The sequence below is a fragment of the Crotalus tigris genome, unplaced genomic scaffold (assembly GCF_016545835.1).
Source record: "Crotalus tigris isolate CLP2741 ecotype Arizona unplaced genomic scaffold, ASM1654583v1 scf7180000022411.5474196:2289641, whole genome shotgun sequence".
In the NCBI taxonomy this organism is placed as follows: Eukaryota; Metazoa; Chordata; class Lepidosauria; order Squamata; family Viperidae; genus Crotalus; species Crotalus tigris.
This window is the reverse complement of record NW_024099112.1, coordinates 2093317-2215653: the sequence shown is the minus strand read 5'-3', so window position 1 is coordinate 2215653 and position 122337 is coordinate 2093317. Positions and strand designations below refer to the sequence as shown.

At 36.6% G+C, this 122337-nt stretch overlaps 3 protein-coding genes across 11 annotated transcripts; 1 reads left to right on the top strand and 2 right to left on the bottom strand.

Annotated features, from left to right (window-relative positions):
- Positions 1-4784: 4784 nt before the first annotated feature.
- On the bottom strand, positions 4785-21653 carry DRAM2 (DNA damage regulated autophagy modulator 2). Of its 5 annotated transcripts, none has more exons than XM_039319238.1 (8): positions 21526-21653; positions 19111-19267; positions 17072-17139; positions 16351-16490; positions 12641-12818; positions 11411-11490; positions 10303-10395; positions 4785-8829 (listed from the first exon to the last, which is right to left on the bottom strand). In XM_039319238.1, the coding sequence occupies exons 2-8, from the start codon at positions 19239-19241 to the stop codon at positions 8722-8724; spliced, it is 798 nt and encodes a 265-aa protein (XP_039175172.1). In that variant the 5' UTR covers positions 19242-19267; positions 21526-21653; the 3' UTR covers positions 4785-8721. The 5 variants fall into 5 exon arrangements, with proteins under 5 accessions (XP_039175172.1, XP_039175171.1, XP_039175168.1 ...); XM_039319237.1 differs by lacking the exon at positions 21526-21653 and adding an exon at positions 21289-21516; XM_039319234.1 differs by lacking the exon at positions 21526-21653 and adding an exon at positions 21364-21516.
- Positions 21654-21698: 45 nt separating this feature from the next.
- CEPT1 (choline/ethanolamine phosphotransferase 1) lies at positions 21699-56836 on the top strand. 4 transcript variants are annotated; one of them, XM_039319233.1, is made up of 9 exons: positions 21699-21830; positions 25010-25411; positions 32304-32451; positions 36236-36377; positions 38366-38450; positions 47679-47810; positions 53176-53334; positions 53567-53692; positions 55849-56836. In XM_039319233.1, exons 2-9 carry the CDS (start codon positions 25073-25075, stop codon positions 55966-55968), a joined length of 1251 nt encoding a protein of 416 aa, XP_039175167.1. In that variant the 5' UTR covers positions 21699-21830; positions 25010-25072; the 3' UTR covers positions 55969-56836. The 4 variants fall into 4 exon arrangements, with proteins under 4 accessions (XP_039175167.1, XP_039175164.1, XP_039175166.1 ...); XM_039319230.1 differs by lacking the exon at positions 38366-38450 and adding an exon at positions 45198-45282 and having other exon boundaries at positions 21701-21830; XM_039319232.1 differs by lacking the exon at positions 38366-38450 and adding an exon at positions 45198-45282 and having other exon boundaries at positions 21765-21850.
- A 1750-nt stretch (positions 56837-58586) lies between these two features.
- On the bottom strand, positions 58587-107233 carry DENND2D (DENN domain containing 2D). Of its 2 annotated transcripts, none has more exons than XM_039319083.1 (12): positions 106730-107233; positions 101289-101461; positions 98160-98272; positions 96146-96215; positions 86911-86988; positions 86004-86144; positions 74099-74247; positions 72599-72776; positions 71235-71276; positions 70049-70133; positions 62652-62891; positions 58587-62413 (listed from the first exon to the last, which is right to left on the bottom strand). In XM_039319083.1, the coding sequence occupies exons 1-12, from the start codon at positions 106791-106793 to the stop codon at positions 62355-62357; spliced, it is 1392 nt and encodes a 463-aa protein (XP_039175017.1). In that variant the 5' UTR covers positions 106794-107233; the 3' UTR covers positions 58587-62354. The 2 variants fall into 2 exon arrangements, with proteins under 2 accessions (XP_039175017.1, XP_039175016.1); XM_039319082.1 differs by lacking the exon at positions 106730-107233 and adding an exon at positions 104491-104632.
- Between the last annotated feature and the right edge of the window lie 15104 nt (positions 107234-122337).

The following is a 122337-nucleotide window of genomic DNA, read 5'->3' as shown; positions in this document are numbered from 1 at the left end:
GTGTTTAACTAGCAAAGGCAGGAGATAGGGCATCTTGGGTGGCAATGACAATAGAGCCAATTTCACATTCATGATGCTGGGACTTTGGTGTCTGAGGTGCTGAGCGGCCTTGGGAAATATTGTATACTTTTGCCACCTCCTGGCCAAGGAGTTTTCTGGGATTCCAGGGTCCAACGAGGTCAGACACCTCATTTTTCTGCCAGAGTTTTCAGTGTCGTGACTTGTCATGGTCAGGTCATGCTTGATAGCTATGGGATTCTCTGGTGTCACTAACCACTGCAAGAAGACAGGTCTACTTTCAGTGACTGATGAACCCAGATGGGTTTCAGAGGGAGCTGGGGATTGTTCCCGACAGTGTGCTGCATGATTCATCTCAACCCTTCATTACCACTTGAAACAAGAGGACTGCTAAGGCTGTAGATTGGATTCCAATCCAATCCACCTAGGCAACCTTTCCCTTTTCATGGATCCATTACTCCTTGTGATAGGATCCCCTTTCATCCCTGTCACTCCCTGTGATTTACAGAAGAGTTGAGGGGAATTAAATGGAAGATGTCTAGAGCATCACTAGCACATGATAAGGGACTAACTTGTCCAAACATGGTTAGATCTGCACTTAAGACCTACCTTGGGGCAGTAAGCAACAATACTTCACTCTTATGTCTGCAGATAGCCATCTGGTAGTCCTATTTCAGATGATATGTGTCCTCTTGAGTAGAGCAAACTCAAACAGCCCCCTAAAAGACCACTCAGAATAATTTGCTCAGTATTACAGATAAAGTCACTCAAATTCATTCTCAGTTGCACGCTGGGCTGGTTGCAGGTCCTGGGGAGATGCATGGGGCTGGGTCTCGCCCTGTTACCTAGAAATAGTTTGTATTTGAAGGGCTTGGATAGGGTCTTTATGAATGTGAACTTGGCCATCTACTCTTTAGATCTATGACCCTCCTGGTTAACTAAAGCAGCCCGGGGGGGGGGGGTATGTAGATGGGTCTAACAATGATGCATTCTTTCTTAGGTATGGAAGTTGTAAATTTAATAAATAAACTGAACAAATTTTATTTAATGTCTTAATTCCCCCTTTTGGGGTAATTGTTAGCATAGAAGCTCTAGAGCAGGGCTTTTCAACCAGTGGTACGGGTACCACCTGTGGTACATAGGCAGGTGGTACACGACCATCCTAGAAAAGTAGTGGGGGAGGGGAATGAGCTGAAAAAGCCTGAGCGAAAGATGGCTGGAGCTGCAGGACTGTCAGGGCTCAGCAGAAGCGCCAGGATCAGCGCCAGGCTCCAGCTGGAGTTTGGCACTGATCCTGGTGCTTCTGAGCCCTGAAGAAGCACCAATCAGCTGGAAAGCAGCACTGATCCTGGCGCTTCTGCTGAGCCCAGAAGAAGCGCGATCAGCTGGAATGTTGCAGCATCTCCAAGGTCTTGTGATTTAGATTCAGATGCTTGCAACTGATTCATATTTATGACGGTCATAGTGTCCCAGGGTCATGTGAAGTGACCAAAATCTGCTGCAATCACCCATCAGACGGGCGGGGGAAACAAACACCCCACTCCCACTGCCAATCCTCAACAGAAATGCTCACAACAATGAAAACCTTGGGCGGGCAGGCAGGTGTCTTGCTCGGCTGTGGCTTGGGGGGCACTTTTTTCAGTGCCATTGTAACTTTGAACAGTTGTAAGCGAACTGTTGTAAGTCAAGGACTACCTGTACTTTATCACTTTTTTCCTTTTTTTTTTTTTGGTTATCAAATTTTTGACACCTTGCTAGGCGACTGGTGGTACTTGGATATTGCCATATCCTAAAAGTGGTACAATGGGTGAAAAGGTTGAAAAGCCCTGCTCTAGAGGCCCTGGATGAAATGGATTGTCTGGGCTGCTTTCAGTCAAAATTCAAGTCTTGGAATTGGACAGAAACAGTATTGGTCACATTTTTAAATGATCTCTTGCAAGGGCAAGATGGAGGTTATGCATCCATTCTCCCTCTGCTCAACCTCTCAGCAGCCTTTGATACCATCAACCATGGTATCTTTCTAAATCAACTCCAGGATTGGGGTAGGCAGCACTGTATTGTTTTGGTTCTCCTTTCTTCAGAATTAATATCATTGTTGATTGGAAATGGGAGAACTTGTTCTGAACCCCTACTATGGTAGGAATGGTGCCTCAGGATTTGGTGGACTCTTTGCTCCTATTTAAAATCTATGTAAAGCCATCAGGTGAGATCACCTGTCACCATGATATGCCGATAGTATCCAATTATATTTCATATAATTATCTCCTGGCAAATTAAATGTTGTTGATGTCCTATCCCAGTTCCTGGAGACCTTGGGAGCCTGTATGGGAAACAGCAGGCTTCGGCCGAACACCATCAATGCTGAATGGGTAAGGGGCCTTCTGGTTCTAGCATTTTGCCATCTTTGGTACTGGATGGGATTATACTGCCCAAGAAGACCTGGGGAGGTGGGGGTTCTAGCTTATGACACCTGCTTCAAGGAGCAGGCGGCAGTTGTGGTTAAGTGGGCCTTTGTACAGTTGTGTGGTGTGTGCCAATTATGCCCATTATTAGATTGGGAGACCCTGGTCATGGTCACTCATACCATATTCACCTTCCAGGTGGACTATTGTAATGCACTTTACATAGGCTGCCCCTGAAGAGTATTCAGAAACTTCAGCTGGTGGAAAACATTTTTGGTGTGGGCACTTAGGTGTGTTCCTAGATCATCACATAAGCTGCATTGGTTGCCAATTTCCTTCCAGATCCAATTCAAGATTTGACCTTCAGAGCCCTTCACTGCTTGGGCAGGTTATTTGAGGGACTGCCTCTTCACAATTATATCTGCCCATGCCATGAAGTGTGGCATAATAGGTACACTGCAGTTCTATCTGTTAAGGAGTTACATTTGGCAGGACCTAGGAGACAGGCCTTTTCTGCCATGCTACCCTTTTTGTGGAACATCATTCTCCCCACACTGAGACTGGTTGGTAACCACGGTTGTCAACTTTCTGCTAACCCCTCAATATGTGGCTACATCAACAGTCTTGGGAATCTCAGGGAAATGGAGAATAGGTCAGATGGTTATACTGCAATACTAAAGATGCTCATTTCTAATATTTTTTAATAATGTTGATAGTTTTGTAAAATTATGGAATGTTTTTAAATGTTTCTTTTTTTATGGGTAACTATATAAATGTGAATGAATGAGCACAAAGGCTTATAAATGATAAATATCCACAAATGCATTTATCATTTCAGCAGCATCTGATTTTATCTTCAAAAACGTTACTTGTGTTTGGTTTAAGTATTGATCACATTGTCTAAATATGATTCCTAATCTGAGGTATTCTTCTAGTTTACTTAAATAAATAATATTGGATTCTATATACCTGGAGTTGGTTTTGTCTTAGATATCCTAACAACAAAGAGAAACAACTTCATTTGCAAAGAGACAAGCTGAAGAAAGAATAAGAAAAACTCAGCAGGTTTGTATAACGTTACTCAGCAAAGAGCGCCAAAGAAGAGATTACTGGTAGTCCACATTTAAGAATGTTGAGACCAAAAACTCCATCATTAAGCAACATGGTGGTAAATTGAAAAACCACAGAACTGTGCTGCTTAGCTATGGTAATTCTGGCTGCCATTGTTAAAAGAGGATGTGAGTCATTAAGGACATCACATGACACTGACTTCCAAATTCCTGCCCTCTTCCCACCAACTTTGCTTGTGAGAAAGCAGCAGGAAAGATCACAAATTGTGATCACATGATCACGGGGACACTGCAACATCCATCCACTCCAACATTTAGTCATAGCTGCTGATTCAACATTGTTAAGTCTGGATAGACACTGAATGAGTGGTTAAACAAGGACCGCCTGTATTATTTATGACAGAAAAACTAACCTAGGAATATCTAAGAGATTAAACTTTCTGCAAAGAAGAATATATCTACTCTTAAAGGCCCAGAAATAAGAGAAATGAGCTGTAGAGAATCTACTGAAGTATTGAACATGAGTCAAATTTTACCCAAATGTTCATATAATGTCACCCCAGATTATATAAGATAATGTTAAGTGAGCATCGTTCCTTTTGTTACTGTTTATGTTATCTAAAATAGCCTACTTCTTCACTTGGTCAATTTATAGGATGGTGATGTCTTATGACTCTAGCTTTTCAAGTCCATTTATACAACATATATACTGGCTATCACTGTTTTAGAGGCAGCTGCCAATACTTAATTTTAATATTTCTATGACTACCAATGTAAAGTAAATATGTATTTGTTTTGATTCTACTAAAATCCCTTTTTATATTTCCAAAATTTTCATTGTGACTTCGCTCTTTATAATACCAATATACAATACAAATGAGAGCGTTTATTGTCAATTACCATATAGATTAAAATTATTAAAACACTAATGTATATAATAGAATTTGAGATTAGTTTAGATAACTTAGAGCCATTCTATGCCCAGTTTCCAGTAATATTTTAATATAAATTAAGAGGAAGTTAGTAAGGGGAAGCTTGGGAATTTCAAGAAGCAAAAATACCCAGACCATGCTTTTTTTTTTCATTTCTTTGTCTGAAGACATGCTCTTACCTCTACCCACATTTGTCCCATTATTAAACTTTGTTAATCTAGCTAGTCACAAATTATTGTTCATCTTGAGAATATTGTTTAGGCAAACAACTGTGGTCTGAAAAAGTTACAATATCGAGATATTCTGACAATAGTAGCAACAATTTTATGAGGCATACAAAAAAGCAACTTTTGTCAGCAAACTTTAATCTGCAAAATTTTTATTCAGCTTATAAAAATCTGTAAGCATATATAATACCATATAACCATTATTATTTTATATTATACATTACAATGTTTTGTGAAAAACTTAAAAACTTTTTATATAAACAATTGGCAAAAGTCAGTAAAAATCCTTCATTAATAGTAGTATTTTCATATAAAATGACATTTTTATATATTGCATTGAATGTTATATAAGCATATACAGTATTTAAAAATCCTACGGTACTGTGCAGAAGTTTTCGGCAGTTGAGCAAAAATGCTGCAAATTAGGAATGCTTTCAGAAATATAAGTAATAGTAGACTTCCGGTTCCGGTACATGGCGACACCAGTCGTGTCTGGAGACTTGTCTCCAGCCCGGCTGGGTTTTCTGCGTCGGTAAACCCCCCAGTGGGTCAAAAGTTGCCCTGGAGGGGCAACCACCGAGAAGGAGGCTTGCTGGTGGCTGCGGGAGAGCAGCAGCTTCTCCTGCAGCTCCAGTTATTTCCTTAGGTCCTGCAAGATGGCCGATCATCCTGCTGCACCAGCTAAAGTCATAATTACAGCTAAGCGATATTAGACCCACCGTGGAGGATCCGGGTGAGGCCCCTTTAGCCCCTCTCTTTCCCTTACTTGTTTTTTTTTTCCCTGAAAAAACTTGGGTTGGAATTATTTCCCCATTTGGAAAGGGCGGCTTTTGTATGTGTGGGAAGAGAGGCGTTGAGAATAAAAACTTGTTAAAGACTATAATTTATTTTTACTCATTTTGGGATACAGAAAAAAAAACAACAACGCTTTTTTGAATTTTATTAAGAGCTAACATTGGAAGAATATTTCTTTCTCCACTCTTTCCTTTAAAAGAGAAAAAAAGGGGGAAAATGGTGTCTGGAAGTTTCTTTTTTATTTACTGAGGACATCTAGTGGTGAAAAGCTAATATTGCAACTATTTTTTGGATTGAAACCTGACCTTCAAAATATTCCTGGAACAGATAAGCTGGTGCAGTGGGAACTGAGTGGGTGGATACTGTTTAATTATAGCCTTCATTAAATAGTAGTAGTAGTAGTAGTAGTAGTAGTAGTAGTAGTAGTAGTAGTAGTAGTAGTAATAATAATGAAAAGACTTTCTTTGATTACTTTTAAAATGGAGAAACTCTACTCTCATTTACATTGCAAGCTTATACTGGAAAAGATTTATGAGGTATCTGAAGAAATATGTGCTATAAGGAAAAGGATTACTACAGAATGAAGAGTTGATGCTACCCCAAACTTTCAAACTGATCTTCAGATTACATCTGTTTATGCTATAAACCAAAATATACCAGAAGAGGAAATAAAGGAAATTAAAGAGGAATTTGTTACAATGAAAGAGATCACCACAGAACTAAGAATCAGAGATTCTGCTTCAAACTTTAAAAGTGATTTTCAGATTATGCCTGACTACTCTACAAATCAAAATACACTAAAAGATGACTTAATTGAGGATACAGAGGAACTTATTTCATCCTACAAGCATTTTATCTATATTTGCAAGGACCAAAAAAAAAACAAAGATGGAGATTTGAACCATGCAGCGAGGCTTTAAGAATAACAAAGAGAGATTTACCGGTTGGAAGGGAAACGTTGTTGTGAAAACCTGCTTGGCAGAAAATAAAGCCTAGAATAAGACTGAAAGGAGAAATTTAAAATTATATATATTGGATATAAGGCATTTTAGAACTATGGACTGAGTTAAAGATTAGGTTTTTGAATAGAAATAAGAAAAAAAATGGGCGATTAATGTATGAAAATTACTATATAATGGAATGAAGGAAAATGAAGAGATGTTTTAGATTGGGATTGAATTAATAGTTAATTGAATGTGATTTTAATAAGATGATGTGTTCTCTTTGATAATATGGATGATATTAGGTTTGATAATTAAATGGATGAAAATAGATCCTTGTCTAAGGGACTCAAATGATTTAAGGTTGTTATTATTTTTTAACAAAAAAATTGATGGATTGATGGATTAGATATAGGATAGATTGTTTATTTTAACTGGGAGAGATTTGTGGAAGAAGAAATAAATAAGATCCATGATGAAATTAAAGAATTAGGACATATTTAGAAGACATACCTGAACTGATAATGTATTTGAAGTTAAATTTGATTATGGTCTTGTAATTGCATAAAGATTTAAAACAGGTTTAAGATTAATAGAAATTTATGGTAGAAATAGACTAGTTTAAATATATAAGCTATTTGCGGGAAATTTGATGCATTGACTGAATTACTTATGTATGTTTTGTTTTTGGATTTTTGATTACCCCAGCACCACGGTGTGTCTTGAGCACTTTGTATTAATTAAAAAACCAATAAAATTTGTTTAAAAAATAAATATAATAGTTTATTTTTATCAATTAACAAAATGGGAAGTGAACAGAAGAGAAATCCAAATCAAATCAATATTTGGGGTGACCACCCTTTGCCTTCAATATAGCATCAATTCTTCTAGGTACACTTGCACACAGTTTTTGAAGAACTTGGCAAGGTTCCTTCAAAGTTGTTCCAAACATGTTGGAGAACCACAGATCTTCTGTGGATATAGGTTGCCCCAAATCCTTCTGTCTTTTCATGTAATCCCAAACAGAAGTGATGATGTTGAGATCAGGTCTCTGTGGGGGCCAAACTATCACTCCCAGATGGTTAATTACATTGGCTGTGTTTGGGCTCACTGTCCTGCTGCAGAATAAATTTGGGGCCAATCACATGCCTCCCAGATGGTATAATGGATAAGTATCTGTCTGTATTTCTCAGCATTGAGGACACCATTGATCCTGACCAAATCTTGAACTCCATTTGCAAAAAAGCAGCCCCAAACTTGTAAGGAATCTCCACCATGCTTCATTGTTGCCTCCAGACATTATTGTACGCTCTCCAGCCCTTCGGCGAACAAACTGCCTGTCATCAATCCAAAGCACCTGCTGCCATTTTTCTACATCCCAGTTCCAATGTTTTTGTGCATAGTTGAGTCACTTAGCCTTGTTTCCATGTCAGAGGTATGGCATTTTGGCCACAATTTTTCCATGAAGACTTCTGATCAGATGTCTCTGGACAGTAGATCGGTGTACCTGAGTCCCACTGGATTCTGCCAGTTCTGTGCTGATGGCACTGTTGGGCATCTTCCAATGTTTAAGGGAAGTGAGCATGATGTGTCTGTCATCTGCTGCATTAAGTTTCCTTGGCTGACCACTTTGTCTATGGGCCTCAGTGTTGCCTATTTTTTGTGCTGCTTCAAAAGAGCGTGAACAGCACATTTTGCTTTGCAGTCTGCTCTGCAATCTTTACCTGGGAGAGACCTTGGGATGCAAGGAACAAGGCCTTTTGTCTGGTTCATGTTCTGTTTTGCCATTGTATGTGATCTGTGATATAAAACTGTCTTCTATAACCTCACCTTAATAGCAGAGTTTGGCTGTGCCTCACCCAGTTTTAAGCCTTTAAGCTGTTCCTGTTTCAGTTAACGACTGTGTTTCAATCTACATATGAAATTGATGTTCATTAGCCCAACTGGTATAATTGGTTAATCATATACCTGACTCTAATCTACAAAATCCTTGACTTTGTGCAAGTGTAAGAATTGATGCTATTTTGAAGGCAAAGGATGGTCACCCAAATATTGATTTGATTTGGATTTCTCTTTTGTTCATTTACTTTCCATTCTGTTAACTGATAAAAATAAACTATTAAACATTTGTATTTCTAAAAGCATTCTTTACAGCATTTTTGCACAACTGCCTAAAACATTTGCACATTACTGTATATATAGCCTATACTGTATATGGGCTGATGCCAGTGGAACTAATAGACATTATTTCTGCATATTAAAAATGGAAGCACTATATGTGAACCAAAGCTTTTTTCTGAGAGGAGTTCTAATTCATGTCATTTTCTGTTTTCTTCTCATATGCTTCCTGTGATTAGTATTCCTTGGTCATCTTCCAGGAGCTGCTCTGGAATATGATAAAGATTAGGGCCAAAGAGTTTTGTTTCCATGTGCAATGAGATTTTCTACAATAAATGGTGGAAAAGAATGAAATGTATTAGTTAATTTGGTTCTGTTATCATAAAGCAACAGCTAAGTCAGCTAAGGCCCAACCATTGATGCCACTGGCCCCAGAAGAACCCCAGGGAAAAATACGTCTCCAAACAGATTCCAATACCAAACAGATATGTTCAAATCTACCACTGATTTGAACACGTACAGTACTACATAAATTTTAGCTTAAAATGGATAATGGGGAGAGGACAAAAGAAAGAAGGGGAGAAATATTCTGCAGCACACTACCTTTACTTCCCCCCCCCCCATTACTGAGGTAAATTACATATGTTTGTATTTTTTTAGGCTTATAGGCTGTTTCAATTGTATCCAATTTTAAGCAATGTATGCTTCATCTCTCATGATTAAACAATACAAATTCCAAAAAGTCTGAGCCACCTATTCACAAGTGAAATGCTGGTCAATAGGAGGAAGCAGCAACCAAGAAGGATCAATTTAAGACCTCTGATAATAATGCTCGGAATAGAGACCCAAAGAGAACCCTCCCTCCCTGATCTTACTAAGAGCGCAAATGGTGCTGAGAATAGACAGTGCTGAAAATGTCCAGGTCTTAAGCCATATAGTGCATTTAACAAGCAGCCATAATCAAAGTTTGACCCTTGAGTCCATCAGAAACAAAATTTCACACCCAGTAATCAGAGGAAAAGTATCTCTGGTTATAGGCATGGCTTTCTACAACACAACAACCATTCTCCCTCCCATGCCTTGGACTTTCAGCTGAGGTAAAAACCAAAATTCAAATCAGAAACATGATTGTCACAATTCTGAAAGTCTCTCCCTTCACCTAATTCTCAGTAATGTGCCAGATCTGCCCTTTCTACAATTAAATCATGGGTTAGGAGACATTTACTATGGGCAGCCTAATATATTGCTCTCCAATCCTAATTCAAAAATAAGAAAATGCATTGCTAACAACTGATCAATTTGGTCTTTCTTTTATAGATGCAATTATTCTCAAAAAAATATAATAGTTCAGTTTCTGAAAATAAAAGAGTCATATGTCTCTACTTAGCTTTAAGCTCAGAAAACCAAGAAAAATAAACATGAAATATTTTGAATAATCACCTATTTTGCTTACAACTAATATCAAAGACTAACTTTTGTTGCAGAAATTCATAATACATTTTAATAAAGTATTTCCTTAATGTCCTGTAGCTATGGAAAATTGTTCTGATGGCTTCAGATAGATTTACTTAACTTCAAAATATCCAAACATAAGATATTTAGTAAAACAGAAACATCTGTCTATATGACCCAACTCCTATTTGTGGTTCTCATACAACGCTCACTCAAAAATGGCAAATCCCTTGTATATAATTTGGTTCCAACTTCTTTCTCCAATGTCATCTGTAGCCACTGTCCCCAGATTAAGGACACTTTCTATCTACCAAAGATTTGCCCACCCTTGCAGTAGAGAAACCTACCTGGAAGTCACGGATGAAAGTCAGAAAAAAACTGAGAAAAGTGAAAGCCAAAGACCATTCAGAAACTGTGGCAATGATATGGACAGTGTATCCCTGCAGAAGACATTTTTTTTAAAAAGTATTGAGAGTGCTTTTCAATGGAAGAATATCATCAGTTCTAATGGTAAACTCAAGTAATGAAAACCAATAATAAGCACAAGAAAGTTCCTTATTTAATTTTCATTCTATTTAGAATGTTTATACTACTGACTACTGAAATATCTTGATAGTTTACAATTAAAACATAAAATCAAATTAAGACCAATAGATTAAAAAGTTTCAACAATTAAAAACCTGCAAGTTATGTTTCAAGGCCTTTTTAAAAGCAGTCAAAAGACTTAGACAACTATAGGAGAGAATGACTAAAGGTTAAAGAGAGCATCACACTTTTTTATTTCATTACATTATGTATATTTATGTACATTAAAAAGAAATCCCTAGTGTCTTCCAGACAGATAATGCTTATGGAACTTGCCTTTGATGCTGGCTAGAGATTATGGGAGCTGAAATTAGTGAAGGCTTTAACGTGTGCTGAACAAATGCAATACCAAAATATAACAAAAAAAAGGAGTAAGACAAATAATTACCTAATTCACAATGGAAGTTATTAATGGCTACTAAACATGATTTATGTATCTACACATACATACAAATACACACACACACTTTCTCCATGTTTACAGGCATTATACTACTCGCCGAGGGGGGGGGGGACAAAATAAAATACCTTTTGTTCATGTCCTGTCTTTGAACTTCACAGAAATATCTAGGAATAAAACTTTGGTCTGATTCAGCAGAAAACCTAACTTTAGGTTTATTATATTCTCTTTATTAAATATTAAAGAGGCTAAACCAGCTACTCTTTTTAAATTGCAGTAATGAAGCCAATTACTAATGAAGTAGACTTCTTGCTTATGTTTTTGTTTGTTTGCAGGACTAAGTATGGTTTTGGGGAAAACAATATATAAACACTACAATGTATTAAGAATATCTTGGAATGTCTTCTGCAATGCACTCGACATGTTTCATTTGTATCTTCTATTGTCTTTTTAAGAAAAACCAAACTTACTTTCTCCTGGGGATTCCAATGCTGCCTCCATAGGGAATCTATTCCACTTAATCTGAGTAAAATGAATGTAGAAATAGCCACTTTAATCATTAAGGAATATTTTTGAAATACAGAGGAAATAGCCTTGCTCTCCATCCATTCTTATTTAACCCCACTTGCTTTTTTTTAATTTAAAGGCTGTATACTAGGGAGGTTTTGAGAAGGGATGGTATAATCTTTAGTTTAAATGATTTTTTTAAAGTTTACCCCATCCTTTTGAAATGTGCCAATAATGCAGCAAATGTCCCATCTGGTCAGTCAGTATAAAATACAATCGTGGCATTTCACTCATCCAGAAAATTGTTGTTAAGGATCAGGGGATTCTCAGAAACCCCTGATAATGTGATTTAAGAGGATGCAGTTGAGAAAAGTATCAACAGAAATCAGGGATTCTAACAGTAACACAAATGCTATATTTTTATATCTATTTTATATATAGATAAAATTACAGAAAGTTTTACCTATTGTTGTAGAATACTGTATTATGAATTCCTTTTCACAATCAATACATGTAACATGAATAAAATAAATATTAACACACTGAATACTAACAAATTATTATGCCATAATAGATTCAAATACATGTAATCAAGTGCATGAAATAATATCCAAAGATAAAATACATTCATAAGGGCAATTGCTGACCAGAATCAGGTTGGATATTGAGTTGGGCAGTTTATACATTTATTTATATAAATATATTTTTAAAAAATCATACTATGCAATATGTGTTGATTAGTTTAGCAATATAAAATCATTGATATTATACACATATGTAGAACATAATGTGTAATATAATACATATATTATACTATATTATACTACAGTATATATATATAATGTTTTTTATATATATATTATTTCCTTCTGACATCTTTCCACATTACATACCATAAGCTACATACTCCTAACACAAATAACATCTCATGCAACTGGTAAAACTGTAGACCATGGAAATAAACATCAACGGATTAAGTCATCTTTAAAGATACAAGATAATTTATTGCAACAGTCTAACATAGCTCTCTGGAAATCAAAAAATAAAGCTTCTGAAGTTTATATATTTTGTTATCTTTTCCAGCATTGTTGTAACAAGTAAACATTTTAGCCACCTGAAAATAAAGCATTTAAAATAGACTTTTAAGAAATAACTCTCATTCACCACTTGCACTATTTTACCACAAAGGATACTACTCGCCATGCTTACTGTGCACCATAGCAGTATTGTAAATCTGATCCAAAAAATATCCTTCCCATGAATTTGTGGTTGCATCTTATAGGAAATAATTGTCTGAACCAGAATATATGAGACTCCAATTCCAAATGTGAGGAAAGCTCCAAATATATGCACTGAATATACAGCGTTTTTCTACAGGAAAATAACATAATTTAATGATTTTTAGAGAATACTGGGGTAATCCTTAAAAGGTTCAAACAATATAACAAAAACTGAATCTTTGAATAGAATCTCTCAAAATTACCAGAATTTTGGCTCAACAACGAATACTGCTATTTGCAAACCATTATAAAAACCTAGAGATTTATAATTATTGGAAGTTCATTATTTCTAATTAAGAACAAGATTGTAATGTTATATATCCTAAAGACAGCAATTTTGTTCAAAGAGGGCAACTTTATTTAATGAGTCTTTTTCTTCCAAACTACAATATTCACCCAATTAAATGAGTAATTTAAGAAAATAATTTCCCCTTTTTCTTTTGCCAGGTTATAATACTGTGAAAAAGTATTTGGCTGTTTAAATTTTTCTGAATGTGTATCTTTGCCACTGAAGATTATTAGAGCTACTACTGGTATTTCCTAAACAAAGTCAGCTTACATTCAATGTGCCATGGTAAAAAAATTAATCAGTCTTCTGATGTGGATATGTTACTGAATTTTCCAAAAAGTGGCTATTCTGTCAAAATTGCTCTAAAAGAACATCATAAAATTGTCCATGAAATCATAGACAAAAAAAAAGAACAACATCCAAGGATTTGCAGGCCTCCCTTGCCTATGCTCAAAGCGTTTCTGATTCCAAGATAAGAAGATCCCTGGGAAAAATGGGATTCATGGGCAAGAAGTTTCTGAAGTTTGCCCAAAAAAATCCAACAGCTAAATAAGCAACTAGATTTCAGGAGAATAAATAAGGCAATGGGAAGCTTTATAGGACACCTAGTTGCTCTGTCTGGGGGAAACCAAACACTTAATTTGATAATAAGAACCAGCTGTCAAGCATGAAGATGACAATATCACAGTTTGAGGATATTTTTATTACTTTGGGATAAACAGCCATTTGAGGAGAGAATGATTTTTGTTCATATCACATAATTTTACAGATAATCAACCATAATCTGAAATGCAAATGGGTCATATATCAAAGCAATGATCTCAAACTTACAATTAAGTCTTACAATAGAACGAACAGAAGAGAATAAAATGACTCAAAATATTTTTGAATGATTCAGTGAGTGTCTAAAACTCCATAGAAATTCACCAGGGCTTAAAAGAAAGCAGGTATTGCTGGAGATCCTCAAATATTACTGGGTTTAAACAAATTGACATGGAGGAATGGACTAAAATGTCTGGGCAGAATTGTAAAAGACTGATAATTATGGGATACATTGGTTATGGTAGATGCCAGAGTAGATGAAACCAGTTACAGTACTGACTTGAGGGAGGCATTGCTTTTTCACAAATGCACTTTATGAAATAAACAAGCATTAAATGTTGAGCTTATCTGCTTACTCAGACTTTATACTGTATATCAATATGACTGACTTGTAATATTCAGTGGCAAATTATATGCAAAAATTCAGAAAAAATAAAAGAGGCCAATATTTTTCACAGAATTATAAATACAAAAAATATTTTCTTCTGCTGATGATATGTAGGTATTTATTCTTTCTAAATCTAATCCTACCTTTACATTTTAGTTTATTATAATAGTCATTGAATGCAGACCCTATTCTATAGCCAAAAAAAGGTTTATGGTTGCAATCCGTTCAGAATCACCGAGTTAAGATGAGCGGCCAATAAATATTAATAAACAAACACATTTACAAATAAATAATTAAATTGCCATTTATTTTGCTTTTCCTTCAGTGAGATCAGCATGCTATTCGTGTCGTTTCTAAGTAGTTGATCATTAGGGATAGAGTAAGATCAGCTTAACTTCAAACAGCTTTCTATATTATGTGTTTTCTGATATATTTCACAATGACTAACTTTGAGTGATCTTATAAGAGATCTATTATTATTATTATTATTATTATTATTATCATCATCATCATCATCATCTATTGTAACTAATCAAAAACGCTCCACATTTTTCAAGGATATGAGCTCTTCTTTCTCCCAAAATCAACATTATAAATGGTCATCTATCTTTGGCTTTAAAGGAATACTTTGCAGCAAGTGTTTTTCATTTTAAGGCCAAAATGTAAAATCTCAATAGCAAATATTATTGCCATCACAATAAGAAATGCCAGATTCTAACATCACATTCAAAACTGCATCTATTTCTGAGTAGTCATTTGTAATTAATTTGTTGTTTATGAAGTACTATGGTAAAGGAATTAAGAATGGAATATTGAGAATAAAGAGGCTGAGATTTAAATACATACTTGGCCACAAAATCTAATAAATTACCTTGGCCAGTTGCTATTTCCTGCCTTAACATATTCCATTGGACTCTATAGAATAAATCTTAGAGAAAAGAAGTACAAATATAATAAATATACTTATAAAGTATTTTAAAAAATACTTCTTGTATTTCAGACCTAAATGTATGAGGAATGAGAGACTTGGAATTAACCTTGATATTTAGCATCAACAGTCTGTTTACTTTATGGAAAGAAGGATGCCTCCTAGACCAGAAAAAAATAGCTTAGACTAGAGAATTTTGATAAGATACATAATTAATGTCTTGAAAACAAAATCAATTATTTTCCACAGAATAAGTATCTCTAGACAGCTTTTAACAGCTTACAATCTAGTTACATTTAGTTAGTGTCATAGTATTTATTCAAGGGGAAAAGGTTTTAAATGTGCAGTAACTTATCTACACTTTTCTTAATCACTGGGTTTTTTCTTTCTTTCTTTCTTCTCATTCTTTCTTTCTTTCTTCTCATTCTTTTCATGCTACACTGACATCTAGTGTTCATCACACAAAATATATTTGATGCTTGGAAAAATTATATAGACCAAATAAGCAATAAAGAACATTACCAGCAAATGCTCCTGAGCACACTATTTTATGAGAGATGTAAAAGATGCTGATGTTTAGTCCAGCAATGCCAAATACTGTATTTGTTACACTTTCTCAAAGTTTTCTAGTTGTCAGGACTGATTTATTCTGCTAAATTATTATTTCTGAGAAAACATTTCTCAGACACTGAGATTTATTTGCACTGAAATAGATCCTTTTAAACTGTAATTATATTAATAATGTAGTATGTTGCTTGAAAATATATCCATTTTAAAAATATTATCTGGCCTAAATAAAATAAAACCATTCCAAATACCAACAGTTTTTCCCTGAAAACTTAAGAAACTTACATTTATTTGATTTATACCGTTGCTTATGGTAAATAAAATTAAAAAATAGATATAGAAATATCCTCACTATCCAAATATATTGTATTTGATTGCCAATCAATACCAATTAAAGGTGCTTCCACGTAGACACATACTATTCAAAATATATTGTGCATCTTGTGCTGTCTCTTTCTCCATTTGTTTGGAAGCATGGAATGGTGGGATTAAAACAATGATGTTCCCAATGTCAAACAACATAACACATACCTTTCTTATCAACCTTCATTTGGGCAGATCCTTAGAATAGGCTATTATGATGAAGATATGTACTTTTGTAATTCAATCATCAAAGACAAAGCACAAACCTGGAAGTTCGCAACGATGCAAATCCCAGAAGAGCTAACCATTCCTAACACTAAGCCAGCCTTATTTAGTCTGAGCATCTTGGGTTCTTCAGGGTTCAAAGCACTGACTTGTTTGTACCGAACATATATGGTGGCAATACCTGTGAATGAACAATTGAAACAGAGTAAGAATAGAGAAGTGTGATATTGAATGCAATGAAGACTAAGGCACAATTATAGCCACATGAAAATAGTAATCTTTTATGCAAGACATAATAAAAGAAATGTAGAAATAAATTAACTGTATGAGGACTCATTTCATGCTATATATAAGGGGTTTGGAGAAACCTGCCAACCATGATTTTTTAATCCAGCCATTCAATAACTACAGTTAAGTAACTAGTTTAAATCCTCTGTACCTAAATGGAGAGTGAGATACTCTTTAGCTATTCCTGCAATAGCTTAACATCCTGTGCTCCCCTACTCTGCCCAGTGTTTTTTTTGAACAGATTTTCAGACTATTTCATTACAGTAGATGCAACTCTGTATAACTGTTTTGACCTTTAAAACTCTGTAAAAAGTGTACTGTTTTTGTCTCAATTGCACATACCAACTGCATTGTCCCAAGCATCTTTCAGTGAATGTTCTTTTCCTATGGTTAAGATTTCTTCATCTCTGTAGTCTTATCAAAGCCCACATCTAAGCAACCTCAAAAACCCAGTATTATTTTTATTGTACTTACCCAAGAGGGAAGCAAAGCATAACATTATTCCAAACAAGCATCTTTCTGGAGGCATTGCCCCTGCATCACTGCAAGGTAAGCAATATATGATATTAAGCATCCTACTATGCAATAAGAATGACAAAACGTACAAAATACACAACACCCATTATTAATGTTGACACTAATGATAAGTGATGTAGTATAAGTAAAAATAAAGATTTCTTTGATAACTACATAGATTTTTGCAGGATAGTGGTTTGCCAATACCATTTCCTTCCCAGGAAATGATCAGGTAAGAGAGGGTTTAGCCCACAGGTGCATAATCGGCAGAGAAAAAAAACTCAGAAAGGAACCTCCCTAACTTGTCAGGCAGTAAGACAGATGCAGACAAACTGTATTGAAATAGTTAATTATACAGTAAACTAAGCACAATTATGTTTATCAAAGCATGTACATTTAAAAACAGAAAATGCAGATTTGTAAATAATGGCTAATATTTATACAGCACAAGCAGTTACAATATTTTATGTGGTCAGTTCAAAGTGACTTAAAATTGATAAGGATAAATCTGAGTCTTAATATTTCTCCTCAGCTTCATTTAAGAACACTGAGCTAAAATAGTCTTCCAGAGTCAAAGCCAAGGATGCCACTGAAGTCCTAAGTAGTAATTGATATCAATCATTGATAATATCAATAATAATGAATTTATACTTTAATAAAGCAAAAAAAATGGATGTAGTGGAGAGAGGAGGAGGAAAAGAATAAGTTTCTATGCAGTATTTTCAGAAGTAAATGAAAGTTAGATAGATATTCATCATATGTAGAGTTGTAATATACACCAAAGGAACCAAGATGATAAAACTTGACATTATTTGAAATTAAATATATTGGGCCTGTGAAAACCTTGGGAATGATCCAATAAGCATCTTTATAGATACTTCTTGACTTATGACCATAAGGCAGCCTGCCATTACAGCTGTAGTTTGCAATGCCCATAAAATGGGTAAACCTTTTTTTTTTGCAGAAGTCATTAAGCAAATCCACAATCATTAAGCAAACACCACAATAATTAAATGAAACCCATTGTTTGCTACCAAATGATTTTGACAAAACTGAAAGTAAATGCCAATTTTCAGTAAAATGTTGTAAATCATGATCACATGACCATGGGATGCTACAAACAGCCATAAATGTGGACCGGTTATCAAGTGCCTGAAATGCAGTCATGTGACTGTGGAGGAGGAGCAGCCATCAAAATTGACTCATAAGTACCTTTGATGGAGTCCATTATAACTTCAACTCTGGTTGTTAAGTTGAGAATTACCTGTATCGTGACGTTTCACAATGAATGGGAACATACAAAACTACCAGTGTATTCCTGTACTTTCTTCATTCCAATTAAGTTCAAGGAGCTTTCAAAGGAAATATCTAAGACACTTATCCTTGTTTCTCCCATTATATATTTGGTCTGATATTTTTTAACAGACAAGCTATTTTGGAAAACATATGAATGAAAAATATATTTAAAGTAAGCAAATAAACACAGAAATACATTTGATTTCTGCCACCTCAATTTCAATGGTAACCTTTTGCAAATCTAATTAAAAGAGCAAAGGAAAGAGGAAAGAATCACTTCAGTATATAAATTACATATGTGAAGACATGTAGTTGTAGTGGTGCTGTGGTTAGAATACAGTATTGCAGGCTAATTCTGCTGATTGCCAGCAGTTTGATTCTGACCAGCTCAATCCTTCTAAGCCTAAGGTCAGTAAAATGAGGACCCAGATTGTTGGAGGCAATATGCTGACTCTGTAAACTGCTTAGAGAGGACTGTGAAGCACTATGAAGTGGTATAAGTATAAGTGCTATTGCTATAAGTGCATGTCTATCTATCTGTTGAGTATATTATGAAATAAACTCTATCCATTTTGATATGGGGAGGTAACCTAAATTCATTTTTAAAAAAATTTTAGGGCAAAAAACAGGAGAGTAAGAAAAGTTTCATTGATGTAACATTAGAACATAAATTACAGTGCAAAAATGCAAAGCATACTGACCTGATATAGGGTACCAGAAGGTCAACATGGTGTAAGAGAACTCCAATAACATATGGAAACACTAAAGAAGCAGACGAGCAAATAACCAGGGCAGAAGGGAAGAAACTCAGTCCTTGCTGAAACCACCACATTTCAAAATGATCCACAGATTTAAATACTGAAATAAATAAATAACCAATCAACCCTTTTTTCTTTCTTCTTGCCTTGAAAGCAAATAAATTGTATGCATTTATAACAACATTTCTATATAATCCTATTTTGTTTCAATTCATTATAATAATATACTATCCTTCTGCTCTGTATTTGAAAATATTTTCAGTCCAATCTTTTCAGTGAATTATCAAATCAGGACTTCATTAGAAACAGTATTTTCAACTTCCCTTTCTAACTCTAGTTCAAATGAAGAAAGCTGTTGTATAAAACACATGATAAAGTGAACAAACTATTTGGAGCATGTGTGAATGTTCTTAAAAATAGGAAGTGGAGGAATGAAAAATCAAATAATAATATTGATAACCTTTTAGTCTAAAAATAAGTGGAACCCAATACTGTACAGTTTGGCATATAAACTTTATATTTTGTAATAGAAATGATAAATATGCATCAATATGATAAATCTTCAGTTAAACTTACAATACAATGGAAACTAATTGAATAAGAAAAATACAGACGGTGAGAGTCAGGAAGAGATTAAGGAAGTAAGATAAACCATATAGGCAAAAATAGTTGGGTCTGAGAAAGGAAGAGGTAAGTCATAAAATAGATAGTTTTTGTAAAGGAAATGGCTAGCCAGGAAGGTTGAATGGAAAATAGGAAAATAAGCTGAATAAGATGAGAGGAACATTGAATTGAAAAGCAGGAAAAGAACTTATTGTTTAAAATGGAGATATAAATATATACTAAGTTTAAAATAACCATTTACATGTCTATGTGAATATGATTTAGTTTATCAGGAAATGTGTATAGGCGGACGGAAAGAGTGTAACCTCATACTACCTCAGCCAATGGGAAAAGAGGAGGGCTGTAGCGGCCGGTGATAGGGATGAATAAAAGAAGGAGATATTTTGGGTTAAAACTTTGGAGAGAACCAAGCTTTGATAGCTTCTCTCCCCGCTTATTGCAACAAACGAAACAAAAGGCCTTCACTGTGTCTTGGCTGGTTATTGGTCAGGCGAGCTTGCATCTGGTCACGAAGGAAAGTAGCCAGGAGCACATAACAGAAAGTACAAACAACCACATTTATGCCTCCTCTATCATGGTTATGAATTGTGTTGTTTTTAAATATGGTTCGGTAATGGGTAGAATGAGAAGAAACCGTATTTTTTCTGTCTTCTGTTTTTTAAGACTTTAAAAAGCATTTGCAAATAAGGGCTGCCTTAACCAGTGAGAAAGTCTGACTGATTCTGCAATTATTTAGAAATATTATCAGCTGTAGAGAATAAAACTCTATCCTGACTTCTAATTCATCTTTATTATATATTGTACCTTAGTAAATGGCATCCATTGTGACTTGTATGGAACTGAGATGATGGATGCCAATGAAATTCTATATATAAAACTAGTCAAAGTAAACCCCACTGCAATCAATATTTTCTGCAGCCAATTTTGAAACTCAGTTGGTGCTTTTCAATGAAACATTTACTCAGTCCTGAGCAAAATCTCAGCCAGTTATCGATCAATCTTTTTATCAATCTCTCTCTCCCTGTAATGCAATTCAAAATTTAAAACCTCTGTATAATAATTTGGATCAATTGGACGAGTAAACTAAACACAGCAAACAATTTGCATCTTTAAATTACATTATCAATAATACTCTTTTTAGAGAAATTCTTGAAACTGTAGAATGGAGAAGTAGCTATTGTAGTTTCACATTTAGGACCCGCCCATACTTGGTTTTTCTTTCGTTTTAACTAGAGACAATAGGAAAGACGGGCAAAATAGCTGAATAAAGCCAATTTATTAATATCACTAGCAACTGTCCATCGGGAACACCTGAATCGGAGGGTCTTTGCTTCAGCCAAGTAGTTCAGCCAGATTGGGAAGAGGCTGGAGGAGAAGGCTATTTTCCTAGGGAAAGTTCTTCCCTCTCTCAGGCACCCCCGTAACTTACACTATATTCTCTCTCTCTTCTCCTAGTGGTTTAAAAAATACAGAATAAACAACAGCTACAGCGATTACTTTTCTTGAGCTTTCGCCTTCACCCCGGACATATCCTCGACTTTAAAAAATTGCCTAACATAACATAAACTTAACCTCCGCCACCAGCAGCCCATCGGCAGCGTCCTCCTCCGGCCCGAGAAAGCAGCGCTCTTCCTGCAGGGTGGCGCCTGACTGGATCTAATCCCGTTGTTTCTGCTGGCGAAGCGCGCTCTCACATTTGATCCTCCCAGACAAGGTGAGTGATTTATTTACTACCTCACGTTCTCTTATTCATCTCACCGGTCCGGCTCCCTCCGAGGGAGGGCCTATAAGAAGTGGGGCGGGAAAGGACGGAACCAATCAGAGCTCGCGCTCTTCCCTCCCCAACCCCCGCGTGTGGTTGCCGCTTCCTGCCCATGCGCATCAAAGCACCAATCTCCGGGCGTCCCACGAACGCCCCCTGCTCGGTTAGTTGCCTGTTCTAGTCGCGCGCCCTTCCTAAGCAACCACGCAGCCGGCTTATTTACGGCAGGCGCAAAAAAGGACGTAAACGCGCCTCCTGGGCGAAGAGGCTGGTTAAGGTAAATGCCGGGTATTCTTGGTGCGTTTCAGGATTGGCTCTGTTGGGCGGTAGAAGCTTGGCCTCTGGCCGGCGTTGGGTGTCCTTCGAGTTCAGCCAAAGGAGGTTGACTCGTGTGAGTCTCTGCTTCACCTGCCGCGAGGTTATTCGCTTTGGAGGGGGGGGGATGGTCGTCCTTCTTTTCTCTCTTCCTGAGCCTCGTAGGCTCCTGCGCAAGAGACAGGGTGTCGCTTGCGCTGCCTTGTTTTTCCACTCGGTGAGGGCTGCTGCCGTTTATGCCTGGACAGGCTGGCAATCACTCAAGTCAGTTCGTGGAGGGAGCGATGTAATCGGAGCAGGCGTTCTTCAAATGCCGGGGACAAGTCAAAACAACCTCCTCCTCCACTAAGCAGAGTTTGTGTACAGAGTTGCACGCATAAAGTAAAATGTGCCTCAGCCTTATATGGATTTTCAAGATTGAAATATCTGTTTTGAGTTTGTGTTCAAATTTTTGACTGCTGGGGTATTAATGGAGATGCATCCGTGTTTCGGGCAAAGTGCTAATTGCCACATTTGCTTTCCTTTAACGCAAAACTAAAATTGGAATCTTGTACATTCTATAAACACATCTTATTTATAAAAGCACAGTACTCTTTCCTCAGTATTTTTGTCACTTAAGTTACATTAAGAGTAACTTAAGATTTCCTTAGGCTTTCTTCTGAAGTGTTTTTATATGTAACTCGCTTAAGGGAATTGCAAAAACTTCTTTTCATTGGTTACATTTTCTTTTAGTTGTTGTATTTACTGAGCGCCTTAGATTTACGGACACAAATGAATCAGTTAACTAATTTGCTGCAAAATATATATTAATTATATCTTCGTGATTATATAGAAAGCAATAAAATCTATATTAGTAGAGACCTGTTTTAAATACTCTTACGTGAAACTTAATTGTTAAATGGAAAAGTTGATAACTTTAAACAATTGGGAATATGCAGTAGGTTACATGATTATTCCATTGTCTTGAATTTAGCTTACCATACATATCTCTGAAGAGGAGCTTCTGGAAGAAAAAAATATTTGTTGAAATTAATAAAATTTCTCAGGCTAAATCATGTTCAAACGAATTCCAACTCTTGCTCAAATCTTTCTTTATCCAGAAACAAAAGCCAAACTGCATCATAACATACACTTTCCTGTGTTAAATAGAGGAAATCTAGAACTATCTATCTGCCTATAGTCTTATAATTACAATATAGAAATGTTCCTGATTGCAGCCCATAATACTCCTAACATTGGGGCTCCAGTCTCCTCCCTCTTTTGGAATGCATCTGTCATGACGGAAGTGCATCTTCAATATAATCCCTAAAGTAGCAAGAAGTTACTGAATGTGGGTAGCACACTTTAAGTGGAGGGCAAAGATTAAAACAAAGCAAATAGGATTAAGAATTTAATGAACAGAAGGACTTTGTGAAAATTACTAAAAATTGTGATGACTCCGATCAGAAGTAAGACATTTTACCAATAGACATTTTACCCATATTCCATGCTTCTCTGAAGGCTCCTCTTACCAAAAAGATTTTTAATGGTATTAATATAAAACTAACCACTTTAAATAGATTGGAGGAAGGGATAAAGGCTTTTCAGGGGAAAAAGTGAATTTATAAAATCTCTCTCTCACTCTTTAATCTTCTATCCTGTTACTACTACCTCTCATACTAATAGCATAGGTCCAAATTTTATGAAAAAAATCTTGTCCTATGGATTATTCTTATTAATCCATTCTTTTGTTTTAATACTTCATTTTCTTCCAAAAGAATGCAAAGTATTTTAGAAAAGCACTGTAAAAATATTTTTTTAAAAAAAGCATTCCTTAAGAGCTATAAAAGAAAATTTAAATACAGTTTCATTCTCAACAACAAAAACAATTGAAAATAATTTAAAATGAAGTCTGATATTAGAATAGAATAGTTATATACTGTCTTGGATGAACAAACATCTCTTCATTTGTTGTCTTAAAACAGATAATATGAGGGTCAGATATATTTTCTTCAAGAGAGAAGAACATAGTTGAGAAACTACCACTGTGAATCAGTCTGTCTGTCTGTAATGCAATTAGAATGTAATTACTCCTTGCTATTCTTTTTATATTAATTTATCAGATAGATTTATTTGAACTGACTAGTTTTTATGAACAATTTTATGAAAATATACTCAGGTTTTAATGTTGGATATAATAATATAAGTGTTAAATTTAAAATAATTAGCATGGGCCTTGATTCTCTCAATATATGATTGAAAATAAAGGATAGCAAGCATGTATTTGAATGTGTTTTCATTACTAAACTAATCAGTACTAAGATTTACCTTAACTAGTAAAAATCAATAACACTACTTTTGGGGATGACTTTCCATAATGTAATTATTTTTCATTTTTATTCTTTATTGTTGGTTGCACAGTCAACTAGAAATTTAGGCTGGATTTAGCATTTCTGTTCACTTATTTAGTACTGCCCAAGTACCATGGATAGAGATATATTGTTGAATAATATTAAAGATACCGTCAGAGGATGTAAACAATTCTAAGTAAAGCTGCTTTTTGCAATTGACAGATGGTAATTTTGTCAATGTCGATGGTGTTCAAGTTATGCTTTAGATATTTTGGAAGTGCACCCAAGGCACCTGTTATGCTCATTTAGATTTATATTGTAACTTTTCTCCAGGATCTTAAGGCAGCTTAGTTATGGATATCCTTTCATTTTACTCCCACTCAAACTTGTAAGATTGGTTGGGCTGAAATAAGTGTCTCATGATTACCTTTTGACTCTCCATGACTGTTCTTCAGTCTCCTCAGTTACAAGCCTCAAACTGTACACTATTCACTAGACTGTTACATTTATTAAAAAACAAAGGAATATTAAAATTGGTGCAACTATAGCTTGGTTTAATGCAGTGTTTCCCAAACTTGACAATTTTAAGGCATATTGACTTCAACTCCCAGAATTCCACAGCCAGCATTGCTGGCTGTGGAATTCTGGGAGTTGAAGTCAACATGCCTTAAAATTGTCAAGTTTGGGAAACACTGGTTTAATGTATTTACAAATATTCTTGACTTTCAGCTATTGTACTTCTCACAATTGAACACTTCAGATTTTTACAATATTTTGCCTCTTATATTAAACTAAATACTTTCTCTTCCAGGATCTTATGTTTCTTTACAACAATTAAACTTTGTCAGATATAAACTTTAAAGTGAATAAATCCATGAGTGGGAATCGATCACTGAAGAAACGATGTGGGGAATTGCATCTGGAATCCCCTGCACGCTATGGTCACGTTCCTTCGACAGGATGCACATTGAGCAAATTGTTTCAGTTGCCAACACCGCCTTTATCAAAGCATCAGTTAAAACGATTAGAAGAACACAAATATCAAAGTGCTGGACGGTCCCTACTTGAGCCACTTATGCAAGGTTATTGGGAGTGGTTAGTGCGAAGAGTACCAGCCTGGATTGCCCCTAATCTGATTACAATTGTTGGACTCATAATAAACATCTGCACAACCATAATATTAGTATTTTACTGTCCAACAGCTACTGAACAGGTAAGTTAAGATCTCTAATACTTTTTTGTGACAAGGATTTATTTCTATTAATGAATCACTGTTAATTTTGTTTTGTTAATATTCTGTGAAATTTCAAATTTGTGAGGAGAAAAAGGTTAAACTATTCCGTGTGCAAGATCTTACTAGCTGGATATTATGGGAATTGTAGCCCAACGTATGTGAAAAACATCAATGTAGGGAAAGTGCATCTACAGTTAAAATGTATTACAAAATATTATCCTTTAATTCAGTGTAAATTATGAAATGCACACATTAAAGCAATGTAGAGCTTCAGTAATGTACTAAAATAATCTTGAGGAAAAGGAGGAAGAGCCACAATTAAGGCAATGATCATATAAGAGAAATAGCACAAAATAGATTGGGATTTGAGAAAGTATCTCTGACTTGACTCTTCCTATTCCCTTTAGAATAAAAGTAAGGAGGGAAGAGGGAGACACATTTGGAGTTGCAAAATTCTGTGCTTTAATCCTGTAATAAAAGTAATTTTGGTATTCATGACTTTGGCATTCAAGTCTGGTTTATCTCAAAGGGCTGACATCTTCAGATTTATAAAACAATTGTTTGGATGTGTGAGGACATACCTGTTTGCAGCTTCTTAAGGCAGCTGTGTTGTGGTTGGTACTGTGCAGCTGCCACCCAATCTCAGGATAAGATTCAATATTTTTAAAAAGTTCCAGACACTTTTTACATTTATCTCTGCTTGCTATCAATAACTTTTTGCTTCCAATCAAAACTCCTTAATATACTATATATTATATGGCCCAAGTGAATCAGCATTTAGCTAGTTTATGCTGAGATAGTTGTTCTACTGCTTTTATTCATGAACTATATAACAGTTACTAAATAGGGTTCCTAATTAAACCTTTAATGAGAAACAGAAATATCCTATCCTGAGAAAAGATAGTGTGCACCTTAACATCCCTGACTGATGCTTGTGCAGAATTAATTTTATTAGCATCACACAGCATTTTATTTGCGTTGATAGGAACCTTTTTTAAAAAAATAATCTAACCATATCTTTTATATTGGCTACAGGTGGCTAACTCCTTTGGTTGCTTTTTCTCCAACATTACTTATTTTAAAAGACTAATTATATTTTCCTGTTTTATCTTTTTAAAAGACTAGATCATTTTTGTAGCTCTACAGTGGATTTTTCAATATTTTTACCCTCTACGTACAGAGCTGACATTTTATTATTTATGATACTATAATTGGAGGCTAGTATTTAATATCTAATGACTATTGATGAGGATGTTTTAGATAAAAAAAGCTGAATCTTTTTAATTTTTTTTACAATTTTTATAACCCATTCATCTCCTTACAGACTGTGAGGAGAGAATAACAGAATGGCAACAGTAGCATTTAAAAGAACAGAAACGCAAAAAGAATTTTAAAACAACCTCATGATCATTTTTCCAATGTTAGGCACCCAAAATCAACTAAGAATTTTGGAATTCAGACTTATTTTCCTCCTTACATACTGAGCTTCAACTCCCCCCCCCCCCCGGCAAATGCATCTGGCCCCCAAATGAGTCTTGTTTAAAGGCTTTGAGCTAGGATGCTGACATGTTTGATTGCCTTTAATAATTGCTCTTCTCACATTTGTGGCATTTGCATTTTGTATTATTTTTACTATATGGTACCTAAAATTGTTATATATTTGATGGCCATTTCTAAAATAAATATATTATTTCTTTTTTGCTTTACTTCAACAAACGTGGATTCCTCACATCAGAAATTAGCCATTACCTTTGTACTATTATTTGCACATCCTGAAATTTCTGGTTTTTTCATACTTATATGTATTTTTCCTTGATAGAATGCTTACTGTTTGCTTTAGTTTTTTGCCACTTGTGTGTAACTTTCAATTGTACATTCCATTTTTCCTGTTGAACACAACTATCTTAATATTTGAGACATTAATATTCTGATCCATATTCATTGCTGCATCATGCAGTCCATCTGACAATAGTTGCAAATCATTTGAGTTTTTTTTACTAAAAATATGGTATCATTACCCTGTATACCAAAACATAGATACATTTCTCTATGTAGATAATAGATAGTAAATAATAGATAATACCTCTATTATCATTCCCACAAACATTATTTATACATTTATCTATAGAAGTAAATATATTAAACAACAAGAGTACATTATATATCCTTGATTTTTACCTATCCAGTAGAACCATTTATTAGGTTCTGTTGACATTCAAACTATGTAATTATTATAAAATAAATTTTATTGTTGGCAAAACATAATAGATATTTTAAGATAGAAACAATTGACTTGGCTATGAAAAATATAGGTGGTAAAAAGAATATTTTACCAAGAATTTCTATTTCAATAATTTCAATAACAATTGAAGATAAAGTGCTAAATAAATGGTAGAGACAATCAATTAACTTTGTTAACAATAACAAAGACTGAAGTTTTTACTTAAGATTTTGCAAGACACAAAAACATTAGGAAGACATGATGCCAAATGTCAAACTATATTAAGACAGATATCGCACTTGGATTATAGATTGGATTATACTCTCTGTTACTAGGTTAAATCTCTTGTAAAAGGGATCCCAGAGGTTTGTACAACTAGCTTTGATTGAATATAAACAGAAATACACACTCTATGAGATTATTCAATTACAAACAGAATATTTAAAGTATCGGATACACGCAGAGAAAGAGAAAGCCATTTATTTTCAGGAGAACAAGTAGAAAATTTTGAAAATATAAATGTAGATTGCAATCCTAATTTTTAATAAAACAAAGGTAACAACTTTATTCTATCCTTGAAATGAGCAGACCTTCATTAGTACAATACAGTTTGTTCTCATTTAGCAACTATAATTGAGATTGACAGCTTTACTGCTAAGTGACTGTTGTTAAGTGAGAAATCATGTGATTCCAACTGTGCTTCTGATTTTACTTTAGCTTTCCTTTTTCCCTACTCTCCCCACCCTTTGGAATGCTCACCCTGGCGCTGGGATAATTAACAAGAAGGAAATTAATGTTTTTGTTTACATTCATTGTAGAGGAAGGTAAGCAGGCTCACAATGGGATAGTCACATAGGGAGAAATATGCTTGCTAGTTTGCCTAGTGCACCGAGATGCTTAGGAGGCAAACAAAAAGCTGAAGGTATGAAAGCGAATAAAGTTTCGGCAGGTACAGGCAGCAGCTGCAAATTAAGGTCCCAGAGCTGAGCTTGTTAACTTGAAGTTATCACATTTTGGAAAGTGCTGTGTTGTGGAGAAAGGCTCAGGAAAAGATTCCTTATTTAGGCAATCTCTCTATCCTTTGAGGGTAGGGTAGAGTTAGGGAAAAATGGGTCAGGCACAGCTTAATGTGTACTAAGTGTAATGGTGATTGAGAAAGAGATGCTGTAAAGGCCATAAATGTGGGCATTGGTTGCAAAGTTACCTTTTTCATCACTATTGTAACTTTGAACAGTTGCTGCCCAAGGCAGTTGCTAAGCGAGATTTACCTGTATCTTCAAATAAAGAGCATAGTTCAAAAGGAGTTTTAAAATCAAGATGGAATGCTCAGAGACTTGCATGTATGCTGAAAAAAAATATAACACAGCACCCAGAAGATCTTTTGGGGCTTATTTACAAATTGTCACTGAAATGTGATTCAGAAACCAAATATGTTTAAATATTTTACATTCAAATGCTTGCAGAAAAATTGATAGGCAACAATGGGAATATCAATGGAAGACAAATACTAAATATATTGCAAATATAGTGAACTGTAGAGTACACTTGTAGCCCAATGTGCTTAGCTCAGGAAGTGATGATGATGATGATGATCGTAAATATTACATTCAGAGAAAACTGGCGTAAGATATTTTATCTTTGGTATATTATTCAGTATTGATAATCCAATTTCAAAAATTGTTAATAATGCATTAATCAAGTTGGATCATTTTCTCATACTTGCTGTAATGTTGGAATCCTGTTAATCCTGGATGATGATTTGTTACAGAATGAAACAGATCTTAAAGGTTAATTTTCTTTCCTGTCAGCTGTTTTTCTGCCAAACATCAAACTGTACAGTATATTCTTACAAAGTACAGAATGAGCTTTGATTATGATAACAGGTGCCTGCATACCATATGCATCATAATTCCTCCCTTAGATGAAGGACAAATTAACTTGTGCAAACATGCATCAATGTCAGAAACAAGTCCAGTACAGAATTTAATTTAATTTGGAAACTGTTTATGGATTATGATTCTCCACATGGATTTGTACCACAACCACTGTTTGCTTTCTGTTAAGATAAGGTTTTAAAATTTTAGATCTTCTCTGATTTAATGCAGTAAAGGTACACTTTCTCAGATTAGAAAAAAAACTTACTAACTCCTTTTTTATCAATAGTTCTTATATTTGTTATTTTATTGATTTTTGAATATCGATTTAATTTTAATACTAGAAGAGCTACATTGATTAAAATCACCTTTACATTTTACCATTCACACAAAAACACACACACACACACAAACAGAGAGAGATAATGTAAATATAAACATAAGAATGCAAGAAGATTTATGTGTATTTTTAATAAGGTTTAAATGAAATGGGAGAAAAAAGTAAAGGTGGTAGACTATAATTGGAAATGATACTTTAAAGCAAAGTTTCACTGAAGTGTTATACAAAATTGAATGAATTTTGTCTTTCTAAGGGGCTATAAAATATATTTTAATCTTTTCCCTTAAGCTAAGTTGCATGATGTTCTTTTTGACTCTTGTTCCTTCCTCCACCATTAGCAATAAAATTTCAGGTCCAAAAGATTTTTGCCAGTGGCAGCTAAATTCACATAGGCAGATTCTGGAAGCTTTTATGAATCAAGAACTCTGTTATATGAATATGCATAAATATATCAGGTAAACAGATTTATCTTGTGATTATAGAACTCACTAAAAGGCAGAAACTTCGTTATGAGCAAAAAAAGGAACACTTTTTTAAAAAAGGAAAGTCTTAATCATGGAGCAGTTCAGCATCTTTTAAATTTAGTTTTAATCTTAAACGTGCTATGAAAAATATATTTAGATACAGATTTGATCAAATTCAGTTCTGAAAATCCCATTTTTATTATTGTATCTTTAATTTAGCCACAGATGCACAATTTATATGCTTGGCACATTTAGTACTCTTAATTGAAATACAACAGGGAGGAATCCTCCCCCTTGCTCCCATTTCTGATTTGATTGTTAGCTTTTATGATGCTATATCCTTACCAAAAACAATCAGATAGGAGAACTAATGAAACAAATACAGAAAAAATAAATTTATGAATAAGTATAGTATATAACAATAACATTTTATGTAGTTGATTCATTTAAAAAAATGAAAGACAGTCTAATCCTGAGCAGTTTAAAAGCTTGAAGGATATGGTCTTTAAATCTTTTATTATGAACTTTAAGACTAGGAGAGTTATAGTGCAAACATATGCATGGTAACACAAAAATATATTCCACTGAAAGTGAGGTTATTCTGGGTATTAGAACTGTAGCCTATATGCACAATAGTTCCTGCCCTACCAAATAGTTTGGCTAACATAATTTATATTTAAAATAAGAATGCCATTTCACCATATTAAAGATTAACAGGATGCTGTGCCATCAAGAAGTGACCTTTTATTATCCGGATATAGAATAAGATGGAAATCAGGAAAAAGAATCAAAGCTGCCTTCAAATTTTGAAGGCTATTTCTGATTCTCCTGGATTTATTATATTTATTATTCAGAAATAGAAATAAATATATTGGCTGTCATTGCTGAATATTCTTAAATAATCTCTGGCTCATGTTAAGAACTGAGCTTTAACTTTGGAACAAACCATAGTGACTGGATTCATATATATAATGCTATGCTATTGGCCAGTTTACAAATTACAGTGGCAGGTTTCACTGTAAATGGTGTCATTTAGTAAATAGTGTCAGTTATTTAGCACATGTAACACCAGTAGCCCCTGAGTTGCATTGGTTATTGGTATCTTGTGGGTGCACTTCATGGTGTTGGTTGCTACCTTTAAAGACTTTCATGGCTTGGGACCAGTTTACTTGAAGGATCATTTTTCCCCCACTTCTTTCCACTGTCCAATCTGGTCCAGCAAGATAGATATACTCTGAGTCCTGTTAGCCAGAGAAGATTAGTTGGTGGGATGCAGGAGGTATGCTTTTTCTGTCATAATGCCCACTATATAGAAAATCCTTTTTCTGAAGATTAGCCCAGACCCTGCTGACCTTTCATAAGGCCCTAAAGAACTTGATATGTGCTTGGGTGCATGGCCCCGAGTATTGAAGGGTCCTGATTGTGTTAATCACCATGGATTGTAACATTCTCTTTAGCTGCTTTTTAATTTCTGTACTATAACAGAATTCATTTTTAATTTATTCATGGTATAGAGCAAGCATGTCAAACTCGCGATGTCACATGACATTGTGCGATGTATAGCAACTTTTTCCCATTGCCGGCAATAGGGTGGGCGCGGTTTTGGCATGACACTTCCGGCCCGCAGGCCAGCAGTTTGACCTACAGTCACTTATTAAGATGGTAGCCATACAAATTAAATAAATAAGCTGAAACAAAACAATCTAATAATGTGCATGTTCACCAAACGTGCAATAATCCTTTAAGTTACAAAACTTGCAGGTGATTTAGGTTTAATCTTAGTACTCTTTGCTATAATACCCTTTGTGTATGCAAGAAACTTCAGAACTGGATATGAATAAAAGAGGGAATATTATTTGCATTTTTCATAACTAATCATGCAGTAGAATAGATTGTCGCTATGTGAGAATCATGCCTAATTTAAGACCATTTATTTACATGTTGCTGCTTTTTTACATACATTCTCTTTTAGGCACCTCCTTGGGCATATATTGCATGTGCTTGTGGCCTTTTCATCTATCAGTCTTTGGATGCAATAGATGGGAAACAGGCAAGAAGAACCAATAGTAGTAGTCCTCTGGGAGAACTATTTGATCATGGCTGTGATTCATTGTCCACAGGTACTGCACTAGATAATGGTCTGAGGACTAGAAATTTCTAAAATCTTTTGATGCTCTAATAAGATGAGAATAATTTACCTTGGTTGTATAATTTTCATGCCACAGGTCAAAACTTTGGTAATATATTTTACAAAGGTTCTACATTTGATTAGTTTCATATTAGCAGGCTGTAGCCTCTGGTTGACTTTGTTTGGTAAACACAATTTAGCTGGTTAGTACTTCCATAGAGAACTCTCCATGGAATGCTAGAGTTACAGGTTAGGCTGGAGAATCACAAAATTTTCCTGGAATAAGATAGTGACAGACGTTATACCCACCAGACGTCAAACTCACTGCAAGGGAATCCCCCTTTTTTTTTTCATCCTAAGTAGTTTAAATTTTAGTTTAAGACTGAAATGCTTGAAAGACTTGTTTGAATATTTAAATTTCCTTAAAAGTTAAATTTCCTTAAAACCATTTCCAAAATTCTATAACGAGAAAGAACAGCTGAACCAAAATTAAAATACTTGCAGACCATGTGCTTTCAGTGGCTCTCTTGCTCTTTTATCAATTTTCTGTATATGTCATGGACATATAAAACATGTTCTGATACCCCCCTAAATTGCAGCCCTGGAGCCTTATGGCATAATCTAAGACAGTGGTTCTCAACCTGTGGGTCGGGACCCCATTTGGGGTCGAACGACCATTTCAAGGGGGTCGCCAAACAACGCAGTCCGCCATTTTTTTCCCCTTTTCTTTGATCATGCCCCTGGCACCCGGTGATGTATAAGTGGTTGGGGGTCACCACAACATGGGGAACTGTATTATGGGGTCACGGCATTAGAAAGGTTGAGAACCACTGATCTAAGAGGTTTTCTGGTGAACCAAAACTAAAGTTATAGAAATCATATGGATTTTGGAGGAGGGGGCTTGCTACAGAATTTGCTTATATGTGGATGTGTTCAGGTGTGCCTGCACGCACATATGGATATGTGTCCACGCAGATTTTGTGACAGACTCATCTTTGTTCTATTTATATCTATTTTTGATCAGATAATTTCTTTGCTCCCGGAGCTCAGATGCATCTCCAAACTGTAACTCAAGAATAGAATAGTTCATTGCATTTCACCCAAAGCAATCATCGTAGTGCACCCCTATTGTGATTTATGTACTAAACCATGAAGAAGTGGTTCAAATACATTTTTTTTCTTTTCTGTTTGGACCATTTTGTCATTGTTGTTAGACATTCAGACTGACATAAAAATGGAATGCACTGTTGATAAGCCAGGAATTAAATTCTTACTAAAGATTATTTATCTTTTTTTGCCACTGTATTAAGCTACTGTTAAGCTATCCCTACTAAATAAAGTCATGAGAGCCAATTTATTATAGTGATTAAAGGCATGACACTGTGAATCCTAGTCCTGCTGTAGGCATAAAGCCATCCGGATGATTTGGGGCCAGGCATTCATTCTCAGCCTTAGGTTCAAAGCAATGGCAAATCATTTCTGAAAATGTTGCCAAGAAAACTGTGGATTTGTACAAGAAATTGCCAGCTGTCAAGACTGACTCCAAATCACACACACACACACACACACAACTTTTGTAAAAACTGCTTATACCAAACTACAAAGAGTATTCTAAAATCATCCTGTTGAAATATTTGCTTTAATGGTTCTGCCCAATTTAATTGTATGCTTTGCTGCACTCTACTCTGATAGGAAAGAAATAGGCCAAGGCTTTTATCTTTGTATCTTAGTAAGAATGCTATTGTAGCTACTGCAGCATAAGCTGCTGTTTGTCTAGAAATAAATTATAACAAATTACATAGTTGATATTTTTGTGTGGTACTGTATATTTAATATTTTCTCCTGCCTTTCTATGATCTCTTATCAAATTGGACTGGTATTTGTTTTTGGGTTGTGCTTTTAGTAGAGATTAACTGTTAATAATATAACCAGCAAAATTGCTGAACGGTCACAATTATTGTGAATATTTATAAATATTATAAAGTACTCCAAGGAAGATGCATGGTACTTGAAAATACTGCACATCCTTTTAGAATGCTTGCTGTCAATGGCTAGACCGTACTTTTCCTAATTAGATTGCACATATGTTCAAAATTCTGCAATATTTTCTATAATTATAGAAAAATAAAGGTAAAAACTTTTCTCTAGCTTATTATAGAAAACAGTGTATAACTGTTTCAAAGAGTAGTACAACAACTGCATGATCTAATTCTTGTTTTCTATTTGGAATCGTGTTACTGAATTATGAAAATGAACCAAATAAACCTTTTTTCTTTTATTATTCAGACCACATTCCCTACTATAGAATTATCAAGTGGGAAATATAGAGAAAGTTCTCATTCAATATTAAGATTAAAAGGAGATAAAATTCAATTCAAATAAGATATTTGAAACTAGGCTTGATTTGAACCAAACTGATTTTAAAAAGAATCATGCACTATATTTGGAAAGATCCAAACTCTTGCAGCTAGCTTACTTTTATGACTGAAAGGAACAAAATAATAGTGATAGTAGACCATTCAGAAATATTAACTTCTGACATATAGTTTCAAGGATTTCACTATAATAATTTTTTGCTATATTGCCCTGTGCCTCTAATGAGGTGAGAGTTGCCTAACAACACATCTACAGAGAAACTATAATAAATTAATACAGACTTTCCAATGCTAATTAAAAAATAAATTCTTACTACTAAAGAACAGTTCTAGACTCCTTCACCACTTATTTTTCTGGAATGGCAGTCTCTGGAATTGGCATGGCTTATTAGTTAGCTATTCACCTTACTATCAGAAGGCCCGTTCAGTCTCTACCCTTCCCCCATATCTTTCACCATATGGAAGGAAAGCTGCACAGTACTTCTATAAACAGAAAGCATAGTAAATCCATAACATCTTTAAATTTCCTAATAAGTTTAAGGGTACCTCATTCACCTCAAACTGCTTTAGAAATTTGATTACTATTCAGACTGAATACTTCAAAGTTTTGGATGGTGCTGGGTCTAGGATAACAAAGGCAGATGTTGAAATTAATTTCCTGTAAATAGTCAAATATTGCTAATGGTATAATTTTATGCATGTCTGGGAAGAAAACTCATTAAATTGAATATTAATAGATTTTATCCCCATTATTTATTTATATTTACATTTATGTAAACACAAACACATTCATACATGCATATAAAACTCAAGATGGCAAACATATCTAATGCTCCTACCTCTTATTTTTCCCACAACAGCAACCCTATGAGATGGATTAAGCTGAGAGAGAATAACAGCCCAAAATCACCCAGCTCACTTTCATGCTTAAGGGAGGCTTAGAAGTTACAGACTCTGGTTTCTAGGCCAGCCCCTTAACCACTAGAATAGACTGTTCCCAAAATGTGCTTTAAGACAATTAAATTTTTAATGTGAGTGAATTCACGTGCAACTCAGCATCTAATATCGTTCCCAGTATAGTTAATTAAGAGTTGTTGCCATGTATACTTTTTGTGTTTATTCACAATGTCATTATGCTAGCACAAAATATTAACCATTTGTGGAAATCTTATTTTTAATCTTGCACAAGTGTAAAATATAATTGATAGCACTTACAAAAGTTGGAGACAATTCTGTATGCCTTTTGAAGGAAATGTTTGTTGTAAATTTTATACTTTCCCAAATCCATCAGAAATATAAGTGAGGTCAATTTACATATTAGAAGTTATTGAACGGCCATAATGATCTATTAGCGAACATGTGCATTTTCTACCCCTTAGTTTTAATTTATTTTATCTTCAGTCTTCGTGGTTTTGGGAACGTGTATCGCTGTGCAGCTGGGGACAAATCCTGACTGGATGTTTTTCTGCTGTTTTGCTGGGACATTCATGTTTTACTGTGCACACTGGCAGACATATGTCTCTGGAACAATGCGCTTTGGAATGTAAGTAATGTAGCTGAGAGAAATATTTTGCCATCTTATCTATCTTTTTACAGTTGTAAAATGAAACCTGATATAAACAATTTTAATTGTTTAAATCTGTTGTTTAAATTCAGTGCTAGCTAGATACAATAACAACTGATTTTGCATATTGTAAAGAAAAATTAAAAAACACCTTTCCATCCTTGACTGATAAAGTCTGGTGCACTATGGAATTAATAGTATGTCGTATTATGAATAATTAATTAGGTCATGATGTGTGAAAGTCAGATCAGGATTTCTTTTTTCAAAAGCTACAAAATCACTGCTTGGCTGCATTGGTTCATGCTGCTAATTGTATAACTTTTTCATCCCAAAGATGAAAGACTACTAGTTTAGAAATAGTGTTTATACACTTTGTCTCTCATCTCTTGGTTGCAAGGCTAAAAAGCATTGGGTACACAAATGATGCAAAACCATATATATTGCAATTTGTTTCATGTCAATTTAGTCTGTATGAATCCAGCCACTGTGTTTTTTTAAAGAATAGTTTTATATTTTAATAATTATCAACAACCCACAGTTTATCAAGCAGTGGTGGCAGTGTGTGAACCAGCATTAAGATCATGGTTAACAAATTCCTAAAATACAAGACTTCTCAAATTCAGTTTAGAACATTTTAAGTAACAAGGTAAAAGAAGCCTATATTCAAATGTATGGCCTTTATATGATCCTCTTCACTTTCTGAAATAGTAAACTTCAATTGGTTTCATGTGAGATTTGAATTCTGGGGGAAAATAAATCTTACATATTCACTATGATCAACAGATTTTTACAGTTTGAAAATTGTTTTCTAAGAAACAAAATGCTTCATTAAATTAAGAGACAGCAAGATCGTGCAGATTTCATGCAAGATCATGCTGATTTCATGCAAATTTCACAACTTCATTATTTGTGTACTAGTAAATATAAATTAAATGAAATATCTTCATAGATTTTTCTTGTGATTTATTGAAAAATATTTTTTTAATTTTTTTATTTATATCCCACATTTTTTAAAATAAATAACTCAAGGTGGCAAACATACTTTCCTCCTATTTTCTCTACATCAACAACCCTATGATGTAAGTTATTCTGAGAGTCAGTCACTGGCCCAAAGTCACCCAGCTGGTTTTTCATTATCTAAGGTGGGATTAGAACTCACAGTTTCTGGTTTCTAGCCTGGTGTCTTAATTAAGTCTAAAACAAATATTTAAAGAATCTGATGTGACTAAAACTTTATATCTTGATTGGGCTACCTAAGTGTAAAATGTACTATTTTTTAAAGTAATAAAATAATAAAGCTAAAATGTTTCCATTAAAATACATATTCCATCTCAAAGTACTTTATAACCTATTACTGTATTTTCTGTTCAGATATGATTTTACATGAGTATAATAGAGATGGTCATAACAGAGAAATTAAATTTTAAAAAAAATCCATTCATAGAGGTGATCATTTCTTATCATTTCTGGTCTCTGTAACCCAAGTTTGGAATTACTGCTATAGATTATATAAAGCAGAGGTATCAAACTCACAACGTCACATGACGTGTCGTGACGTATCGTGACTTTTTTGCCATTGCCAGCAATGGGGTGGGTGTGGTTTCGCTATGATGCATCCGGCCCATAGGCCAACAGTTTGATACCCCTGATCTAAAGGATTGCATGAGGCTAATACAAAGTTGGCCTTAAAAATTTAAACTGGATTTGTGTGAGATTAGTTTAGCAACTGTTAAAGGAATTATATATTGCTTTCAAAATATTTCTAGTCTCCCTCTTTTAAATTACTGATTGTAATTCAGACACTCGGGAATTTTGCAGTGGAGTTCAACTAATGGAGATTGCATACCATACAGTTGTTTTCTTCTCTTTTTTAAAGATTTCCTATGATTTTGAATCCGTTTCTTCTTGAGTAAAAATTTGCAGTCATGGAACTTTCAAACTGAAATGGTTTTCCCCCTCACTCTTAGATTTGATGTTACTGAGTCTGAAGTCTGTATTATAATAATTCACCTTCTAACAGGAACTCTTGGATCTGAATTTTGGAATGACACGGTAAATGATAAAAATTGGTTTTGCCTGGGAAGCAATGATGAAAATTCTATGGAGGCAGCCCTTTTTTGTCATGCACATTAAAACTGAAAAAAGGCAATTATTTTATTAATTATATTTTCCAGACATTTGTTTCAATATGAGATGATGTATATAGTAATATCTGAATAGAAGACACAAATTCAGTCAGAAGTTTCCCTTCTGCCCTTATTCTAAAAAAGACTTGTTTTCTTACTGGTTGTTATAAAACATACAGAACTGACATAATCCCTTCAAGAAAAAAATGTGGGAGCAACTCATTATGTACAGTCAGAATTAATTTTATTCTTCTTTTATTAGAAACCTTTCCACCAGGAAAAAGAATTGTGTGAATAGCTACTTGGAAATATATACTCACTCTTTGCTTAGCTACTACCTTGATTTATGACCATTCGCAAATATGATGTTTATAAAAAAAATCATTTTCTAACCCACTTGTGTATATTTGTGATCAAATTTTGTGCACCTGACACCACACACTGGAATAATCTTCACAGCAACTCTCTCCCTATTTCAGTTGCATGGTTCACTTAGCAACCATTTTGCTTAATGACTTGTTCATTGGAACAGAATGTGGTCGCTAAATGAGGAATGGGCATATTTATATTCATATAAATATTCTGATTCATCCTTTGTAGTTCCTTAACCTCAAGCTTAAGAAAGATTCTACAGTCTCCTTTCTAACATGTATAACAGATAATTATCTTCTAAGTTAAAATTCTGTCATCCAACTCTCCTTTCTAAAATAGTAGGAATAAATATTTGAACTTATAGTTGTGCTAATTTTCTGTTCTTTTGTGATGTCCATCACAAAAATGGTTTTTAACAGTGCTAATGGGACATGCTGATATAAATATAATTTTATGTAAGCAAATATATTTATTCCTTGAAGTCATTTCTTTCCGACTGATGGATGCAAATGAGTTCCAGAGTGAACTGGGGAATATCCCGGGGCCTTGTTGCATGGTTCTGCCAAAGCTCTGATTTCATCCTGGAACCAAAGGGCAGCCAAGGTTTTGAATAGAATTGTGCCTATGTGGCCTCTCTTGAACCTTCACTCCCAACACTCTCCATGGTTCACAGAAGAGCTGCAGGTTCTGAAAAGGGCTAAGAGACTAATAGACCTCTGGAGGAAAACAAGGTATGAATCCGATTGTACACAACTTAGAGCTGCTATTAAAGCCTACCTCGTGGCAGTAAGAGTGGCAAAACTACATTATTTCTTACTCTTATTGCATCTGCAGAGTGTTGTCCAATGACCCTATTCAGAATAACCCAGTCCCTCTAGGAACCAGGGGATTCAGGTAATCATTTTCAGGGTTGTGCAGAAGAATTTGTGGATCACTTAATGGACAAAGTCATTTGGATTCATTCCCAATTGGAACCTATATGTGATGCAGGTCCATTAGAGATACCTGGGGAAAGGTCTTGCCCAGTTATCTGGGAGCAGTTTGTTACTGTTGGACCTGATGAATAGACAGGGTCCTTGATGCTGTCAGTGCAAGCAAATAAGTTAGATCCCTATCCTTCCTGGCTGGTGAAAGCCTTCTGAATGGTGACAAGCAAGCTATGATAAATTCCTCACTGCAGCAGAGGATGTTTCTGGGACTTTTTGTGGAGGCCTTATTTCACCCTCTCCTGAAAAAAACATCACTTGATCCTGTCAAGAGACAATTTCCATCCAGTCTCCCAACTTTCCTTTTTGGGGAAGATGATAGAAAAGATGGTTGTATGAAAATTTTAGAGGGTCCTGGATGAAGCAGATTTTCTGGACCCCTTCCAGTCAAGATTCAGGTCCAGTTATGAGACAGAAACAGCATTGGTCACACTTGTTGTTGATCTTTGGTGAGAGTAGGATAGGGATAGTGCATGCATCCATGTCTCCTTGACCTTTTAGCAGCCTTGGATACCATTGACCGTGGTATCCTTTGGAGCTGACTATGGCCTTTGGGGCTGGGCAGTGCAGTTTGCCCTGGTTATTTTTTTATTTTATTTTTATTTTATGAGACTTATATACCGCTTTAAGTGCAAGCACTCTCTAAGTGGTGTACACCAGTAAGCAATGTATATATATATTTACATTGCCCCCAACAATCTGGGTCTTCATTTTACCTATCTCGGAAGGATGGAAGGCTGAGTCAACCTTGAGCCGGTGAGATTTGAACCGCTGACCTGCTGAACACAGTCAGCTAAAGTGGCCTGCAGTACTGCACTCTAACTGCTGCGCCACCTCGGCTCTTGATTCGGTTTTGATTCCTTTCCCCAGAATCGATTTCCAATTGGAGTTGATGGGCAGTGAGAGGGCTAGTCCACAGCTGTTGCTTTGTGGTGCCCCACAGGTTTCAGTACTTTCTCTACTCCTATTTAACATCATGAGATCACCCACCATCATGGATAAGGTACTATCAGTAAGCTGATGATACTCAACTCATCTCCATCCAGGGTGACACAAGTGATGCTATCACTGCCCTCTTGCAGTGCTTGGAGGCTCTGGAGATCTAGATGGGGGAAAAGAACTTTGGCTGTACTTGATAAGACTGAGTGCATGGCACTCTGGATTCCAGGACTTTAATATCGTTAGTTCTGGATAGGATTGCACCACTGCAGACTGACCTGGTGCTCAATTTGGGGGGTCTCCTGGACTCACAACTCCTGCTGAATGAGGAGGTAGCAATTGTGGCTAGGAGAGCCTTTGTGCAACCTCATATTGTATTCCAGTTGCACCCTTTCCTAGATTGGGAGTCCCTGCACTCAGTCACTCAAGCCCTGGTTATCTCTGATTTGAACTATTGAAACATTTTCTACATTGGTCTACCCCTGAAGGGTATCCAGAAGCTTCTGCTGGTGCGTTCTTCGGGACCCAGGGTGGCCCACATTACACTACTGTTTCATGAGCTGCACTGGTTGCTGGTTTGCTTCTGGGTCCAATTCAAAGTGTTGATTATCATCTTTAAAGCCCTTCATTGCATTGGTCCAGATTATCTGAGGAACTAGCTCATCCCAATGGGATTAGTCCGCCTCACCTGCGTTGGCAGAAGAGGCATGCTGCAGATCCCATTAGTCAAGGAATTTCAGCTGGTGGGGTCCAGGAGAAGAACCTTTTCTGCTGGGGCACCCACCCTCTGGAACATCGTACCCAATCCAAGGTGAGATCTTCACTCTCCCTTCTGGCCTTCCAAAAAGGCTTGAAGACCTGGTTCTACCAGCTGACAAAGGGCGCCAGTGGGAGAGTGGCATCTTGGAGGTGGTTAATGGATTAGTCAGATCTCATCTCTTTCTCCTGAGCACTTGGCTCCCTTCCGCTCCATCTTGATTAATTGAATTTTAAATGTATGGTTCTTATTTATTGTTTTAATTGGTTACGTTGTATTTTAATTGTGTGACTGTTGCTTTGACAAGATGGGTGGGTATAGAAGTTTAATGAAGAAATACATTTCTAATAATATTGGTTTTGAAAAGGAAAACTTCAAACAGAAGGAGTTTTCAAATTCCTTGGTATAGTGACATTAGAAATGCTAATCCTTTTAATAACAGATTAAAATTAGATATTTGCAATAGCTGCAGTTCAGATATGATTTTTTGTAGTGCAAAATATAAATGAGAGCTTGTATATTTGGGGGAAAAGAGTTCAAATAAATCTTGCAGACTATCATACAGACACTTACTTATTGTTCCTAATCTATATTATAGAAGGAAATAGCAATATACATATGACATAACAAAATGTGGATCACTGGTGAGAGAAATATGGGACACAATATTGCAGAGCATAGCTTGAGGCCTGCATGAAATTCCTCAACTCTTTTGTGACTCAAAAGGTAGCTAAAGTATTAAAAAAAAGACTTTCAATTACCAGATGATAGTGGTAATAATTGGAATTATGAGTTTCATAAGTTTTATAACTATATTTAATTTTGGTATAATAGTATCATCCCATTGTATTTAATGGTGGGGAAAATGTCAAATGCTAAAAGCAGTTTGCTAAGGCCCACAGCTCAAATGCAATTGAGGCAGTGAGTTTTGTAGTTTGAAAAAGTTGTAAAACTTAATATTATCCAATACAATCAACAACATCTTAAATATTTTTCTCAAATTCTAAGGCCACAGTCTATCATATTTTTGTTGTCAAAATGTCATGTGCGATAGAATCACCTTTATCTTCCCAGATTTTTTAAAACAGACAAATGTGAACTGTGAACACTGGATAAATTAGGTGCCTAGGATGAAACATATGGAACTTGGCACTACATTAAAACAGCCAAGACAGTTTACAGAACGTTTAAAAATGAACAAGGAAGGAAGACACCCAAACGGAGGCAAAGTGAAATCATCAACATATGTTATATAAGATTAAGGGGTAATACATATCTTTCTTCCCACACCCTGGTATATATATTTATGTGGCCCAAATTAATTTTATCTATTAAAACATAAATGAACCCAATCATACTTGACATACACAAATCCCATTACGGCTTTAATATTACCAGTTACTATTTCTTATATTTATTTATGAAAATTTATATGGCCTTCCAACTCACTCTTAGAGATTTTGGGCCATTAGAAAAACACCAGCAGATATGTTTACCTACTGCATATATGATGTTTCCATTTTGGACATGAGAGTATTTTTTGACTGAACAGTATCTCAGTGACCAAGCTAAGGTTTGGAAATATTGTAGTTTTACCTAATTATCAAAAGTCATATATTTGGTGTATAAATTGATGGGAAAGGAAGGTGTTTGTTTCTGAAACAATAATTGAATATTAGTGGATAATTCCCAAAGAATCCATATTACCTTATCATAAAATACACATTGTGCTACTAGTGGTCAAATATCAAATAAATTTTTCAGAAATTAACTGCACATTTAAATATTTGCTTTCCATTGTTTAGATATGAAATGGTTTACATTATGTTAAGTACAATAATATTTTCCTGTGTAGTTGGACTTTGGGGGCTTGAAATATTATAGAAAGTGCAAGATATCTTTTTGTTTGTGTATGTCAAGATGTGCATTTTATCTTTACATTTATTTTTTTAAACATCACTGGTTTTTCTTCTGAGAAATAAGTATTTTGTTGAGAGGAAGAAATGTGGTTTGTCATTTGCATATCAAAGCCTTATCTTTGCCTTAAGCTCATGAAGAACTTGGAGATTAAAGGAGGATGGCAGCCAAGAAGAATGGCATGTTTGGAATAAAAAAAATAAGAAAGCAAAAATTAGCCTGTGGAGAGATGCCTTTGTGGTTTCCCTTGGCTTGAATTTCTATGAATGGGCAAAAGCATAGGTGGGCACTTATTGCCCTGGACTGCAGGCAACTCCAATACTTTTCATATATACCCAGGCTTTCTTCAAAAGTTGTCAATAAATTGTAATTTAAGAGTATACATCTCTGTAATATTCAAGTTAACTATACAAGTAGTCCTCAACTTACAACCATTCATTTAGTGATCGTTCAGATGGCACTGAAAAAAAAACTTACGACTGGTTTTCTCACAATTGTTGCAGCATCCCCATGATCATGTATCAGAATTTGGGCACTTGGTAAGTGGCATGTATTTATGACCATTGCATTGTACTGGAGTCATGTAATCACCACCTTCCCAGCCGGCTTCTCATAAGCAAAATTAATGGGAGAAGCTAGATTCACTCAACAACCAGATGATTCATTTAACAGTTGCAGTGATTCGCTTAACAACTGTTGTTGTAAAATGAGGTAAAACTCACTTAACAACTGCCTTGCTTTGCAGTTGAATTTTTGGCTTCAGTTATGGTTGTAAGTCAAGAACTACCTGTATTTAATTAATGTACATTAAATAAAATTTGCTCTTTATGCTACTTTTACCTGTTCCATTATCCTGATTCTACCTGTGTTTAAAGGACAGTTTCCAAAGGGCAACTGTAGTTCTTCGCCTGAAAAAAAATGTACTTCTTTGAGGAAGAGCTTTCCATGGAATAAACAAACTAGGAACAGACCGAGAGTATGATGTGATGATTTATACACCAACTTAAAACTATGATTTGAAATTGTGATTACTTATGGCCTCACATAGTCACTCTTGATTTAGCATAAATCATGAGTCCGTTCACTAGAATCAGCAATATAAAAAAATTAAATCTAGTTTCAGATATTTGTGGATTAAACCACAAGGAAAGGGAAAAGATAATTGAATTCATTATTATTCTTAAAAGTTTTCTATCTAGATTCTTTTTACTGGTGGGCAAGGTTTAAATTTCTACAACTGCTTTTCATTGTTTGAAAGAAATAAAACTTCTAATATTCCTAGCTGCACTCTTATACAACCAAAGGATTGATCAGAAGGAAAATTCTGAAAGTTTCTCTTGTAATCAATCATTCAGTGCAATGAGAAAGTCACATTTACATTTTAAAACCAGATAGAGTGTATGGAAATTTAAAGCATTGCTGGTTCTCTTATCAACTATGTGCTCTATGGCAATTTAGACTGAATAAAAAAGGAGAACATAGCGTAAATTAACTACATAAAAATAAATAATAGCTCTGTACTGTGAAGCCAATGAGCTCCATTAGTTATATATTTTTAAAAATATTTTCCTTTATTTTTTTTTACTTTGTTTCATTTTTCTCTCTCTTACCGTGCATGATAAACAAGAGCTGCTGTGCTTGCAAAATTATTTAAAATTGCTTTGAGTAATTCTGCTTTTTTGGCTTTTTTGTACCTAATCAGAATTGATGTGACTGAAGTGCAAGTCTTCATAATAATCATGCATTTACTGGCAGTGATTGGAGGACCTACATTTTGGCAAACTATGGTAATTTTGTCTCTCTCTGTATCTTATATCTTTTAGTCTTCTCTTCTAGAGAAATTAATTCTCTTATATATTTATATTGTTCTTATTTTTGTTGGAAAGATTTTATCATTTCCAACAGAATGAATGTCTATTGTCTTAAATTATATTTTGATAACATTCTGCAAGCATTTCAACAGTTCTTAACATAAAATGCTGTCATTTAGTCAAAATCTCTTCCAGAAGAAATAATTTTGACTGTTATCTAAACAGGTTACTAATACACTGGATAATTCAGTAGCATAAATTAGTAAACTGCAGACGCTTAAATTGAAAAGCGGTAGACTGGTAGAGCTGTGCATCATTTGAAGGTGACTATGCATCACTTCAGTTAGCCGTGGCTCAGCACAAACAAAACTAGAATATTTTGATTGTTCTAGTTATTAGGTGAATCAAAATCTGGAGAGATCCCTGAGTATTTGATGGGTAAGTATGGCAAGGGCTGGTCCCCTTTCACTCTTTTTCTTTCCAGTAGCCTTCAGTGAGACATATCTTACCAGCTTCACCTCCAGTCTCTACCACCTGTCTTCACACTCATTGGCCACTGCTAACGTTCTTAGTTTTTTCTTAACTCCACTCCCAACCAATCACGATTTGTAACTAAAGCAAAAAGGGCCCATTTTGTTCCCAAAACTACTTGAAACATGTATGTTTGGCTCAAGCATGGAACACCTGAAACTAGCTGTTCTGTTCAGTGTATGCATGGTATGTTATGTACATCCTTAGATAGCAACTTTCCAAACTTGCTGTTCTGAATATTGAGGCAACATGTGAGGCTCTTTCCCAGTCTTTGGGGGGAAAGACCTGCAAAGTAACCCTGCCAAACATTGAAGAGACATGCCTGTCTCGACACTCAGCAATGGATTTAGAGGGACAGCTTGCAAAGAATCTCCAATTGGCATGCATAAATCTACTAATGTAAGTCTTATGCTATAAATGCAGTTCAAACAATGGTAAAGAAATAATTAACAAGATAATTTGGCTGCCATAGATGCTTGAGCATGTTTTATCTGTAACAATTGTTTGTTCCATATGTTGTTGTAAGTTATCTAAAATTGAAAATGAATAATTGGTGGATCTTATAAAATGTATTTTACAGTAAAAGCAAATAAAACAAATTATTTTAAAACTTGCATAAATGATCATTTCAAACAATATTTCTTTCATTTGGTACCCTTAGCTACTTAAATTGTTTTTTATATTGGGTAAAAAAGGCATAGTGCTAGGTGTACTAAATAAAGAGAAATACTGTATATATCAGTATATATACTCAAAAATTCTACTTTTCTTTCTGTATCACTTTATGTTTACATGATAGTTTCACAAAATTTGTTCTAATGGTACTACTGCAGTATTTGGTCCAAGAGCTAAAAGAGAAGCAAATTGAATAGGGCAGAGAGGAATGAGGATAGCAGCCTTCTTTACTACATTTCATGCCACTGTAGTCCTAGAATATTCTTAAAGAGGTTTACAATATATTGTTGTGGCCTCCCTTCTGTTTTGTTCATCTTAACACATGTGTGATTCTGTACAAATAAAGTCTATAGGCTCTAATGGAAACATTTCTTCACATGACATTACTTAGTCTATAAAGACTAAATGTATGTTTTGTGTGTAGAAAGGCATAGGTTAGTTATCTTCAGACTGGTCTAAAATTCCACAGAGCCATTGCTAATATTACTGTACTGTGACATAAAGCAATATTCTTGTTCTTGTGAAATTAACAATAATTGGATAATGTAAAGGATTATAGGTGAAGCTATTATTATTATTATTATCCATTAATCATGCTTACAAGTAATATAGTTCTGACTGTCAGATGTTTACATGGAACAATGAGTGCTAGCAGTGCCATCTGTTTGGTTCTGTCCAGAGTACTGCAAAATGATCCATTATTGTATTCCCATGCCACTCTTTCTTTTTTTGTGTGTCTGTTTGTGGCATAGAATTTTGGAGTATATCCAAAGGTTTTTTCCTCATTCTTCTGTGATTTCAAGCAGCTATTTTCCCTGAACATATGCAGTCAATTATTTTCATTATGCTATTTCTTACTTCAAGGACAATTTCTATTATAACTTAATTAAATCTTGGTTCCTGATTATGCCAAAATAGGCATTCAAATGTTTGGTCCTATTCATTATTTGTTTTGTAAGAAATAATAGTCACGTGTAGGTCTATTATTTCAATCCTTATAAATAAAATTATGAAAGGTAATTTACTCCAAGGGTTTTCTTAAACCCGTGTTCCAAAAAATTCCTGGATACAGATTTAGAAAAGTGGAATGTATTGAGTTCATTTAAATCTAAAATAAAATTAACATGGAATATTTAAACTTTTAATATTTTTCCTTTCTTGTTAAGATTCCAGTGTTAAACATTCACATGAAAATCCTTCCAGCTATTTGTACAGTAGTAGGAACCATATTCTCTTGCACAAACTACTTTGGTGTGATCTTCACAGGTGGAGTTGGAAAAAATGGATCAACTATAGCAGTAGGTGTTTTTCTGTTTTGTTTTGTATTTTTAGTATACATTGTTCTTCTATTTTCTCTTCTGTGTAATCCTTCCTTCCTGTCTGTCTGCCTTCCTGTCTTTTTCCAAAGGCTCATAGGGGCTATCAAAAAACTCTCAGTAAAAATTAATTCATTAAAATAATAAATTCTCAACAGCATCATAACAGATTTTTAAAAATTCAAAATTCTGTGTTTTCCAATGCATCCGAACATTCAAAGCATGTCCTTATCCTGTTCTGTCCCAGCCTACACGAATACTGCTCAACCGCTTACTCATGAGGAAAAACCCCTTTGCATTGAACAAGGCAGGACTTGGTAAGATAAACCCCTTTTATTTTTACACAGCTTTTATGGAACAAAACTCCAACCAGTCCTTTAGCTATTGAAATGAACAAGATTTACGTCTCTGAGTTCTCAGCTGGAATACTCAAGGTTTAAGTCACTCAAACACACATAAAGCCGACAATCCTGATTAAATATCCAAGAATCCTGAGGCAAGAAATCCAATGATAGAAGCACAAAGCCGTAGCATCAATGTTTGCCTTTGGCAACCAGCCCCTCCCATGCCCTCTCCTCTTTATAATCCAGCCAGGGCATGGCTTCTTAGAGTCTTTTACTTTTCCTGGAGAGCCACCCCACCGTCCTCTGTTGTCCTACACATCTTTCCTCCCTGCACATAACGTGTATCTGGAACAGGCCTCAACTGCTCTTCACCTCTTCACTCAGTTCAGGCCCCCAACCTAGCTGTCTCTCTGCCTGAGCATGAGTAGATGGGCCCAGTGTTACATTTAGCTCTGAGTCTTTGTGCTCCTTAGAGCCTTCCACAGACTCCAATGTGACCCAGGCAACCCTTCCCCTTCATCCGATTCATCTGACTCGGCCGCTGGATCTCCTGGCAGGTGAGGACTCACAGCACTATCCCTCACCACAAGACCTTTCCCCCAGGTCTGATGGGCCAGATGCAGCTGTGAAGGGAATTGTTTGTGGAACGCTGTCACCAAGGCAGGAGCATGTGCAGTGGTCGCGTCCTCCCAGGTGAACTCAGGTCCATAGCCCTTCCACTCAATCAAATACTGGAATAGGCCTTTCAACCAACGGGAATCTCGAATACTGGGGACCTCATATTCCAGAGCACTGTCTTCATCCCGCTGTTCCAGTGAGGGACATTCTGATTGGCGGAGCGGACACACTGGTTCTTTGGGGACCAAGAGGGACCGGTGAAAGACCGGATGTATCCGTAATGAATGTGGCAATGTTAACCGATAAGCGACGGGATTAATGACGGCTTCAATAGGGAAAGGGCCTAGGTACCAGTGGTCCAGTTTCTTGGCAGGCCAGTCTGACAGAAAGTGCCTGGTTGACAGCTATACCCAATCTCCCACAGCTAATGCAGGCGTATCTTGCTATGACTGATCGCAACTTTCTTATAATCTGCCTTGGCCTTATCTAATTGCTGCCACACCAATTGATGGATAGTCTTCGTGTTCCTCAGAGCCTTCCACAGATTCCGATGTGACCCCAGGCCTTCCCCCTCATCTGATTCATCTGACTTGGCTGCTGAACCTGCTGGCAGGCAAGGACTCACAACATCTCCTGGATTAGATGAGAAACCAAACTTCAGACAGAAGAGGTAGACTAGATCTCTATGGTCAGGCATAGGGTTTGTAATAAAAAATATCCAGTTCCATATCTAGTTCTCATCAGATGGGATTCTCAGATAGACAGGATCTGAAGCAAAATTACTTTGATTAATCTGATTTTATATGATTTAAAATAAAATAATCTTATTTTAGAAATTTTGAAAGCTAATTAACTTCCACTACATTACCAAGTAAAAGGTAAGAATATACAGCATTGAAATAAAAATTCCAACATAATAAAGTGACTAAGAAAAGATACTTTTTTACATCTGGTTCTGCAGGTGCATCATTTTCTATTGCAAATTTCAAACTGTCTTATAATAGTTTTTATACATTTTCATAAGGTAAAACATTCCAATCAGATTAAAGAAAACAGCAGTTTTTGTTTGGCCACACTTCTTAGGCTACTTCAGTACCACTGATGATCTTCTAAAAATAAACTAAGACCAGTTGTCTTTGGAGCAGATTTTGTATTAATTTAGATGAGTATTTAATAGATAGAGTGGTGCTTAAAGGTTTGTGAACCCTTTTAAATGTTCAGTGTTTTGCATGTATGACCTAAAATGTTATCTGTTCTCCACACAAATCCTGAAACTAGATCACCCAGTTAAACAAATGAGTAAAAAACGTACATGTTCATTTATTTAATTAGAAAGATGATTGAAAATTATATATTTGTGTTTGGCAAAATGTGTAAACTTCTAGGATTATCAGTTCATTTGAAGGGGAAATGAGAGTCAGGCATTTCAGTCAATGGAAAGATAATCAGATATGAGTGTAGGAAGTCCTGCCTTATTTAAAGAAAAGAATTCTGGGTACTAATATCAAAGTCTGATCTTCACAACATGGCTCAAACAAAGGAGATTTCTGGAGATCTCTGAAAAACAATTGTTGATGCTCACCAGGCTGAAAAAGGTAACAAAATTATTCCCAAAGAGTTTGGACTCTCCAGTCCATTATCAGGTAGATCGGATAGAAATAGAGGTAATTCACACTTTGTTACTCTTTTCAAGACTGGACAAACAACTAAGATCACACCAAGAGCAAAGTGTATAATACTCTGGGAGGCCTCAAAGAACCCAAGAGTGACATCTAAGAAATTAAAGCCCTCCCTTGCATTGGTGAATATGAGAATACTAAACAATGGTGTACATAGCAGGATTCTAAGGACAAAGCCACTAGTCTCTAAAAAGAACATTGCTGCCCATCTAAAATTTGTGAAAGGCCACATTGATAAGCCAGAAGGCTATTGGAACAATGTTCTGTGGACAGATGAGATCAAAATAGAACTTTTTAGCTTAAATGAAATGCGTTATGTTTGCCAAAAAGGCAATGCTTTCATTCCAACGTAAAAACCTTATCCTATCTGTGAAAGATGGTGGTGGTCATATCATGATTGAGCCCTGCTTTGCTGCCTCTGAACCAGGATGACTCCATTATTTATGGAATTCTGAATTGTACTAGCAAATTCTACAGGAAAAAAGGGTATTTATCCATAAATTCACGACCAAGAGAAAGTCAGTCATGCAACAAGATAATAATCCAAAACATAGAAATTGTACAATCCAATAATGGTTAAAGGAAAAAGAAGTGTTTTGGAGGGAAGCGCACCAGCATCCCTGAGTTGACACTGTTCTATGTGGAGGTATGGGCTAAAATACTTCCACACTGATGTGCAGTGTGGATCAACAGTTATTGGAAACATTTAGTTGCAATTATTGTTGCCCAAGGAGGGCACACCAGTTACTTAAAGCAAGTTTACATAGTTTTACCATACACACATACGTAGCTTTGCATGATTTTCATCAATAAATAAGTGAACAAGTATAGCATTTTGGCTGATTTGTTCACTTGTGTACTCTTTATCTAAGTTTTAGGATTTTGTGGAAAATAGATAATGTTTATACCAAAACATTGACCATTCAAAAGACTTCACAAAGTTTAAACACCACTGTATATTGGTCATTACATAAAATGTTTAGGTTACCCCACCATTCTCTATATAAAGTGTAGACAAGTGATAAGCTGAGTTTTATCAGTGCCTCCCACAATCTGCTTTGCAATCTCCAGGGTGTCTACTGATGGCACTGTTGAAATCCAGCAACAAAATCACCAACTTCATAAGGCATCAATTTTTTGCTTTAATCCTCCGTCTCCCACTCTATAATCACACAAAAGCCAAATACGAGTGTCCAGTTTGGCTTGTAGCCCTTTAAAGATCAAAAATGTAAATTAAAAATTTTATTCCTATTATCTTTCTCTTCAAAATTAAAGTCAGTGTTATTAACTCTTGAAGGTCCTCAGAGGAACCGTTTATCCTGTTGCCACCAACAACCTCTTCTTGTTTTTAAATTTACTTTTTCTCCTTTATTTACATTTCTGAGATATTGTACCTAGGTGTGGAATATGAAGAAAACATGATAGTAACTTTTTATTAAGTAATTTAAAATTGGTTATGAACAAGTGCACTTCATATTGGAACATATTTACCAAATCTTGCCTTCCCTGATTATAAATATAGTCATAATTTTGCCTCTGGATAGAGGGAGATTTTCCTAGGTTAAATTTCTGAGTCTCCTCAAGCATGACCTTCCATTCCCAAACTGTATTCTCCTCAGGACCCTTCTTCCTTTAGCATATAAACTAAAGAAAGTGACTTGCACTGCCAGGCTTGGATTGGTAGCTTCTCACCCAGCCATCTGTGTTAGCTACACATTGTTCAATCATTTCTTTGGAGTTGATTATGTTTTTCTTTTCTTTTTTTCTTTAGTGTTATTCTGTTCAGCATCTTTTTAAAACTGATCAACTTCATCTTTAAATTGCAGAATTAAATAAATTAGATGAATGTATACTTATTCATTCCTTGCATCTTAACTATTGTAGGTAATATAGTTCTTATTAGTTCTCCATTAACTTTGAAAAAGTTCAGTGAGATTTAGTTATTGAATGTGTGTGTGTGTGTGTGTGTGTGTGTGTGTGTGTGTGTGTGTGTGTGTACAGTAGTGCCAAAATTGTGGAAACCTTTTGGGAAAAGTTTATTTTTGAGGTTTGATGACTAATAACACTTTTTTTGGAGTACCATAAAATTATGTATCAATGGAAAGATAATTTAATAAAGAATGTAATGCAACATAGTTTGTTCAATTATCTGTAGAATATCCTATGAAAAGTTATAACCAGAAAAAGGAAGCACAACTTGCTTAGATTGATATCAGGTACCTTTCCTTCATCTGATTGTAGCCAAAGAGCATGAGTGTTTAGAGAGCCAATCAGGTGTCATCTTGTTTTGGCAATGAGCCAATCAGGTCACAGTAGGATTCAATTATTGATTGTCATGTATTGAAGGTGAGAGAAGGACATTTGTCAATTTGTTATATGATCGCTATCAAGTTGGTTGGTTTTTTTTTCCCTTTCATTTAGTGAGCTTGTAAAATGTAATAAAATTAAAATAATGGTGCAAAGAGTTGACTGGTTGCCCAGAAAGCGATGTAAAAATAGTATTATTAAGTGAACAAGGCTACAGTTGTAAAGAAATTAGAAGAAAAATTGGTGGCATTTCTACTGTACACTTTCTCCAAAGAGTTTCCACAATTTTGGCCACTACTGTATGTATGTTTGACCAAAGTGTGCTCCGAAATGCTGACAGTTGTATTTATGTTGTATGCCCAGCATTATAAATTAATATTAAATCTCTTTCCTATGTAGGGAACAAGTGTCCTTTCACCATTTCTTCATATTGGAACTGTCATTACATTAGCTGCCATGATCTACAAGAAATCTGCTGTAGAACTTTTTGAAAAACATCCTTGCCTCTATATACTGACTTTTGGGTTTGTTTCTGCTAAGATAACTAATAAACTAGTGGTAAGTATTTCTTTGTGCTCTTAACTAATTTTCTGTGAAATACTTCACTATTACAGGTTTATTCTTTTTTCTCCCAGTCCAGAATTATTAGTGTATATGGAGGCACTTCAACAAGGTTTATCCTAGGACTGGCCATAATTCAGTTTAATCAAATGTACTGTATGTAGTTCCTTCCTCCATAGACATTACTAATTTTTATTATAAATAACAAATGCTTGTTTTTTCTCTGTAGGTTGCTCATATGACCAAAAGCGAGATGCACCTCCACGATACAGCATTCATAGGTCCAGCACTTTTGTTCTTGGATCAATATTTTAATAGCTTTATTGACGAATACATTGTACTTTGGATTGCCTTGGTAAGTGGCAAATGCATTTTTAAGATACATGTATACATCCTTGGTTTTCTAATGGCAATGCTGGATTCATAATTATTATTATATTACTTACAAATTTGTATGCCACCCATTCTCAACAACTCTGGACAGCTCACAACAGCAAAAAAATTATAAAATCAATAATATATAAAAATAAATGATGGCAAGCGCGATAAAGTGAAGAACCAGGTCTTCATGATTCTTCTAAACAACAGCAAAGTGGGAGCCACCTGGATCTTAAGGGGAACTTTGTTCCAAAGGGCAGGCACTGCTATAGAGAAGGCATGCTTCTGTGGTACTGAGTGTAACATTGTTTAATTGAAGGAACCCAGAGTGCACCAACCCTGCAGATGTTAGGGAAACAGCCAAGCCCTCTAATACCCAGGCCCTGTGCCATGTAGAGCTTTCAGGAAGCATCCAGAACCTTAAATCACACCCAGAAACAAACCAGTATAATTTTCCATATCTCTGGATCATGCCTACACACACACTCACCCACAGCAGCAAATGACAAGTGGTTTGATGTTTTAAATTCCATAATAAAGCAATGTTGTCTGTAATTTGAGAAAGAATTTTTAGAATAGAAACACATTATTTATATTCCGCTGAACTTGTAGTCTTGTGTTTGATACTGAGAAATCATAGCTGGGTATCCTAGATCAGGTATCAATCTTTTCGTTTAGCTATGTGCATTGGAAATACAATGCATATTTTTTTCATCTTTTTAAAAATAAGCCAGTGTTCCTAAAGAGAGATAACATTTTGCAGTTCTCTTCATATCTTCAATAAGAAAATATAATTCATTTTAGCCATGTTGTCAATTTTTAAAAAATGTACTCTTTCCTTATGGGGTTTAGTTTTTTCTTTAATGGTTTTTTTTTAATTCTTTATTCTTTTTTTGTTCTTTAAGATCATGTTGATATTAAAGTGTTGATAATTACTCTGATATTTCAATCACTGATACTATTGGAGTTTTCATGTCACAGATTTCATTTACTGCATAGTTAACCTATCCTTTCTCCAAAGTGCTCAGGACAATAGTTGCCATATTTTGTCCATGTTATAACCAAATCATGAAAGATATTCATCTGAATGATAAGGGATTTCAACATAGGTTTGCAGTTCTGTCTTGTGAAACTATATAGCTTTCATAGACCTGTGCCCACAATTAAGAAAAGGTTGATGCTTTTGTATTGATGATGGAAATCCTCTAGCCTAGAATACTAAAGAATGCCATACCTCTAATTGAGGAAGATATAGAACCTAAGATTTCTGCAGCTGCATTGTTGGGGACCTTCTCCTTTTGGGAAAATACAGTAGTGGCCAAAATTGTGGAAACCTTTTGGGAAAAGTGTACAGTAGAAATGCCACCATTGGTTAAGTTTCCACCAATTTTCTTCTAATTTCTTTATAACTGTAGCCTTGTTCACTTAATAATACTGTTTCACATCACTTTCTGCGCAACCAGTCAACTCTTTGCACCATTTCTTTAATTTTATTACATTTTACAAGCTCACTAAATGAAAGAAAAAAAAACCCAACCAATTTGATAACGATCACATAACCCACTGACAAATGTCCTCCTCTCAGCTTCAATACATGACATGAATAACTGAATCCTACTGTTGCATTACATTCTTTATTAAATTATCTTTCCATTGATGCACAATTTTATGGTATTGCTCCAAAAAAAGTGGTGTTATTAGCCATCCAACTTCAAAAATAAAATTTTCCCAAAATTTTCCACAATTTTGGCCACTGCTGTATAGGGCAGGTGAGATTGTGCAGAGACATCTTGAAAGCATTCCAGTTGCAAAAGGGTAAACTAAACTGGTTCATTCCAACCAAGTTGGGCTTTATTTTTATTTATTTGTTTGCATGAAATAACATCATGGGAGTACATTCTTTGAGGAACATGTCTGCCCTGTCCTTTAGCTTAGACCTCTGGGGGACTGGATCTTTCCCAGCTCCCACTTCTGCTTTAAAATGCAGAAAAAAATATTTCTTTGGTCAGGACAAGATAAAATTTTATTGAAACAGTATCCTAATGTTTAAAACAATGAGTTGAAACCCCAAAGAGTAAATTGTGTCAAAGTTTTTATGTCCAAATCTCATACATGTTTATATTATCCTTTTAGATTTTTTCTCTTTTTGATTTACTCCGATACTGTGTCAGTGTCTGCAATCAAATTGCTTCCCATCTTCACATCAGTGTCTTTAAGATCACGACCTACAGTACATATTCAAATCATCACTAGGTTGTTGCAATAACCAGTAGCTGTTTTCTACAAAAGAGGATGTGGTTATATTGAGGAGTCTCCAGAAACTGCAGCAGATAGGAACAAATCTAATTTATAATAATGTTGTATAACTAATTTTGTGATGGATGACACTCCCTAGTTAGACAGTCCTCCAACGAAAGGAGAATCCCAAGCATTCTCCAAACGTCTATATTACCAGGTCCACGGGTGTGTACCTAGAGAAGCATGCAGAGAATAAGGCTTTGTCTTTGTAATTACCTTGAGCACAAACCATGCTCTCAGACAACTGGATTCCCAACAACAGGAATTTCTAATACAGTTACAAGCTATAAGACTATTTGCTTTTAATTTAATTATTCTTTGAAGTGCTCATTTAATACCATCCCAGAAGTAATTATTGCCTTGAGAGACTCTGGCATCTCACTACCTTTGGTTGCTGGAATATCTTGGACTTGAGCCTAGATGACTATTCAACACTAGTTGCTGATAACCATGGTTAGTTTTTAAGAAAACAGATACTTCATGTTATTTGCATTGTCTCTGGAAGCTGGCATTTTGAAATGTTATCTTTGGAAGCAATCCACTGTGGCTGATCATCTTGTCATTGCAAATTGTACAGCCACTGTGATTGATAAATTACTTATTTTGTCTTTAAAAAATTCTAACCCTAATCCCTATGATGTGGGATGATTTTCAGCATGCAGTATAGTGTTATTTGTCAATTTATTTTTTAAAATAAACACTTTAAAATAAATTTTCAGTTTTTTTTTCAGTGGAAAGTCTATACAAAATTTGCAGTTACTTTTTGTATAAAATTTATGCAAAAATATTTCTGTTTAATAAATGAAAATTCTCATAACTATAACCCTTGTGCTCTTATGTTTTGATCAATAGGTACAATATTAATTTGAACTATTAAAGTATATTTATGCAGTTCAACTATATGAGCATTATGGAATCAAAGCCCCAGACCAAAGCAAATAAGGCTCATTGCAGTGTTTCTTGCATAAATAGTACATACAGTATGGGACCCCACCGAAATAAGTCACCCTGCTAGCAAAAGAGATGCACTGATAATTATGCATTTCAGGAAAGGGAAAAAAATGTTGCAGGCATATATATTCATAAGTAATGGATGATATTATCCTACATATTTGTAAGTAATTGATTTTGGGTTACTTCCTGCCCTTCTGCTATCTGCTATCTTCAAAAGAGAACAATTGTCTTTGTGGGAAGAAAGAGTTCAAAATGAGCCAGGAAATTTAGGGCACCAAATCCCAAGAGGAAGAGATTCTTCATTGGCATCTTGAGAACATATTTACATTTTATTTTATTTTCTACTGAAATAATTGCAACAGTGTGATATTTTAAAGTAGGCATGGCTAGAATAAAGTATATAAAGTTTTTAACTCAACAAATCAAATGTAAACAAGAAAGAAATTAGTAAAAATTATCTGAGAAATAATACATACCAGACAAATACCAAGTTTATAAAGATGCCATTTTATATAACATTTCTCTAGCCATACTCAGTGAGGTTTAGCAGATTTTGAAGTCTATTTAAACACCTGCTGTCTTGGACAGGCTATTATCCAACAAATGTTGATGCAAAAATATTGACAGTGACTCTAGCACAGTGGTTCTCAACTTTTTTAATGCCGCGACCCCTCCCCCCAACCGGTCGTAAATCGAGGACTACCCAACTGGTCGTAAGTCGAGGACTACCCAACCGGTCATAAGTCAAGGACTTTCCCTGCTTGGGAGCACCGCGCATGCGTGGTGCCGCCCCCTGCACCAGCCGAGGCGTAGCTGGCAAGCGGCAGAGACGGCGCAGGCCGACCACCGGCTGGGCCACCAGCTGGCACAGCCCAAGGGAGGTAAGGCACCCGCCGGGCCTCACGGGCGCCAGCAACCCTCCCTGCGCCCGCCGGCCTCCCACCTCCCACCCCTGGCCCTCTTTTACTTACATTTTTAGTAGTTGCTCAGCAGGGAGGGGTGGAAACTTCCAGACAGCCCGCCTTCGCTGCAGACAACTTGCAGCACTGTTTGCAGAATGGGACTTTTGGCAGGCTCAGCAGGGCAGAGACAGCCTGGACAATTCCTATTGGCTTTTGAAAGCCAATAGAATTAGACTTTATTCAAGAGAGTCTATTCTATTGGCTTTCAAAAGCCAATAGAATAAAAGGGAGTAGCACAGCTAAGGAAAATGGGAAAAAAATGGCGGACTGCGTTGTTTGGTGACCCCCGTGAAATGGTCATTCGACCCCAAATGGGGTACCGACCCACAGGTTGAGAACCACTGCTCTAGCATGTAGATTATAGACACTGTTTCTCAGATTTTCCAACATGTAGGGTCCAGTTTAATAAAAGGTTGCCAAGCATTTGATATTATATTAGTGACATTCTGGATATGTATTCACAAAAAATGAAATAAATTGAAATTAGTGGTGGTTTTTACCCTCAATAGTATACAATTGAGGGTAATACCCTCTGCATACAATTCTGTGGTATTTTCTTTCTTATATTCCATAATTTACATTCTATTTCAAATAGCATCCATATTCTTTTGCCCTTATTTCTATTTTCTATTCATCCTTTTATAAGATCAGTCTATGTTATAATTCTTTTTTCTTGCTGAATTCTTACTTCCTTTGTCTGCAGTTCTACTTTCACTCTTTTCTTCTTCCACATGTGTTTTTCCTCAAAATCCTTTCTTGACACTACCAAAAAGCGGTCTGTCTCGCATTCAGAACTTCTCATCACCCAGGCATCCTTCAGTATCAATTCATGCTTTTATTTTTTGCAATTTGTTCATATGAATAGACTTGTTTAAACGATATATTTGAAACAATCTTATTTTATATTAGCCAGCTATACTTAATCTTTTATACTCAGTCATGTGGGCTTCTCATGGATGCATTTTACCCCCTTCTGTTTTTAAATTTGATACTGGATCATTGTTTTATTTTATTAAACAAACTGAGAATATTTCAAGAAAACAGCTAGAAATGAACATAAAGTGCTATTATATCCTAATAATATAATATATGTATATTTATATCCATTTTAGGATAAGGAGCACTATGTAGCATGCAGAAAAGAAGTAAGAAATAGTCAACAAAATGTAAAGGCATGAAATAAGGAAATATAAATAGAGTAGGATTCTTAACAATCGATTTAGGTTCATTTTTAACAAACTAAAACATGAATATATCGCACCCATAAATGAATATTCCCTTGGAATAACTATTTCCAGATATTTAAAAGAATTCAAGGAGCAGTTAAAAACCCCAATTAAGTTTTGAAAACATTAAGTTGTTCCAAAAGAAATTTGAATTGTCTAAACTTGCAAAACAGCAGTACAGTAAAACTTTTAAATATCACCATTTACTCCAGCTGATTAAGTAGTCTGGATGGTTTATATATGTTCGTATTGTTTACATCAGATGCATCTTTTGTGTAATGATGTAATTGTGTCAATGCTGCAATTAGGTCATTATTCAAATGAAATAAAATGACATAAATTGGAGCAAATTACAGTTTTGATTTAACAGGCATTTATAAATAATAGACATTCCCATTTTCCAAATAGTCCTTTGAATTGAGATTTTATTGTGTATTCAATTAAACTTTCTTGCAATCTTGACAGTTTGACATTAGCGACACCTAAATTCTTAAGTTATTGTCAGTACTGGGGTATGTTTTAAATAATTCTAAGTCGATAATATTCTTTGAATTAACAGTTAAAAGAGTATTGTATAATAAAGCTGGATAGCGGATATTTTTTTAAAGAACCCCTCTAACGAAGAACTGGAGTATCCCATATTAACAAAACAATGGCTAGGGATCAAAAAATATTAAATGTATTTCTCATCTTAGGATCAGACTAATTCAGCAAATATGTTTAGTGGACAACTAAGAGAAGGGGTTAAAGCAGTTGGCCTGAGGAAAGATTTATTTATATGATAAGAGGCTTGTCCACTATTGCCCTGTTTTTGTTCAATATTCTTAAGTGAATTAATAAATATTACAAAAATCACAGTGTTTAAAGATGTGAATGCAACTCTGAATTATATACAAGAACTTTGAATTTATCACTGTGGATTTATGGATGTAATAAGCATGGGAAGGATAGCCAGCCAAAAGGTTACTCTTCAATACTGTATTGGAAAGATGGTGGAACCCCAGGATTTAAAGTCCAGGATTGCCAATATAATATGCCTTCCTATTTAATAATTAGTCATCTATCAATGTAGTGGAAAGATTGATTATACTGTTCTGCGCAGTCAGTTTAAAGGCATGCTTGTAGGTAGAAAGAGATATAATTAGATAATTATGTTTTCTTTCTTTTTTCCACAGCATGTATTTTTTTATCATAAAAAAATCTTTGGGTGGAGGGAGCACCCCCCTCTGAGTTGTACATTAAATTGTCTTGTTACAGATGGCACAGTTTTTCTCCTGTCTATAAAAGAATTCGGACATTCTTTACATAATTCAGAATATGAATACTAGCAACTGCTAAGCTCTATTTCTACATAATTGTGAATAGAGTATTGTACTTCATGGCAGTTCTAAGATGGTTCAATAGCTGAAGAACCTGAAAACTTTCTAAGAGACATTAATTTTCTTGTAAACAATATAAGCTTGATAACTTGTCCTGTCAGAGGACTTGACTCGCACACTCTCATTAAATTAACTTATTAAAAACTGTGTCCTAAAAAGTACACTTTGTTAACTTTGACATGACATTCAACTTTATATATACCACATTTGTTGAACTCGATAGCAATAACTGGTATACAACAAAACCATGTGGCAAAACATGTCTACCAAGACCAAACTTTACATTCTCAAATGCAAAAGGGACACCTATTGTCCCCTCCCACTGCTTATTTTTTTCTTTTTTTCTTTTCCACCTTTTGTAAAGATATGGTACTACTTATTTATTCTTGGGGCAAAACATGTTGGGCAAATTGGAAAATAGCAGATTTGGTCAATCCGGTCTTCTCCAGGCTAATCCTTATTTGCATTCTCTATTTCAGCATAGTGACAAAATATTTCAAGGAAAGCAAAGACAATCTTTCTATCTTTAGAAAAGATATGCAAAATCTACAGCTCCTGAGAAAACTCTCTTACAGATCAGAGATTTATATCCTTATACTGGACCATCCTACTCATTGTCTATATTAGTATTTGTAACAGATAAACACCTTAGAGATAAACTAAGGCAACTGTGTTAGATTTTGGTTCTTACCATCTGTAACTAATCTAGCTAACCATCAGATTGTTGAAGTCACTAAAAATCTGGAGGATGACAGATAGTCAACCATCCTGGAAATGAACACTAAAGGTAGGAAATTGATTTTTTTCTTCTAACTAAATGATAGCTTTAATTAATATTTTCCAAATTAGCACTGGAAATTCACCAAGAATTAGGCCCCTAAGAATTTCATTGTAAATAGGAACAAATATGTCTGATTAACTATTCACTGGCAGTTACTTGTTCTAACTGTGACACTACAGTGCCACTTACGATGCTAGGAACACCAACAATCCCTCAAAGATAGCATCCTAGGGTTTGCTTGTTTTCCTGGATCTCCAATGTTCAGTGCAAGGATGTGTATCTCCCAATTCATTGATAATATTTTATAGTGGTGGAATGGGTCAAACTGGGTGGACTTTACTAAGTTGACATGGTCACTGGGGATCTGTTTGCTTTTCTGTTTCTTTATTCCTATGCTCTTCAACTCATTCTTTAATCCAATATTGTGGTTCCACTTCCCTCCTTTAAATTGTTTAGTAAAAGAAATTTCATGTGACACTGAGACAAGCATTCCTGCTTAAAACATAGCAAAGTATAGAATGTATATAGAAATCTAACATCCATTTTATAATCCCATCAAGTACAAACATTCAACATAAGACCTTTGGCTTGGAAACCAATTTAATGAGAATAAAAATGTTTTCAATGAATGTAATTGTCTCACTATTTCCACTATATTCTCTGTCTTATGCATTGTTTACTGCATCTGACAAAATTTCCAAAATATGTAGAATCCTATTATCAAAATAGGATTGCTTGATAATACAGTTTTATGCTGCCATTCCTTCTGTGGAACTGCAGCTTTGATTGTCAGTTGGACTACAAAATTTCAGGCAAATTAAGAGCAGCATGTAATGCCAACCAGAAGAAAAAGGGAAATGTAGAAAACAGTGCCCAAGGCTCCCCATGACTTTTCATGGTTTACGTACAAAGCACAAGTACTACCAGGACAGCTAACAATACCAACGGTATCTTTCACCTATGGATCTAATCCAGTTAGATGATCAGTTGAAGACCTGTCTATCTCCTAGGGACCAATCTTCTCTTATGAAGCAAAGATTCAGGAGAGTCTCCTGTATTTCTTTTCTTGATATTCATTTAATTTCTGCTGAAAATATCCTGCAGTTAAAAACAAAAAGTGCATTAGTAAGAATACAATAAGATAGTAATAAATATATAGAACATAGAATAAAGGGGTTGGAAGGGACCTCCTCCTCCCACACTTGGCATATTTAGTTTTTCTCACATATCAGACCCTCGTCTGAGAAGCTTCTGCTAGCTGAGGAATCATCTCTTCGTGGTGAGAATGTAATGTTAAGGCAAAAAAGTACACAGCCACTATGGCCTAGGAATTTACCTTCTATGCACTTCTTGCTTTTTTCTGCTTCTTGAATAAATAATGAGAACATTTGAGTCTTGACAAATTTTTTCACAAATCTGCGGTTGGTCTTGGAGGTGAGAGCCTTGCAAAATGATTGTTCTTGGAAGCTGCCTGTGCCATTTCTGCTCCATTTGATATGTGCTGGATAGTGACCAATCATCCTCACAAAGAATTGTATAAAGGTGTCCGAGACGTGTGCATTGAATTCCTCAGATGCTTGAAAAAGAAGAGGAGAGAGTGCATATCTTCAGGTCAACAGAAATATTTTCTCTATCTTAAAACTTGAATTGCTACTTCAGAAAATTCTACAAACCACCATAACTGGGGCATTGACAGAGCTATCACATGGAAGCCAATTTAGAATGCCCTCTTATAAGTGCCATCACATAAAAAATTGTGTACACTGCCTCAAATGAAGATTTGAGGTGTTTCCTGAATCGTGAAACTAGTCACCCTTTCCTTTTCAATCAGATATGCAGTCTTAAAATTTTAATAAGCACATTACACCTATTCATTAACAACAATAATCTAGTGATGCTAAAGTGCCTCAGTGTGCCAGGATAGTTTGTGAGGATAATGGAAGGTTCCTGATCATAAGAATTGAGGGGCCTGGATGTTGGAACAGGGCTGCTGTTGGGGGAATAGAGGCAGGCCAAAGTATTATAGCGGTGATGGACATCTGGAGATCTGGTAAGAGACAGGAAACGGGTTAAAAGGCTAAGAAAATACTAATATGAATAAACACATAGCTGCAAAAGATTTTGCTTGCTTTGCCAGTTAGCTAATAATGTAGAAAAATGATTTAGCTTTAAAAATTAAAAGCCTTCCAAGTTTATTAACCTCAAGCATGAAATTCTACAAATTCACTTTCTGCCAAAATATATCAAAGAAGACATGGCAACACATCTTCCTGAAAGCATCATCAAATATTAGTTCTATAACCAAGGCTTAATTTTCAGCAACAAATCAAACCATCATTGTGTATGTATTGTAGCTAATAATTTTAAACATAAAAAGCTATTCTCATGATTTAACCTCTATAAATTGTACACTTTACTCAAGACATGAACTGGAGAAATCTTTTATCATCCTTGTCTTAATATTACCAAGTAAATGACAAATATGGAGCAGAAGAGTTGTATTCTATACTATATGTTACAAGTAACTTGTCCTGGATATACTCGAGAGATATCAGAAGTAAAGCTGAATGATTAGAAAATGAATTCAAAAAACCAATGTTATAAATACATTCTATTTCATTCTATTTTTCTTTAGTGAAAATTTATTGTTTTGTCCAAATGTTCCTGGGCCTATAAAATAAAACAATAAAACACAAGGGAATTGCATGAACATTTATATTTTACTCCACTCTCTTGTTTAATGTCAGCCTCCAGGCAGCTAGCTAAAACTGAAAATAAGATTTTCTTAGAGTTTCCTTTAAAAAAATTTATTGGAAAGAAATGGAACACAGTGACAGAAATCTGAACAATGGCATTGTTTTCATGTCAAAACTCAATTTTTTTTCCAGCTTGTTAATATGAAGGCTTTCCCAGTTTTTTTAAACTAATGGGCTATCTATGAACATGCAAGAGAATGCCATAATTGTCTCCCTAATAGCTGAGGAATGTGTAGGTGAGTCAGGATGTGAAGTTTGCTTTAGATGGCGTACCAGGCGGAATACAGATGAACTTATTAACTGAATTTCCCAGTGGTATGATTCCAATCAAATAGGTATATAATTTGGCCTTTCTGCTCAACTGCAGTTTCAGGCTATACTTGTCAATCAGCTCTCTGCACCACTGTCTTTGCTTGACGCAAACAATTTTATGTGATTTACATGCAAATAATTCCCTTCAAAGTAGGCATGACACAGTACAGGAAGGGCTCATTTGTTATATATATATAATACTTTTCTTTAATCTTAGCAGGCAGCCTCCAAAAATGAAATAGAACAGCATATTTCAAGTTGCACATACACTTTTCCACCCCCCTTTTTAACATAACCTATTTTTTACTTTGAAGGGTATCCTTAACATAACAGAAACATGCTACATATAGTGTTTCCACTTTCATTATCCCCCATAAGGCAAGGCTAACATTACATTATTCTACACTAACTATATATTTATATATATTATTAAAATATGACAATATATGCTTTAAATATTGTTTAAAGTACCAGTGTTTCTCAACCTTGACAATTTTAAGGCATGTGGACTTCAACTCCCAGAATTCCACAGCCAGCATCGCCTTAAAATTGTCAAGGTTGAGAAACACTGGTTTAAACTATCTTAATTCTGTACGATGAACAGGACATTGAATTTGGCATCCACTCTTATGTTTAGCCTGCCATTATTACTTCCAATTTTGAGTTTGATGTTCTGGAACTTGTCCAAACCTTCACCTCTTTCAGCTTCTGGCAATTGTGAACTAAATCCAACTGCTGAAATCATTGCTGTTGGAAACCATATGGTGGGTTGTCTACTGCAGCTAAGTTTCAAATTGTATTTGCTAATTCAAGATTTCTCTGACCTAAATTTGAGATTATACAATTATTCCTCATAGGCCTTCTGTCAATATTAATTTCCTTTTGAATTCTCAACATAATGCACTTGTTGCTCTAGTTGTGGTTTTATTATTTTCATCAGGTGACGAATTTTTGCTATTTTCACAAAGACACAGTGTCATGCTTTAAACTCTCTTGAAATAACTTTGCTGTTGATCTTAACATTTTCTCTGCTTTCCCTGTAACCAGAACAAGTCCTGAAGAATCTTAGGTTGAAGAGTTATAAGAACAGACAAAAAGCTTGTTCTCAATATATGGCCCATCCATAACTACACCAGGGAGTACTCCAGGCCAATCAATATTTTATTCCAAACTTCCACTAAAACTTAAACTTTCTTACCTATTACTTACAGTTTTATAAAATACTATTCATTTATTTATTGTTCAATTGCTTACTGTTTATTATCCAGTCTCCCATTCAATATGGCTGGGGGTATCTTGAACTGGACTGTATTAATATTATTCCAAGACCTTGTAAATTATGCTATGTTTCTACTGGCAAAATCGAATATCTGTACATACAGCATCATGTAGTATATATAACTAGCAAATACATCTGTAATTTCAAAATATGCAACAAAGAAAGCTGACTTATCTGATAAATTCTTTTCTGAATTCCTGGAAATTTTAAAAACAAATTCACTGGAAGCAACTATGTCTACCAAATTAAAAAATACCAACAGCTGTTTTACACCATGAATGCTTTTTTGTTTGTTACTTGGCCTCTGCTCTTGACAAAGCTGACACTGTTTAGCACATTTTCTACATAGTGCGTCATCCTTGTTAAATGCATAGTTTCCCAGTTACTGACACATAATGTAATTCTTGATGTAATTTATGAGGGCAACTAAGCATTTCTGTTTTCATATTACTATGGACAATAATCTTACTCCCAGCCATCATTAGAAACCCTATACACAAATTAAATCTTTCAAAGATCAATGTAATTGTTGCAAAACAGGTTTTAGTTACTTTAAACATCTAAACCGTTTTGATGATACTACTCAAGTAAAAGCCTGTAATTCCAAATATTGATCTGGGTAATGAAATTAATTAATCTGCCCTTACAATTGATGAAGAACTGAAAGACTAAGTAAGAATAGAATATAGAATAGATATAGATCTCAGAACCACTGAACTAACCAACAGAGGACTAGAAAAGAGCGGATGAAGTTCCCATCTTCAAAAAAGGAAAAAAAATGAATCCAGGAAATTACAGACCTATCAGCCTGACCTCAATACCTGGGAAGATTCTGGAAAAGATAAACAATGAATCAGCAAACACCTAGAGACAAACAAAGTCGTTTGTCAAAAACAGATCATGCCAGACAAATCTTATTGCATTCTTTGACCAAGTGACAAAATTAGGAATGCTGTGGATATAATTTACTTGGACTTCAGTAAAGCATTTGATAAAGTAGATCACAACCTACTACTCGATAACATAGAAAAATGTGTGTTAGACAACATCACTACCAATTGTAACTGGCTGGCCAGCTGTACTCAGCGTGTGGTCCTCAATGGAACCGCATCTACATGAAGGGAAGTGTGTAGTGGGGTGCCCCAGGGCTCTGTTCTGGGCCCAGTGCTCTTCAACATCTTCATCAACAATTTGGACAAGGGGATAGATGGGGAAATCATCAAATTTGCAGACAACACCAAGCTGGCAGGAATAACCAACACTCCAGAAGACAGGCTTAAGATACAGGAGGATCTGGACAGACTTGAACACTTGGCGCTTCTAACAAAATGAAATTCAGTGGTGAAAAAAGTAAGGTTCTACATTTAGGCAAGAAAAACCAAATGTATAGGTATAGTATAGGGGGTACCTTACTCAATAGTAGTATCTGTGAGAGGGATCTCGGAGTCCTAGTGGACAATCACTTAAATATGAGCTAGCAGTGTGCTGCAGCTGCCAAAAAAGCCAAAACAGTGCTGGGCTGCATTAACAGAGGGATAGAATCAAGATCACGTGAAGTATTAATACCACTTTACAATGCCTTGATAAGGCCACACTTGGAATACTGCATCCAGTTTTGGTCACCACGATGTAAAAAAGATGTTGAGACTCTAGAAAGAGTACAGAGAAGAGCAACAAAGATGATTAGGGGACTGGAGGCTAAAATGTACAAGGAACGGTTGCTGGAATTGGGTATGTCTAGTTTAACGAAGAGAAGGATGAGGGGGGACATGATAGCAGTGTTCCAATATCTCAGGGGCTGGCACAAAGAAGAAGGAGTCAAGCTATTTTCCAAAGCCCCTGAAGGCAGGGCAAGAAGCAACAGGTGGAAACTAATCAAGGAGAGAAGCAACCTAGAACCAAGGAGAAACTTCCTGACAGTTAGAACAATTAACCAGTGGAACAACCTGCCTCCAGAAGCAGTGAATGCTCCAACACGGGAAGTCTTTAAGAAGAGATTGGACAGCCATTTGTCTGAAATGGTATAGGGTTTCCTGTCTGAGCAGGGGGTTGGACTAGATGACCTCCAAGGTCCCTTCCAACTTTATTATTATTATTGATCATCGCACAGTCAGCCAGATGTTCAGACTGGATTTGGCATTTTTGTCTGCCTACTGAGTCCTTACCAAGGACCTGGAATAGGTTGATGTGGATGTTTGATGGTATTACAGATATCGTCGCAGGATGGAAGCAGTTCCTAGTAAGGCCGCCTTTTACAATGGTGAATTTGTCAATGCCAATGGTGTTGTTGTTGTTATGAATTATTATGAATAGAATAGAATAGAATAGAATAGAATAGAATAGAATAGAATAGAATAGAATAGAATAGAACAGATCCAATAGCAATTTTATTTCTTACCTAGGCATACTTTATTCTGCGTCAGTCAAAGTTCATGAAAGAAAATCCTTGTTTAAAGAAAGCAAGCATCTAACCACTCTTAGATACGGCTGAAGGAATAATTGATTTTCTGGGATCATAACATTTTATTATATACAACATTGTTTTTAAATCTTGCAATGTCCTATCTTATTCTGCAAATCATTTCCATATATACTATTACTACATAGCAGTTATCTCAATAAAGTTATTTCTGCTTCACTGGGAATATATTGTGCAAGAAATCTGAGCATCCCACTAATGGCATATTACATTTTTAATTACTTCTGATGAAATGCTCATGTATCTCATTCATCTTAGATTGGATATTATCTAAGTTAAATTTATCATTCTCCTGTTGGGCTCTTTCCATCAGTATCTTCAATATGTCACTGTCTTCCCACATGGAGAAAGCTATAATCATAATATCTAACATAAAATGAGGACCAGCTATGTCACCAAACATTTCATTATTTTTCTGCTGAAATACTTCAGCAATACACTAAAACAAAGACTAAAATATTTATCTTGTTACTTTAGTGAAATGTTATCCATTTATTTACAGTATTTTTGTACAACTGATTCCACATAGATTTTCTGAAGTTTATAAGAATAAGCATAACATCCATAACCTAAAATAAATGAAAAATTCAACATACCCTATTACTCAATACTCTAATGATGTCTAAACTCTCAATAAAATTCAGACCATTACCCCTTAAATATTCTGCGGAAGAGTCTATTTTGATTGTCTTTCTCAATGGAAAGACAGTAGGGATGCTGTTTTATCTCTGGGGATAGTGAAATACATAAGGATAGTTCATATACTGAGTAAAAAGTCCTTTTACTACGGCTTCCCTAATGTCATGAAAGAGGTGGCTCTGTCAATATTACTTTGAAACAAATGGCCTGGATAGACCAGTTCTACCTGAACCTGTCAGGTACTTGTCAAGTATAAATGGACATATACTGATGATTCATCTAAATCAGACATGTCAAACTCACGTGATGTCGTGCAACGTATCGGGAAAGTTTTGCCATTGCCAGGAATGGGGTGGGCGCGGCTTCTGCGTGATGCATCCGACCCATGGGCCGGCAGTTTGACACCCCTGATCTAAATTAATGTGCCAGTCTTGATCTAATTTTAATCTAGAATAATCACTATACTTTTGACTTTGGACCTCCAACAATGCAGGAACTGAAAAAAATACTACCCTGCTATAAATTCAATAAGCTATCTCAGCACAAACTCTGAGATTACGATCAGTGATGACTTTTCTTCAGTGATAACAAAACTATTAACCCAAAGGATAGGTCTATTTACTTTAACCACAGCACTGTCTTTTTCTAACTGCTGTATCTTACAATTTCTTTGCACAACAAAAGGTGCACTTTAGGGTATCATTTATTCAGCAATGCTTTAGTTTCCATCATTCTACATACTAATTGAAAATCATGTTTCCTTTTCAGCAATGGACTATCAGATAATCGGGTAACACAAAAATGAAAAATGGTCTTCTTTAAAATAAATTCTCTCACATAATCAAAGCATGAACCATCACATGGAACCAGAACAATCTCAGAACAAGTTAACATCACAGCTGTTTGCTTTTTTAAACCCAAAGGTGCTTTTTCAGGAGGCAGCTGGACTTTCTTTGTTTTTCCTTTCTTTGTTTCACTTCCCATCTAAGAATCTTCTTCAGTTATTTCTTAAAGAAAAAGTTCACACTAATGTTTCACTCCATATTTTATCAATGAACTATTTATTCCGAAAATTACCTTTATGTTAGCAAATAAAGCACAAATATCATCATACACACAAATTTATCTAAACCCATTCAGATATGTTGTGTTTCTTCCCACAGTCCCCAACCAATAGCCATACTAGAGGGGAATTAGGAGATCTGAGATCAAACAATGGTGATGAAATACAACTGGCTAGGCAAGGCTGGCACAGAGAAGGATCTTACTCTGGATGTTGTTGTTCATTGTTGGCAAAGAATGCAACATTTCACTTCTCAGCTTGGGTGGCAAAATCTCCTCCTCATCTCCAACCTGTAGAATTATTAAAGAGGGAAGTTATATCAATAACCAACTATTGCAAATTAGCACTTGTAGCATAGTGAAAGATCCACAGTTCCTCACAATACCTGTAGGCCTACTCAAGAAAAAACTGGTCTTACTATTAACTCACTAAAGCTATTTTTAGCATTTAGAGCATTCAAGAAGAAAAAGAATTTCGGCAAGCGGGAATTTAGAAGATGAGGATAGAGAGCTTTCTAAAAATAAAGCACATTATGTCATAGGAAACATCAGCAAACAATGATAGATGATACTGTAAGTAAAGGGAAGCTAGCTAATTGAAATATTAATTGCCCATTTTTCAAGGCAAACCATCAAGAATAGGAGACAACCATAACCTGAAATTGGGAAAGAGCAGGAGCAAAGTAAAGTCAGCAGAATTAACCAAGAAATATTGAAGAGAGGGAGAGATGAAACAGATTAAGAAAGAAGAAAGTAGATAATATGGAAAAGATAGCAAATCAGGACTAGACAACATTTATTTTGTGGAGTCTTGGTGCTCTCTGAGCTTGTTTATCTGCTAGAAGATGATACATTACCTAACTCGGTTACATCTTCAAGCACTATTGATACTACATAGTTAGATAATGAAATCTCCGCAAGCAAACAACCAAGCCTAGATGGCATCAAGAACTTCATAGTTCAACCCTGAATTTTAGAAATTTTCATCTGTTGCATATGGTTCTAGCTTCATTTTAATTACTCCAGGGTCCTCCAATATCATGGTGGCCAAATTTAGCATCAAATTTACAAAACTTATGCCCATTTTGTATTTTAAAAACAAGCAATCCCCCAAAAGGAGTCCAAAATTTTATTTCCATGACTTTCTTGCCCTGTGGCTTTCAGTGGCTATATAAGGCATATAGGCAGGGGTGTGTGTGAGAGAGGGGGGGGGGGAAGCTGTGAGAGGAAAAAATGTTGCAAGTCATTGTTGTAAAACGACTGGCAACCAACCAATGAAACAGAGCTAAAATTCTGAGAAGAAACTGAACCGGATGAATTTTACATCATTAACTAGAAGTGCAGATCTAAGGTCCATAAATGGTTACAATATAGCTCTTGGATGGAACTTACCCATTTTAAGAATTCTCCTTGGGACAGATCTACAAGCAACACCTAAAAAGGAAGCAATACTTATTTATTTGTACTTGATTTAAACAATTTGTAGGGCCACTCATCTTTAAACAACCCTGTCGGCTTACAACAGTAAACTACAAAAACCATATGACAAAAACTAAAAGCCCAGTATGTTAATCATCCTCCCAGAGTTCCCTCACACAGGGATCCCCCAACCCCCGGGCCACAGTAGACTATCTGACCATGGCCAGTTTGGAAGTAGGCCGCACGAGCGGTGGGCCAGCATATCCACAGCTAACTCAAAAAAGCAACAGGTTTTTCGCATTGGCCCACTGCTCATATGAGTTAAGCTGCGTGGCCACCAGGCTGACAACTCGCGCAGGCAGTGGGCTTTTCACACTGGCTTACTGCTTGCGCGAGTCGAGCTGTGTGTATGCTGGGCTGGCGTTTGCATGGGCCACTTCCCCTCCCCCCCCAATCGGGCCACCAAGCCATAAAGGTTGGAGACCGCTGCCTTAACAACCAACAATAGGCTCCTACCACACTACTCCAGTGCCTGAGTAAATAGGCAGGTTTCAATGGGGCCTAGGGCTAAAAGAATGGAGGGAGGGCAAAGGAGCATGCCTGATTCAATCTAGCGGGATAGGCAAGATTATTATTATTAGAACAGCTATCTAACTTGCAAGCCAGCTTCAGCACACCACTGCTCATATGTGTGTGTATGTATGTATGTATGTATATGTATGTACAGGAAATTTTTATTTAGCAAACACAATTGGAGCCAGCAACTTGGTCATTGAGCCAAGAGGTTGCTAACTGAAACCACATTTGTGAATTTGATCTTATTTCAGTTTTCCTTTGCTTTATAGATATGCAAAGATTATAAATGCAAGGATTGATTGCAAAATTATTTTTTATCACTATCATTAACTATGAACGATCACTAAACAAGGCAGTTACTACATGTAACTGCATACAGTATCAAAGCTGATGACAAAGATTTTTCCACAGACTGGAGAATGCGTGGTTTTGTGTGCTGCCTGCATCCCACAGATGGGGCTTTGCTTGTTTGTGCAGACCGGTTGCTGGCATGCTGTGCACCAGTACCAGTCCATGGACCGGGGGTTAGGGACCCCTGGCCTAAATTAATTTTAGGAGATACAAATGTTCATGTTAAAATTTTAAAAACCCATGTAATTGATTAAGTAACTGATAGGGATGATTAGGAACATTGTCACTGGGAAGAACATACAGAAATATCACCACAGTCAATCTCTGTGCTGGTGTTTTTCACAGACACGTAGCAAACGTTAATCCATTCAACTATCTTTGTTCTTATATGGAAATGTGTAAGCCTTTACCTCTTCCATAGGTTGATCCTGAACCTCTGCCAGGTAGCGCTTTTGGATCCCAACCATAAATGGTGTGGGACAGCAGACGGTGCTGAGAAGTTTCTCTGGAACCACTGGGATGTATGTATGGGCCCAGGTAAAGGGGTAAAGAAGAGCAGCAGCTGAGTGAATGCACGTGGAGAGGGAACTGAAAGGAAGCCAACGTTTCAGATTAAAACATAAAATAATATTTTAAAGCTAAGGAGCATATCTAAATAATCAGTTCACCTTGCTGCATAAATACCCTTTGCATGTTTATTATTTCATGGTTTAAATGCATTGCCACTGCTGTCCTAAAGGGTTTATTGCAATACAGTATTACTGATTTTAAATATATATAAATGTAATTATGATTCTAATAGTCAAATATATTTCTACTTCATTCTGCAATGATTCTTAGCAAGGACCAGGGAAACTTTTTATCTCCAATAATTCCAAAATTGTAAATAAGCACCCCAGCTTCTGTCTCTCATCCGCTCCCTCCCCTGACCTTTTGCTGCTCTTTGGACAAAGCAAGAATAATGATATAGCCAGCTCCTAAATCAATGAGATCCTTATTTGTCGCTGCCCTGTTGTTTCATAGATGGGGAATTCTCTTGCCGGAAGTCCCAAAATGGGAATGGTATGGTTTTATAAATGTAACACAGTCATTGTGAAAACCATTAAGATAACCTTCCAATCTAAAAGTTTTATTACAAACTTTATAGGACGGATACAGAGCTCAATGGATGGTTAGGACTGCAGAAAAAACTACTGCAACCAGCCTTCCATTGAGGATCTGTATACTGCAAGAGCCAGAAAGAGAGCTCAGAAAATATCTACAGACCCTTCATATCCTGGACATAAACTGTTTCAACTCCTCCCCTCAGGACACCATTATAGGGGATTGCATACCAAAACAACTAGACATCCCCCCCCCATGCCATCACTCTGCTAAACACCTAATTCCCACAACACTGTCTTATGCCTAAGGATATTTACCCATATAGAAGGGCTATATTGCTATTATCCTTCTCATCTTTCCTATGCTTTCTCCTATTGGTATGATTTACCACTTTGTTGTTTGTATTTTATTATTTATGAATATATCTTATCATTTATGATTTATCACTTTGTTGTTTGTGGGTACATAGAGAGCTTATGCACCGGAGACAAATTCCTTGTGTCCCCAATTACACTTGGCCAATAAAGAATATTTTATCTAGCCTAAGCTAACCTTAAAATATCTCATCTTACCAAGTAATATCAAAATATTTATGTTATACATATAAAAAGGAAGCCTGTATGTATTTCTCCATCTGCCATATGGCCATTTCACAAATTAATTAACCCAAGTAATAGCAAGTTATAAAATGGAAAGCTGATCCAGAGTAAATGCTATGCTCCAGTCCTACAGACTGGTGAAGCACAACTGACTTACTAATTTCAAGGGGACAAGCACAAAATTGCTTCATTATGCTTAGCGTTTACCTAAGCTCATCAGCCAGGAAGATTATCCGTCTCTCCAGAACTACAGAGGCAAATATCAGAAGTATCTTTTCAGGACTGAGGCACCGTAAAAGGGCCTGAAATTCCACATGCTCCAGGTGAGAATCCAATGGCCGGGTCAGCTCAATTTGCTAAAAACAGGACAACAGGATAAAGATAACATAGTAATCATAGCTGAATACTGTTTGTGTAAAATAATAATTTTCACTGGGATTAAATTTCATCTTTTTTCCAGTTCTGAATACATGGTTATGACAGCTGTAATTGCACCCTTAGAACCTAAAATAGGGGACAATGCTAAAATATGGCTTAGCGCAATGACGTAAATTTAACAAGCTGCAGGCTCCCATACTTGCCTGTGATATGCCTGAGTTCTATATTTTATATAAATTTCGGGTAACTCTGGTAAATTTTAAAAAAAATTATATAAACCCCTTATCAAATCAAAATATATTTATTCTGCTTTGCTCATACAAGCCACTTTTAACTATGCAATTTAACACAATTTTGAATTGGAAAAGATGCTACTAGACCCTTCTGAATTTTGACTACCATAAATAAACACAGCTTTCCTTATCTGTCAGGCTCTCCTGACCTGCTCAGCAATAAATCATGGATCTCCTGGCATTTTGTGACTTAGCTCAACTCTTTAGCCAACCTTGGCAGAAATTTACAAGCAACTCCAATAGACTGGAATGTTTATTGAGGGTAAGAATGAAGCTATGCTTATGAGTTAATTGCCCACTCCCAGTGAGAAGATGTGAATGACTTCTATTGCTTTTGGGTTTAAACTCGTGTGTCTTCTTTATGAACAAATTTGTATTTAGAACAGGCCTTAGTACTAATACTGAGTAATTGTTGCATATTTATATAATGGTCATTTCCAGTTTGGAAATTAATGATTCTAGCCTCAACCCTCATAAATTCAGCTGCAAACCAGAGCAGTTAAATGAAAGAAAGATCACCTCCTTGTAGCTATGCAAGAGAAGATTGGAGTGCAGATGTATCTATGGAGGAGAGACATCATTATATTCACACACTCTAGCAAAATATAACAGAATAACAGAGTTGGGAAGGACCCTGGAGGTCTAGTCCAATTCCCTGCACAAGCAGGAGACCCTATACCATTTCAGACAAGTGACTGTCCAGTCTCTTCTTAAAATCCTCTGGTGATGGAGCACACCCAACTTCTGAAAGCAAGCTGTTCCACAGGTTAATTGTTCTCACTGTTAGGAAATTTCTCTTTAGTTCTAGGTTGCTTCTGTCCTTAATTAGTTCCCATCCATTATTTCGTGTCTTGCCTTCTGGTGCTTTGGAAAATAAGTTGACCCCTTCTTCTTTATGGAGCCCTCAAATATTGGAACACTTCTTGATTTAGCAAACCATAACACTAAATTATAGACTACAATTTGCAAAAACAAATTGTTATTAGGTTCATTCTATTGAAACAAACCACACTGATGTAGAGCCACTAGCTATAGTTGTTTTGGCACAGGAACTAGCCATGCATTTACAAAATTAATCATTCTGTCAACTTTTTGATATACATAGGGATGCATATGTATAATTTGAAAAAGATTTGGAAGGAGAGTTCTGAACCTCTCCCTGAGTATGCCATCTCCTCCCTCCACTATTCATTAATGCTTGCTCAAATTTTCAGGCTTTTGCTATTGCATTGGTGCAGTACAATGGTTAAAATAATCTGTTTTCCCAGAAAGCCAGTTCAATATGAGGTTGGTACAAAGAAGTTTTCTATGTCCATATAAGGCTAATGGAAAGATACAGATACTTTTGAAGAATATGTACTGCACACCCCATCAAACTCCTCCAGTTGTCTGAAGCACTGAGCAAGCCAGGAAACCAAATACCAAAATGTCATCCTGATAGTTGACAGAGAGAAAACTCTGAAACAGGAAGTCAGTATAGCAAATCACACAGAAGACAATGCAACAGAGAATTGAAAGTTCATGCTTTGAGCTATTGTGACAAAGAGGATAAAAACTGAACCTCTGCCAAGACAACTATTAATTACTCCAGAACTTCACTTATGTCTGGAAATCATATTTGACAGTAAAACACATTTCAACTTTTTAAAAAGATTTGTCTGCATCAATTACCAATGCATCCCTCAAAGATCCAGAGACTCGGGGCAAGAATAGATCATGCTATTTCTTAAAGATCCTTAAAATTGAATCTGCAAAATACCATCAAAATAGAATTAGGACATGATAAAATCAGTTTCCTACTATTGTAGTCTGATACTTGGTAATCAGCAATGGATTCTAGAAAAACTTTCATCTGGAAAGGGCTTCCCCCATCTTTCTGGGAATACTGAATCACTGATTCACTATTTTATTCTACTGTTCTCTTAGCAACTAACAGCCCTCATTCTTTAAAATGACTGAATAGGTTTTACATGAAGTTCCTCTTGGTTAACAAAAAACACAAAACAATATGGGCCGTCACTAAGTTTGCAGTTGCATTCATGCATTGCTAATTAAGTGAAGCATTATGTTTCACATTGTTCTAATGTCATTTTGCTGTGTTTTATTTTGTTGAGCGTAATAAAGAATAAGCTTTAAAGTAGCCACCAAATTAATATGACAGAAAATTATTAAATACTAATTAAATTACATTAATTAATTTAATTAATTATATATACATTAATTAAATAAAAATTGTTAAATTCTATCAAATGCTATTTGATTTCAGTTTACTTACTTTTAAATTAAACACAGCCACTGAAAAATCAAAGATAGCCCTTGGTCCAAAATGTGCACTGCTAACCTATACTGTGGTCCAACTTAACATTTATTTATTGGATTATTACTTTCATATCCTTTCCTTAAGAACTCAAGTTGCATAGGGGCATCCTCTTATTTAATCCCCACAAAAGCCCTTATTAGGCTAGAAAGAGAGATAAGACCACACTCACTAAGTGGATTCTGTGATCAAGTGGGGATTTGAACCTCAATCCCCTAATTCAAATCCAGCAATGTATTCACAATACTGCATTACTTCTTCAATCCAATGCAAGTAGAGCTCCAGGTGTACAGGAAGTAAACCATAAAACAGAGCTTCTCATCTGTTCAATACTCAACTAATTAAATATTTTCATATCTACTTCTAAATGTTTTATGCTGCAGCAGTTTCCTGACTCTCCATTTCAATGGAACCAGTTTCAAAACCTAAATGGTCATTTCCTAATTTGTCAACCTCACTGAGGTTAAGCAGTGCCACTAATGGCAACTCCATTCTGTCTGAGATAGTAAAGGAAAATGTCAACTAATAGTGAAGTAGAAACTAACTAATGAAATAGTTTGACCTAATAAAATGACTACAGAGATGATTCTATACTTTGCCTTTAATGCTTGAAAATATAAAATGCAAATAATTTACAAAGGGTTGGAGCTGCAAATTCAAGACCTATGTAATGAAGAAGTCAATCCACTGCTGATCCCATGTGTCTCCCTCAAGGTTTGTTAACTAAACAAGTCAAGGTTTAAAATAACCTACCAGGCCAAATTAAACCAGATTGGTCTAGTAGTTAATGCACCAGGCTAGAAGCCAGGAGACTGTGAGTTGTAGTCTTGCCTTAGGCATGAAAGCCAGCTGAGTGACTTTGGACCAATCACTTCTATCAGGCCAGCTCAACTCACAGGATGATGGTAGGGAAAATTAGAGGGGGAAGGAGTATTGTGTGTGTTCGCTGCCTTGAGTTTATAAAAATCATAAAGGTGGGATATAAATAAATAATAAGAATACTAGAATGCTATGAATATGGGGTTGGGTAGGTTCTGTTGCTAAGAAGTCATATAATTATTTTTCCTTCAAACAAGACCATTATAGAAGTTTTGTCCCTTTTCTCTCTCAGTGGGCATAATTTTATAGTCTGTGCTTTGCACAGCTCTGTACACCTGGCTCAAGCTGATTGTATGGAATCAAATCAACAATTGGGTTGGGAGGAGAGGAGTTTCCCCTGTAATAGGTATCCAATAGGCATCCCTTTTTTCCCCTATATCAATGACACCGGTTATATTCTGCAGAACTGCAGCATGCCATTACTATATCAATATTTAATATGGAGAGGGGGATAAGCGAGAACCAAAGGAATCCAGCTAATTATCACTCTATACATTTGCTGAGTATGATTAGTAAACATTATGCCAGTGTTTCCCAAACTTGACAATATTAAGGCATGTGGACTTCAATTCCCAGAATTCCACAGCCAGCGTGGAATTGGGAAACACTACATTATGCCTTCCATTTGAATAATAAATTACAAGTTATGATAGAGAAAGGGTCAACTCTGGGCAAAGAGCAAACTAGTTTTTATCCCAACTGTTCTATATTACATCCTATGACAGCTAATTGAAAAAATATAACTGCAAGAGCAGGCCTATACTTTATGTAGCCTTGTATAGATTTCAAATCATTGTTTGATTCCACTCCAAAAACATTTTGGGGGGAGAAGTTAAAATAACACAACCATGGATAGGCATTTCCTGTTTTTAATTCAAACATTTACAAAAATGCCATTTTTCATGTTTTTGTAAAGAATTAGGAGTAATCCTTTAAATATTTTGACTAATCCAATCTCTATTTGAAATGGAATTAGATAAAATTCTTTAGCCCTTACCCTATTTAATCTCTATTTAAACTTATCAAGTAGATCAGGGGTCCCCAACCACCAGTCCGTGGACTGGTACTGGGCTGTGGCACACCAACAACCAGTTCATACAAACAAGCAAAGCCCCATCCATGGGATGCAGGCAGCACACAAAACTACACACTTTCCGGTCCATGGAAAAACCTTTCTCCAAGGAACCGGTGCCTGATGTCCAAAAGGTTGGGGACCTCTGAAACAGTTTTCACCCCCAAGATTATAGGAGTGGGTATTCTGTTCTTTTGTATGCTGATGATGTAGCTCTGCATTCAGATCTTTTACCCATTACTGTGAAAGCATCTGCTGGTAATTAATGACCAGAAAACCAAACGGCTTCTTGCCAGGAAATCTAAAAGATTTAAATGAGTTATCAAGGGAATAAAAATTAAATCAAATAAGTGTTTTGAATATTCAGGCCACAAATGCTTGGAAGATGCATACTAATCAAGTTATTTCACAAGCACAAAATAATGCAAAAGCCATCATGAAATTTATCCAGGTAAAGGGCAGGGATTGCACACAAGCAGCTCTGAAATTCGTCACAGCAAAACCTATGACCCAAATACTACTTTCTGGTGCTGACCGGGATCATGTTTATTCATTATAAATCACTTGGAGCCACACAAAGGTTTTGCAAAAACTCTTCTAGGTGCCTTGATGCATACTTAATTTGCCTCTTTTTTTTTTATTATTGAATTTTTTTCAAAAATTTTACAAATAAACATCCACCCCCCCTCCCAAACCACCCCACCCTCCCCCCCCCCGACTTCCCAGAACTGAATATAGGATTATTTAACAAATTTTAAAAAATAACGTATACAATTTATAAGATAATTAATAATAATAATAAAAATCATAATAATAATATATATAATAATAATATACGTAAAAAAAAAGGAAGAAGAAAAAAGGAAAAAAGAAAAGAGAGAGAGAAAGAAAAAAGAAAGAGGTAGGCGAAAAATAAAACATATATAGAAATATATAATAATATATTTAATAATAATACAGAAGAAGAAAGAAAGAAAGAAAAAAAACAATCATTACAAGTTATAAAAAGGCTAAATAATATTTTTCCATATCTAAATTATGTTGTATAAAATTTATCCATTTTTCCCATACCGCAAAAAATTTCTCTTGAGATTGCTCCTTTAAAAAAGCCGAAATCTTTGCCATTTCTGCCAAATACGAAACTTTATAAAACCACTCTTGTAAAATAGGCAAGGATTCCTTCTTCCAATATTGTCCTATTAACAGCCTAGCGGCTGTAATCAAATTTAGCATCAATATAACCTCCCTAGCATCACAATCAGTAACAATACCTAATAAAAATAATTGCGGAGTAAATTTTACCCTCCTTCTAAAAATTCTCTGAATATTCCACCATATCTTAATCCAAAAAGCTTTTATATGCTTACACGTCCACCAGATATGATAATAAGTAGCATCCAAGTGTCCACATCTCCAGCATTTCGGCTGTAAATTAGAGTACATAATGGACATTTTCTTTGGATCAAGGTGCCATCTATAAAACATCTTATAAAAATTCTCTCTTAAATTTTGCGCTTGTGTGAATTTAACATTTCTTGTCCAAATAAGTTCCCAAGTATCCATTGAAATCGATTCACCAATATTCTGTGCCCATTTAATCATACAATCTTTAACTAATTCAGATTCTGAATCCAATTCCACTAAAACCCCATAAACTCTCTTAATATGGGTTGGCCTTTGATCTCTTACTTGTTTTAGGAGAATTTCATCTTCTCTAAGCCAGCCCATTTTACAATCCATCTTCCATCTGTCCACTATTTGTCTATATTAGAACCATGAATAAATTAAATTTCCATGTGTTAGTTCTTCCAAAGATTTTAACTGCCAGTCTTGGCCATCCCATCTAAGTAACTGTGCATAAGAAACCATATCCATATTAACCCCTTTCCTTATACCTTCTATGGCATGCCGAGGTATAGCCCATAATGGTATTTTAAAATCACATTTATAATACTTCCTCCACACTCTAAGCAAAGAGATTCTTATAATATGAGACTTAAAAACCCAATCCACTTTTTTATTAAATATTAAATAGGCATGCCATCCAAAAAGTAAATCCCAACCTTCCAAATGAAGTATTTCTATATTTGTTAAATTCACCCAATCGCTGATCAATGTTAGTACTACAGCATCATAATACAATTTCATATTTGGTACCTTGAGTCCACCTCTCTCACGAAAATCTTGCATTATTTTAAGTTTCACCCTTGGTTTTTTCCCTGCCCAAACAAATTTATTAATACTTTTTTGCCATTCATCTAAATTACGATCACTCTTTAAAATAGGTAACATTTGAAACAGAAAAATAAACTTTGGCAGGACATTCATTTTAATAACTGCAATTCTACCCATAAGGGATAACTGTAAATTGTTCCAATTTTTTAAATCCTTCTGTATCTCCGTCCACAACTTTTCATAATTATTTTTATACAGTTTTGCATTGGAAGCAGATAATGTAACCCCCAAATATTTTACCTTATCAACAATTTCAAAGTCTGTTAACTTAACTAGAACCTGTTTATCACCATTAGTCATATTTTTAGCTAATATTTTGGTCTTATTATTATTAATTTTAAAACCAGAAACACGTCCATATTGTTGGATCAATTGTAATAATTTTACCACCGAACAAGTAGGTTGAGACAAAGTAACAACCAAGTCATCTGCAAAGGCTCTTAATTTATATTCTTTTTTATTAATTTCTATTCCTTTTATTTCTTGAGACTCCCGAATTTTAATCAACAATATTTCCAATGTTAAAACAAACAATAACGGGGATAACGGGCATCCCTGTCTTGTACCTTTTTCTATTACAAAAGCCTCTGACAAACCCCCATTTACAATAAGTTGAGCAGTCTGTTTTTGATATATATTAGATAGTACTTGTAATATATTTTGTCCAAAATTCATCTCCTTAATTAAACATAACATAAACTGCCAGTTCACTTGGTCAAAGGCTTTTTCAGCATCCAAAAATATCAAGCCTGCAGAGACTTGGTTATTCTTTTCTAAATACTCTAATAAGTTAATAATTTGTCTAACATTATTTTTCATATACCTTCCAGTTATAAAACCCGATTGATCCTTATGTATAATCTGCTGCAAAATCCCCATAAACCTATTAGCTAAAATTTTTGCAAAAATTTTATAATCCACATTTAAAAGAGATATAGGCCTATAATTTTTAGGCAATGTAAGATCTTGATTGTCTTTTGGAATCAGTGATATAAATGCATTACGCCAAGATGGAGGGATCTCTAACCCCTGTAATAAGTTATTAAACAATTCACACAACGGTTGAGTCATCTCTTCTACTAGAGTTTTATAATAAATAGATGTCAACCCATCCATACCCGGCGCTTTACCCAATTTCAATTGTTTAATAGCTGTAACAATTTCTTCCTTAGTAATTAAACCATTAATCTCTTTTTCCTGATCTTCTGTTAATTTAGGAAAATTAACTTTACCTAAATAATTGTTTATATCTGTATTTGAATATTAGTACTCTTGTATAATTTTTGGTAGTATTCTAAAAAAGATTTCTTAATCAATTCTTTCTGATAAACCAATTTACCATTATAATTTATTTTATCTATATTCCTCTGTTTCTGTTTCTTTCTTAACTGATAAGCCAACCATCTCCCTGGTTTATTAGCATTACAAAATGTATTTTGTTTCATAAATAGTAAATTGGTTGCAGCTTGATCAGCCATCAACATGTTAAATTGTGTTTTTAACAGTTTTATAGCTCCTTTCACCTTTTCATCTAAAGGATTTGAAATTAGGAGTTTCTCTTTTAATTTAATCTCCTCTTCTAAATCTTTACGTTTCTGAATCTGTTTCTGTCTATGCAAGTTATTCATTTTTATCAAAATACCACGCATAAAAGCTTTACTTGCATCCCACACCATTGACATTGATGTTCCCTTATTCATATTTAAAGCAAAATATTCCTTTAAACATTCCTTTAGTTTATGGACATTTTTTTCTTGTTTAAATAAATTCTCATTCACCCTCCAGGATCTCCTGTCTTCTTTCTCGGCAAACAGTTCCATCCAAACTGGACTATGATCAGACAATGTCCTAGGAAAAATTTTTACATTCTTCACCCTGTTGTATAAATCTGTTGTAATCAAAAAAAAATCAATTCTTGAGAAAGATTGGTGTCTATCTGAGAAGAAGGTAAAGTCCCTTTCTTCCTGGTTACGTTCACGCCAATAGTCTCTCAATTCCCAATCTTCTTTCATGTCAAAGAAGGCTTTAGGTAGCTTAGCCTGTTTAAAAAAAGTAGAAGAGCCTTTTTTATCCTTTTGTATATCTAAGACACCATTCCAGTCTCCCATTAAAATCACAGATCTATAATCCAACAAGGTTATTTTCTGATGTAGCAACCTGTAGAATTGCTCCTGTTGCTGGTTTGGTGCATACAGCCCCACGATAAGAATTTTCTTGCCATATAAACCAAGTTCAAGCATAACATATCTTCCATGAGGATCTGATTCTAACAGGATAGCAGATAAATTCTTCTTAACATAGATTACCACACCCCCTTTTTTCCCAGGGGCGGGAGATACAAAATGAGATCCCAAACGAGGATTGTTTAAATATTTTTGGTCTTTAGATGTAATATGAGTTTCTTGCAAACAGATAATATCATTGTTGTGTTGCTTTAAATAATGGTAGATTTTTTTTCTCTTTTGAGGAATATTTAATCCATTAACATTCCAGGTCAGGAGCTTTGCCATCTCCCTTGGCCTTGAGCCTGGAGAAGATCCCCTCAAATTCTGCTACTGAAGAGTATGTTGTAGAGCTTTTGGGTCTTGCTCCTCCCACCGGCATTGAGACAATTTGCTGAGTAGATTCTTTGATTTCTTTTTCTTTTTTCTGTTGTTCTTTTTCTTTGCGTTTATGTGCTGCACGGGTCATTCTCTGTTCTTTAACCTCTGCTTGGGACATCCATACCACCTGTCCAGCAGTCATCACACCTGTACCTTCCGGTTTCTGTTCCATCTCTTTATCAGTCAAAACTTTGTGCATCATGGGCAGAGGTGAGCCTGCACCCAGGACCATTTTGTAAAAATCCTTAGCTTTAGCAACTGTATTAAGTCTGTAACGTGTCCCCGCATGGCTCAGGACAATACCCATCGGAATCTCCCATCTAAATGGCATCAGTCTTGCTTTAAGTTCATTTGCTAAAAAAGCAAAATCTTTTCTGCTTCTTAAAATTTTAGGTGGAATTTCCTTTAATATAATAATATCTTGGGCAGCAATCTGGAATCTTTTGTTGTAGAAAATTTGCAGAATCTGATTTCGCAAAGACTTCTTAGCAAAATATATCACCACATCTCTAGGCAGATTCTTCTGTTTTGCAATCCAAGAATTAACTCTATAAATTCTTTCCACTTCCCCACGTAACTCATCTTTAACTATGTTCAGAATAACAGCCAAGTCATTAATCACCATTTCCATCAAGTCTTGGGTTTTATCTTCTTTCAGGCCTCTTATTCTCAAAGCATATTCCATCTGTCTATACTGGAACATAAGAATATCATCTTGTGAAGCTTCCACTTTTTTCTCCATATCTTGGAATTTATAATCCAAAAGTTCTACTGTTTCTTCAATTTCCTCCACTCTAGAGTCCAGCTTCACAACCACTGAGGCCACTCCAGATAAAGCTAAAAGTATATCATCCCTCAAAATAGTATTATTCTGTTCTAAAAGTTCCTTCATCTCTTGCTTCATTTCTTCCTTACTTTCAGATTTATTCTGTTCCAACAATTGCTTCATTTCCTCCCTAAACTGTGACACAGCATTTACCATTATTTCTTTAATGTCTTGTGCTGATGTACCAGATGGGGGAGGTGAAGGTGGAGTAGTTTTAGGTTGCTGCACTGAGGGTATTATTTTAAGTTGTTGTTGCCCAGTAGAAGTAACAGGAGAAGAGCTTAGGAGCTGTAGTAGCTGGTTGTCGTTTTGAAGCCATTTTAATTTATCTTCCTTTCTTCATAAAAATACCAGTAAAAAATAAAAAATCCAAAAGATTAAAAATAAAATAAAATAGAATAAAATAGAATCAATTTAGAAAACTCCCAGAAGATAAAAAAAAACTTAAAAAAGAAAACAGTATTAAGCAATAATTCAGCCAGTCCGTCTTTCAAAAGAAAAACTTTCAAAACGCCATTTTACTTTCACTCTCACTTTTCCGCCCGCGAGAAAAAAAAAAGAAAGCTCAAAAAATAAAAAAAAATCAGCACATACTAAATAAACTAAGTAAACTAAAAAAAAAATAAAATAAAGCTAAACTATAAATAAAGTCCTTTAAACAGTTCTGTCCGGTTTAAAATTACTCACGGTTACTTTAAATACGGAGATGGTAGCGGCGTTTCGCTTTGTTTCCGAAGAAACAAAGACAGCTGAGAGGCGGAGAAGGCAATGAACTCCGAGGGAGCACTCTTTCTACCCCCCTAAAATAAAAATCCAGGGAAGGTTAAGAGGTTCTACCTCTATTCATGCGATCTCTACCCCTTCCCTTCGCCCGGGAAGAGGATTGCGAGCCGCGGGCCAGCTGATGAACGCTGTGCTCCGCGGATCTAACACCATCTCAGGAGGATGGCTACAAAGTAGCCGCCATCTCCACCGCCTTAACCACCGGAAGTCCAATTTGCCTCTTAAAATAGAAGGAGGACAACCAAAAGTGGAGCTGAGGACAAGGTTGTTAATATGCCCCTTTTTTCCTCATTCCAATAATCCTGGGAGACCAATTTCAATCCTTGGGACAACTGGCAATTTAGGTGACATTTATTCATTATGGTTGCTACTTGGGCACAATTGCTCCTTTTGGAATACATTCAGACAAAAAGAATAATTATATATATTTATATATTTATAAACAATTCATTGTGGATAGGGTGTGGGCAAATATATGGAAGGTCTGATATTACTGATAGACACTCTCTCAAATAGAGGTTAGTCCTCTCAACTCAGACTTTTTACAGCTTACTTCCTGCTGTTAATCAAACAAATCTTATTAATTCTATGGATGTTCAATTGTTTTTCTTAAAACCTGTTGGGAGGTATTGGTTTATACATTTGCTTAATATAATTACTTTAATTATAACATTTAACTACAAGTCACGTTAGAATCAGCCAAAGGTATCTCAAGTAAGCACACACCTCTGTTCCGGATTCAGGAATGAAGCTTTTAATGGTAACAGTTCTTCCTGGTGCTGGGAAGGGAGATTCACGTAGGCCCTGCATAAAGGGGTAGACGACTGCTGCAGAGATCTGTCTCCTCTTCTCTACTTCATCCAAAATCTATAAGAAGAAAAAGGATACCCATCACTTTGCAGCTTGCCAACTCAACTCTTGATAGTGGCTTTACTCCTCCCGAAATTATTCAAAACCAACAGAGTCCTAAGCAAAGTAATGATGTGTAATAAATAAGTCCTGATACCATCTCCTACTGAATCATGTCTCCTTTAAATGCATTTCATCCTCAAAACCAAGGTGTAAGAACCAAACAGTCAAGAAACAGTAAGAGTGATAGATAATGGTTAAGCTAAGCTTGAAGAACATACATGGATCCAGCCATTTTCATTCTCCTTTCACAAGAGGAAACTAATTGAGAAGTTATTGTGAAGAATTGAGAAGAAGTTAATTTAGTTACATCTGGCCTTGAAAACTATAACTGAGGTGACATTTTAAATTTAGCTTCTTCTATTATTCATTTGTACACCAAGTTTTTCAAAATAGCTGGATTATCTAAACTGAGCTACTGTTCTCTATATTCAAGTTAAAATGCTATATTGCTTTTTCCATTCTAATAATGGTGAAAATTCTCTATATGAACAAAATATATATCTATGTGTAGCCACAGCCATTTCCCAAATATTTGGGATGAGGGACATGACTTTCCTTCCTTTCCTTTTTTCTGTGAAAGATCAGAAGAAGAAAAATATAGAAAGCTCATCTTATGATGAAACAAGATTAGGAACAGCAGATCATTTATTTCTGCCTATTACCTAACAAACGGATTAATGTTTTTTGTATTTAGGGGAACAGACTATTCTAGAAAACATACCTTTGAAAATAGTCCAAAGCAACCAAGACAGCTTACAATGCAATAAACTTCAGGGAGACGAGCATCTCGTCCAGAAGGCTGAAAAGCAATGATGTAGAAAAAAAGTCACCATTAAATTTCCTTTTAAAATTAAAATTAAACATCACTATTAAATTACACATCTATATTATGGAAATATACAAAACTATTATAGCACAAATATATTTGTTTAACCAAGTTCCCAACTTTTGATCCAGGGAACAATGGTATTCCAAAATAATGTTGATAATTTCTGGTGCACGTCCATATGCACATAGCTAAAACTCGGGACATCTAAAATTTGGTTTTTTTAGCTTCAAATCTTGGAATCTTTCAGGCAACTACCTGGTAACGTTACCAGATTTTATATGATTTTGACTTTCTCATTCAAAAACATTCTGTTCCATTTTGGGATTCCATGAGCTATCAAAAAGGGTCATTTGTGCTATAGCATATGCAGGCATTACATTGCTGACATCTAGGTTTTAAGATGGTCTTCCAAAACTTTTAAAGATGACTGAAAGAGCTGCATAATGTAAGTTTAAGAACTACTGGTATAAATTACAGGTAAGTTTAAACACCCAAAACTGATTTTCTTGATTTCAGAGTGGCCAAATAAATATGCTAGAACATAAAATGGCCTTTGTGGAGTCAGGATTACCCCTGTCCTTTACCACATGAGTCAGACTTTTATAAACATACATATCATTCAGTATGAAAAACAAATAAACCAAGCCTCAGATTGGCGCTGTGATTATTGGATGTTCTGACTCATTCTCTTTCTTAATATCTCATTAAATATACAACATAAGAAAGAGACTATCCTGGATAATTTTCTTTTTGACAATCTTCCACAGAATGTGCAAATTGGATTTAAAAGCAGGACGGAGCCCAATCTACCCACAGTGAACAAAACAAAAAAATGTTTATTCTTCACAAGCCAGTTCAATTAACTATAGCTTCTTCTTAAATACAGCTCAGACTTGAACAACTTGCACTGTATAGCTCTGTGCATACTGAAGGTGTTACCTAGTCAGATAATAAAACATCTTCATGAAAACAACCACTCTCAGAGTGTACCAATGACTCCACTGTGTATTTCCTCCAAGAACAATTTGTATGACATAAATTTAGTCTCAAAACTACCTGTTCCATCCCACTATTACTTTGGAAATATGATCATTTTGATATGAGATTTTTAAACAGAAAAAGTCAGATATATCCCACCCCAAAGAATCTAATCTGCAACTTAATATCTTGTGAGGCAAGGGTGTACTGCCTATTACTCTTTCCCCTTTAAACAAGGTACTGAATGAAGACATAAGCTGGCTCTGACTCTGGAGCCTCCCAGCCAGGTTATCAGACATGATGATAGTATATCTCAATCCTGGCCATGCTAAATTCCTATCAAACTTCAATCTTAAAGTATAACATTTTCAGGAAAGAAAGAAATACTTTTCAATCTTACCCACTCAAACCTCTATATTAATATTTTTTCTTTCAGTGAAAAAAATCATATCAGAAGCAAAACAAGGAAGACTGGATATGGGACGAAGACGTTAAAGCTGCACTCTGTTCACTTATAGCAGTGGTTCTCAACCTTTTTAATGCCACAACCCCAACCGGTCATAGGTCGAGGACTACCCAACCGGTCGTAAGTCGAGGACTTTCCCTGCCCGGGAGCATCGCGCATGCATGGTGCCGCCCCCTGCTCCAGCTGAGGCGTGGCTGGCAAGCAGCAGAGATGGCGCAGGCCGACCACTGGCTGGGCCACCAGCTGGCCCAGCCCAAGGGAGGTAAGGCACCCACCAGGCCCCACACGCGCCAGCAACCCTCCCTGCGCCCACCGGCCTCCCACCTCCCACTCCTGGCCCTCTTTTACTTACATTTTTAGTAGTTGCTCAGCAGGGAGGGGTGGAAACTTCCAGACAGTTCGCCTTCGCTGCAGACAACTTGCAGCACCGTTTGCAGAATGGGACTTTTGGCGGGCTCAGCAGGGCAGAGACAGCCTGGATAATTCCTATTGGCTTTTGAAAGCCAATAGAATTAGACTCTATTCAAGAGAGTCTATTCTATTGGCTTTCAAAAGTCAATAGAATAAAAGGGAGTAGCACAGCTAAGGAAAAGGGGAAAAAAATGGCGGACTGTGTTGTTTGGCGACCCCCATGAAATGGTCGTTCGACCCCAAATGGGGTCCCGATCCACAGGTTGAGAACCACTGACTTATAGGAATGCCTGTTCAACCTAAATGATCCAAAGAATGGTCATGCTTTAGCTTAAGGGTCTTCAAACTTGGTCCTTTTATGGCTTGTGGACTTCAACTTCCAGAATTCCTCAGCCAGGAATTCTGGGAGTTGAAGTCCACAAGTCATAAAATGGCCAAGCTTGAAGACCCCTGCTTTAGCTTATCCCAATTTTTTCTTGTTGCCTTTCTTCTAAACCCCTACAACTGAAATATTTATTGCAAATACCACTGGAGCTAAAGGATTGTGACATCTTTTCCCATCTTAAGGTCAAAGCTTTAAAAAAATGTTCACCTTAGTTCAGAAGCAGTTTCTGTTAATTATTAAACAGCCCTTCAAGTGTGCAAACACTTTAATCCTTTTTGGATATTGTGCCCTACATAATTGCGGACAGAGAGAGAGTAAGGTTCCACTTGTTGGCACTGACTTAGCCGCTGTACCACTGCTCCAACCATCTATACTTCATCAACCCCTAATTTATTATGTCGTTAAAATCCTGAGTCACGGCAGCTTACTCATTTACAGAAGTTTGCTCTATGGCTGAAACTGTTAATCATTATTTAATACATTATATTAATTGGGAGATACTTTGCAATTTGTCTTGTTTATGTTTATATCATTGTATCCCATTCATTCAGTAAACTATCGCCTAAGAAAATACAAAATAAATATTTCCTTTTAATCTATTCATTGTGCAAGTTGGAGCGTCTAAGACAGTGTTTCTCAACCTTGACAATTTTAAGGCATGTGGACTTCAACTCCCAGAATTCCACAGCCAGCATTGCTGGCTGTGGAATTCTGGGAGTTGAAGTCCACATGCCTTAAAATTGTCAAGGTTGAGAAACACTGGTCTACGGTTTATCTTTTTACCATTTTCAGCCCAATAGAAGCTGCAGCTGTGTCTTATGGGACAGAATGTTGGGCAGCTGCTCAGAATGTTGCTGACTTCCCCATTCTGAGCTCCCCCTTCCTCTTCCTTCCTCAACATCTGAGCTAGAGGGAGTTCTTTTTAAGAGTTTGGGAAGAATCTCCAAAGTCAGGTACTGCAAGCTTGCCTTAACTTTTTTTATCTTTTTAATTGCATCTCTAAAATTAATACATGGGCAGCAAGCCAATCAATGCAAAATGATAGCTATAAAACAAAACAAAAAATAGTTTCCTTGATTTTACCCAGAGAGATCATTTCAAAGTATGTTTTCGATACATATCTAAAGATCAAGCAAACTCCAAGAAGCAATAAGAGAAACATGTGAGAAACAGGTCTTCTTTATGAAAAAGGCACTTTAAGATTGTGAGGGATTGATGTGAGAAATAAGGAATGAAAGAAGAAACTAAGCTGGTGAAAGCAGGGTGGAGTGAGCTACTGACAGGATGAGAGGAGAGAAATGTGCACTGAGCTGCCACCTGTGTTTTATATTGGTTTTTCTCAGTGAACTCTGTGAGGCATATGACATGTGTTTCGTTTCAGACTACCTGTTAACAAAACCACTTATTAAAAAGGAAGCCACGGCTGGCTTCAGTTTCTAAATTGTGGTAGTTGTAAAATGTTCCAAAATGAAGTGTGTGACAACCTCACAGGTCTCAATATAAAAACATTGCTATGCATCAGGCAGCTACAAGAAAAAAAAAAAAAGGATAAATATGAATTACAAGTGGTGTACTATATATAGAAACCAAGAGTCCTAAAGTCCATTTGCAAATGGAACAGTGTAACTCAGATGCTACTACTTGTCCCTAACTCTGCATTTCTTTTCAGTATCCAGGAACACCCTCCCTCCCAAGAAAGTTTTATATTCTAGAGCAGGGGTGTCAAACTGGCAGCCCGCAGGCCGGATGCATCATGCACAGACCATAGCCACCCCGGCTCCGCAAAGACAAAAAACATCATGATACATCATTTGACATGATCGAGTTTGATACCCGTATTCTAGAGCAGTGGTTCTCAACCTGTGGGTTGGGACCCCATTTGGGGTCGAATGACCATTTCACAGGGGTCGCCAATCAACGCAGTCCGCCATTTTTGTTTCCCCTTTTCCTTAGCTGTGCTACTCCCTTTTATTCTATTGCAGTGGTTCTCAACCTTTTTAATGCCGCGACCCCCAACCAGTCGTAAGTTGACGACTACTCAACCCGTCGTAAGTCGAGGACTACTCAACTGGTGCAGCACCATTTGCAGAATGGGACTTTTGGCGGGCTCAGCAGGGCAGAGATAGCCTGGACAATTCCTATTGGCTTTGGAAAGCCAATAGAATTAGACTCTATTCAAGAGAGTCCATTCTATTGGCTTTCAAAAGCCAATAGAATAAAAGGGAGTAGCACAGCTAAGGAAAAGGGGAAAAAAATGGCGGACTGCGTTGTTTGGCGACCCCCGTGAAATGGTCGTTCGACCCCAAATGGGGTCCCGACCCACAGGTTGAGAACCACTGTTCTATTGGCTTTTGAAAGCCAATAGAATAGACTCTCTTGAATAGAGTCTAATTCTATTGGCTTTCAAAAGCCAATAGGAATTGTCCAGGCTGTCTCTGCCCTGCTGAGCCCGCCAAAAGTCCCATTCTGCAAACAGTGCTGCACCAGTTGAGTAGTCCTCAACTTACAACCGGTTGAGTAGTCCTCAACTTACGACCGGTTGGGGGTCGTGGCATTAAAAAGGTTGAGAACCACTGTTCTAGAGCCTTTTCTGTAAAGCCACTTTTACTATTCTTTCCTCCTAACTAGGGGCCTGAAAGGACCTGATACGCAAATGTTGCTGTTTCTACAATGCACTTTTACCACACATCAGAAATAACTATACAGCTGAAGCATATGACATTGTAAGATTTTCCTACATCACTAAATGTAGGAAAAAATTTCACCAACTGTCATACTGAATGTGTCGATAGTTCTTAGAAGGCCAGTGCTTGGGCACTGCATCCAATATTTTTTTTTCTCCTAACCCTAATGGTTACTAGATGGCAGCAAAAAATTGCCTTTCTTAAATTTATATGGAGATTCTTAACCATCCAGCTCATGATTGTCCCAAAAGTGCTTTTTCAAAAGGCAAGTGGACTTTCTTTGTTTCACTTGAAGCTTCTTGGATGAGAAGCTAAACATTTTAAAGCAAAACAAAGAAAGTCCAGTTGCCTTTTTTAAAAAGCACCTTTGGGCCTTTCTTAAATTGTTGATTGTTGGTAATCAATCTGCCAATCAATCAACTGATTAGCCACTAGATGGCATTAAAGATTTAGTTGTATTTCTTTGCTGCCCTCTGGTGGCAGTTAGTGGCCAAAATGTACCCACTGTATAGTATAAATATTGTGGAAGATCTGAGAAAGGGGTTTTCCTATCTGTCATGGATAGATAAATGGTTCTGCATTTCAAAATATAGCCTATAAACTGACCGTGGAAACCAGGTTTCCAGTTTCCTGCATAACTAAAACACTGCATCACAAGTGCTGAGCCCAGCAACCAGGTGAAGGGTGTAGTTCAATGGTACATTTGCTGGCCCAGCTGCAACCAAGCAGATCATCAACCCTGGCCACACATCATCTCAAGCAACTCCTCATCCCTAGGTTGTCTACAAGTCCACATCCACAAATCTTTACAATTGTTCAAAATAACTACTAAATTATATATTTCAAGGAAAAACATTAATCCTATCAAGATCAGTAGTAGCTATTATTATTTCTTTCTTCCCCTTAATTAAAATATAAAATTATCAGTGAATACATAAATTAGGCCAGGGGAGGAACTTAGAGGAATATATAAAAGTAGTTTCTTTCAACTTTGTAACCTTCAATTATGAAGTATCAATTTATACTACCATAAATATTTAACTACCAATCCTAGCATCCCCAAGTCAGTTTGATTATTGGGCTATCAATGATCATCTGACTACAAGTTCTATCACTCCTACATATCAGGCTCTTAGTTAGAAGAGATGACTAATTTATTATAAATTCATAATCTAACCATTTGGCGGTCACCATGTTGAAGAACACTATTTTAAATAATTCAAATGAGATTGTGTACACCAGCAATTCAACATAAACTTACCCCATTATAAATCTTATAAATCTCATTTGCAATTCTGTTTGGAATCAGCATAATTTTTTAAAATAATTTTTAATAACAGGAGGAATAAACAGTGGCTGGGTAATAAAGACATACCACATATTCACTATTTTTAACCTAAATAACCTTATTTCACTTCACATAGATACCATTCCCGAAGCAAACCCTATCATTCTTTTATAACCACAGGGAAAATATCTTCTTAAAGAGGTTCTTTCGACTTTGAGACATGAAAACTTTCCATAAGCCAGTTCTTTCCCTCTTTCTAAGCCTATTCTACAGTATTGAAAACTCACTTCCCATCTGAGGAAACTATCAAGAAATTAGCAAACAAATCAATTACTGCCTCTCATGAGATAATCAATAAGTTGGTGGATGAGATAGTGTGAGCTTAACATTTTTAAAAAACCTGCACTTTTGAATCTTTTCTATTTGTCCTATGTTTCCTAATACAAACTATGTATGTCTTTGGAACTTCCTGAATTTGAAAGCCAGACATTGTTTATTGCCTATAGTTTTTTTTTTTTTTGCTAGGTTTCCAGAGAAAATACAATAGGCATGGCTTTCTCATCAAAGGATATTTTCTCCAAATATCTAAACCCCATCTTTACTCCTGAATCGTCCAGCCTATGTGGAAAGATGAAGTAGCATATTCCCCAAATGCAACAACTATCTTTGGTCCAAACTAGCCAAGTTAAGGACAGCCATATTCAATCACAGTGCTTTGTTGTAATCAGTTGTGTTCATTCTTGATTTTCTAAAAACATGTGCTATCCCATTTCTTCCTTCATTCTCTCTTTTTTATCTTTTCTCTTATTTTATCTGAAGCATAATTAATTAAAAACATGCATTTACCACCAACCAGCAAATCGCTTCATTCCTATAGTTCTCTATCCAGACATTTTAGCTGGCTGTCTCAAGGAATCATTATTGGTATTCTCTACCTATTTCAAACCACCGGTCTGGTTTTTTTCTACCTTTCCTCTCCATGTTAACTTTCACCTCCATGTTTGTGAAAGGTAGTCATTTCTCATTTACTCTTTGTTTATTAATAAAGCTAGAAGTAATAAAGACCAATGTTATAATTTTTATTGGTGCAATAAATCTAGTGTTCTTCTTATCTAAGATGGTCCAGAACTTTGAAACGTAGTTTCAGCTCCGTCCAAAGTTACAGAGCTATAAAAGGTATGTTTGTCATGAGGGCAATCCAGAGTGGGCTAAAGCTACTTTTCTGGCTTATATTTTTCAATACAAGATTTTTATTTATTCCCCAAATAAGTCAAGTTCTCTGAAGTTGGATATAACTGCTTTTATATTCTAACAGAACAAATATTTGGCTGCTTTCCAAACCCTTTAAGTTTCACTGTTTGGTTATCTAAAATATAAATTTAGATATTGCACTAAGCCAAACTGACTATTTGGGTTTTGGCTTAAATATTGTGTAGTTTATTCATTAGATTTTTATCCCAGCTTTATTACTTTACAAAGAACTCAAGGCTGCAAATATACATAATATTCCTTCCATCAAATTATCATTAAATAAACCATAGCTTAGTGCAATTGCAAATCTAACTACAGATAATTCATTGCAAAGATGCTAGCCTATTCATACTAACAAAATGTGAACACTACTGTCATAATTAAACTAATTCAGTGCATAACATGCCTTTCCAATTCTATATTTTATCCATGTGCTCAATAAAAACTTCGATCTAATATGGCTTCTGAGCATACAGGAATGCTCAGAAGCCAAATATTCTTCCTAAAAATAGCCTGCTCAAGGTTTAAATGTGAGGTCACTAAAATGCCACTTTTTCCAATGTGGTATCCTTAAGATTGTTGGATTAGAAATTCCATAACTGTGGATTGTGGAATATTGCAGACCTTGCGTTAGGGAAGCAAAGCACATTGCTCTATTGCTGAGCTGTGTGGAATGGTTGCAATTTTCCAAGCGGTCACAATACAATGCAGTTGCTCAAAAAATGGTGGCTGCTTCCAGGATCGCCCTATAGGGCCCAGCAATGGAGCAGCCTGTTCTCCTTCCCTAACTGAAGCTCTGGAGCTCCAGAGATGTTTGAAAGGTAAGTGTGCAATGAGTAATGAGGAGGATGTGGGGCCCAATGACGTATGAAGCAGGACTAAGGCTTGCAGGAACTCAGTGAAGGATGGGGGGAGATTTACAGGGGACTCTGCAGCAGCTGTAACTTTGGGATCAGGTTGTAAGTAGCTGGGGGGGTGTCTGCTGTAACTTTGAATAGTCACTAAGCGATCAATCATAAGTCAAGGACTATTTATACTAAAGCTTTCTAATTTAGCAAGAACCTGACACTGAAATAGACAATATAGGTAGTCTTCAATTTACAACAGTTCATTTAGTGACATTCGAAGTTACAACAGAACTGAAAAAAATGACTTATGACTGTTTTTCACACTTATCATGGTTGCAGCTTCCCTGTGGTCATGTGATCAAAATCCAGATGCTTGGCAACTGGTTCATATTTATGACAGTTGCAGTGTCCTGGGGCCACATAATCACCTGCTGTGACTTTCTGACAAGCAAAGTCAATGGGGAAGCAAGATTCACTTAACAATCATGTTACTAATTTAACTGCAGTGATTCACTTAACAACTGTGGCAAGAAAAATTGAAAAATCGGGCAAAACTCACTTAAAAAATGTTTCATTTAACAACAGAAATGTTGAGCTCAATTATGGTCCTAAGTCAAGGACTACTTGTAATATTTTTTTTAATCATGATGAAACATATTTATTTTCTGCAATTCTAAGGAATTATCGATTATAAGACAAGATATGTCAGCATGGAATGTATTGCCTCAATCGATCCAATACGTCAGCCAAGTAAACTCTTAACAAGCCAAATATTGTTTTTTTCAAAACAATCAAATTAAAAGAGAAAATAATCACCAACAGTCTTCTGCAGTAGCCAATTTTTCTACTCCCATCAATATTGGTAAGGACAAAAGAAAATGTTTCACTGTAAGGAATAAAAGACATAAAATGTTACTAGTTTTGTTTGTTTATCATATTTATATAGCTCCCCAGAACATGACTCTGAGCAGTGTACTATGAAACCTAAACATTTAAAAAACACTAAATTAAAAACACCAGTCAAAGTTACCAATGACAAATTAGCAGATAGAGCTATCATGATAGGCAATATAGCCATTTCACTAATTTGCCACTTCTCTGAGATCCCCAAGCCTGATGTCACAATCATGTCTTAAGGGACTTGTGGAAGAATGTCAGGGTGGGGCCAGTCTCACCTCAAGGGGAATGGTGTTCCACAGGGTAGGAATCACAGCAGAAAAGGTCTGATTCTAATCTACTGGACATAATATGATGGGCAAATGTAATTGGGTGGAAGGGTCCCTCAATCAACTTGGTCCCATGCCATGAAAGGCTTTAAAGGGCAAAACAGTACCCTGAATTGGACTCCAAAGCAAACTGGCAACTAATGTAGCTCATAGAGCAGAGATGTAGCCTGTGCCATTGTAGAGGCTCACGTAACTTCCTGCCCCGTCACATTTTGAACCAGTTAATGCTTCAGAATACTCTCCAAAGCAGACCCGTATAGTGTGTGTTGCAATAGGCTATCTGGGAGATGACCAAGACACCTCCTGACTCAGGAATAGGCACAAATGGTAACAATACGAAGCTCCTAGCCACAACTGCCACCTGTTCTTCGGGTAGGAGACATGACTCAGGAGGCTGCCCATTCTGCACACCAGGTCTGATTGGAGCAGTGCTACTCGATTCATAGCATAGTCCCTAAACCAGAGGGCTCCAAAATCCAGAGCCAGTCAGGCTTACCAGGGTTCAGTTAAGCCTGTTGTTCCTCATCCAGACTCTCACAACCTCTAGCTATCAGGATAGAACATCAACCGCAAAATATGTACAAAATTTATAAAAATAACAAAACATAAAAATAACCAAATGTTTATAATATTTATAAGAAATAATTTTCAAAACATTGCATGGAAATTATACAAGAAAGGCTATTCAGCACAGCATTTATTTTAGCCAGCACTACTGAAATAATAAAAAAAAAGAGAGAGAATCTGCTTAAAATCCAAAATCTATTGAGGCTACCATACCAAAAATTCCCAAGAAGGCCATTCTGATTATTCATGGCCCAACAGAATGCACGGATCTGTTAAGCTTATCCACAAAGCCAAGAGATTGCTATGACTTACCCAACCATATGTAGTTAGAGCCCCCCACAAAAAATCTCTTAGGAATATTAACTTATTATAATTACCAGTTCTAATTCTCTTTGTGGTGCCCACAGCACTATACAAAAAAGCATGAAAAACCATCTAATCACCAAACTATCAAATAGAATTCATATTAAAATACTCCCTTGAAACAAAACAATAGGAATATGACTATTTAAAATAAAATCCAGTTCAAACAGCCCATTTCCTCCTCTGTCAGCATCTTTTGGGGGTTGCAGATTATCTAAACTACTGCTACGGAACATAAGATTGCAACCTTTCGCTCCTCCAAAGTGCCATTTGTATTCAGATTCAAAACACTCTATTTACTACATACAGGAAGCCACCAAATTAGCATTTGGCTAAAGATCTTCAAGCAACAGCAGGAAAGGTGCCATATTTGCTTGCTGAATAGCCTGTCAGGTAAATTTTCTCAAACAAGCTGTACTGGAAAATTCAAGAATAGTATTTCTCCCTAAAAAGGGAAGGAAGAGTTCCAAAGTACATACTGATTTAAACAAATACTATTTGTTTATTCAAGTACATATATTTATTCCGCTGAGTGGAATAAAAGTACAATAATTCGGAACTGATTGTTATATAGAAACCGGGAAAACGAGAACTTTGTTTGTATTTGCTTTTGTTTTCATGGCATTCAACACCAGGTCTCTTGTAAGACTGGTATACTATCCCAGGACAGTTACCTCTTATACTCCATGAGGGGTGCCCATTCATTACCATCTGGGAAGCAGAACAAGGGAATGGCCTGAAGCAATCTTTCCTCTTCTTCACGCTGTCCTCTCAGTAGATTCTCACGCTGAAACACAAACCAGAAAGTAGATGCAAAAAAGTTTCTCTCACAATTTTATTCTATCTGTACTTTTGAGTCAGTGTTGACTCATGGCAAGTGCCTGGAAAAATACCTGTAGAGCTGAGAGGAAGTGACTGGCCCAAGGTCATGCAAGTGGCTTTGCGCCTAAGGCAGAACAGTCTCCCAGTTTCTAGCCTGATGCTTTAACCACTACACCAGACTGATACTCTCCTCATAATTTAATCTAGAAAAACCAATGTCTAGATTTGTTAAGAATGCAAAAATGAAAAACCACAAGTAAAGACAGAGTCTGCTTACTCAACAGATGCATATTTAATTGTATATGGTATGTGTACTATTGTATAACTATCTCTGGAGAATTGATATAAAGCTCAAGGTCATCCACTTTTGTCAGGACTAATCTCAGAAGCAAACCTTCAGTTCTTATAAACAGATAATTACATATATTCAGTGGTGGGATTCAGCCAGTTCGCACCACTTTGGCAGAACCAGTAGCTATTTTTTTGTTGTCCAGGCCCAGAATGGTCTTCCGGAAGCAACATCCACACAGAGAGCTGTTTGTTCACATATTTGAATCCCACCACTGCATATATTGTACATACTAGAATTATTGTTCTCAAAATGATGGTTATGTTTGTAAAATTACTAAGATATAAAGCACTTTCTACATTCTCAAGGGACATCCAACATAATTATTAGCAATGTGTAGCCAAATAATTGTTTTCTAACTTTTTTCCAAATCCACATTTCAACAAGAAAATATTTTTAATCTCCTTATAATGAATGTCTTAAAAGAAAAAACAAAAACTGGTATTATATTTTTAAACTCATTACTCAGTGGTAAAACAGATGTTTTGTGGGCAGAAAATCCAATTTATATTCTGGCATTTTCAAACAAATGATCAAACATTAATTAAATACATTAATGTGATATTTTCTGAAGGCTATATTTAATCCTGATATTCAGACTATGGGCCTCTGAGATGGCAGGTGATCAGGAAAGATCTGAAAGCTGCTTCTAGCCAGAATAAACAGTACTATTTTGACAGTCTGATCCTGTATACAGCTTCCTAGATCCCATATATATACAGTTTGGTTGGTGCTCAACACTAAGCAGGATTTTGCAAAAGGAAAAAAAAAAACAGTAAAGAACTTGCAGCAATTTAGCTGTGCTCCTGCATACCTTTCCTTCTATGCATTCACAATCATGAAGCGGAACTTCATATAAAGAAATCTTCTCCTCATCAGAATGTAAACAGATCTAGGGATTTCCCCATTTGCAAATAACCACAGCACAAAGATGTCTAGCAATATCTTTTTCAGGGCCCCCTGAATGTTGCCATTATTGTGTTTTATCTCAGCCCTTGATTGACACAGTGGTAAATTGGAGTTAGTTTATTTGCCTTATTACTCCAACTTTGTCCAAGGACAGCATTAAGATATATAAAATCCATTAGATTTTGTCACGCCTTACTTTGAAATCAGTTGACAGCAGCAACATGAAAAGACACAAAAGAAGCAGGGCAGGTTCAGCAATGGGAAAAACTAAACGTCATCGTGTTATACTTTCTGCCAGTAGAAAGATGGATGAGTAGTAGGAAATAGTAGGGAAATGCTTCTAACTTGATTATTAATCTAAGGGAGAGATACTGTATTTGATGCCTCTATAGCAGTGGTTCTCAACCTTTTTAATGCCACGACCCCCAAACTGGTCGTAAGTCGACGACTAAACCGGTCGCAAGTCGAGGACTAAATCAGTCGTAAGTTGAGGACTACCCAACCGGTCGTAAGTCGAGGATTTTCCCTGCCTGGGAGCACTGCACATGTGTGGTGCCGCCCCCTGCGCCGGCTGAGGCGTAGCTGGCAAGCGGCAGAGACGGAGCAGGCCAACCACCAGCTGGGCTACCAGCTGGCCCAGCCCACGGGAGGTAAGGCACCCGCCAGAAAAGGGGAAAAAATGGCAGACAGCCTTGCTTGGCAACCGCGAAATAGTTGATCGACCCCAAATGGGGTCGCGACCCATAGGTTGAGAACCGCTGCTCTATAGAATGTCTTAGGAACAAGGCCATACCATAGTATGAAATTTAAGAGCACCTGTTTTAAGAGCACTTGTTCAGCAATGAAAGCAGTGGAACAGCAGGTGGAACAGCAGTGGAAACAGCAGGTTACATCTAAAGCATTTTGTATTCATACCTGGTGGTTCTGGTAGCTTGTGTCATTTCATAGCCAAAGGCAAATTAACCTTTATGATTCCCTTAAGAATCTATCATATACTTCTCCTTGCTACATAAGTTGAGTGATGAAAATATATAGACAAATGAAATCAAACTGCTGCACTGTGATAGAAACCATATGAAGCAAAGCCACAAAGCAAAAGATAATGAGTCCCAGATAGTCAAAAACAGAAAATAAAGGGCACAGATTCTAACTAAGGAGATTACTTTGGGGAAACACACAGTTAGACCAACACAACCTAAGCTTTAGCAGACATCCATGCACGTTTTTTTGTTAGGGAACAGATATATTTCAAGTAGTCTCAAATAAGACAAACTATCTGGCCATTGCAATCTTGGTGCCTCCTTCCCTATCTACATTTGCTATAAGTTGGCATGCAAAATGAAGAGTGGTTGAAGCTTCTAGGTAGATAAAATCTTCTTCTTCTTCCAGGCATCTCTTCAACCATTTAATCTCCTTCAATTCATTGGTAAACTTGGAAGCATTGCAAAAGGGCAGTCAGCATCACTTACTGACATGTTCCACTGAGTATCATCCACATACTGATGATAGCTTATCCCATATTAGATAATCTCACCCAAAAGCTTCATGTAGATATTAAAGAGGAGTGGAGAGAGAACACTGAATGAAATGCAATTAGAGCACAGCCAGCCACAGTTGTTGCTCCAGGTTTTGCACATATATATCTGTGAGAAATATCTGAAAAGGGCTCCTAGCAACGTTCTAATTTCTACACATGATGAAATCATTATGTTCAATTCCTTACCTTTGGAAATTGATAGGTAATCTTGGGCTCATAATTTCCCTTTGTGTCCTTTTTAAGTGAGACTACAACCAGGTATTCAAAAAATGGGTGTCCAGCTGAATAAGAGAAACTGCTTCCCAGCCTTATATCAGCACCAGATTTGTTTTCTGTAGGATTTGCATCCTGGGAGTCACCTGTAATGCAAAACAACAGCAATGTTATATGTAAAATGTAAAAATCTCAGCTAAGATCAGACAGACATTCCATGTCAAGGAAAGTGAATTATCTGTCTTGAAATAAATGCTTCTAAAGATAACAAATTGAAACCATTCCTCACCATTTGTTTCCTATCTGTTTCCTTTAGACACTAGCCCTAACAAGTCTTACCTTCCGGTGCAGAAACCCTTGCCGCAGTTTCTTTCTCATTAGCAATACATAACTAGCAAACATTTATAGCTACCATTCACATTAACAGTGTTCTCAACTCCCATCCATTATCATCTATTGCTGCACACATCCTCAGTCTTTATACAAAATTTCCCCCAAGAAAGCGTTGATGACCTGAACCATCTGTTCACAATTTTTATTTGGGTTCCTGCTCTGAATCGAGAGTATTCTACATTCACTTCTACACTGACACCTGCTCTCTTGAATGCCTTCGCTGACATCCACTTGGCAGGTAGATACTACGTAAAAATCTGTTGCTTCCTCCAGGCTTTCCTTGAATGGATGTTGCTATTACTATGGTGGCAATTTTTCAAAACAATCTTCTTTAAATGTTGTCTAAATTGTATTTCTCTACCACTGTCTAGTAAAGGTCAGAAAATCAATATAAATCTTTATCCATGGGTCAGAAAGGACGGAAAGAAACAGCAGAACAGAACAAGAGTCATCTTGTGGAGGAGATGAGTGGCATAAAAGTTTAATAAACAAACAAATAAATAATATGTATATAGAAATGCAAAGAAGCTCTTCTGAGTTAGTCAAACAATAAATTACAGATAATAACTGCATCAGGCTGCATGAGGCAATGTTTAACAATTTTTGCCAATAGGTGGATTCAACTGCCTGAAGGAAAAAAATCAAGTTTTAAGTAAACGAGGAGTGTAGAGGAAAATCCCTTCTGTGTTTGCCTTAGACAGCAGATTCTATAGATAAAGAGGTGAGCAATGTCATCACCAAAGCAGAAACAAATCTTGGAGAAGAAAGAACACATTTCCATGCTGCCATATAATCAAGTCAGCACCCAGTCACCCTTGACATCTTGTACATCAGCTGCATTTGAAAAACATGCTAAAACTATAAGCCACTCTTAATTAACTACTTTGGCTGTGGTTATTGGGCATGCTCAGCACAGACCAACCAATTATATTATAGCTTTTAATGGGATGGTTTAGTTCACACAATACTGTAATGGCTATTTTGCTCAAGACATTAGAAAAATATAAATTAAACATATACATATAATCTGAAAGCTGTATTTGAATCAAATGTGATTATAAGAGTCAATTATTTGAACTGAATATAGGAACAAAATATAGTTTCCCACTTGCTCCTCTATTCTATGTAATGTCAGTGAATACCCTCCAATTAGAACTATAGAATAATTTAAATATTGACAGGATAGCTCCATAGGTTGCCCACTTGTAAATGCTTTTTCATGGCTTTGATGCTATCGAAGCCAAACAAATATTAGCTTTTGTAAGGAAATACCAAAATAAGAGGAGAGCAGAATTTACAATAAATTTTTAAAAGACCAAAGCTCTGTTCATCAAAATTGCTTCCAATATAGAATGAGTTAAGAAACAAATCTTGCTTTATGATTTGCATTATAGACATAAAATGCTATAGTGCTAATTCCAAGATATATTTCCAAAGTGATATGCTAAATTATAATTTGTAGTTTATAAAATTAAACTTCAGGCTTAGTTAGGCGCTTATTAAGCCTATTTAGGAGAGCTGCACCTCTAAAAATGGTTACATTTCCCAAATTATTACAACTTTTTCAGATATTGCTAGTGTCTTTAACCTGGAAAAACCCTGAAAAAAATTATTTGGAAAATGTGTATTCCAAAACAAAAGGCATGCATAAATATAAAATTATTGTAGAGTAATACCTCAAAAGGGATGGGGATTTTCTAATATACTGTATGATTTAGTTAAAACCTCTATTATTTTGAAAAATAAACCTAAAAATCAGAAAAAAACTGAAGAATCACATTCATATAAACATTCATTATTTCACACAAAAAAAATAGATCTAAAATGTTACGAAAAGGGCTTGCAAAGTTGCTTCTTGGATTGCACAACTGAAATCTGCAAAAGTAGCACCACATATGAATTCCGTCATCTTTGTCACTATTGAGCAACATTCTTTTCCAGTTAAATTAAAGCTAAAGCACAAGAGAATTGCCACTGCTCCCAACTCTACATCCAAGGTTTTTCTTAGCATGACTGGCTGGGGAAGAAGGAGAGAGAAGAGAGAGGAGTTGATGGCTATTTTGGTGCTAATTCTCAAATCTCCCTGGGTGTTCATTCCATGGTACCAGAGAGCAAAAAACACATCCATGCCTAAGAGATTTCTGGACTAAAACACCTGTTTTAACAAAGCTCCTTTTTATACACTTTTGTTAATATTTCCTCCTTTTGATACCATTTTTCTATTTTATTTCACTTTACCTTAATATTTAACTTATTTCAGGAATTAAAACTAAATAAAAGTACCCAGTACTATAGGTAAAAGTACAAGATGTAGAATCAGCCCTGGAATTTTGAAATCAGCATACTCATTCCAAAACGCTGTGTCTGTTTTCCCCTTCCTTTTCTGCTTATCTTGCTTTGAACAGCTGGAGAAGTGGGGGATGCAGGAGAGTAGAGAAGTAGCATGCCTCTTTCTATCTATCCTCTGCAGTGATCACTCTGCAGCAAAAACCAGAGAGCAGAAGACCATCTTATCTTCTGCTTCCAGTAACTATCACAAAAGAGGATATTTTTCATCCACCACTTTCTTCTACCAACTCTGCTTTACTTATTTTTGAGATCCCCCCCCCCTTTACATATCAGTAGCCCCACATAAAACTCTGAAAACATTAAGAGGTAAAGATATGTTCATATTCAGAAAAATGGAAAGGGGCAAATACTTTACAGGTAGCCTCAACTTATGACCATTCATTCAATGACAATTTGAAATTATGAGAGTTCTTAAGGTACTTATGACCTGTACCTGCAGTTATGGTTGTGGCAGCACCCCCGCGGTCAAGTGATCCAAATTTGGGGGCTTGGCAGCCCATCCACACTTAAGGTGCTAGGATGGATTAAATGCCCCCACTTCCTTCTCAACTAAGCTCTTTTGGCCACCTGTCACCCTTCGCTCCATTACTCCAGTTGACCTTTGTCAACTTCTTATTCCTTCCTGCAGATGAAGGCATGGCCTGGCTCTTCCTGAGGCAGCTGCTGGCCATGTAAGGCAGACCTCCCCAGATCTTGGGAGGAAACTATTACAGGGAAGAAAGCCTTACCTAGTCAGCAGCTGCTTGGGCACACCTTATCAGAAGTGGAGCAAGAAGGTGACAAAGATCAGCTGGATGCAACACAAAGGAGCTTCCTGGTGCACTGTGCCACTAGGGCTTTTTGCAGCCCCAGAGCTCCACCACACCAGGAAGCCTCTTTGTGCCATATGAAACCATCCTCATCCCAATTCAACAGCACAGTGCAGAAAGGCTTTCTGATACATTGCAGCTCCGAGTCATTTTGCACTCCCAGAGCCACAGAGCATCAAGAAGCGCTTGACTGCAGTGTATTCTTTTCCCAGCCTTCCTGAGCTCAGGCCACATCACAGTAGCCTCCTCCCTCAATTGTGCACAACCTGCATTGGCCCTCAAAAGGAAGCAACCCCATGCTCCTTACCTAGGATTCCCTCCACTTCCTGCTTAACAGGAATTATGAGGCAACTAAGACTGCAGGGACTGCTGTCATTAAGCTATGCAGGACATTTTGCTTTAGGACCACATCACTTAGTGATGGAAATTCCAGTCCCAACTATGATTGTAAATCAAGGACTATCTCTACAAAGAACTATATTCTGTATTTGATTTTGGCTGTTACATGAATTACATTCAATCTGCAGTGTTGTAGATTAGAAACATTTACTTTGTGAACAGAACAGAAAGGGGAGTTGTTAACCTGCTCCACATATGCACTTCCTGGTTCCTGATACAAAGTTGTTACACATCTGAGTTTACTTCATACTTGATATAAAATAATCCCAGCCTTGATGCTGAATCAATCCATCTGGACTCACCAATACACACTGTCATACATTTATACTTAATCCTTTTCAATAATGTAACTTGAATTTCCCAGCAAGCTACCTTGTTAAATGGCCATTCAACATGGAGAAACATCACAGGTATTCTTAAAGGCCAGATGTACATTACAGCACAAATGAAAGAGGCCAAGACCTTTTACACTGGTATAATAAAATAGAATAACCTTAATTCCAGTGGTGGGATTCAAATATGTGAACAACCAGTTCTCTGTGTGGATGCCACATCAGAAGTCCATTCTGGGCCTGGGCAACAAAAAATTAGCTACCGGTTCTGCTGAAGTGGTGCGAACTGGTTGAATCCCACCAGTGCTTGCTTTAATCAAACAAGTAACCAGAATTAGGGTCAACATCTTATCCAAAAGTATACAGTAAAAAAAAAGCTATAATCAATGTATTTGTTAAGGTCTCTTAGATCTCATTGTTATTTCCCTCCAACTTGACTACATTCTGTCAAAAACAAGTAGCTAAAATTTGGTTAAGCGGAAACTAAACTGCACAAAATAACCTTCGTTTCTGCATCCTGTCTCTTATTTTCTGAAAACCTTATCAATTCTAATCTCCAGTTGCAAAAACATTTTGTACCTTAAAAGCCCATCTAAATAATTATCACATGGACTTGTATGATCAAGTATCATAAAACCCAAATCGGGCAGCTTCAGCTTATTTATTGTCAGTTTACTTCATTCATTCAGTCTAATTCCCAAAATTCCTTCTTCCAGTTTTCCCGGTTATTCCAAACGTTTCCTTCCGATGTCGTCATATTAAGTACACAAGGGACTTTCCTACCGTGAATTTATCGGAAGCATGGTGGGGGAACACCGCTCAGCGTCTGACCAACCGGCGGGGGCAGAGAATAAGGGTTGACCCAGCATAAACTTGGCATGGTCATTTCTATCGGCCCTGCCCCCCAAACTTCCGCAGGGACGGAATAGGCACGGCGCACCCCACGGCGCAAATTCACTAACTGGATCGGCAAGCACATTGCTTTTCCCGAGAGTTCGAATTACAGCGGAGCAAGAGAGGCAGAGCAAGAAGACCGAAGGGAAGAAGAGAAGGGGACGAAGGCTGGGCTGGCGCCAGACTGACGGACAAGTGGGAGGAAGAGAGCTCGCCCGGTCCTGCCCCTTGGACTCACCTCTCCTAGACGATTTCTGTACCAGGCTATTTCGGAAGAAGCGGGCGAACCTCTCTCCCGCCATGCCGTAAATGACTCGCTCTCTTCCGCACCAAGCTGCCGCCGCCTCCTCGTCCCGCTTCGTGTCGACTTAAAACTTTACACCTGGGAAAAGTGAAAGCGGTGGCAGCAGCGGACTTGCCGGGCGGGAGGAGCCTTCGGGAGGCTGGAAAGAGACGCGCTGCAGTTCCCGAGCGAGGCGATGGGCGGAGAGCAGAAGCTGCCTGGAGGAACAACACCTGAAAGACGGCAGCCTGCCAGGAAAACACCAGGCCGCCACGTGCGCACGCCTCACTTAAATTGAGACAGAACTCTGCCCGCATTGGTTGTGGGATCCTCAGGCTTTCCGTGTCGACGCAGAGTCTTTCAAACTCACAAGAGGCTTGCTGGTACGTTTGTACACCGCTGCAGGTCTTTGCCTTTCCATCTCCAAATTTCTTTTTCTGACAAAGAATTAAAGAATTAAATTGGGAGACTAAAATGGCCATTTCGAGCTCATTCTGCTCTCTTCAGTTAGCCACACCCTTTATGGGATTCGAACCTGGGCAGTTTACATACTAGGCAGTGATTTAACCACCAAGCAACAGGCTCTCCTCCCTCTTTGCCCTCTGAGTCAAGGGAGTATATGCAGGAAGTTTTTCAGACAGATGTCTAATTGATTACACCTTGACATTTTTTAACTGCTATACTGCAGTTTTACTTTTTACAATCTCTTTTGCCTTGCAGCCCCCGACTAGAGGCGTTAAGCAGGCTCAAGTTGCAACTGCAAAACATTACAAGTCCAAATTTCTTTTTCTGACAAAGAATTAAAGAATTAAATTGGGAGACTAAGATGGCCATTTCGAGTTCATTCTGCTCTCTTTAGTTAGCCACACCCTTTATGGGATTCGAACCTGGGCAGTTTACATACTAGGCAGTGATTTAACCACCAAGCCAATATATATTAAAAAGTGCAAATTTCCTCGACGTCTCACGTGGCTTATGGGGCTAAACTGAAATGAAATTTGCTAGATTTTATTCTTTAAAATGTATTTCGTTAAAGGGACAAAATACACTTAATTTATTGTATTCAAAGTTATAAAAGCTTGAATTACATCCGGCTTCTTAAGTACAATACCCATGCTAAGATCCATTATATATCTAAATCCAAGCTTTTCTTAAATAGTAACACCACCTATACAAGGCAAAATCAAACAACTTATGGGGGAATCACACACATGAAATCCAATTAAAAGTATCTATAGCAAGAGTGTATGTGTACACATACATATACAGACAGAGGCTGTGAATTCTAGTTTTGTTTTAAGCACAAAGTCAACTCAGTGATTTTAGGCCAGTCCCTCTTCTTTAACCCTAAGGAGAGAATGGCAAACCACTTCCGAAAAACCTTGTCAAGGAGACTGCAGCAGTTGCCAGGAATCAAAAACTAACTTGAAGGCCCACACTCCACTCCTAGGAAGATGCCAGTGACAAAGCACTTCCAAAAAAGATTGTCAAGAAAATTGCATGGACTTAATCCCTATAGGTGCCAGAATTCAAGATTCACTTGAAGGCACAAATTAAAAAATAAATGCACACTAAACCACCAAGATGAGAGCAGTCCCATGATATGTTGCTGCCTGAGACATATTGATATTCACCCCTCCCCATGCACACACTATATACAGCAGTATATAGTATATTGGTCTGGTTGTGGAATATGTGTTAAATCATAGGCTTAGTTTCAATACTAACTGAACCTAGCTATTGTGTTTCACAGAGCATGGCTCATGGCTTAGTATGTTATGCAAGCTTATCCAATTGAAATTTATTTAATAAACTAGGAATAAGCAATGTCTAAATTTGTCAAGAAGATGTATGCTCACATTATTAACCTGTTCTCATTATTTGACTAAGTAGCTTCCTTAATGGATTGTGGAAATACTGTAGCCGTGACATTCTGATTAGCAAGCTAATCAACCTGATTAGCAAAATATATGGGCTATTGTGTGCGCATCAGACAATCAAATTGAAAGAATACTCATTTGGATTTTTGGAATGAAGTATTAAATGGTGTGCCACAACATTCAGTCCTAAGTCATATACTTGAAACATTTTTATTTATTTATTTTTAAAGTTTTTTATTAATAAAACAGTTAAAACAAAGAAAAGGACATAACATGTCGTTCCAGTGTATATAATCCGAACAATTTGTTCCTTGTCATACATATAATTCCTAATCTCTATATATACATATTTTCCTATATAATACAGTGTCAAATTTGTTTCTCTATATACTAGAGTATACAGTTTTATATACCACAATCTTAACACTAATTTAAAGCCTGAGTAGTTCTCCTTGACTGATACCAGCAATAAAATTTGTCCCAGATTTCAAAATAGTCCGACTTGAAACATTTTTATTAAAGGGCTTTGGTGAAGAAGTGGAAAAATGCTTATAAAATTGGCCAATTATATAATCTGAGTGAAACAGCCAAATAAATCAAAAACTCAGATTGGTCTTAATAGGATAGAGCTGTGGTTCTCAACCTGTGGTTTGTGAAAGCTTGAAGAAATTTATGATTTAAATCTTGAGTTAAATCTTGGGGGGGGGGGTCTATGGCCATAGCCTGTGGCCAGAAAAGTATTTAAAGGGGATCAGTGGTGAAGAAAAAGTTGAGAATCATTGGCCTAGCCCTAGATAATATCTTATTGAAATTGAATAGACAATGCAAAAGTCTTCATTTAGGAAATACAATTCCAATAAAGTGGGTTAAGAAGGAGGAAAAAGTTCTTGAAAAGTTGATTTCAAACTGCATCTGAGTCAATAAAATAGTGTTTACAAAAAAAGACAGATCCAGTATTATATTGCATCAAAAGAGGTCGTTTCCAAATAAAAGGAAGTAATGGTACATTTTGTAATACAGTACATTGCTGTACTCTTTCCACAGCCCCTATGCCTCTGTTTACTCCAACAGAGGTCAAGGATCATGAAGTTATTTCTTTGTTTCTTACCAGTCAAACCTGCTGTTGCATTGCTCTTTTATCACAGGCATGCACAGATTAACTTTCAAGACAGTTTTTAGTTTGTTTAGAATTCAATCATTCTGTAGGTTGTTTGGCCTGAACAGGTGGACAAGGATATTTATTGCTGGGGCAAAACAGTTTATCAGAACCATCTCAGGTATATCCAGTTAAAGGCTTTACACCTTAGGAAGAATTCCTGTAAAGGGGGTTTAAATGATTTGGGAGATGGTAAGATGACTTACCTGGAGATATGTTACTATTCTGAAAATACCTGAAGGTAACTTATTCTTTCGTAGAATATAAGGACCTTATATTCACAGAAGGATAAAGCTTGTTTTCCATTGTCCCAGACTGCTAGATACAAAATAGTTAAGGTGACCAACTGTCCTCCTTTAGGGAGGACAGTCCTCCTTTTGTGAGTTCTGTCCTCCCTCGAAAAGTGTCCTCCTACATGTCCTCCTTTTCGATATTTGAAGACTAATCTGCAGGGCTTTTTTTTTTTTTTTCTCATAGAACACTCAGAACGGTGTTACCGGCACCTTTTTTTGATGGTTTTTTTTCAACTTTTGCATGAGCTGTGCTACTCCCCCTATTGGCTTTCGAAAGCCAATAGGAATTGCTGCTGAGCATGCCAAAACACCCAGCCGGCAAACTTTGCACATGTAAGTTGTCTGCAGCGAAGGCAAATTGGCAGGAACTTTGCACCTCTCCCTGCTACCCAATTACACCATCTCCTAGTTCAGGGGTAGGCAACCCAAAACACTCAAAGAGCCACTTGGACATGTTTCCCACTGAAAACAACACTGGGAGCCGCAAAACCCTTTTGATATCTAAAATGAAGATAACACTGCATATATCCTTTTTTACCTTTAATATATATATTATGTATGTATGTATGTATGTATGTATGTATGTATGTATGTATATGTATTTGTGTGTATATCTATATAAAATAAAGGTAAAAAAGGATATATGCAGTGTTATCTTCATTTTAGATGTCAAAAAGGTCTCTCTGTGTGTGTCTCTTTCCTCTCTCTCCCTCCCTCTTTCCCCCCTCTCTTTCCTCTCCCTCTCTTTTTCCTCTCTTTTTTCTTTCCTCTTTCTCTCTTTCCTCTTTCTCTCTCTATCTTTCTCTTTTCTCTTTCCTCTCTCTTTCTTTCCTCTTTCTTTTTCTCTCTTATCTCTCTCTTTCCTCTCTCTTTCCTCTCTCTTTCTCTTTCCTCTTTCTTTCCTCTCTCTTTCTCTTTCCTTTTTCTCTTTCCTTTCTCTCTTTCCTCTCTCTCCCTTTCTGTCTCTCTCCCTCTGTCTCCAAGTGAGGAGAGAGAGAACGAAAGGCAGACGGCACTGAATGGGTGAGGAGGGGGAGTAGGACGGGAGGCAGCGGCTCCGGTGGCTGCAGCACGGTGGCGACCACTGCAGCATTGTTGGGGGTCCCCGCCGCTGCTGCCCCCGGCCCGGCCGCTGCCCTGCCGCATCCTCAGCTGAACAGGCGGGGACAGGGAACAGGACAGGAGGCAGCGGCTCTGGTGGCAGCAGTGGCTGCACGATGGCAGCCACTGCAGCATCATCGGGGTTCGCCGCCGGCCCCGGCCCGGCTGCTGCCCCCACCGCGTCCTCAGTCGAACGGCCGGGGAGGGGGAGCAGGACGGGAGGCAGCAGCTCCGGCGGTGGCCACTGCAGCATCATCGGGGGTCCCTGCTGCTCCCGGCCCAGCAGCTGCCCCCGCTGCGTCCTCAGCCACTTTGTTGTCACAAGAGGAGGGCGCCAGGGCTGGGTACACCATGGGCCGGTTTTTTTTATTATGCAGTTATCATATTATAGTGTATTCTGTATTATTGTTGCAATGAATAAAATGTTTCTTTTATTTACGATATATTTTTCTTCAATTTATTTGTGTCCTCCTTTTCATTGTAAAAAAGTTGGGTCACCTTAAAATAGTTCCTTTTAGTTATAGGAAGACAGATACTAAATGAATTTTAGAAAAAGGTTTCAACTATTGCATTTGTTAGTTGGCATAGAATATAGACAGCCTTCTGTTAGAAAAAAAAATCAGTGTGGATTCCTAAGGATATGTAGCTGAGAGTACTATGTAGCTGGCTGACAAATGTGTAATCCTCAACTGAACTACATCCACATGGAGGGAAGTAATCAGAGTGGTACCCCAAGGTTCCATTTTAGACCCAGTACTCTTTAGTAACTTCATAAATGATCCAGATGGGGGAATTAAAGGAGGACTCATCAAATTTGTAAATGACACTAAGCTGGCAGGAATAGCCAACATTCCAGAAGACAAGTTCAAGATCTAAAAAGATCTTAACAAATTGAATACTGGGCCCAATCTGACAAAATGAAATCCATTGCAGATAAAAGTAACATTTTACACTTAGGCAACTGTATAGGTATAGACCAGGTGAAATTTGACTTAATGCTAGTAACTGTGAGAGATCTTGGAGTCCTAGTGGACAGTCACTTAAATAATAACCAACAGTGTGCAGCAGCAGCCAAAAAAGCCAATGCAATCCTAGGCTGCATTAATAGTGGGATAGAATCAAGATCACGTGAAATTCTAGTACCGCTTTACAAAGCCTTAGTAAGACCACACTTGGAATATTGCATCCAGTTTTGGTCACCAAATACAAAAAAGATGTAGAGTCTCTGCAAAGAGTGCAGAGAAGAGCAACAAAAAGATTAGGGGGCTGGAGGCTGAAACATACAAAGAACGGTTACAGGAATTGAATATGTCTAGTCCAGGGGTAGGCAACCTTGGCTCTTTTATGATTTGTGGACTTCAACTCCCAGAATTCCTGAGCCAGCATGGCTCAACTTGGAAACCTTTCCCTTTCTCCTCAGTGTGGCCGGCTCAGGAATTCTGGGAGTTGAAGTCCACGAGTCATAAAAGAACCATGGTTGCCTACCCCTGGTCTAGTCTATTGAAAAGAAGGATTGGGGAAACATAACACTCCTCCAGTATTTGAGGGGTTCCTACAAAGAAGAGAGGGTGAAACTATTTTCCAAAGCACCAAAAGGCTTGGAAACTAATCAAGGAGAGAAGCAACCTAGAACTAAGGAGAAATTTCATAACAGTGAGAGCAATCAACCAATGGAATAGTTTGCCTTCAGAAGTTGTGGGTGCTCCATCACTGAAGGCTCTCAAAAAGACTGGACAACCATTTGTCTGAAATAATATGGAGTCTCCTGCTCAAGCAGGGGGTTGGATTAGAAGACCTTTGAAGTCCCTTCCAACTCTATTATTCTATGTTCTATGTCACAGGTGTCAAACTCGATCACATCATGTGACATATTGCGACTTTTTTTGCCTTTGTGGAGCTGGGGTGGGCGTGGCCTGTATGTGACACATCCAGCCCGCAGGCCGCCAGTTTGACACCCCTATTCTATGTTCTACTGTAATCCCCCTTTAACAAAAGGTGCTTTCTGCTGTATGGTTGTACAATACTACATTCTATACATGAGCAATTTAGTGCATGGAATAGATGTCCAAACAAAGCTTATGTATTTTATCTGGTCATAGACCCACATTGTATATTTTAGGCCAAAATATTTTGGGGTGGGAAAAGAAAAAGGAGCATCAGTTACAGAATACAGGTAGTCCTCAGCTTATGACCAAAATTGAGCCCAAAATTTCTGTTGCTAAGTGAGACATTTGTTAAATGAGTTTTGCCCCATTTTATGACCTTTCTTGCCATAGTTGTTAAGTGAATCACTGCAGTTGTCAAGTTAGTAACACGGTTGTTAAGTGAATCTGGCTTCCCCATTGACTTTGCTTGTCAGAAGATCGGAAAAGGTGATCACAGGATATTGCAACCATCACAAATATGAGTCAGTTGCCAAGCATTTGAATTTTGATCATGTGACCATGGGGATGTGCAGCGGTCATAAGTGTGAAAAAGGTCATAAGTCACTTTCTTCAGTGCTGTTGTAATTTCAAATGGTCACTAAACAAACTGTTGTAAGTTGAGGACTGCCTCATGAATGAAGGCGAATATACATGTCCCAGGAAAATGTTGCAGGATTCAGTCTGGGTCGGTCACCGGGACCAGAGGTCTAGTCTTCTGAGCTTTCGGACTCGTGACGGAGCCCGTCTTCATGTCTCTCTAGCTAGAGGACTACCTTTATAGCAACGGCTAAGGAGTGATAGGAAAATGAAAGCATTAGGAGGATAAGGGGAAAATACAGCTGGATGTGTGATGGTATCTAAGGTAGGTGAAGAAAAGATGACATTGGAAAAATAGGGAGTGGAAGGAGGGTTATCAAACATTAATCATAATTTGAATACAGCATAATATCAAGCACAATTGGCCCATCTTCTCATGCCCGGATTTTCCTAGAAGCTTCATTTCCCCACTTAACCACAAATCATGTATTGTCACCAATCTTGGATATATGTGCAGCATATGCAACAGGCTCATGCAGGCTAGATAATGGAATAACAGTTGGAATGGACCTTAGAGGTCTTCTAGTCCAACCTCCAGCTCAGCAGGAAGCCCTATATCATTTCAGACAAATGGTTGTCCAGTCTCCTCTTAAAAACTTCTAGTGTTGGAGCATTACTAAAAGCCAACATGGGTTTGTCAAAAATAGATCATGCCAGACAAATCTTATTGCATTCTTTGACCAAGTGACAAAATTAGAGGAATGCTGTGGATATAATTTACTTGGACTTCAGTAAGGCATTTGATAAAGTAGATCACAACCTACTACTTGATAAGATAGAAAAATGCGGGTGAGACAGCATCACTACCAGATGGATCCGTAGCTGGTTGACTGGCTGTACTCAGCATGTGGTCCTCAATGGAACCACATCTACATGGAGGGACGTGTGTAGTGGGGTGCCCCAGGGCTTTGTTCTGGGCCCAGTGCTCTTCAACATCTTCAGCAACGATTTGGACAAGGGGATAGATGGGGAAATCATCAAATTTGCAGACGACACCAAGCTGCCAGGAATAGCCAACACTCCAGAAGACAGGAGAATCTGGACAGACTTGAACACTGGGTGCTATCTAACAAAATGAAATTCAATGGTGAAAAAAGTAAGGTTCTACATTTAGGCAAGAAAAACCAAACACGCAGGTATAGTATAGGGGGTGAGAGGGACCTCGGAGTCTACTGGACAATCACTTAAATATGAGCCAGCAGTGGGCTGCAGCTGCCAAGAAGGCCAACACAGTGCTGGGCTGCATTAACAGACGGATAGAATCAAGATCACATGAAGTATTAATACTACTTTACAATGCCTTGGTAAGGCCACACTTGGAATACTGCATCCAGTTTTGGTCACCACGATGTAAAAAAGATGTTGAGACTCTAGAAAGAGTACAGAGAAGAGCAACAAAGATGATTAGGGGACTGGAGGCTAAAACATATAAGGAAAGGCTGCTAGAATTGGGTATGTCTAGTTTAATGAAGAGAAGGACAAGGGGGGACATGATAGCAGTGTTCCAATATCTCAGGGGCTGCCACAGGGAAGAGGGAATCACGCTATTTTCCAAGGTGCCTGAAGGCAGGACAAGAAGCAACGGATGGAAACTAATCAAGGAAAGAAGCAACCTAGAACTAAGGAGAAACTTCCTGACAGTTAGAACAATTAACCAGTGGAACAACCTGCCTCCAATAGCGGTGAATGCTCCAACACTGGAAGTTTTTAAGAAGAGATTGGACAGCCATTTGTCTGAAATGGTATAGGGTTTCCCACCTGCCTTTCAGTGCTTTGGGAATAGCTTGAGTCCCTCTTCTTTGTGGCAATCTCTGAGATTGCCTGGTTATATGCAACCAGCCAGGATATCCAACCTGGCTGGTTGGATATGCTGTGCTTGAATTCAAGAATGGCAACAATACACAACAGCAATCAAGGTATAGTCCATAAAGGAAGATGCTGAAAAACAGCAAGTGGATCAGCTGGTGCACATCTTATCAAAAGGCTGAGAAGACGGGGTGGAGCACCCTTCTCTGCACAGGTTGTGACAATGAATGTACTGCTGGGAGACTTGAAAGAACGAGTTAGAGAAAATCTATGTAGTCACTAGGAGTCAAAATGTGATGGTATATAATCAAATCTGAAAACAAACTATTCCAGGGTGTAGCTCAGTTGAACTGTGGCCTTCCTGCAATAGTTCAAGTGAACTTCCAAGTCACAATGTGTTTAATTCATATTTTGATTTCATGCATAGCCCTAAAACAACCACCCTTACATTATGGGATGTAAGATAAGATAAGATAACCTTTATTGTCATTTTTTTTTACTGTGGGTACAACGTCACACATCAAAATTGAAATTTAGTGGACCGCTCTCAAAGTGAAACATATACATGACACACACCTAAACATACTATGTACAACATATGTATAGACCCACACCCCTTCATATACATAACAAATAAATATTAAATACTGTCCATCTTGAATATATAACAGAAGGAGGAAGCTTGAGAGTTCACAAGGTTAATGCTGTATGGAATTAAACTATAGCTGAATCTGGATGTTCTGTTACGGATACCACCACGAAGCCTCCTCCCAGAAGGTAAAAAGGAAAACAGATCGTGAAGGTCATAATCCTGCACCTGGATGTAGAACCTACTGAACGTAAATGAATTTACTTCTTGCAAGGTATGTTCTACAACAGAGGTGTCAAACTCGCAACGTCACGTGATGTGTTGCGACATATCGCGACATTTTCCATTGCCGGCAATGGGGTGGGTGTGGTTTCAGCATGATGCATCTGGCCCACGGGCCGGCAGTTTGACATCCCTGTTCTACAATGTTGTGCTTTGTCTTCATTACACCAAATATCTCTCTATGGCAAAGGACAAATGTCTTGCATAGGATCAAATTATGAAAAGCTCATATGCAAAGAAAGAAATTTTGAAACATTAGAGACTACACAATTTATCCCAAAGTGTTAAGTGTTATTTATGTTACACTATGATCTATTTTATATGATGTTTTATGGGAGTGATGGCCAATTCACCCCAAAACTAGAACTGCCCTGCTCAACCAAGAGAACCCAGGGTAAATGAGTTGCTTTCACTGGTACTGCAATCATCTTCCACTTCTCTTCCCTAACTAAGGAGACAGGAAAAAAGAGGGTAGCACAAGATCAGTTTAAGTCCAGAAACTGGTTTACAACAATTTAAATTATCTAAGGCATGTTGGCAGATTATAATCCCTCAGAACAGAATCCAGAACCCAAAATACCTGCTTAGTATATACTTCATTGAAAACACACAACAGTACAGAGAAATATAGAGTGGTTCCAGGCTTAGAGAAAAAGAATTAGATTTTCAGAGTTAAATTAATTCAAAATGCCAATTAAGCTCCAAAGAAAAGTAGTTATGAAATGAGCCAGACAAAGTTTTGAGCACATCTAAAATGAAATCAAACTTTTGATGTAGTCTGCATAATTGACATAGTCTGCATAATTATTATTATCTAAATAATCTTATTCAAGTATCTATAATCCCAAATCCAAGCCAAAATAGCAATAAATGCAGTTAATTGCTTAAATAACCATTTCTTTCTACACAATCTGATTTTAGGTATATGTATTTATATTCTTTACATCTTCCCTCTAAATTGTTCTGAAGAATGAAACACTTGCTCACAATTCTGTGACCTAGGAGTTTATCTAATAAAGAAATTATTCTAATACAGATTTTGATATTTTTTCTTACATCAATATAATATTTTTCAATGCCATATTGCTTAGTAAATGAGTATCTAACATCAAACTAGAGTTTTATTTGAATATAACTTTCTCAAAAACAAAATACTGATGAAACTGGGCTCTAATGTAAAAACACAATCTTAGTGAATTTATTTGATGCATTATATTTTTTACCACATGATGTCAGGGTAACCACAGTGAAACTACGTTTTGGCAAGATAAACAAAAGTACACATCCATATTAAATATTATATAATATAATAGATGTGTATAAAGACAAGGATAGAAAAAGCCCAAACAGCATTCTTCAAAATGAAAAAGGTATTCTGCAGTCACGACATAAGCCTAAGACTGAAAATCAGGCTTGTCAGATGCTATATTTTTTCTATGCTGCTCTATGGAGTAGAGAGTTGGTCTCTGACAGAAGGCCATCTGAAGAAACTAGAAGCATTTGAAATGTGGCTGTTACGTATAAACTGGGTTGACAAGATCAGAAATGAGGTGATAAGCCACCTGGGAAAGCCAAGGGAAATAATCAAAACAATTAAAAAACGAAAATTAGAATATTTCGGACATGTGATGCGATACCCAGAAAAATACGGCATACTCCATTTAATCCTCCAGGTAAAGATTGAAGGCAAATGAGGTCCAGGCAGAAGAAGAATATCGTGGTTTCAAAATCTAAGAGACTGGTTTGGACAAAACTCAGCAGCACTTTTTCATGCGGCTGCTGATAAAAACAGAATCACCAACATGATTGCCAATGTCCGATAATGGATATGGCACAAGAAGAATAAAGAATATATAGGAGTGTCTGTAGGGTGTGGTCAAAAAAGTCCAGATGTTGTCCATGAAGGAGCAATTGAAACTTTGTCTGATTTCTGTGTGTGTCATATGTGTGGCACACATAAAAAAATGGTGGAGCTTTTATTGCATTGTTATATGATCTCCATCTTGGGTTTTTGTTTTCATTTTTGTTTATATTGTTGCTGCTGACACTCCAGAATACATAAATGGAGTCCATGTTGCAATTGTTCTGAGTTTAAATATGCCTCTGAAAATATTTCATGCATGATGTGTATTTTTGTACTGTAAAACAATTCTTTGTGGCATCTAGTGGTCACTCATATTTTTGCAGCCCAGTTCTAGAATCCCAATATATGGTGCATTTTCATACCATAAATGCAAATTGCTGGAGGACGAAGCTGGGGAAATCTTATTTGCAAATGAAAAATAATGGAACCATATAAGTGGGCTCTGCTGTCTGACTGGATTAGGCAATTTCCCATTATATCCAGTATATTCCCCTGGCTCTGCCCAAGCTTATCAAGGAATTAGCCAATTGTGTTTTGGGTTAAATATAATTATTCATCAATCAAAAACCTCCAACAATACTCAGTGTTTTCCTAATACAGTTCCTGAACTTTCACATTGCAATCAATCATAATTGAATCATGTCTGGTGAATAAATCACAATAAAGTCAAAAGTAAACAACATATTATGGCTTAGTGTGCCTTATAAGCCATGATGTATGATTTAATATGATGTGGGAACTAAGCTGCTATACTTTCTTCAATGAACAGTTAAAACAACTCATGGCTTAGTGCGATATATGAACCTCATTGGCACAGTATCTGTGTACTAAATATAATATAATATGATATGATATGATATAATAGTAATAATAATAATAATAATAATAATGTTGGAAGGGACCTTGGAGGTCATCTAGTCCAACCCCCTGCTCAGGTGGGAAACCCTATACCATTTCAGACAAATGGCTGTCCAGTCTCTTCTTAAAAACTTCCACTGTTGGAGCATTCACCACTTCTGGAGGCAGGTTGTTCCACTGGTTAATTGTTCTAACCGTCAGGAAGTTTCTCCTTAGTTCTAGGTTGCTTCTCTCCTTTATTAGTTTCCATCTGTTGCTTCTTGTCCTGCCTTCAGGGACAAGAAGCAACAAAGAAAATAGCTTGACTCCCTGTTCTTTGTGGCAGCCCCTGAGATATTGGAACACTGCTATCATGTCCCCCCTCATCCTTCTCTTCATTAAACTAGACATACCAATTCCAGCAGCCTTTCCTTATATGCTTTAGCCTCCAGTCCTCTAATCATCTTTGTTGCTTTTCTCTGTACTCTTTTCTAGAGTCTCAACATCTTTTTTACATCGTGGTGACCAAAACTGGATGCAGTATTCCAAGTGTGGCCTTACCAAGGCATTGTAAAGTGGTATTAATACTTCAAGAGATCTTGATTCTATCCGTCTGTTAATGCAGCCCAGCACTGTGTTGGCCTTCTTGGCAGTTGCAGCGCACTGCTGGCTCACATTTTAAGTGATTGTCCACTATGAGTCCGAGGTCCCTCTCACAGTTACTACTATTGAGTAAGGTACCCCCTATACTATACCTGTGCATTTGGTTTTTCTTGCCTAAATGTAGAACCTTACTTTTTTCACCATTGAATTTCATTTTGTTAAATAGTGCCCAGTGTTCAAGTCTGTCCAGATCCTCCTATATCCTAAGCCTGTCTTCTGGAATGTTGGCTATTCCCGCCAGCTTGGTGTCATCTGCAAATTTGATGATTTCCCCATCTATCCCCTTGTCCAAATCGTTGATGAAGATGTTGAAGAGCACTGGGCCCAGAACAAAGCCCTGGGGCACCCCACTATACACTTCCCTCCATGTAGATGTGGTTCCATTGAGGACCACACGCTGAGTACGACCGGTCAGCCAGCTACGGATCTATTTGGTGGTGATGCTGTCTAACCCACATTTTTCTACAGTAGCTTATCAAGTAGTAGGTTGTGATCTACTTTATCAAATGCCTTACTGAAGTCCAAGTAAATTCCATCCACAGCACTTTTCTGATCCATGTGGCTGTTATGGCTGATATAGGATCTCAGCAACGGGAGACAAAGCAGGAGTACCATATCTGGGCTACACTGGATGGCAGCAGATTGAGTTTCTGTACTCCACTGCTACCCTCTATTAGTCATCCAGATTTTTGTAGCCAAAAACTTGTAACCCTAAGACAAATCCTATTACATTTCCAGTGAGTTTGTGAAATTCTGTGTCCTTTGTGGAATCATTTTCAAGCTAGGAAAACAGAGAGCCATTAGAAGACATTACTTCTGCTCCCAAGAGTCCCTAGTCAAATGGTAGAGATGAAAAGGTAGATAAGCCTCCTACTTAGATTTGCCAGGAAATAATGATTTAACTTGCGGGAGGGGGAGCTTCTTGGCCAATCAGCTTGAAACTCCTTTGAACCTCTTAATGAGTGCTGATAATCCCTAAGTATTTGTTGGCATTTGAAACAGTAAATTGCTCTGTGCCTCACACCATGAAGTCTTTTCCAGAAAGCCAAGCTAAGTTTACTCTGGAGCATGTGAGATCAGATATCAGCTGGGGAGTCTCTCTGTTATTGCTTTCTTCTTCCATTCTCTAGCTTTGCAAATCCAGGCTGATTTGTGTAGCTCACCTGGAGTCTCATAAGCCACATACAGTGCGAGTTCTCTTCTGCATGAAGGAAAATGGGTCAGAATGCAAAACAAACTTTATTTTCCTACTGATAGGGGAGAGACTGGTGGAACTGTACAAATTGTTACTCATTTATACCTTTATGTACAAGGACTTGAGGAGCAATCATAACAATCACAAAAATTGCCTTATGCTTCATAGATGTAGTTGCTGAAAGTTACAGATGCCAAAATAAAGTTGGCAACAAACATGTTTGTATCAATGTCAGGATTCAAGCATCCATAAATACAAACAAAACTTAAATATAAATAAAAGCAGCTGGAAACAATAGTATCATGTTTATATACACATTTTCTGCATTGCATTATTTTCTGTCCTGTAGATTTTTAAAAGATTAGAAAATATGTTTAGTTATTTGGCCTATTTGTTAGTGTTACACCACAAACATGACAGATGTTAAAACATTTAAATATATATGCAAAAGAGGTTCGTCAGTGGGTTATAACGGGGATTAATTCTGTAGCATCTCAGTGGAAAATAGGAGTACCCCAGTAGTTCCTACTCAGATGTTAGTTCTAATAGAGCAGCGGTTCTCCACCTATGGGTCGTGACCCCATTTGGGGTCAATCGACCATTTCACGGGGGTCGCCAAGCAAGCTGTCCGCCACTTTTTTCCCCTTTTCCGGTGGGTGCCTTACCTCCTTTGGGCTGGGCCAGCTGGTGGCCCAGCCAGTGGTCGGCCTGCTCCATCTCTGCTGCTTGCCAGCTATGCCTCGGCCGGCGCAGGGGGCAACACCATGCATGCACGATGCTCCCGGGCAGGGAAAGTCCTCAACTTACGACCTGTTGGGTAGTCCTCAACTTACGACTGGTTTAGTCCTTGATTTACAACCAGTTTAGTCCTCGACTTATGACTGGTTGGGGTCACGGCATTAAAAAGGTTGAGAACCACTGTAATAGAGCATTTCTACAAGGGAAGAAAGCAGAGAAGGTAAGAGAACTAACTCTGCATTTCCACACATAAGCTAAACAAGTAAAAAAATGCAGATTTATGTGGGGGGCGGTCTAGGTACTTTACTATGCTCATCAGCACTGGACCATCAATAAGTTGGAAAGAAATAATAAACTGAACGTTTGACATCTAAACAAAAGACTGCCATGAGAATTTAGCCTTGTGTTTCTCCATTAGATATATCAGTTGCCTGGAAACCCAGGGATTTCTTTGTAAAATCCATCATGGCTGGCCAAGATATCACAGTTAAAAGTAAATAGCAAGGAGATTTCTTCTTCCTCCTCTATACCAAATTTTCAAGCTGGGCTCCCAATGATATAGAGTAAATAATAATGTGAGCCCCTTGCATTCTTGCAGTTGTCACCCAACAGCATCACAAAGGACTTTATAGACTGT

Excerpts from the sequence above, each read along its gene's own strand:
- DRAM2 (XM_039319238.1), bottom strand. The coding sequence starts at position 19,241 with ATGTGGTGGTTTCAGCAAGGACTGAGTTTCTTCCCTTCTGCCCTGGTT. Across the intron at positions 12,819-16,350 it reads GCATCGTTGCGAACTTCCAG|AAAAACGCTGTATATTCAGT; the intron begins GTTTGTGCTTTG and ends ATTTTCCTGTAG. Across the intron at positions 8,830-10,302 it reads CTTTCATCCGTGACTTCCAG|AAAATCTCATTGCACATGGA; the intron begins GTAGGTTTCTCT and ends CATTTATTGTAG.
- CEPT1 (XM_039319233.1), top strand. The coding sequence starts at position 25,073 with ATGAGTGGGAATCGATCACTGAAGAAACGATGTGGGGAATTGCATCTG. Across the intron at positions 38,451-47,678 it reads CTGAATTTTGGAATGACACG|ATTCCAGTGTTAAACATTCA; the intron begins GTAAATGATAAA and ends TTTCTTGTTAAG. Across the intron at positions 53,335-53,566 it reads AGATAACTAATAAACTAGTG|GTTGCTCATATGACCAAAAG; the intron begins GTAAGTATTTCT and ends TTTTCTCTGTAG.
- DENND2D (XM_039319082.1), bottom strand. The coding sequence starts at position 104,557 with ATGGGCTGCCAAGCCCCCAAATTTGGATCACTTGACCGCGGGGGTGCT. Across the intron at positions 101,462-104,490 it reads TGCCACAACCATAACTGCAG|GTGACTCCCAGGATGCAAAT; the intron begins GTACAGGTCATA and ends TTTGCATTACAG. Across the intron at positions 70,134-71,234 it reads AAGGAGAATTCTTAAAATGG|GTTGGAGATGAGGAGGAGAT; the intron begins GTAAGTTCCATC and ends ATAATTCTACAG.